We start from the raw sequence: 144,179 nt of genomic DNA, 5'->3' as shown, positions 1-144,179 counted from the left end.
TAAAACTGTAGGAGTCAGTCATGTGAGAAGCATAAGCATGTTTAATATGAGGACGCTGTTATGTTACACCTAATAACTTCCTCATGATTTTAAAGGGGTATAATTTCTAGTCTCAGTACTATCAGCTGTATGGCCCTTTGTCTATATGTTACAGACATGGGACTGTACTGACGGTACTGATCCCCCACTGATTTCCAGGGAGTTCCAAAACATATTTATTGCCCAACTTTTCTTTCTAAACTTAGTTATTTGGTTAAGTTTTATCTTTAGTATAGTATACTTTTTTTGGTTCTTTGAGACAAGATTTCTCTTTGTAACCCTGGTTATCCTGGAACTTGCTCTGTAGACCAGGCTGGCCTCAAACTCAGAGATTCACCTGCCTCTGCCTCCCAAGTGCTGGGATTCAAGGTGTTCTCCATCCTTACCTGGCTATAGTATAAAATTTTGTACAACATTTTATATCCATTTTATTTCAGGCCTTGTAAATATGCATATTTACATATGCATTCACAATCAAAAGTGGAATGGCCAAATTTCAAAAACAGTATATGCAATAAGAGTTTCGTGTACACTTAATTGAAATTAGTGAAATTCTTGTCCCTAGTTAATACTACTTCTTGTTAAAATTTATAAGTAACCCAGTTTTTCTACTTCTCATTTTTATTAAGGAAATTCATTTCAACTTGCCAGAAACCTAAATTTCTTTATTCCTCAGAGAAGGAGCCAAGCTTTCTGATTTCTGTGGAACAACTTCTCCATCTATTGGTATGATTTAATATAGCAAATACTATCTCGGAATGAAATGTTTCCTTGTAACTCTATGAAGATACATTCTTCGTTTCATCTCTCAAAAAAAAAAAAAAAACTCCACTGTCAGTAATTAAATGCATCTCCCAGTCTTAAGCTTTTCTGCCTCCGGGAGTTTAGAAATCTATACACAAAGCCAAGGAGCTGCTTAGATCATCACCTACCTCTTAAAACCAAGCCAGATTTCCCCCAAATAAGATACAAAAGCACGAAACAGAATGGTGCATAGATTTAATGGAGAATAACTTAAAATGTGAGACTCATTTTAAATCATGTCTTAAAGGCTTAGCGAAGTGCTGGAAATGTCAACATGCCAATCCTCATTTTTGGAACAGGTTCTATGTGACAAGACCAATGGGAAGTCAACGGGGCCGATAGGTTTTCATGATTATGCATCAGAAACTAATGTCACATAGATAACCTGAGCCACTCTCACCACTCCGCCCAACAACAAGGCTTCACCTCGGGGGACTCACTTCTTCTGACAAGTTAATCCTGTGTTCTCTGAAGCAAAATGCTTCACCCTTGAAAAGTATCAGACTGGAAAATGTTCCAGAAACTCCTGTGATGTTTGAGCTCTGAGTGACTCTCCCTTGTCTGTAGTGTTATAGAGGCTACATATACTCTTTCTACCTGAGATTAAGATCCAGATCTTCGGGGCTAGAGTTACGGCTCAGTGATTAAAAAAGCTTGCTGCTCTTGCAGAAGGCTAGAGTTCTGTTCCCAGCACCAATGTTGGGTGGTTCATAGGGGATCCAATGCCCTGTTGTGGCTTCCACTGGTACTCACATGCACACACACCTCCCTGCACTCCACCTCATCCGCCCACCCATACACACACAAATAAAAATAAATCTTTAAAAAAGAAACCCAAGCCAGGTGGTGGTAATGCATACCTTTTATCCCAGCACACAGGAGGCAGAGGTAGGTGGATCTCTGTGAGTTCAAAGCCAATCTAGTCTACACATCTAGTTCCAGGACAGCCAGGGCTGTTACACAGAGAAATCCTGTCTCAAAAAATAAACAAACAAGCAAACATAAAACAAATCCAGATCCTCCACTTACACAAAGTATGAGCCTTGAGCTGGTCACTTCTCTCTTCCTCATGAGTTTCTTTCTTCGTGTAGTGATTGTCTTACTGTTAAGTCAGATAATATTTCAAAAAATAAACACCATTATATAGACACTCAATGAATGGTAGCTTTCTACTGGGGGTTATTGTCATTATAAGAAGAAAAGGTTTTGCTATGCATTTCCATAATTCCCTTCTTCATGAAATCTCTGGCCTAAGGAGTCTAAGAGGACCCAAAGAGCAGGGAGGTTCACAAACACCAAGAATTAATAAGGCTCCTCAGGAAGACTCTGAGGACAGAAGCAACAGCAATTGAGAATGAAGCCCCTTCCTTACCCAGTCTTTCTAGTTCCACTAAGCCCCAAAGGCTACTGGTAGAGTCTCACAAAGAGCAGCCAGCACACCAGAGATGAGAACAATGGGTCCTGGCCACCGCAGAGCAAGGCAGAAGGGTGGCCCTGCAGGGCAATAAGATAGGTTTAGACCAGTACGATACACCTGGAGACTTGGCTGAGCATGTGAGGAGCTTGGAGTCATGACTCTTTCCTAACAAGAAGCTAAGAGTGACAAAAGAAAAAACTTCAGTGACTCTTCTTAGATCATTAGAGAAATAAGGGCTTCAAGCAAGCCATCCCCTCAAAACTAGAGAGATAGATGGACAGGAAGATTTAGAGAACTGCAGCTTCTGGGAGCAGAAACCAGAAACTGGCCAGCTGGAACCTCCCAGGGAAGCAGCCTAATGGGAAACTTGAACTGTCCAAGTTGAAGGGTCTGGGACTGAGTTACAAGCAACCATGGGGTGAAGTTGGTCTCAGAAAGCCTCAGTTCATCACTGTGATGGCCAGTGAACATACTCCGCGAGCTTCCAGCAAGGAGAAGGGAAAGATAACAGTTTTGAAATATGCCAAGATCTGCCCTCAAGGAAAAAGATATTAAGGTATTACCAGCTCCTAGACTGCTTGTAGGTTAGCATAGCTTAACCTTTATAGAGAAGAGAAAAAAAGACCTCTGTCCGATCATCCAACCCCACTCACTGCAGAAAAGTCCTAAGAAGCCCTGACAAAATGCCAGGCATGATTTTCCAAGAGACCAGAGCCTGACCATGAGACTGCAGAAGGTTTCCCCTCACCAACACACTACCAAAGTCCTGATTACTACATGCTTTTAACCCAGTCCATCAGACTTGTCGTTTAGCCGAAATGAAACGGGAATACTATAAGTCAAATAAAGTAAAATACAACATAAAGGGAAAAAGTGATAATCGGCTGAGGTTTTTTAATCAACAGATTCTAAAATTTGTGTAGCATGGTAAAAGATCCAGAAGAGTCTACTTAAGGGTGAACAAAGTTGGAAGCATGATACTACTCAAACTCAAAAGACACTATAAGGAACAGATAATGAAGGTGAGTTCACGAGCAAATCAAACAGCATGGCAAGAGCAGAAACAGACCCAGCTGCACCTACTCAGGGGATTGAGACAATGGAACAAATCATGAAACAAAGCAGCCTCTTGAAAGTAGTGTCAGAAAAACTGGACATCCATATGCAAAACGTGACTCTAGCCACACCTTAGACCTTCAACAGAAATTAGCTTAAAATGGATCATAACAAGAAAACCGAATAACCTTAGGTGTGTTGATGACCTTTTAGATACATCAAAGCCATGGTCTATGAAATGAATAATGCAGAATTGGACTTCGTTAAAATTAAAAAGTTCTCAGTGAGAGATCATGTCATGATAATGAAAAGCCATTGACTGGAAGAAAATATTTGCAAAAAAAACCCACTTTGGTAAGGGCTGTTAACAAAAATAAACTTGAAACTTAATGATAAGAGAATAACTCAGTTTTTAAAAAACGAAAAAGACCCAAACACCCAGGGATGAATATGAGCCAAGTACAATGGTATACATGAATAGAAACAGCTAAATGAAACCTATTATTTTCATACTAATTGTTTTTTTAAAAAACCTGAACATCACAGAACATACACAAAAGCTGTGCAGGGATGTCCAACATAATGTCATTAGGGGGTTACAGGTTAATACCAAAGTGAAACACTATAGTACAAAAGTGAAACACTATAGTACAAAAGTGAAACACTATAATACAAAAGTGAAACACTATAGTACAAAAGTGAAATACTACAGTACAAAAGTGAAATGCTATAGTACAAAAGTGAGACACTATAATACTAAAGCGAGATGCCATAGTACAAAAGTGAAACATTATAGTACAAAAGTGAAACATTATAGTACAAAAGTGAAACACTGCAGTACAAAAGTGAAACACTATAATACAAAAGTGAAACACTATAATACAAAAGTGAAACATTATAGTACAAAAGTGAAACGCTATAGTACAAAAGTGAAACATTATAGTACAAAAGTGAAACGCTATAGTACAAAAGTGAGACACTATAATACTAAAGCGAGATGCCATAGTACAAAAGTGAAACACTATAGTACAAAAGTGAGACACTATAGTACAAAAGTGAGACACTATAATACCAAAGTGAGACACTATAGTACAAAAGTGAAACACTATAATACCAAAGTGAGACACTATAATACCAAAGTGAAACACTATAATACAAAAGTGAGACACTATAATACAAAAGTGGAACATTATAGTATGTGTGTGAACTGTGCACTCTGGTATGCTAGTGTTTGGTCATGGATGGCAACAAAGGCAGCATTGTGGTGCCAGATATCAGTAATGAGGAGGTAGTTAGGGGTGACACATGACGCCTGTCTGTAATTTTCTATTCAGTTTTATTGTGAACCTAAATAAAGAATAAAAAATTATTCTTAAAAGTTTATTATTTTAAGTTCCTGCTTGTTATTCTGAAAGGTGATAATAAACCAAAAAATTCTTATTAAATATTGTGAGATGGATCATGAAGGAAATGACAAAGAAATCATACAATCAGTTACAACTGGGGTCACACTGGAAGAGATCAGAAAGGTGCCCAGAGTCAGGCAAGAGTGAGCATCAATGAGACAGGCAAAGCCAACATGCCAGGAAGAACCATGGCACGGAATATATCAGAGCAAAACTTAGATGCTGTAAGAGCTGATCAAAGATCAAGCATTTGGATCGTATCCAAACACCATGCGAAGCCACAGGGGGACGCAATGTGGAACAACGCAGCCTGGTTTATATTTTAGAAGGAAAACTCAACGTTTCGTGAATTGTAGTGGGAAGTGCTGGAAGCAGACCGAGCAGGAAGGATGCTATCGAGTGGGTAGGAAGGAGCTATGGGTGGACTAAAGGAAGGAGGTGGCTGTAATGAACAAAGGGGGAGTGAACAGATGGGGAGATAGTTTGGAGGGGAAACTAACAACCCTCAGATAGAAGGGAGGACTCTAGGAAGAGACAAGCCAAGAATGTTCCTAGGGTTTCAGCTCAAGGAAGGGAGGGCCATGTAGTTTCCGGAGCTAATGAAGGCTGGGGAGATGTAAGAGTGGGCTCCTGGAGGAAGAGATGGGGAGGGTCTCCTCTGGACCCATTAAATGTGAGTGTGATTTTAGTTCCTGTGAGAAGAGCTCAGGTAGGAAAAGGATCACATTAATTTGGAAATTAAGAGAGTCTAAATTGGAGAGATAATTTTGACAGTAATCAATCAATAAATATTCTGGATACGATCACCAGAGAAAGACAAGGGAAGAAGAGAAGTCCCACAGAAGAATCCTAAGACTCTCCAATAAGCCAAGTAGATGTCAACCTCAATAACAAATGAGGGAAAATCTCCAAACACAATTCATTTATTTGGGAATGAATCTTGTAATAGAAATATATGTAGGCATATCCAAAGAGGCAAAATAAATCAGATGTCTTAAAGATAAGACAATGTGGTAGTTTGAATGTAATTGGCCCCCATGAGCTCACAGAAAGTGGCATTATCAGGAGGCGTAGCCTTGTTGGAGGAAGTGTGTCTCTATGTGGATGGGCTTTGAGATCTCCTGTGCTCCAGCAACTTCCAGTTCTCAGTTTACTTCCTGTTGCCTGTGGATCAAGATATAAGACTCTTAGCTCCTTCTCCAGTACCATGTCTGCCAGAATGCTGCCATGTCCCATCAAGATGATAATGGGATAAACCTCTGGAATTGTAAGTTACCCCATTATATGTTTTCCTTTATTGTCTTATTTAGAGTTTTTATTGCTGTGAAGAGACACCATGATCATGGCACCTGTTATAAAGAAAACATTTCATTGAGGTGGCAACTTACAGTTTCAAAGGAATCCATTGTCATCAGGATGGACAGCTTAGTGGCTTGCAGGCAGATGTGGTGCTGGAGCTCAGAATAGGACATCTTGACTCAGAGGCAACAGGAAGTCAACTGACTGTCACATTGAGGGAAACTTGAGCAAAAGAGACCTCAATGCTCACCTCCACAGTGACACACTTCCTCCAACAAGGTTACACCTCCTAACAGTGCCACTCCCTTTGGGGGCTATTTTCTTTCAAACCACCACATATATAAGAGTTGCTGTAATCATGGTGTCTCTTCACAGCAATAGAAATGCTAAAGAGAGAGAAGTTGGTACCAGGGACTGGGGGATTGCTGTGACCTGTGTTTGTTTTAGGAATTTGGACTTTTGGAAATTGGTACTTTTGGTTAGAAAAGCAGTGGATGCTTTAATTACAGGCCATATTAGTAGAAACAAGGAAGACAAAGGTGTTGACTATGGATTGATGAACTGTGGAGGCCTTGTTCAAGAGGTTACAGAGAAGACGAATACTAATATTTTGCCTAGAGATTGTTCTTGTGATATTTTGCAGAAGAAAGTAGTTGCTTTTTGCCCTTATCCCAAGAGTCCTCCTGAGCTCTTGAAGAAGTCAACTCTAATGGACAGCAAGTGAGAAGGAAATTCATTCAACGCACACAGTGGAAAATTATGAAGACAATGAAGAAAAAACCCACCGAGGACTTGCCACCTGAGATAGGATTATAACGTTTTAACTATTGAAAACTGCATTGAAAAAACAAATGTTCATACAAGGTGGTGGCAGTGGTACACACCCTTAATCCCAGCACTTGGGAGGCAGAGGCAGGTAGATCTCTGTGAGTTTGACACCACCTTGGTCTAGCAAGTTATAGGACAGCTAGACTATTTCACAGAGAAACCCTGTCTCAAAAAACCAAAAAAAAGAAAAAAGTATGTTCATACAATATATTCTGGCTATGGTTTTCCCTCCATCAACTACATCCAGATTCTCCCCCCTTTCCCACCAACTTAACTCTATACCCTTTCTCTCTCTCTCTCTCTCTCTCTCTCTCTCTCTCTCTCTCTCTCTCTCTCTTTCTCTCTCTCTCTCAAACAAGCAGGCAAACAAATGAACAATCAACAAAGGTTAGGGTTTGTATTGCTGTGAAGAGACACCAGAAACATTTAATTGAAATGGCTCACTTACAGCTTCAGAGGTCCAGTCTATTATAATGATGGGGAGCATAGCAGCATAAAGGCAGATGCAGTGCTAGAGTTGAAAGTATTGCATTTTTCAGGCAACAGGAAGTCAACTGAACACCACACTGGGGGAAACGAGCAAAAGAGATCTCAAAGCCCACCCCCACAGTGACACACTTCCTCCAACAAGGCTGCGCCTCCTAATAGTGCCACTCCCTTTTGGAGTCATTTTCTTTTAAACCTCCACTTTCCACTCCCTGACCCCCCAAAGGCTTATAGCCATATTATAATGCAAAAAATGCATTTAGTCCAACTTCAAAAGTCCCCATAGTCTATAACAGTCTCAAACTTGTTTCAAAGTCCAAAATATTCAGAGATACATGGCAATTTCTTAAATGTATTTCCCTATAAAAATCAAAAAGCAGATCATATGTTTCCAATATATAATGACACAGGATATACATTACCATTCCAAAACACAGGAATGGAAAAGCAAGACCTAAAACCAGCTGGCAAACTCCAAGCTTTGCATCTCTGTGTCTGATGTCAAAACACTCTGCAGATCTCCAACTTCATTCTGGTTTGACTGCAATACACTTCTTTCTCTTGGTCTGGTTTTACTTCCTGTTAGAAGCTCTTCTCAGTAGGCATCAGTGGAGATACAACTGTAGTATCTCTAACAGCTTGTATTCTCCAGGCAATCTGGGCTTCAACTTCATGGCTTCAAGCAATGGCCTCTCCATTAGGCCTCTATCAGGGACAACCCTGACACATGCCTGGCCTCAGTGGCTCTCGTCCATAATTCCTTTCTTCCATCCTCTAAATCCAGAACCACATGGCCAAAGCCACCAAGTTCTGCTATTTGATGGGCGTGGGACATGGCCCCCTCATTCAGTTACATCTTCACCTGCGTTTTGTCTTCCACTGCCTAAGCATGGCTGTCCTGAGACTTGCTCCGTTAGACCAGGTGGCCTCAGACTCAGAGATCCACCTGCCTCTGCCTTCCAAGTGCTGATTAAAGATGCACACCACCACACCCAGATCTAAGGGTTTTTTTTAGTTTCTTCCCACAAGTCGGAAACTTAGCTGGGTAGGATCTTGCCCTGATTATTACACCTCTTATTACATTTCATAATCCACTTATCTCTTTGAACACAGGGTTTAGTCCCATTCCACTTTCTGGTGATCTTTTTCTCCTCAAAATTAACATTTTGTAATTTACCCTGCTCAGCTTGCTACTTTCCATTATAAAGCTTCATTAGAGTTAGCATTAATATCCACACAACAGCGTATATACTAGGCTGTTTTGAGATTTTTCCTGCCAATGGAATTAATCTAAAACTCTTCACTTAAAGACTCTTGAGAAAAGAGCAAAAAGCAACCACTTTCTTCACCAAAATATCACAAGAATAATCTCTAGGCAACATATTAAAATGGTTCTCCTCTGAATTCTCCTTGAGTGAACCAACAACAGTTTGAGAAACTTTTATCAACTCTGTCTCCCACACTCCTACTAGTATGGCCCACATCCCACTGCTTTCCAAACCCAAAGCACCAAAGTACAAATTCCTAAGAACATAAACACATGGTCAGGCCTATCACAACAATACCCCAGTGTCTGGTACCAACTTCTGTCTTAATTATGGTTTCTATTGCTGCAATGAAGCACCATGGCCAAAAAGCAAGTTGGGGAAGAAAGGGTTTATTTTCATTACACTTCTGCATTACAGTTCATCACTCAAGGAAGTGAGGACAGGAAGGATCCTCCAGGCAGGATCCCAGAGGCAGGAGCTTATTCAGAGACCATTAGGAGGAGGAGCTGCTTACTGGCTTGCTTCCCATGACTTGCTTGGGCCACCTTCTTATAGAATCCAGTACCGACAGTCAGGGGATGGTACCACTCACAATGGGCTGGACCCTCCTTTACTGATCACTAGATGGTAAAATGCCTTACAGCTGGATCTCACTGAGTCATTTCCCCAACTGAGGCCCCTTCGTCTGATGACTCTAGTTTGGTCAGAGAAATCACCTTTCTTCTCTGGTATTCCATGGGGTGAAAGAAGGCTCTGGTTAGGGACCAGTTCAACTTCTCCATGTTCAATAAGATATGTGAGGGCTGTCTTCAGCAATAGGACCATGATTGTACTTAATGGAAATTAAAATAAGCAAGCTAAAAAGTATTAGAGATTATTATAATAAAGTAATAAACTCTCTATGCTTGTTTTTACTAATGTGCTAGTTAGGTTGTCAACAGGACAAAAACTAGTCACCTGGGCAGAAGGACCCTCAATCGAGAAAGTACCTCTACCAGACTGATCTGTGGACATGTTTGAGGAGGCATTTTCTTAATTAATAATTGTCGTAGCAAGACCCAGCCATTGAAAGGTGGTCCTGGGTTATATAAGAAAGCAGGCTGAGCAAGCCAGGGAGAACAAGCTAGTAAACAGCATTCTTCCAAGGCCTCTGTTTCAGTCCCTGCCCTGAGTTCCTGCCTTGGTTTCTTCCAATAAGTCAAACAACCCATTTCTAGCTGCAATACGGGACAGCATGTAACTATAACTGCAAACTAGAAAAGAAGCTGGCACCAGGAATGTGGGCCATGACTGTGGCAGACCTGGCCATGCTGTTTTGGAAAAGATTATGAAGCACTCGGAATTTTGGACTGAAGAAACTGTTCAGTGTGCTGTCCTCAATGAGCGATACTGTGGGAGCTCGCAAGCTAAGAATTTTTAAGAGAAATACAGACAATGGAGGCCTGGCTTGTGAAATTTCAGAGAGAAGCTTGAGGGCCTCAAAGACTATCTCAGAGTTGCTTATGATATTTTTAATTAAGGATCCATGCTTTCTTCTCAGCTGAGGCTGAAGAAGTAGCTGAGACTAAGAAGAGATCATCGTCATTGAGTTGAAACCTTTGAGAAGAATTAGCTCAGAATCAGAAGCTGTGGTCTAGAGGAAAGCCAAGGCTGCATCCAGCTGACAGCAGAATGTGACAGACAATGTATGAGTCACCTACCCCGTGCTGATTTCACAGGTGTGAAGGGGTCGTGAACAAGAGCTGTGTGCTTGACATTCTGTGGCAGAGTTGGACTCTCCTAAGAGAGGTCAGGGGAAGCCAAGGGTGCAAGAGAAACCTCAGTTTCCGTGGAGATCCCCGTATATTGAAGATGCCACACAGGATGGCGCCGAGGACAGCAGTCGGTGTGGGGTGGAGCCACCCTGGGCTTATAAGACAAGATGTGTGGGATGAAGATGGCAGAGCTGGAGATGTGAGTGAATCCCAGATGTCAGACACTGAGCTATTTACCCTGCTAGACTTTTGGTTTTGCTTTGATTTGATTGCAACTGTTCCTTGATTATTCCCTCTTGGAATAAGAATATAACTTATTTTTGGTATTTTACAGGGTCCTACAATTGAGAGACTTTGAACTTTTATGTGTCTGAATATTTTAAATAGGACTGTAGGACTTTTAAAGTTATATTGTGTTTAATATTTTGATCTTGTAGATAGACAAGAAGAGTTATGGTTTAGTAGTTATTTATTTGTGTATCAAGTTGACAAAGAGTCAATTGTGATGGTTTGTTTTTGTCAACTTGACACAATTTCAAATTGTTTGGGAAGAAGGAACATAAATTGAGGAATTGCCTCCAAGAACAGAGTAACATGTAGGCAAATTTTCTTGATTAATGATTGATGTTGGACTGTACAGTCACTGAGTGTAAGTGCCACCCCTAGGCAGGTGGTGCTGAGTTGCATAAGAAAGCAAACTAATAAGCCATAAGGACAAGTTAATAATCAGCATCCTCTCATGGTCTCTGCCTCAGTTCATGCCTCCAGGATCCTGCCTTGAATTCCTGCCCTGGATTCCTTTAGAGATGACCTATAATCTGAGAGTTGAAAGATAATAAGCCATTTATTCTCCTAAGTTAATTTGTGTTAGTGTTTTGCCAAGCTACAGAGAAACCTACCTAAAACATGCACCTATACAGTTTTATGAAAGTACATAGTCAAAATGACAGACGTATCTATTGCCTCCAAAATACCCTCATGACTCTTTGAAATTCCTTCTTCTATTATGTTCCAGTCCCCCAAATACTCCAGATCAACACACTGGTGCTGTCACTACAGACTGATTTGTATTTCCTGGAATTTATGTAAAAGAAATCACACAGAATGTCCTCGTGTGGGACTTTTTTACTGAATAATTAGGTGGAATGCATTCGTGCTATGCATGTAATGACAGTTTGGTCCTTCTCATTGTTGATGGGTATCCTATTGTGTGCCCATACCACAACAATGCAAAAATTGTGCTTTCAATTAGATTTCAATCACCCAAAGCTTCTGATACTATGTGTGCTGACTTAAATAAGAATGACCCCCCACAGGTCCATATATTTGAATTATTTGTCATTAGGGAGTGGCACTATTTGGGAAGGATTGGAGGTGTGGCATGTGGCCTTGTTGGGGGAAGTGTATCACTAGGGGTGAGCTCAAAAGTTTCAAGCATCAGGCCCAGGCCTTCTTCTCTCTCTGCCTACAAATCACCATGCAGCCCCCAGATGACTGCTCTAGAACCTGCCTCCATGCTGCCTTGCTTTCCACCATGATAATAATGAACCAAACCACTGAGACTCTAAGCAGTCCCCCAGCTAAATGCTTTCTTTCATAAGAGGTGCCTCCATCGTGGTGTCTTTTCACAGCAACAGAACACTGACTAAGACATTATGTTTATTTTAAATACCGATTATGTATTCCTCATTTAGAGAGACAAGCTGAAGCAAACTTTTTGTCAGTCATAGGTCATTGATGGAATATAAGATTGTGCGTAGTTTTGAAGAGTGAGTGTGTGTGTGTGTGTGTGTGTGTATGTTGTAAAAGGAGCGGTGGGTCACTTCCTGCCGCCCGGCTCCCCAGCTAATTTACACCCAAAATAATTACACGGAAACTGTATTCATTTAAACACTGCCTGACCCATTAGTTCTAGCCTCTTATTGGCTAACTCTCACATATTGAGTCAACCCATTTCTAATCATCTGTATCACCATTTGACTGTGGCTTACCGGCATGAGTCTAACCAGCATCCATCTCAGAGAGAAGAGCCATGTCGTCTGCCTGACTCTGCTTCTTTCTCTCAGCCTCCCGTTCCATCTACTCTGCCTATCTAAGCTGCTGTCCTATCAAAAGGCCAAGGCAGTTTCTTTGTTTAACCAATGAAAGTAACACATAGAAAGAAGATCCTCCTACACCATGTGTAGTGTGAGGGCTGGCTGACTTGTTGGCGTTTCTGTCCCGCCCGGTACCCCACAGGCAGCAAATCCCAGAGAAAATCAATCACACACAGATCTCTACAAGTTATAAAGCTGATTGGCCCATTAGGTCAGGCTACTTATTAGTTCTTATAACTTATGTTACCCCATTATCCTTATCTACGTTAGCCACACGGCTCAGTACCTTTCTCAGTTGGGCAGCTTACATCTTTCCTCTCCGGTGGTCTGGGCAGAACTGCAGAAGGAGCTTCCTGCTTTCCAGAATACTCCCAGTCTTTTTGCTCCACCTCTCCTTCCTGTCTGGCTTTCCCGCCTATACTGCCTGCCTAGCCAATCAGCGTTTTATTAAAATATGATTGACAGAATACAGACAATTCTCCCACACCACACCGTGTGGGGGGGGGGGTGCAAAGTCTTTTTCAGTAAATATGTTTTTTAGTCCTGTAATGACAGAGTGCGATGCAGAATTGCACCTAATTTCACCTCTGTCCAAACCCACTCTTACTACGTAACAATAAATGTCTCCTTCAAGAGTACTTCACTTTTTTTCCTCTCTAAAAGTTGCAAAAACAACTAAGAGAATGAGTAGTTTAATTGCAGTAATAATTTATTGGCTCGGCTTAGGGAATTAGCTCACAGAACTTTTCCCTGTGGCAAAATAAAAATGCCATGCACAGAGGCATCGTGGTGCTTATGCTAACCCTGGCATTTTACACATTTGAGCTCATTATTGGTCTCATTAATTTTGTGACTGTTAATAACACTGCTATTTATATTTAACTTAGCCTTTACAGTTTCCGTCCAACACAGCAAAACCCAATGAGTAATATATCTAGAATGCTAAGCATGTGTCTGAATAATTTTCCTCGGCAGGAAATATTCTTTGAGATTTGACACATATGAACTACTGGGATGCCTAAGAAATATTTTTATTTACATTTTGATCCTTAGGGCAAGTCTGGTAAAAGGCATTGGTTTCCTCAACTAAGAATAAGGAAATACATATTTTCTAAGAGGATATCAAATTGAAGACAAGATAACACATGAGCTAATTTTTCTACTGTGATTTTTTTTAAAACCCCAATGAAAGCAGTTTAAGGTGGAAAGCAAACAGGTTTGGTTTTGCCCACAGTTCAAGGTTATAGTTTATCAGCTAATTGTGAGCCACCTAACATAGGTGCTGGGAACCGACATCGGGTCTTCCAAGAGCAGCAAGCCTTCTTAACCACTGAGCCATCTCTCCAGCCTTTGGTTTGTAAAATTTTACAAAAATAAAAAAAGTTTCCGCACTTTTTATGTTGAAAACAAAGCATGACTCCCCAAAAAGTATATCTGTCACTTGTGCAATAGAGGGTTTAGCCCATCTTGCTCACTGATAGAGTAACTCGTAATCACTGTCTCTGTCAACTGTGTCTCTATATAGTTGTAAAGTTGTGAAGAATAAACATTCATTCCATTATATATGAATAGTGAAACTATTGTAATTTTTGTTATTATTCTATATTGTTCAACCATGTCTAAAATCATGACAATTAATTACCTATTGGCTAATGGCAAAAATCTAATAGCTAACAAGCATTAATTGGTGATGGAAATACCTATATCCCATTATTGGGAATGTTTTTGTTTTACTCTGGAGAGACGGGAGAGATTATTTTGTTTTTAGTAATGGAAATTGAGCCCCATGTCTTATGTATACCAAATATGCATTCTGCCCTTGAGCCACATCTCCGATTCCTTTGGAGAAAACAGATATCAGTTATGGAAATAGCATTGGTATTTCCGAAAAATATCATAGAACTGTCTGTGATTCAGAAATCCCAATACCAGGTACATTCCCAATAAATTTGAAATAATTATGTCAAAGACATAGCTATATTCTCACAAAAGAGAGTACTAAATTAAAGAGGTCTATTTATGTTTTGGTGACACATAATAATACATTGCATGCTTAAAATTTCTCAGAGTAATTTTAAGTGTTTGTTCCACCAAAATATACATGAATAATTTATGTTAATTAGATATTGATTAATTAGCTTTATTAGCTAATTAATTAGCTATTCATGCATCATACATTGTGTATTCATACATCAAAACATAAAGATATAACTTTATATACAAATACATACTATTTTGCTTATAAATTAAAAACTACTACTTCATATGGAGACTTGTACCTGTGAATATTAAATTGCTGCCTCTCGGATTCAAATCTATTATTTTATACCCTGATTTTGGTGTTGAACTACATTTCTATTTGGCCAGATATCTCTGAGTTGAACTCTGTTTAAGCAAAGAAACAAACAAAAGCCGCCTTTGTTTTTATAGAAACAAAAGCCTTTGTTTCTATAGAGATCAACTTGACAGCAGTGAGTCCCACAGAGTCCAGACTACAGTCTTTAAAAACCATTTCCCACTAAAGGGAAACGGGGCTCCTTGGAGAATTGGCAGGTTCTAGGTTTGGGAAACACATCGGACAAGACGAGTGAGAGAAGGAAGCAATCAAAGGTGACTGTGACATCAAAAGATCAGGAGCCAACCTGAAAACAGTCCCAGTGAGTAAGACTAGGTTAATTTAAGCATCAATCAAAATGATGGTGCAGCTATTTGAAGCCAACATGCCTAGATTCACGAGTTCGTCCTGCTAAGAAAAGCACACTGGTCTCTTCCAAAAATCATAGGGATCCAGCTTATTATTCTGAAAACTAGCAGCATATAAGTAAATATGATTGATGAGAAAAATAAAATGTTTATTTTGTCTTTCCTAGAAGAATTAGACCTAAAGGGAACCAAGTAGTTAATAAAAAGTTAAGAACCAAGTAGCTAATAAAGATATTCAAGTTTTAATGAAGAAAGAAATAGAGTTCAGATGCCCATCAAGGTTTGGTATTTTCTCCTCTTGCAGTTGATAAAACCTGTTATTATTTCATGGATCTTGAAGAAGGTGCAAGATGTCTGAGTCCTGGGAGTCTCGACAGGAAGAACAGAAAACAGCATGGACATCCTGTTACTCCGGCTCTCTTTGCCTGTGGTGAAGTGGAGGGATCTAGGAGAATACAACACATACAATTGCTCTGTGTCTCAGCAGGAAGCACTGAGGTGACCACACTTAACTTGGCCAAAGGAATCACGCAATTACTGTAGGCCGAAGGACTACAGTAAATCAGGAGGGGTGAAAAATAAGAATAATCTCACCGGCGTGGGTCCAGATAATCCCAGAGAGGACAACAAGAGAGCCAGAGCTGGAGAAGATGTGGAGAGAGTGAGGTCAGAGATGATGGCCAATGCTGGCTATGAAGGTGGAGGAAGGGGCACAGCAAAGAACACATGGGGTTACTGGAGGCAGGAAAAGGAAAGGAAGTGGGTTCTCCCTGCACACTCTCAGTGGAATACAGTTCTGCCAACAATTTGGCCTCAGCCCACTGGTCCCATTTCACATTTCCGTTTCACAACACATAAGACAAAAATTAATAGTGTTCTGACCTTCTAGATGACTGGTAATTCATTATAGCTCTAAGAGGAAACTACTATAATGAGGCAAAAGGATTTTTTTTTAATTTTTGAATAATCACGTGTCTTGTCCCTTAACCCAGGAAATGTCAAGGGAAGTAGGTCATTGTTGCGAACTCGGCAGTATATCCAGCCACGTGTCCATCATCTTCATGTCACATGACGATTTCTGTTTAATTTTGGTTTAGTTTTTGGTTATTCGAGACAGGGTTTCTCTGTGTAGCCCTGGCTGTCCTGGAACTCTCTTTGTAGACCAGGCTGCAGACTCACAGAGATCCACCTGCCTCTGCCTTCTAAGTGCTAGGACTAAAGGCGTGTACCACCACCACCTGGCTATGAAGAAGATTTCCAAACCTTATAAATATTGTCATAGTTAACTTTTGTCAACATGACATAAACCTAGACATACCTGGGAAGAAGTCATCTCAGATGAGAAATCACTCCCATCCGACAGGCCTGGGGACAGGTCTCTGCGTCATTTTCAGGATTGCTGATTGATGTGGTAGGGCCCAGACCACTATGGGCAGTGCAATTCATAGGCACTTGGGCCTCGACTGTATAAGAGAGGTAGCTGAGCAAGTCTGGGAAGCAGGCCCATAAGCAGCATTTCTCTCTGGTTTCTGCTTCAATCTCTTGTCTGACCTCCCTCAAGGATAGACTGTGTCAAGGAAGTGTAAGCCAAGTAAAGCCTCTCCTCCCCACGTTGCTTTTGGTCATAGCAACAGAAAGCCAACTAGAACAGACATCCAGCAAAAAAAAAAATAATGAATTCTTAGAAACATCAAACTAAGCAGGGAAATAAAACAACAGATTATTAAAAATATCCCAGAGAAATCAACCTTCAGAGAAGGGAGATTTAGACTAACAGAAGACTTCTCAACAAACACTATGGTAGCCAGAAGGTCTGGCCATTTTTAAGAGCTGGGAAAAAAAAATAATCGGGGACTGGACTGGAGTCGTAGTTCAGTCCGTAGAGTGCTTGTCTAGCACGCATGAGGCCCTGGGTGTGATCCCTGGCACTACATAAGCTGGCAGTACATGCCTGTGATTGCGACACTCGGGAAGTAGATGCAGGACTGGAAGTTCAAAGTCATCCTCAGCTACACATTGAGCACAATGTTAGCCAGAGTTAATCCTGTGGAAACAGAAAAAAAGGAATGGGCAGAGGGAGAACAAAGATGGGCAGAGGAAAGGAGAAGGAGGGGAATTACTCCTCAAAGAAACCCTGTGAAAGACATAAACCCTGTGAAAGTCAGCAGTAAACAGATATTAGAGAAAATAGTATTAACTGCATAGGAGCCAAGAACCTCTGAAGGAAGCTGGGCATGAAGGAAGAAGAGAGCTGGAAAGTGTACGTCCTAAGAAATATTAAGCACATAGAACAATAATAATGCCTTGAGGAGTTAGCATCTAAGGGCATAACATACAGGGCAATGATGGCACAGAAATGAACAGGGGTGTAAAGTGGTTAGGATGCGGCACAGACCAGGTATTACCAGGAAGAAACAAAAGTCACAATCAACGTTAGATTTTTATATGTCAAAGATGAACACTACCCAAGCTTGGGTAAACATTAGAATGGTAAACAAAGGACTCAAGGAAGATAATAACAGCAATAACTCTCCCAGTTACTAATTAATGTAGTCATAATCATTCTGGGACCCACAGTACCAAGCTCTTAGCAAAGTCAACTTGCTGACCAAATGTTTTTATCTCTAGTCTGACCTTTGGGACTGTCAGTGAACACAGTCTTAAGGGACAGAAAGTTCATTAATCTGTTAATATCTATTCTTTTTAAACAAAATTTATTTTAGTGTGTGCATGGGTGCGTGGATGTGTGCACACATATTTAGGTGAGATATGTCCATGGAGGCCAGAGATGTTGGATTCCACGCCCACCCCCAGTAGCTGGAGTTACAGGACTTTGTGAGCCACTCGACGCAGGCACTAGGAACTGGACTCAGGTCATGTGCAAGAGCAGAATACACCTAAGCATCCCCCCAGCTCCTGTTAACATTTTTGTTTTAGTGTTACTCTCTTGATGCTAAAACTACACTGGGCTTTTCCCGACAATGTGTTTACCGCGTATTCACCTTCCGTCAACAGAGGGCAGCAGATGACCGCTCTGCTGTTCACTTAATCTTGGTGCCTTCATGGATGAACTCGGGATAAATGAGATGTTTTATTCTGTATTGCAGTTGTTACTTCTTGTCACTAAGAACAGGAGGAGAATGATGAAAAGGTCCTTCCATGTCAAAAATCACTGTGCTAACTGAGCTGCACCACCAGCCCCCAGCACTTACGCCTACATGTGGAAGCCGTTTTTCATGAGCTGGAAAAAGGAATGAGCCAGGTAAGCAACAAATTTGCCGGGTTTTCTCTTTTCATTTGTCAGTGCTACCAAATTATTTCATTGGAAACATAAATCAGCAGCAGCTGACTTAGGTCATGGCATTGTATCTCAGTGCCTGGATAGATTTGATAGATCAAGCCTGACATTTTCCTATTCACATTGGAAAAAAAAAAAGACAAACAAGCATTCATTTACAAAGAATCTATCAAATTAACACACATGAAGGATACTAGACACTTAGGGATATGTAACAATCCTGAGGTTCACAGTTGAGCTGCCCTTCGTTTCTAACACCACCCAGGAAGACTATCTACCCCGGTGTTCCTAAATTATAGGACTACAGCTAGGTCCTCTGTGCTACAGTCAGAGAACAAGCCTGAAAACAGGTGAATAAGGTATTGTAGGCTGCACGGTGACCGAAGTCCATTCCCAGTTTATCTAATGCCTGTTTCTTCCTATAAGTAATGATGGGAATTATAATACTCCACGATGTCAGAGCATCTGACTATTTTGTTTCATAAAGCAGAGATTTATACAAAGCATGAGCTCTGGAGTTAAGGTGAGTCTTCACGCAAACCAAGATCATCAGGAGGAGTTTGGGGACATGAAGAACTAACATGGCCACCCTGAACCTCAGTTTTCCTTGTGAAGCAGTGCAGGCAGCCACAAAGAGCTGTTGTTTGAATGAGCATCTAATAACACTTTTTTATTAGTTACATTGAGGGGAATGCTGCTCTGTTACCAGTTGCTGGCCAGGGGGTTCTGGGAAGGCCTCATGAGGAGCCGGGTACTTAGACAGTAAGAAAGAGCAGGAAATTAAGTACATGGCAGGTGGGGGGCAGAGTTGAATTTTGTATGGCAGATGCTGAGCCCTGCCTTTTCCTATGTTTATAGCTTTTTGGGTTTTAGAAGAACAAAAAAATCCATTTTTTTCTGGCATGAAAAGACACACAGAATGAAAAAAAATAGGGGCTGGAGAGATGGCTCAGCGGTTAGAAGCATTGCCTGCTCTTCCAAAGCTCCTGAGTTCAATTCCCAGCAACCACATGGTGGCTCACAACCATCTATAATGAGGTCTGGTGCCCTCTTCTGGCCTGCAGGCATACATGTAGACAGAATATTGTATACATAATAAATAAATAAAAAGAAAAAATAGATACTCTAGTCTCTTCAGATAAGGAATTCAGGAGGACTACTTTATACTTCATTCATTGGTAAACAAAATTCATTCCTCTGTATTACATAAGAAAAACCTGAACAATGTAGAGGCCAACAGGAGTCAGAGAGCAAGCAGCGGAGAGACTGTGAGCGCAGGTCAGAGGCACGTGATGGGTCAGGCTCCATGTTCAGGAGGAAGAACAAACTGCCACGGTTCCTGTCCTCGTGAAGTATTATCTTCCTAGGCGGCAGGACCCTGGTGCCAGCCGACACATATGCTAGAACAGAATTATGCATGGCAAATTTTAGCCTCCTCAGAATCTGAGTGGAGACTCCACCCCCACGGTAACGAATCAGACACTTTAGGACAGGGTCCCTGGAAAGCTACGTTTTTAAGGTGTCCTCATGATTCTGAGAAATCAGAATCTCCACCAGTGCTTCTCAAAAGGTGAGTTTTAACCACTTATTGTGTCTAACTCAGCCTCGTTGTGAGTGTAGTGTGTGCGTTTCCAGGGCACTCTGAGGCTGGAGAAGCGGCGTATACTGTCTTTCTCTGATACCCTTCCTTCCTACGAAGGGGCCGTGAATGTGCACAAAAGAAAGTGCACTATAAACTGCAGAACATGGTGCAAAGCTAGCTAGATATGGTTCTTAGGATCCTTCAACCACTGAGAATGTCCTGGCTGCACACGTCCAGTAATGCACCTTGTAACATTTTAACCCTCAAGAGGCCGTCATCCAACTATGGCTGCATACCATCCCAGCACCTACTGATGTTCAAGAAATCTGAGGGGTGCATTTCTCAGAATGTGTCCCCAAGTCACACATCACTGCAATGAAATCTGTGTGTAGTCGTTTGTTTTTTAACTCTTTTGTGGGGCCAGCCACCCAGCTCCCAAATAAATACACATGGTGGCTTATTCTTTCTTATAAATACCCATCTTTGGCATGGCTTATTTCTAGCCAGCTTTTCTTAACTTAAGTTATCCCATCTACCTTTTGCCTGTAGCATGATGGGAAAGGTATATATGGAAGCACAGGAGTCACATTGAGGATTGAAGCCACCGCAGCACACCTCATATTTGCCAACTCTTCAATGTGGTTGGAAGAGCTGAACTGAATGACATGTAAAGATTTAACCATGGGGCTCTATTCCATTGGACGCAGTACATGGTAGCAGTATTACTGAAGGAACACGAGCCCACTTGAGCATGTGACTCTGGTATGCCTTGCCCTTCACCCCAATTCCTTCTGTTTTGCTAAGAAACCATTAGATTGCTTTTCTAAAGCTAGCCACCAAATTCTGTTTCCTTACTTGTGGCCACTTCCTCCTGCTGAGACTGACTACCAAGGTCCAACTATCAGAATATTGGGGTCTAACAACCAGAAGCCTCCATTTAATTTTAACATGCCCAGTTAAAATTAAATACCTCATCCTAACATGGGGTTTTCCCCTTTACCTTTATAAACTGTCATTTGCCTATGGGGCCACATCTGTCTCCTCTCTATCCAAAGGCAGTCCTTTGTCCCTCCAGGACAAATACTCCTGCCCCCTTCCCATTGTTCCCTTCCCCTTCTCTCCCCTCCTCTGTCTCCTCTACCACGGCATTCTAGGCCAGTCTAACACATACCTCCCCTCTTTTTTCTGCTTTTCAAAATTGCACTTACAAGGTCATTTTCTGCTGTTTCTCTGCCAGTTAGAAAGTAGCCACTTTAACTTTCTTCCTTGATTAATAGCACTGCATGGGAGTCCCCTTCAATTACTGTATAGACTGGCCAGACTGCTGAGAAGGACCAACTCTTCCACAATGGATACCTGGCTAGAGTTTAAGCATGGTTAAAAATAAATATTATGACTTTATCGCAAGCACATTTCAAATGCTTACTTTCCCTTAAGTTAAGTTGTTAAGGGCCAGAAAGCTTTGATCTTTAGATTGACAGCTATCAAACATGTTCCTTGCACCCAGTTGCCTTGGGTGGGGATCTACCTACCAAGCGCTCATCTCGGCAACTGACAGACTGTCATCGGGGCATTGTGGCTGCTTTAAATGCACCAGAGATGCCAGGGGGAAATGTTGAGACACTCTTCCTGGGAAGATGTGAACAAATGCCTAATCACGCCACATAGGAAACTGATGAGAGACCAAAGGGCAGATACTGTCAAAGTCCAACTTGGTGAACCAATTAGTTTTATTTGTGTTACTTACAGAGATATGTGAGGGGTTACTTATGAGCAGAAATGACTCAAAAACAGCTGCATCACCAAAACCCACCCTCGCATGGATGACAACTCACAAAAGCCAGAGTCCTGGAACACAGTGCACAGCCTACTAGCAATTCAGAGGTTTGGAGAGTGATATTTCTAGGTGGCGCGGCTGGTGTGTGTGTCTGTGTGTGTGTGTGTGTGTGTGTGTGTGTCTGTGTGTGAGAATCTGCTCCGTTTCAGGGACTTCCTGAAGCTGTTCTGAGTTGTCTACAACCTGTCTTAAGAAGCTCCCTTCCAGAGTGGAGTATTTCATCTCCCTGTAATTACCCTATTGTTTCGCCTTTCCTTCTATAGCTTATATCTTAAGAAGTTACTCTCCAAAGTGCAAGGTTAGGGAGCTACGGCTCCTCAGTCGGTAGCTATTCCCCAGCGGCAAGGAGTGGTGCAACCATTGGCTGTTGTTGGAGCTACGATTTCTGCCCTGGGAGGCCCTGCTCCCGTCATGATCTCTTCAGCAAACCACACTGGCTTTGGAAGACTCTGCAAGACAAAGCCAGTAAACCCTAGATGATCCTGCTCACTGGGAAGTTATTCTTTTCCAGACTACAGTAACTCTTTTCTGACTCCAGAAGAAAAATAAACTGACATTGGTGCAATGTGAGGCTTCTGATTCATTCGTAAATGATGCTTGTCATTTTATTTATACAGCACTCATGATTGGTAGAACTACGCCCATGCAGAGCTGTAACTGGTGGGATTACAATCCATACATAAGCATGCCATGCCCCTCTTCTGGCTATGCAAGCGGACTGTTTCCCCTAATTGTCTCATTAGCCTGGAAGGATTCTCTCCTGTGTACTGCGTCCTGGGATTGTGATATTAGGCACAGTAGCAGCACCTCATAAATAACCTCTTGCCTACTTACAGCCTTCATCAGCCTGTGCAGAGGGAAGCTAAGACTTCAGAGCGTCCATATCTGATGGCAAAGGCAGCAGCACTGGCATCAGCAGAGAAGAGGTAGTTGGAGAGCCCCAGAGAGTCACCATGAGCCAAGGGACTCAGTCAAAGCTCAGAGCACTAACACAGAAGGCAGTTAAGAGCTCCAGAGCCCTCCAAGAGCTCTGAGTCATAACACTAGGGAGTGGCTAAAGGGTTCCAGGTCGGGGAGGCTCTGCAAAGCTTGGGCTCTTTGAAAGTAATTCCTTACACTGAAATTCAAGAGTTATAACTCTACCTACTGTTTACTGGGCACTCTAAATCCCAAGCAATGGGCCTCTGCCTCGAGTACCTGAAGCAATAATAAGCCTCCAGCTTTGCCAGCTTGGAACTGAAGCCCAGCCTATGAGTCCCTGGAACTCAGGGCCTTCAACACTAAGGGAGCAACCTAGAGCAGCGGAACACCCATCGCTGTCCAGGTGTTTGTCATTAGTTACCAGTCATTCACTCTATATGTTGCTCATTCAAGCAATACTACAAATTAACTTTATACATAGAAATGTTGCCTTTCTGGGTAAGCCACAGAAGTGTTGAGGTCCTATTTCTACAGAGTATTCCTAATGTTCACTTCCCATGCCTGTCCAAGTTAAAAAAAAAAAAAAAAAAAAAACCAGGGAAACCGTCTTTTTCAAGGGTTGGGCATGGTGGGGGCATACCTGCAATCCTGACACTAGAAATGTGGGTGAGAGTGCAGGGAGTTCAAGGTCACACTGAGTTCCAGCAAACAGCGAGTTCGAAGTCTGCCTTGGCCCCATGGGATTCTTTCTCAAAACTATACCAAAAACCCAAAACGACTAAAATCCCACGAAGAACCGTAAACAAAACAAGAATCGGGTGGGAACAAAAAATGAAGGACAAGAGAGAGGGGCGGAACTGGAGACTGGGAAATGAATGATTATGTAGTGTACTGAAGCACTCAGAAAATGAAGTCTGTACTGACCGCCAAGCTTTTAAACGAAAGGCAGGGAAAGGATTCCTTTCTTCTTCGGACTCCCTGTGCCAGTCAGGCAATTACACATTACACCCTGCGCCACGTGAGCGACAGTCAGCATTCTCCACGCTCCAGACAAGGAAAAGCCTACAAGTCAGCTAAGCACTTCCTGGGACTGAGCCACAAGCAAAGCAGCTCGCAGCCCCAGGTCCAGTTTCTGCCGCCTATGGGGCGGAGTCGGGAGGTTCTAGGGCCAAAGCTCCTAGGCCTTCAGCTTCAGGCCCTCCGGCCTGGGCAGTACGGAGCGGTGCGGAGCAGGCCCTAGGCTCTGCCCCCCCACCCCCACCCCGGGCCCTGATTCTCCGGATCTGAGAACTGGGCCGGGCGGGCCCAGGCTCTGCTATTCAGCCTCAGCTCCCTGGACCGGCCTTCGGGGTGGGGTAGATCCCAGGCCCCGCCCCTCGATCATGGCCTGTCTTCGGGCTCTGGAAAGCAGAGGTGTCCCAGGCTCTGCCCCTTGGTCTCAGCTTCAAGTTTAGGCCCTTGGGGCGGGATAGGTCCTAGACTCCGCCCCTCTTCCTTGGCCCTTAAGGCTCCGAAGGATGGAGGTCCAGGCTCCTCCCGAGAGGGAGGAGGTGTTCGGACCCCGCCCCTCTGGGCGTGGCGAGATCCCGGTCCCGCCCCTGGGCTACTGCAGCTGGTTCCGGCCCGCTCACTCGCGGTCCCGCCTCGCTGCAGGAGCGTCCGGAGGACCGCTCAACGGGAGGAGCGCCGAGTCGGCCAGGGTCCTTGGTAGCAGCCGGCTGTGTGATCGCGGAGCCCCACTGTGAGCGGTGAGTACCACGCGGCCCTGGAGCGTCCGTGCAGGCCTTTTTACGTTGCAGACCGCGGGGACAGAGGACGAGCTGGGGGAGGCCGCGGAGCTCGCTCCTGGGGTGACCTCTCCGCCCGCTCCTCAGCCTGCGTCGCTTTGGACTGGGAGTGGCTCTACTCGGCGCCCCGGGAGTTCTCGCCTTGGCTGTGCGAGCGGCGCTGGGGAGTCTGCCAGGCCCGGCCTACGGGATAGAGAAGGCTGCTTGTGCCGGCAGATGAGGGAGTGTCCAAGAGGGGACGAATGGAAGTGGGGTGAGGGCGAGAGACCCCCTCAGTGGAATGGTTGGGCTCAGAACCCATCGTGATTGATTGAGCAACCCAGGAGAACGGGACTCTGTACTAGTCGGCCAGGCCCGTACTCTAGAACCGCAACTCTCCCTCCCTCCAGCACGCTTGACAGCCTCTAAGCAGAAGTTCCTGAACTTTTGGACTTAGGACCTTTTGTGCACTTAACAGAACCTTTGTTATATGGGTGGTACCTATTGATAATTGCCGTGTATAAATAAAACTTACAGACACTTAATATGCTTAATAATTCAGAACATAACACTTTCTAAAATCCTATATTTCCCAAAACCAAGTTATGACGAATAACTTTGCTTTACATTTCTACAAATCCTGCTTAGAAGACAGGTGAATTCCCCCCCTCCCCAGACAGGGTTCCTCTGTATAACAGCTCTAGCCGTCCTGGCACTCACTCTCTTTGTAAACCAGACTGGCCTCGAACTCACCGAGACCGGCCTGCCTCTGCCTCCGGAGTGCCACCACCCTGCTTTCAGTCTGTTGCAGTGTGGCGTGTCATGTAGCTGCTGGAGACTTTCAGGTATACTCCTGGAAGTGTAGCATCTCCGTATGGTTTGGAAGTGTTGCTGGCCTTGCCGATCCCTAGGTGCGATCCCTAGGTGTTCTCTGCTCCACACATCGAGGTAGCAAGTGCTTGGGAGGCATAGTTCCCTAGGTTCATTACCTTGCTTATGAACCTTCCACCCAGCACCATGGAGAGTGTTCAGTGTTGCATCTCTGATATTCAGGACCACTCTTGGCCTCACTTTGGAACTAAGTACTGGATCCCCACACTTGATGGTGGCTGCGGCCTTCTGCAAACTGAATAATGTTCATGTGTGCCTTGGTTGTTTCTGTGCCTGTGGAATTGACCCATGTAAGTATCAGGATTGCAGGATTGATGTGGCAAACAGGACCTGTGGGTTCTCAGAAGTGTGTGTAGAGAGACCGTGCCAAATGTATAGGGGTTGGCGTAAGATTACCAAGTAGTTGAGAGGTCATCCTTAAAATATCAGCACGGTGAGCTGGGCAGTGGTGATGCACACCTTTAATCCCAGGACTCGGGAGACAGAGGCAGGAGGATCTCTCTGAGTTCGAGACCAGATACTAGGTATGGGGTGTGTTATTCAAGGCTTCCAAAATGTTTGATAGAGAAAAACAAAAAACCCTGTGTTTCGAATATGCTAACATGGATCAGCAGATTTCTTGTGTAAAGGAGCTGACAGCAACAATTACAACCATGCATTTCTCATACTGCTGTGTGTAAGTAGCCATGGGCAACATGTCAGGCCAGCTCTGCTCCACCAGGACTACACAGAGAAACCATGCCTCGAAAAGTCAAAATAAATAAATAAATAGACAGACAGGATGGCATGCTTTTGCCCCCACCCCACCCTCATTCTGTTTAGTTCTGTTTGTGGTTTCTAGACTTTGATTTGTTGAGCTATGCTTCCCATTCTTTGGCTATCACTGTGAGTGATCCTCTGTGGTTTTTCGTTAAATTCGTGACTGGGCCTTAAGCAAATAATGTCCTAACTGCCAATTTCAACTCCACAGCTACCAGTAGAGTTTGGCCACACTGGCCACAGCCAGGCGGGAATTCTGTTTCCTCGGACACCATTTCTATCGGCTACTAAAAGGAACTTTATTTAGATCTCTAGCCCTCTATAAAACTCAGACTTCAAAGGTTGAGGTGAAATTCTGCTGTCTTAGAGAAGCTGAACAAGTAGCTAATCTTCTCTCTTAGCTCACATCTCCCCTCAAAACGGGGTGTCCTTCTGCTCCGCCCCCACCTAAGAACTCTAGCTAGCTACTCATGGTTCCTCCCTACCACTTCCTGTCAGCTAGTGGCCAACTCAACCTCCTGACTCCAAGTTAGTTTTATTTAATCAAATGTTAAATGTCTTTGCATCATGAAGCAAATATTCCATAGCATAAACAAATATAACACGTCTTAAATTAATATGCCACAACAGTCCTCTCTCTGCCCCTGCAAGAAAGCATTTGTGTGGATAGACTCCTTCGTTAAACTCTTTGTTTTGTGGTCTGTCTATACAAATTTGAGATAGAAGTTATATTCATATTATCAACTACACATATCAAAACAAAGAGATTTCTGTATCCTCTACGCAAAGAGGCTATCGTATTCTAATGGAGCAGCTTGGACACTGGGCTGATAGAAGTGATTTGCGCACGAGCGTTGTTCCCACAGGTGGGAGGAGGAGGTTAGGGTCTAAACTTGGAGCACACACTCATGTTCTTTGTCTACAACTCGACACTGATGGTGGAACCCGCTAGTCACCCCTTGAGAAGGTGTTTATCTCGTTCCCAACTCTTCTGGACCTTGGGAGCTTAATGGGTGTAAAAGATGCAAGGCCTGTCTGGAACGTCCAGTCGAGAGCATAGGTAAGGACTGGCCAGTTGAGACAGCTCCCTGTCTACATGTGTATATGAAACACAGTCCTGCGAGAAGAACAGTACCCCCTAGTAAAGAGCGCTTCAGAAGCATACGTGAGGAAAACCAGAGGCCTACACTGTGAAGCTGACAAAACCAATATTTATTACCATGTGCCCGGCAAGTAATATCTTTTGTCTCATTTCATCTGTTCTGTCTTTTGGGGGGAGGATATCCCTCTTCATGAGGCAGCAGGAGTCCAGATAGGAAAATCCCTTCCAACCTGATGTCAGGTTGGACTAGCCTTGTAGAGCATACTGGATTTCTCAGAACTTTAGTGTCTCTGACTTCACAATTAGGCTGTTGTTAGTAGGTGTCCCAAGCACCCCTGGTTTCCAGAAAGAGATTCATGCTAGCTTTTGTGCACGTTTCTTCTCACCTCTGTCCCCAGCAGTGTTGCATTTCTGCAGCTTGAAACGAGCCATGGTGACAATATCTACACCATGGAAATCTTCCAGTGCTCCATGTCTGAGCTTTTTCTACCTCGGGAATAAATCACTAAACATTTATCAGCACACTGCTGCTGGTGTGGGAGCCAAGGTGCATTTGGTTTGCTTGGCTTCTTTTCTCTTTTCTTTTCTTTTTCTTTTTTTTCTTTTCTTTCTTTTTTTTTTTTTTAAGCAAAACCAGACCCCTTAGCCTGAACAAAGATCCGAGGTATGGGATGTGTTATTCAAGTCTTCCAAAATGTTTGATAGAAGAAAAGCAAAGAACTGTGTTTAAAATATGCTAATATGGATCAATATGGATCAGCAGATATCTTGTGTAAAGGAGCAGACAGCAAAAATTACAATCAAACAGTTCTGCTGCTTTCTGAAAGCAGTCGTAGGCAATATACTGGGGATATATATACATATATATAGAAACATGACTGTGTTCAAATAAAACTCTACAAAACAGGTGCTGGGCCAGAGTTTACAAACCCTTGTACTAGAAGAATATAAAGAGGTCCCCTGTTTCAAAGATACCTTTTTTTTTTTTTAAGAAAAGGAGATTCTTCCGGAATTCTGGGACTGGAATCTCCAAGATGGATATATGTGGAAGTAGAAACTACAGAGGACTTAGAATCAATCATAGAAAAATCCAAAGTAGGCTCCTCACAGAAGGACCACATGGCATGCCCAGCGAATGAGAATCCTTCCTCCCGACTCTCAGGAGGCATCGTACACTGGGTGGATGGACCTGCCTTCTAATGCAGTGTGGATTTGGACTGTAGCCCAAACAGTAGCATCTCTAACAGCTATCCTCACTGGAGGGGCAGGGACAAATCTTCCTTATACATGTGTGTATTACAATTATTATTATATGTGTTATATATATATATATGTACATATTTGTACACATACTATAGATTCATGTTATTTGTTACCGGTATACATGCATAAATTGTATTTATGTGTGATCTCACACCCATGAATTTAAAGTTGCCCCAGAAACGTAAAACAGAAATACTAAACTGTTAAGAGTAGCCATTTGGAGTGGCGGAGTCCGGTGAAACCAAGTGAGGAACCTTTTCCTTCTTAGTTTTTGTATTATTAGATACTCATCCATTCTGTAACATTCATGTGGTGTTTTAAATCCCAACAGCCTATGCTTTTAAAGGGAGATAGGTGATTTCTTTAGTGAAAAAGCTGCTCTCCCCCCCCCCCAAATATCTATTCTTGTGAAAAGACGCCCATATGGCAACCTCAGAGGTTTAGTGTCAGAAGTTTGGTCCGTTATCACCATGGCAACATGGTGACACCGAGGCTGACATGGTGGTGGAGACATAGCTGAGAGTTCTATATCAGATCCTCAGGCAGCAGGCAGAGAGGGAGACACTGGGCCTGGCTTACACTTCCTCCATCAAGGCCACACCTCCTAATCCTTGTTAATAGCAACATTCCCCGATGACCTAGCATTCAAATATGTGGGCCCATGGGCGCCGTTATATCCAAGCCACCACATCACGTGACACTGTCACGTCACGTTTCTGAACTCGTATATGTGATGCTGGTATAGATTAACTCAGAAAGCAAGCCCTTTCAAGTCAAACACTTCATTTCATTCCTAGAGTTTGACTTAAACTCTTGCCGAAAGGTAGAAGTCCTAAAATCAAAGTGTTCCTTGATGGCCCCTATGCAGACCCTTGCACTAGTGTTACAAAAATCTGCTGTGTGGTTTTTAAAATTAAAGGTCTGAAAAGGCTATTTCCCTTTGATTCTCTGGTTCTGAGGTGAGAAAATGTGTGTTTACATGCATACATGGATGTGTGTATGTGTTCAAGTGGGTGCACGTATGCGTGTGTGCACATGTGTACATATGTGTGTGTTTAAGTGGGTACACGTGAACATTTGTGCATGTGTGTGTGTCTGTGTATGTGTTCAAGCGGGTGAGTGTGTGCATGTTTGTGCATACATGTGTCTGTATTCAAGTAGATGAGTGTTGCATGTGTGTGTGCATGTGTCTGTGTCTGTGCACTCACCTCGGTGAAGATACTAGGTTTGCCACAGTACTGAGTGGGTTTCTTTGGTCATATGGTTAACTTGGGTTTTGGATTTTCCTCAGCCTCGCTATCAGCGCTTTCCAGCACAAATTCTAAACTTGCTTATGATTAAAGCCAGCCCCTCCAGTTGTTTTACAGGAGCTCACTGAGGACAGAGCTGCTCCGCTCTTAGGCTGAGTTACCTCCAGCCTGCCTGGCAGCAGAGCTTTGCCGGTCTTTTTCCCAGTGGGACGAGGGGAAATAAGTTCCCCTAGGCATGGGGAACTAAAAGCAGGCACACTGCCTGCTGGAGTCACGTGTGCTGTGTGGACTTCCCCTTGGAGTCTACTGTGACTCTTTGGCCATGTGACTGAGAACTTAGAAGGTTCTGCATAGGTTTAGTGCCATCGGCTGACCATCTTCCTATCAGTCAGGCACTCCCCGCCCCGTCTCTGCCTCTGCCTCTCTTTCTGGTCCCCCGCCCCCCACCCTCTGTCCTATGCCCTTGTTAACTCATGCTCTCATTTTTGACTATTTTATTAAGACATTTGGGGCACACCAGAGCGACTTGGCATCTCAGGTTCTGAGCATTGCCTGCTGGCCAGTCTCCCTTCCATCCATATCCTCTCCACCTCCCTCCCTCCCCTTGCCTCTGCTGGGAGCTGTCACCTTCATTTCCAGGTACTCAGTAGCAACAAGAAAGAGCACAGTCCTTGCTGTGTTCTCTGCCCTTTGGTTGTTATTCTCCTTAGCCTGCCCACTGTGAGCCAGGTGCAGCCTGGGTGACTTCTTCAGCCCTGCTAGCATTCTCAGTTTCTGCCATTGCTCTCCCTCTGCCCTAGGGACTCTGACTTTCCTAACACCTTCCTCAAATCCCAGTTGTAGCTATTTTTATCTGCTGATCTTTCTCCGGGCCCTTATCTTACTGTAGTGAAATGTGTGCTGGTGTTACTCTTTTCTCTTAGGTTGTAATCCTTGTAGAAGAGGTGTCTTTTTGTTTTCTTTTCTCCTGCGGTACCTAGTAATTACCGCAAAGAAGATCCTGGAGAAATACATACCAAACCGCGTTGATAAGAAGGTGCCTGGAGAGGTAGTGGCTTAAGAACACAGGCTGACCTTCCAAAGGACTGGGTTCTGTTCCCAGCACCCACATTGTAGCTCACGACCACCTGTAACTCCAGTTCCGATGCCTGCTTCTGACCTGTCCACCTGTACCAGGCACCAAATGGTGCACATACGGGCACGCAGGCAAAACCACTCATGTGCGTTAAGTAAGAGTATTTTTGCAGTGCAGTGGTGGTGCACACCTCTAATCCCAGCACTTAATAAACAGTGCCAATTGGATCTCTGAGTTCAAGGCCAACCTGTTCTGCAGAGTAGTTCCAAGACAGCCAGGACTACCCAGAGAAACCCTGCCTCCCAAATTATTTATTTATTTACTTACTTATTTATTTAAAAGTTGTTTCTTTTTTTTTAAGAATCATTGGAGAAAAATGAGAATAAAAGATACATTTTCAGACATTGCCTACAGTTATCTCTCATCTGCATAATTTTTTGAAAGTTTTGAAGAGTTGTAATGGACCCATTCTTTGCCTTTCTTGTTTTTAGGAGTTTTTTAATTTTTAACATCTGTCTAGAGCCTTTAAGTATCCGACCTTACAATGCTTTTTCCCACTGCAGGAAAAATGTCTAAAAATGTATCTCACTGTGTCACTTTTCTTAGATAAGAGTGGTTCTTGACTCTGCTTAGTGAATGTGTTTTAAGGTGTAGATTTAAATCTTTAGTCTACTTTTCTAGACTACCAAGCTCTGTGAAGTAGAGGGTAACAGTCTCATCAATTACTGCTACTCTTGTCATAGAGCTCTCAGAATTCTGTGTGGTAACTCAGTTATCCCAGCACCCCATGCCATCCAGGTAAAGATGTACAGACACGCATTGTGACCTTAAAATATGCAAAGAAACAAAAGGAGGTTTAACAAGCTAGAAAGAATTCTTGTCTACAGCCCTTAGGGACCGTTGGACCAACGTACAGATTAGAAACCAAAGAATTGGGGATTAAATGTTGCAAACTTTGCGCGGACATGAAACCACCTTGCTGAGCACTGTATGTCAGAGCGACTCAGCACTGGTTCTTACGTCTGAATGTGTTATAGCTGCAGGCTGGCATCTCATTCCCTGAGCCAACTGTTTCTCGGACTTGGCTGTCAAGAGTTTACCTAAGTACTCTGATGACTTTGCAATCAAAAGTTTACCCAAGCTCTCTGACGAGTTAACAGACGTAGGTGAATGCCCCTACTCCGGTTCTCTCTCATCCTCTCCTGACTTCTGAGCAACTGGGCCAAGCTTGTCCTTGTACGACCTGTCTTGGACGATTGTTCCAAATGACTTATACAGAACATTTAATTATTCATTGTCCTCCTCATCCTTCCTTGGACCATTATAGAATTACAGAACAGGCTACAGGTCATGGCATGGTTCACAAAAGTGTATCACCATTAGTTGGCCTCTTACGTGATTCACTAGTTTGAATTTTTGGTTGAGAAGCAGAGCAGGGAATAGACTTGGTCTAGAACTGCCAATAATCTACCGTGTTTGCTGTAAGGAAGGCGAGAGAGCCCGTGCACGTTCTGTTCTCCATCCTTAGGACTCAGGAAGGTGTTGCCTTAGTGCTGATGCGGTTATTGTCATATCAACCCATCCTTTCAAAGTTAGGTAGTATACAAATTTTGCAAAAACTTAAGGACATTTGAGGGGGCTTGAGATTGACTGTCTGGTCTTCACATAGGTGCCTTGGAGTCTGAAGATTGTTTGTGAGTTTAATTTTTTAAGCACTATTTAATTTGGACATTTGTATGTGAAATGACCCTGCCAGTGGCTGAGAAGTTGTACCCTGGGTGCAAGAGAGTTGACCGTAGCTGAGTTTAGCTCCTAGCTAGGTTACCACTCAGAGGCCTCAGCCATTGACCTGACCGTTACTGTCTTATCACCAATAAAATAAGAGAGTGGCGCCTTTGTATATGGGTTGCTTAAAGATTTTATCAGCACTTGTGAGGTGCCTGGTGCTGTGGTGGCAGCCCGCACATCCTTGGGTAGAAGCTGCTGTGGGTCTGTAGTGCTGCATTACACTACTACACTAACTACACTAAGGTAGTTAGCATTCTTCCCAGCTTCCATTCCTGCCCCACCCACCTCCCTGGCTCCCAGCCTACCAAGATGGCTCTTAGGCTTTAATCAAACAAGGGACAGTAATGACCCTAGACCCCTGAGCCCTCCTTGCCTGTCTGTTCTAGTTTTGTAAGTCTCCTGGATCTTTCCTTCCTGCACATCCTCCCCAACCCTGTCCCCATTTCCAAGCTCAATGTTGTAAAGCACCTGCTTGCCTGACACCAGTCTGGCATCATGGCCGAGAGGAGCTGCGAAAAGCCTCCAACTTCGCCCGTCTCCAGTGTGAATTCGGACCTTTGAGCGGGGTCCCTCGTGACCTAGACCTTGACCCTCCCTTTCTCTTCATCTCCCCTGTGCCCCCATACTTCATTTACACAGAAGGGCTTTGTGATTCCGATGACATCACTTTTTTGTGTCTCTGCCAGCATGTGCTTGCCTCACTTCCCTACTTTGGTGGGATTCTAGAAGGTGCTTGGTGTCACCTGTCCCTAGGAGCCTTTTCCCGTGACGGACTAGATGCTTCTTCATCACCCTGTACCCGCTGCTGTAGAGCGGGAGACACGAGATTCTGCACTGGCTATTGCGCTTATTCTCCAGCTTTCTTTGACTCCGATGGATAGGAACTTCCTTACCCTCGAAGCAGCAAATGCATGAATGATTCCCATCCATTCCTTCTCTCATGCCAGAAGGTGTTGTAATATGGTGGTGTTATCTCCAAACGTACTGGGTCACATTCCTAGCTATCCTAAGACACGTGTGACACACAGACCACAGGTTGGATGTCCTTCCTTAGCCATCCAAAGAGGCACAGATACCAAGGTTTAATGTTATTCCATTGCTTGTCACATCTTTGTAGGTGAATTTTGTGACATGGAGACTTATTATTAATTTTGAAAGCGTGGCCTATAGCTTAAGCCTGTCCCACTGTTTTGCCTCATGACTTTTGCCTCTTTTCCATCCTGTACCTGCTGTTTCTTTCCGCGTCCTCCGACGTCTCTCTCATGTCTGGATTCATCTCATCTTCTCTCTCTGCCTGGAAGTCCTGCACAACCTCTTCCTGCCTAGCTATTGGTCATTCAGCTCTTTATTAAATCAATCAGAAGGCACCTTGGCAAAGACACATCTTCACGGGGTACAAAAACATTATCCCACCACACATCTTTCAGCTACTGAAGTGGGAGTCCTGTGTGTAGGCCGTGCCACATGTGACTCACTGCGCTGGAATAGAGTCTGAGGAACCACATCGTGCATTGCAGTCCCTGTCGCAGCTTGTCTGCCTCTGGCTTCAGACCCTCACTGTGATGCCGCCACTGCGGCAGGAATACGCTAGGAAGACACAGGAGCCTCGTGGAGAGTCATTGAGATAGGGGTTTATATCAGCGAGCTTCCGGGAACTTCATTAGCATGAGTTATCATCTCTTAGTCCAAACAGTTCTGAGGCCCCAACAAGACCACTTCAGGCCTCTAAAACTGGCGAATGCCAGGGTAAAAGCGTCCCTGTGAGATCGCTGGAGGCTTTGCGTGTAGCCTTTTGTGCTGACTCCCTTCTCATCCTACAACTTAAGTCAAAAGGTCATCCCCACATAAACTCGGCTTGAGGAAATCATTCGGGTTTCTTAAAGAATGAGTCTCAGCGGGCGCTACTATCTACTATGGAATGCTCTCCTCTGTTCTTCCTCAGAGCTCACACGCGAGCCAGGCGTGGCACAAATGTGCCTCGAATTCTAGCATTTGGGGAGTTGAGGCAAGAGGATCGAGAGTGAAAGGCCAACCTGGGCTGTGCTTCAAGACCCTGTCTCAAGAAACAACACACAAACGTACACGCATGCATACATTCTCTCTCTCTCTCTCTCTCTCTCTCTCTCTCTCTCTCTCTCTCACACACACACACACACACACACACACACACCTTTCACACGCGCATGTTTCTCTCTTACATACACACGTCTCTATCTCTCTCACACACACTTTCTCACACACTTCTCTCTGTGACACACACATTCACACACACCTCTCTCTCTTACACACACACCTCTCTCTCTCTTACACACACACACATACGTACACACATTCATAAGTACACAACTTAGATTCAGAAGAATGTAGTTGGAGTCTCTGTAGGTATCACTTACTAAGTCCACTAATGACCATAAGAAACTCCAGGTGAAGACCCACATATCCTGAGGAATTGAAGGTGACCTTACCGATCAGAGAATGAGGCAGGCTGTCTAGAACCTGAGGAGCTCTGCCTCAGAGCTTCCGCTTTCTGGATGAGTGATCTATGTCCCAGGGTGGCTGTTCTTTTAGGCATCTCAAGAATCTATAAATGCTGGAATTCGGCAGCATGTTGTGAAAGTGCTATTATCCCCTCTCCCAATGATACTAAACACAAAAATAAGTCTTCTGTTGTCTTGATTCACTTCAACTAATTTAAAACGAATTACCTGGGTTAACTGTATGTCTTTGAGACCTGGGTATGCACACTGCTCCCTCCAGGACTGGAATGCCCCCAAAAGGAGAGAGCTTGACAGTCACTGCTAAGGCTTGCCCTGTCCCCCAAATCCTGACCATATTTGTGGGGCCTATGCACATCGGCTAAGTAAGACATGATCATTTCTGTGCCATGTCGCAAGAATTTCAAGAGTTACTTAGGAATGAGCTTCAGAGAAACAGAGGTTAGGTTAGATTTAGGAAGGAGTCACATCTTAATTATAATCTAATATTTTCTTACTGAGTTCATGTCTCATCAATTTTTAAAGAACTTCTATGTTGAAAGCCTATAATTTAAACCAGCTAGTCAGCCAGGAATGTCTTTATCAAAGCCATTCTAATGGCTGAAAACCCTCAGGTAGCCCCTGCTACATTCCCAGCTTGGTGCTCTCCCTTCTGTCCTCGCTCGTCATGGCCTCCATGCTGCTCCCTAGCCCCACCAGAGGCCTCTGCCACAGGGTCTTTGCATGGGATTGCACCCTCTTGCAGATTGCTCAGACCTTGAATTGAGAATTGCACGTAGAAGCTGGTGGCTTCAATGCGGACTCTCTGGTCACCTGACCGTCTTTCCATTGCCCCTGAACTGCCTGCTGCCCTGGCTCTATTTACCAAGAACAGGTCCCTACCCTACATTCTGTCTGTACACTTATTTACTTGTTTACTCAGTGTGTATACCGGTTTATAACAGTGGGAGCTTTGTCTCTGTCTCTTTGTTGGTGTCTCCCTGGAACCTATCACAGTCCCTGATAGGCATTTGATAATTAATATAAGTATCCATTGATTGCACAAATCAGAAAGTGTTTTTCCTTAGAGACGACTTTTCAGTCCATTGGCCAACCTTATTTTAGATCTTCAGTCTACCTTATTTTATGCGTTTTCTGTGAAAGTGAAGCACAGGGGTGTTAGCTGCCTAAATGAAAACTAATTATTAAACAGCCACCGAAACATCTAGAAATATATGGTCAGATAGCTAGGATAGGCCAGAAGACCGAAAGGAAACAGAGCAATAACTTCCAATTGTTGGTATGCAAATGTGAGTGCATTACCTGCAGAGACTAGAAGTGGGCATCAGGTCAGCCGGAACTGGAGTTACAGGTGGTTGTGAGACACGGGACTCAAACTCGGGTCCTCTGGAAGACAGTAAGTGCCCGTACCAACTGAGTCCTCTGTCCTGCCTCAGACCTGACTCTTGTCATAGAGCCTCTGCTTCTCCAAGACTTTGTCTGCTCCATTCTAGTTTTCTATCCTCTCCCAAAGTAGATCATTGTGTTGGCTTCTCTTCCTGGTTACCAATGTCCGACACAAGACCCACGGTCTCAGTTCTAATTGAGAGGGTTCCGTTTGGTTGATATCACTTTCACAAATAACTGGGAAGATCAGAGCTGCCCTATCACACAGGCACCCACGGCGCAAGGAACCCCAAAGCCTTTCTAGAGCTCTGCTTGTAGAAGAGCCCGGGACGAAACGCGATAATTTTGCCTTCCTGGACACATCTGACCTCCGTTTATTCTTACATAGACATCCTAGGAATCTTTTTTTTTTTTTTACAACAACAACAGAGTTGTTTTAAATAGCATAATGTTTAGACACAGAACCATCAGCTTGGACACAGGACCAATTAATTCTCTTTAAATAGAAAACAGAAGCAGCCGCAGTGGCGTAGCTGTCTTCCCCGTGAACTGAAGTAAACCCTAAACACGTGCTGACTTTGACCTTGGAGTCGAGAACTGGGGATATGATGTGCAGGCTGTGTGCTTCTAGAAAGGGCTAGGAAGATAAGAGGTCACACAGCAAGAAATGCTGAGGAAACTTATTCCTGTTGTCACATAGACCTTAATAGTCTGCAATCTGCTCTTGTTTTTCTCTGGGTGTCCCAAGTGAGCAATCCTGAGGGTGTGTTGTCTGTGCTTCAGACCCCAGGGGGTGATTCCTACCCCATCAGGCTTGTCCAGAACATGCAGTTCCCAGGAAGTGGATGCACTGCCCCCCAACAAAACCCCAAAGCCCCAAACTCTGTCTTCACCCCACTACTAATGGGGTTCTCTTGTGCAGGACCACTCCTCTTCCCCCTCTGAGGGTGCAAGTGCAGCGTTGGCTGTCGGGCCTGCGTAGACACGAGACAGCTTGGCTCTGACACTGGGATGTAACACAGGTCTAGTTAACCTGGAGGCTGGAGTCAGAGCAAAAAGAGAAAGTCTTTTTTTTTTCCCCTTTAACCCTGCCCATCGGCAGTTAGCTGATACATCACCTGTTCCAAACAAATATGCCTTTGGTGGACAGAACAGCCCTTTGGTATCTAGAGTATGACTCAGCTTGCTTTTCAAGCAAAGAGTGATGATCTGGTTTCCTCTCATAAGCAGGACTCAGCCTTTCTCATACAGCCCTCTTGTGAGATTGCTGCTTGGGTATGGAACTTTAGTCTGGAGACACACGGAGCAAAGCACCTTGGCCTAGATAGACGGGCGTTTGGCCCACTTTTTAAACTGATGAGCCTCTTATCTTGCTGTCGGCCATGAGGATCTCAGTTGTTCAAGTCCAGAGTCAATTGCACAACACATTTTAGACCTTCTTTATGCAGGGAAATCTAACAGAGCTTGGGAGATTTCAACAGAGAAGAGCAAGGACAGTTCCGTTCTCCCGATACAGAACTGACTCTCGCCCGCATTGGGATCTCGCTTACATCCCTTGGAGATAAGAGCATTTGGTGACCAGAGACCATCTCAGTTTGTCACGCAGTTTGACCTTACTGGCAGATAAGCAGTTTACTTCATTAATTCATTCATTCATGTTGGTTTTGTGGGGCAGGGTTTCTCTGTGTAGCCCTGGCTGTCTTGGTACTCACTTTGTAGATCAGGCGGCCGTCAAACTCACAGGAAATCTACCTGCCTCGGACCCCCAAGTGCTGGGATTAAAGGCTTACACCGCCACACTCAGCCTGGATAAACAGTTTACAAATGAAGAAATCCACACTTCGAACAGACAGTTTTACTCGCTGTTAAAGAAATGTAAAGATCAGCTTCTTATCTATCCACTTGGTGAAATGGGAGGCAATCATCTCACGTGGTCTGTGTCGTCCATTCCCTGCTCCGAGAGGGACAGCCTTTCCTGAGTGCTTGGGGAAAAGCAGAGACCTACAGATCCTTTCGCCTCACTGTCCTGCTTCTAGAAACTAACAGCCAACACTTTATTAAGTGGATTAGGGGCCTGCTAAAGTTCTGTGTACAAAGGTGCAGCATTGTGTGGCGATATGTGCCGATAGCCAAGACCAAGGTGTGCCGAGGTTGTGGCGAAGGTTAACCCGTGCTGGATGTGCACAAGTGAAGGTTCCAGATCCCCACAGCAATCCTACAGTGAGACCGCAGGGCAGTTACCAGCAAGGTTATGGAGCCCAGACTCAGAACTCCTCACCTGCATGGCTCCCCCTTTCAGTGCCTACCTCAGATTCGGCTCCTTGTGCCTGATGTTTAGGTTTTGGTTTGTTTGCTCTGTGACTTCCTCTAAAACTCGGTGTCTGTACTCCGCTCTCCCGTGTAGAGTGAACTGTGAGAATCCTGGTGTGCAGTTCCTGCCGAGTAGGTTAGCTTTGACCCACGCTCCTACCAGATAATTATCTTTACATTCAGAATGTGGGGACAGTGAGGGCTTCCCACTTAGTGCAGGCATCCCTTTGTAAAATTCCATTGTGTAAGAACTCCTAGCACTTTCTCTTGACTAAGCAGCCAGAGGTGAGTGTCCTATAATCCTAAGTATTCAGCTAAGCCCCCAAGGAGGGCGGGCCCTAAGTGGTTGCTTTAGCTTTGCTCTTAAAGATAGCGCTGCCCAGGCTCTCTTCTTTTTCTTTTCACCTATTTAATCGTTTGCATTTCCTCTTGCCTCTACTACCATCCCATTCTGTGAAACGGAAATGGCAGCAGCCTACATATGCTGCCTTGTGTGCCCACTCTCCCCACTTGCCCAACAGCAGAAACTAGAATCACGTTCTGGCCTCGCCCCCAAATCCACAGTTCACTCTCCGAGTCCAGTCCTGTCCTGCGGTGTTACTATATGCAGATTAGCTAGATAACACAGAGAAAAGAGGCTGAAGCACAGCCTCAGGGGAGAGGGCACAGAGAAGAAAGCTTGGGCCTGTGTTTGCTAGGTAGGGCCCCCTGGCTGGCTGGTCAGCTTCCTGGGCAAAGCTGCAAATCGTGGGCAGTTTGGGAGACTGAGAGCATGGCAGTCCTTGACAATTAGGAATGAGCTGGCGTTTGACCAGGGAAAGGGGCTGACCTAGGAGGCATTGACCATGCCTAGAGCCTGTGCTAGATATGGACCAATTCCCAAGCCAAAGGACTTCTCCCTCACTTCCTCGTTGAAATGTGGTCATTTGGGATTTCTTGTGCAATTACCAAACCACTGAGACCGCCTATGACCGATAGTGTGGGTGGAGCCTTGGAGTGCCCCTGGATTCTTGAGTCCTCCAGATTTATGGAGAGGGATTATTTCCCAACTTCTAAGCAAAACCAGTTTTTAGTTGCTAAAACACAGTTACTATTGTTTTTGACCTATGGCTCAGTAAAGATGGGCAGGGACTTGTAAGACATGGCTCACAGTAGGTGCCAGAGGAAAGAATAACTCTGCCGTTCAGTACTGAGCTCGTCCTCATAGATTCTGATAGTGGGTGGGTAACCTGGCCACGCCAGCGCCACTGTCACAGTGGAAGTCCTCGGACCCATAAAGTGTAGTGGGGCAATGGAGACAGCCAATGTCAAACCTCATTCTAACTTTCCCTGTGGCAAATACACTGAGCGGTCCCTCAGAGCTGAATGACCACGTGCTCCTCGGATGATGCTCTCGCCAGTGCCGCAGAAGGCAGTAGAAGGGGTGCTTGACGATCTCCACCTCCAGGCCCCTTTGTGCTTGGGGGAATTTTTACATGACCTTGAATACAGGTGTAGAAAAAGGCATAGACCCTAAACACTTACTTAAATATAAAGAAATGTGGTTTAAAATAAATCTTTGATATTATGTGTATTAATTATAATTATATATACATAATTTTATATCTATTGTATCTATTAAGGAAAAAGAAAATTTTTCAACAGTAATGGGATGGATACTTGTTTTGTTTATATAAAGAATTAAATCATGGCTGAATATTTGATACCGCAGAATTAGAGTTCATTGGTATCCTGATTTTATAACCGTCAGTGCTAAAAATGCTGTTTCTCATAAACGCAGAATACAAAATGGCAAACGCGTGCTTAGGGACATTTCAGAAGCTGTTAGAAACTCTTGAGATCCCAATCCAAAATTCATTTAATGTTTTTTTTTAATGAAATTCAAGTTAACAATCAAATTGCACTTTTTAAAATCAAACATTTTAATACAACGCTGCTCGAAGATACCCTAATTAGATACTTACAAGAATGATGGTAGGAACTATGAAGAGTCTACTTTCCATAATTAAATCACTGTGTTTCTATAAGAACAGAAAAATTTGACTGCAGTTCATAATATACAACAGTCGAATCTGAGCTGAGGTACCAGACCACACTGGTGTTGCGTGGTGTAATGACGTATGCAGTGCAGTGAGCACATGCGTGTTCAGAGCCAAGGCTGCAGAGAAGTCACTGAGTGCAGCCTCGGGGAAGACTGCCAGAAACACCTCAGATTCATTCATTATGCGTTTGATTTTGAGTTCGTTTTCCATGGTTGCATTAAATCTTTCCTAACCACCACGTACAGGTATAAGACCCCACACAGAGCTGCAGCCCACTGTTTGAGGAGCTGGGGGTACTCAGCTTGGTGCCGTGGTAGGAAGTGCTTCCTTTCTCCTCTACTGTCTACAAGTAGGGTTTGCTTTGGGGCCATAATACTATTAGGATTACCAATTCCCTAAAGTAAAAGGGAGGGAAACAGGCAGTAAAAGTTCTTCATACAAGCCTGTTTCTGCAAGAGCCATATATTGGTCACGGCAGCCATCCTGAGATATGCCGTGGCTGTGAAGGGTGTGAGGAGAAGCAGGAATCCGTGAGGACTAGTGTTACTCTCAGGGATCTCAGAGCAGTGCTTAAGAACAGCAGCTGATTGGCCTGCACTGAATGATGGGGACATTTAACAGTTGATTTAATTATAAACTTCTGGCTGGTTCCAGACACCTTTAGGAGTTGACGCAGAGACAGAAGCGATTCAGAACTTAAGACTATCTGAAGAAGCGGTGACCCCTTCTGCTCAGTCCTTTGAGTGTTTGCCAGAATTTCCTCAAGCTGATGCCCCAGGAGATGCTCTCCTGTTGGTCCAGTTGTTTTCTGGGTAGGAAAACCAATAGCTCTATCATTGCAGGTGCTACCGTGAGGTCAATAGCATGGACGACAGATCCCAAAGGATGTAGCAATGGGGTGTTTGTAAATGGATGCCTTCTTCAAATCCATCCATCTCATTTTCAGGGCCCAGAGATTGGCAACCTACTTCTTTAGATAAGATTCCATGTTTCTTATTTAAAAAGAATATTGATGGTTCTTTAGACTTGGTTGGTATGATGGTTTTTTAGACTTGATTGGCTCCTCACTTTGGCTAACAAATCTCTTGAATTTTTGTGATACTTTATCTTACATGTTCCCTCACTTCGAAAAACAAAGCCACAAGGCTGGGTGTGGTGGTGCATACCTTCTTTAACTCCGGCTCTCAGGAGGCAGAGGTAGATCAATCTCTATGAGTTCAAGCCAGTCTTATCTACATGGCAAGTTCCAGGCAGCCGGGGCTACACAGTGAGACCCTGTCAAGAAGAGCAAACGCCAATGAAAACGAAAGCCACTCTCCCCATGCATCTGCTCTTCTTGTACAGACACCTTGGTGCGTGCGCTAGTTTTCTGTCAGCTTCTTATACACTAGAGTTATCTAGTCTGTTAACTACTTTTCTCTTGCTCTGCTAAAACACAGAACCAGGGAAACTTATAGAAAAAAAAAGAGTTTGCTTGGGCTTCAGGCTCCAGAGGAATAAGAGTCCATGATGACAATGTAGAGACATAGCGGCTGGATCTGGAAGCTGAGAGCTCACCTCTTGAGCCATAAGCAGGAAGTAAAGGTGGCTGGAGAGGAGAGGAGGGGAGGGAAGGGGAGGAGAGGGGAGGGGAGAGGAGAGGAGAGGAAGGGAGGGAGGGAGGGAGGGAGGGAGGGAGGGAGGGAGGGGAGGGGAGGGGAGGGGAGGGGAGGAGAGGAGAGGAGAGGAGAGGAGAGGAGAGGAGAGGAGAGGAGAGGAGAGGAGAGGAGAGGAGAGGAGAGGAGAGGGCCTGGAAATGGCCTGTGGCTTTTAAATCTCAAAGCTTTCTCCCAGTAACATACTTTCTCCCTCAAAGACACACCCCCTAAACCTACCCAAACAGCACCACCAATGGGGGTCAAGTATGCAAACATCTGAGCCTCAGGGGGCATTCTCATTCAAACCATTACATCTGGGAAGAGGGACCCAGAAAATATCTCCAGCTGGGCGGGCGGTGGCGCTCAAGGCATAGGGAGGTGGGTCTCTGTGAGTTTGAGACCAGCCTGGTCTACAGTAGCTCCATCAGATTGGCCTGTAGGCAAGTCTATTGCTGGGCAGTGGTAGCTCATGACTTTAAGCCCAGCACTTAGGAGGCAGAAACAGATAAGTTCAGTGCCAGCCTGGTCTACATAGCAAGTTCCACGATAGTCAGGGCTGTTACACAGAAACCGTCATTGTGGGGGGTGCCCAGGCCGCTGTGGTGATGCTGTCCCTTAGCAGGTGATCCTGGGGTGTGTAATAGAGCAAACTGAGCACACCGTGGGGAGCAAGCCAGTGAGCAGTACTCCCTTTGCCCTCTGCTTCAGGTCCTTCCTTTAGGTTCCTGCGCTCATCTCCTGGGTGATGCACCATGACCTCAGAGCTGTAAGATGAAAGAAACAAGCTCCTTCTTCCCCCAACTTAGTTTTGGCCGCTGTTAGTCATGGCACCAGAAACCCAGTCTAAGACAGTGTGCCTTGTCCCTGCTGTGTTGGTAACTCTTAACTGCTTCTCCCCAAGACTACCTAATCTATTTATAAAATGCTTCAGACCAGAAGTGTTTCAGACTTTACATTATACCTGGGCAGGGTGGCACACATATAATCCCAATACCTAGGAGTCAAAAGAAGGATTGCTGGCCAAAGTACAAAGCTACCTGCCTTGGACTACACGGTGACTACCAGGCCAGCCAGGGCTACATAGTGAGACCCTGGTCAAAAATTTTTTTCAGAATACTTTGAGTTTTTAAATATTTGCATGTGCACAATTAGATCTCAGTCATGAAATGAAGTCTCAATATGAAATTCATTTATTTATGCTTCATATGCCCCTTGCCCACGTAAATCTAAAGCCAACCTTGTGCGTTATTTGTTAGCACACCTGGTTTTAGTTGTGCTCAGTCGTGCGAGTTCAGTTATGAAGTCTATGGCATCCTCTTGGTACACAAAAAGTTACAGGTTTCCAGTCTATTTCAATTTAAGATCTTTTTTTGCTTGGGCATACTAGTTCTGTGTTGAACTTGGGTAGTTCAAATAGTACCCTGTCCTGAACTCCGGGTAGTTCAGACTTTGGGTAGCACACATAGCTGGTTCTCGTAAAATTTGTAACTAGTTTTTTTTTTTTTAACCTGTATGTGCTCACAGTTTAAACTGTAAATGATACATAAAAGTCAAGCCTTCCTCCTGAGGTAACCCGTCACAAGCGGGACACATGTCCTGAGTGAAGAATACCATCTATCTATAGATGCCCATGCTTTGTATCCTCACAGACATTTCTGTCCTGTGTGGTAATGTCATCCTGCCATATTGGCCATTCTATAAATGTATTGACTAAATGAGGTTTACTCATATAAGCATGGCAAATGCTGTTTTTATATTTTAATTAAAAATACTGGAGAGGGCTTAGAGGTTAAGGACACTTGCTGTTCTTGCAGAGGACCCAGATTTGGTTCCCAGCACCCACATGACAGCTCACAGCTGGCCTTGGCTCCAGTTGCGGGGGATCAAGAACCCACTCTGGCACCAGACACACGCAGTGTGTATTTATACATGTATTTATACATGCAGGCAAACATTCATACACATAAAACAAAAGTTAATAAGACTATTGGAGAATAGATTGACTGAAGGGTGAAGCCCTCCTCAGTGAGCTTTGCTCTCGGTTGTCTGGTTAAATGAAAGCACCCTTTATACGTATGATGGACTAGGAATGGTGTCTTCCTGAGCTGGGGTAGCTGGTCCCGCAAGCATGTGTTGGGGGTTGGTGCCCAATCTGAAGCCCCAGAGAAAACGAGGGCGAGCAGGAGATGGTGCCCCTGTGTCAGCACACTGTTTGCCATCGGATGCCAAGACCTCCAGCCGTGGTATTCAAGATTATTAAAACTACTGCAGAGACTTTAAAAATAGAAACGCGTAGAGCACTTTCGGAAACGGGCTCTCTGGTGCCTACTTCCTCAGTTGAAGCTTCATATGGTCCTGCCAGTTGTAGTGGCTGAACCGAGGCAGAGGTGGAAGGATCCCAAGATCGATACAAATGCATCCACTCACCTGTGTGGCCTTCTGGCCACTACTGAAAGATGAGTCCAGCTTCAAGGTCTGTTCATACAGCCAAGGCTCGATGTGATATGCATCTTTTGCTTCCCCTTTTCCTGCATAAGGTTTGTGAAAGAATGTTGGAATAAGGCTGTTGCAGTGAGTCAGAAGGTACTTGGGCTGTTTGCTGTTTTGAGAAGCCAGTGCTAACTTTCAGACGTGTTAGCGTCACCAGAAACACATTTTGTTGAGACTATCAGTCCTGTGTTGATTTAAGTCCCATCCCACCTTCTGTTTTGAAAAGTTAATAATTTACTTATTTATGTAAATGTATACCATAATTTCTACAAGGGGCCCATCTTCCAAATAAAAATTAGGTTATCTTTTATTTTAAAATTTATGTTTTTACTAAATCATGAGAATTGCATGCACGAACAAAATATGTTTTGATCAAATTCACCCTTCTCTTAACCCTGCCAATTATTTTGTTTTTCAGGGACACGTGACCATCAATAACCATGAAGAACCCATTTGCACACCTTGCTGAACCCTTGGACCCTGCACAACCAGGAAAGAGATTCTTCAATTTGAAGAAATTAGAAGACTCCCGATATGGTGGGTGCATCACTCTGTGACGGACTTGCTCTGTTAGCAGCTGATTTCATGTTTGTATAGTTGATATGAAGCTAATTTCCCCGCGGGGAGGGCGGCTGGAAGACATAGAAGACAATGGGTGAATGTAGGTGAAACACAAACACACACACACTTTTCCAAATAAGCACCTTCCTATCTTTTCTAGTTTGTAATAGTAATTTTCATATATTTCAAGACAGAATTTTTATTTTGTAAGTAAAATAGTTCTTTTAATCAATTATTGGTTATATTCAGTGCCCATACTACATTGTGTTTAGGATGTTTAAGTATAAATGGGTTATTTTCTCATTTCTTGGGAGTTAGTTTCTTAAGAAATGTTATTCTATCTATAAAAATTCATATCGCTTGAGACATAGCATGCAGTGAGAGTCCAGACAGATGGTGAGCCGCGGTGACTTAAAGGGAACTGTTTCCTGTTGCCGAATTCAAAATAAGCAGCCATTTAACATCGATAAATAAGCTAATTCTTTTAGCCTAGTCTTTGAGTATTTTCAATTTCCCAGTGTCTCTGAAATCCACCACCACCACCACCACCACCCCGCCCCCCCCCCCCCCGTACATGGTTCCCACCACATGTGCATTTTAAACTGTCATTCACTTTACCCTCTTTCCTTGTTGGAAGGAGAATCCGATGTCTTGTGTGACGTTTTCTGCCTTTCCTCCCAGGGCGCCTGCCGTTTTCCATCCGAGTTCTCCTGGAGGCCGCCGTTCGGAACTGCGATGAGTTTCTGGTGAAGAAGGACGACATTGAAAACATCCTGAACTGGAATGTCATGCAGCACAAGAACATAGAAGTGCCCTTTAAACCGGCCCGCGTCATCCTGCAAGACTTCACGTGAGCCTCTCGCTCCGTCTCCCACCTCCCTGCCAGCCTCTCGCGAGAGCCTGTAGTTAACAAAAATGGTATCCCCAATGCCCCGGGAGGCTCTTACCCAGGAACAGGAGTAGATTGCTGCGTCTCCAGCAGTCCCTGCTCGCCTTGAGAGGGCTCCCGGGCCTGAGGCCTGAGTACGCCGGGGTGGGTAGAAGACAGCATGCAGGAGGGCTTTGTGGCAGGTTCTGTACAGGAGCCAGTTTTAGGCTGCCGTGCCCGCACACAGCTGTGCTGTCTGTGAGGAGAGAAGAGGCACTTCATGAGGCCTGGCTTGTCACCCTCAGCTCAAGTCTGCCGCTTCTGGAATCCATGCTACCAGTTACGGCACAATTGCTCAGACGTTATCGTCCCATTTTGCAATGATGTTCTTCCACTCCCTTGGTGGATCCAGTTTCTCTGTGTAGAAGAAAATCAATAGATTTTATATATATTTATATATATATTATACAAATATAAGTATATATATTATTTACATATATATATATATATTACGATAATTGGTGTTTTGCCTGCATGTATGTCTATGTGAGTGTTAGAAGCCCTGGAACTGGAGTTACACACAGGTGTGAGCTGCCATGCGGGTGCTGGGAATTGAGTTCTGGAAGAGCAGCGCTCTTAACTGCTGAGCCATCTCTAGCTCCCGGACTTTTTATTTTAAAGATAATAGAAGAACTGATTCAGTTATTACAAATCTGATTGGAAGCCCATTCTTCTGAATTCTAACTACTTCTTTTTTCTTTTTGAATTGTGTGTAATCCTTGTAGACGGTGCATTGTCACATAAGGGAATTTTCAGGTCGTAGGTAATGTCCGTCAAGCGTGTTGTCCCCAACCTCCTGCTGCTCCTTTTCTTATCCCTCCCCACCTGTGGTCCCCTTTGCTCTCCTGAACAGCCACACAGCTACTCTCATGTGATATGCACGTAGACAACTTTATATCTACAAAACATGTAGGAACCACAAATGAGAGAGGGCATATATTTGTCTTTCTGACGGGCATAGTTCGCGCCATAGATTATTTCCAGTAGCATTCATCTTCCTGCACATGATTTTATCTTGTTCTTCCGGGATAAACGTCCATACCGTGTGTGGTGAAATGCTGTTCTGATCCACTGCTCTTTCTTAGACACCTAGCTGGGTGCATAGCTCAGCTGCTGGTGCAGGGCCACAGTGGACACTGGAGTGCAGTGTCTCTGTGATGTGCTGGCTTGAAGCCTTTGGGTAATTAGTTACCAGGAGGGTAGGACTGGGACACGGTATATGGGACATCTAAAACTCATGGGGTTTTTAAAAAAATCCCTGTGCTGACTACCATTATAGTGGCTGGACTAATTTACATTCCCACCTGCTGTGCCCCTTTCGTCCACGTCCTCAATATATGCTAATATTTTTCTTCATGACTTCCTTTCTGACTGGAGTGAAATGGAATCCCAGTGTAATTTTGATTTGCTTATCTTTGGTGCTCATGAGGAATTACACATTTTATGTGTTTATTGGCCCTTTGTGTTTCATCTTTTAAGAACTCTTTTTGTTTTATTATTCTGTTTATTGATTGGATTGTTCGATGGTTTAGTTTTTGAGACCTTTGTACATTCTAGATGTTGGTTCTTTGTCAGCTATATCGCTAGCAAAGATTTTCTCCTGCTGTATGAGCTGCCTCTTCACTTAATAAACTATTTCCTTTAGCATGCAGAAGCTTTTTTGGTTAAGGAGGTCTCATTTGTCAACTATTTGTCTTATTTCCTTCCTGGGTAGACTGGAATCCTACTGGGAAATGTCTTGCCCACATTTAAATCTTAAATGGTTCCCCTACTTTTCATCTACCGACTTCAGAGTTTCAGGTCTTACGTTAGGTCTTTGATTCACCTAGAGTTGGTGTTTGTGCATGGTGAGGTGTCAGGATCTGGTTTCTTTTTCCTGTAGACATCCAGTTTCCCCAGCATTGTTTATCTTTTCTCCAATGTAAAGTGGCATTTCCCCTAAAAACCAGGGGGCAGCACTTTGTGAATTTATATGTCTGTTTGGAGGGCAGGGTTGTTACCATCACCCTGAAGTATAACTTGAGATACAGTAACGATGAAACCTCCAGTATTAATTCTTTTGCTTAGTGTGGTGGTTGGTGTTGTCAGCTTGATAGAATCTAGAATCACTGGGAGGAGGGTCTCTGAGGACGTCTGTGGATTGTCTTGACCACATTAATTATGATGATGACAGGGAAGACCTGTCCTCACTGTGGGTAGGACCATTTCCTCGGCAAGGGATCCCAGACTGCGTGACAGCTGTGTGAGAGCCGAGTGCCAGCAAGCGTGTGGTTTTTGTTGTCTTTCCGACCAGCTGCTTCAAGCTCCTGCCTTGACTGCCCCACCGTGAAGGGCTACACCGAGGACCATGGGTTACTGTAAGCCCTTTCTCCCCTAGTAAATGGCATTTGTCAAGTAACTTACCACAGCAATGAGAAAAGAAGCTAAGTCACTAGGGGTTGCTTTGGCAGCCTGGGGTCTCTTGTGCAACCATGTGAATTTTCACATTATATTTTTCTATTCCTGTGAAGAATAGCATTGGAATTTTGATGAGGATTGCATTGAACATGTAGATGATTTGGTAATGTAGCCACTTTTAGAACACTGATTCTTCTAATCCACGGGTATGGAAGTCTGTCCATCTTCTAGTGTCTTCAGGTTCTTTCTTTGGTGTTCTGATGTTTTCATTATAAAGACTTTTACTTCTTTGATCTGTCTTATTCCAAGGTATATCTACTCCTTCAAGTTTAGTTCAAAGTTGCAGGGGTGATCTTGGAAGCAATCAGGGTTCCTGGGTGTAAACATCCGGCTTCACCACGGTTTCTTATGTTCAAGTTAATTTACCAGTGAAGTTCTACTCAGTCATACTGCTTACCTTCTGTGTAATTTATGCTCAAAGGCATATGCTTAGAAACTTACACTTTTCTAAGTCCCATTGCTAGCACCTCTGATGAGTTGGTTGCTTGTCAGTATTAGCATTGGCAAAACCTGCCAAATCCAGTTGCACACACTTACGGCTGTTTTCTGCTTGCTTCTTTCTTCCCTTAGGGGTGTGCCAGCTGTGGTTGATTTTGCAGCAATGCGTGATGCTGTGAAGAAGCTGGGAGGAAATCCAGAGAAGATAAACCCTGTCTGTCCCGCTGACCTTGTAATTGATCACTCCATCCAGGTGGATTTCAACAGAAGGTGAGGAGGGTTGGGAGGGTTTCCTTGGTTTTCTTCCTCGTGCAAAATCTTGGAATACACTTTATAAAAATATGTGTACATGTTGGGCCAAAGATAGCTCAGCAGGTCAGGGTACTTGCTGCCAAGGCTGAGGACCAGAATTCCATCCTTGGAATCTACATGATAGAAGGAGAGAAAATACTCTCACACTGAGCCCCTGACATACACGAGTCCCATGGCACACACGTGCCCACACTTACCTACATGCAGACTAATAAATGAATGTAAAACAATTTTTTAATATACATACGTATGTAAAAATATCCTTAAAGGTGCTGCCAGAAAGTTTTTTCCAATCATATTGGGAGAAATGGATTATGTAAACTGGTAAATTTCAAAGAGATAGCTTAATGACTATATAACTTCAATGCAATTGCTCAGTGTGGTCACCTCGAGAAGGTGCAAACATCCTGACTTGGGAACCAGAAGGCTCTCCAGAGGCCACTTGATCAGGGTCCCGAAGCACACAGATCAAGGGGGGACGAGCCAAAAAGTTCATCCTAAGGGGACAGAGTCAGCATCATATGAGAGCTGCCATGTGGCCACCCTGAGAGCTGAACTGGAGAATATGAAGGTTGAGATCAGGCTGAAGAACTTGGGATTTGGTAATAGAGTGTTTATAGTTTATTAGAATATGGTTAGCGGATAATGATCTGTGTTTGTAGAAAACTCAGTGCTAGTGATGCTATGAAAGGCGAGTTTAAGGAGCTGAGAAACCAGCTGGGGCTGTGTTTATGATAAATACTATTGTAGCCGTAGGGCTGCATAGAAACCAGCTGGGGCTATGTTTATGATAAATACTATTGTAGCCGTAGGGCTGCATAGAAAGAGGAGATGGTTGGAGGAGGACTGGATGGAGGGAAAAGATGCAGGAAAGAAGGCAGAGCGCTCAGGTTTCCCCCTGATGCAGATGAACCAGAGGGCTGGAATCCTCCGGAGGAACAGAGGAACAGGGATAGACGGGGGTGAGGAACAGCTGCAGGCATCCGAGGACCTGCTGATGCAGGTGTCTGCTGTAGCTGGGCCCATTTCTCCATGTCTTTCTTAGCTTTTCTCTATCATTCACTTTCTCAGTAGAATCGATATATATATATAACTTGGTAACTTGGTGAGATGATGATGGTGACATGGTGAGATGATGGACATAGAGCTGAGAGTCTGAGCACTGGGCGCCTGCTGCTGTTACTGTGGCAAAGGTTGCTGTAGGAGGCGATAATGGAGAAGAGTGGACTCTGATCTAGATGCCTAGATTTCAGTTCCCTTTTCCCCATTTACTAGCTTTGTAGCACTCAGTAACTTTCTTAACTTCTTCACATCTCACTTTGCTGATATGAAAGTGTACATTTAGTAGTACCCAACTCAAGATATCATTCTGGAGACTTGATAAGAAAATTAATCAAGCAGTTAGAATAGTGACTGTGTCCCAGGAGTGTCAATGGCTAGTGATTATATAATAAGTGCAGCTTGACTTGGGTCTTAGCTGTATATTTAGTGCCTCCTCGATCCGTCATGTACAGATCATGTGTGCCTTCTCTCTGCTGCACTTGCAAAGTTGTGACTGTGACTTGTCCTACCTGGATTACCTTGTAGAAACTTCTGCATGTGCCCAGTTCATAGTTGTTTGTGGAGAACAGCCATCTTCATAGACCCCCATCTGAAAGATAGGGGCTGAGATTCTGAAACAATGGGCCCTTGGCCTGGCTGTTCTCTGTCTCCAACATAAACGCAGGAGCATGCCACCCATGTGTGGCTCAGCAGAGAGACTGGTGGGGCCATCGATGAGAAGCAGGTGCAGAGCAAGGGTTCCCTAAGTGCCTCTGCTGCTCTTGTTATACGTGTAATGAGTTTGTCCCGAGAGTCAGACTTGGGGGTGAATTTTCAGTGGAATTCAGCTCATTTTTTTCCACTGTACTTAAGGGCTTTGAAGGAATCATTTGCACCAGGTAATTTGTTACGTGTTTTCTGCAGCTTGCCTCAGTTTCCCAGCTGTAACAGCGAGGTGTAGACCAGCCTGCAAGCTTGCAGGTGTCATTGCTGGCTGTTGGCTTGATTCATCACCAACAGATCGGATGGGTCACATGGGAAGCCTCACAAGTTATACATTTAGTTTCTCTCTCTGACAGGACAGACAGTTTACAGAAGAATCAAGACCTGGAATTTGAAAGAAATAGAGAACGGTTTGAATTTTTAAAGGTATGGGCCAGAGCTTGGTTGCACCATTTGGTTTTCCATGTTGTGGGGCTTAAGGAGGTGTGCAGATGACCAAGTAAAACTGTCTTCCCTGTGCTCTTTTTGTTGTTCAATCCTAGTGGGGTTCCCAGGCCTTTTGCAATATGCGGATTATTCCTCCTGGCTCAGGAATCATTCACCAGGTGAATCTGGAGTATTTGGCAAGAGTAGTGTTTGATCAGGATGGATGTTATTACCCAGACAGCCTCGTGGGCACCGATTCACACACTACCATGATTGACGGTCTAGGAGTCCTTGGCTGGGGTGAGTCTTCTCGCACATTGCTGTCATGTATGTTCTTTGGGAGCACATACCACGTTCACTGCACGTGTCTGCATGATCACAGAGTGGGGGGTTCACCGCACATGTCTGCATGATCACAGAGTGGGGGGTTCACCGCACATGTCTGCATGGTCACAGAGGACGGTGGGGGCCTTCGTTTGCTGCTGTGTTTTTCAGTGCCTAGAAAACAAAACCCTTTCTATTTGGAAAACTAAACTGAATTAAGTTCAAGGACATTTGCATAAGTGAAAATCAGCTAGGTGTTCTTTAACAATGGAGTCTCCTAAACCTACTCTTTATTGAGTGTGGCACTGAGGAGATTTTGGTCCAGGTACTGGGGGAGGGCACAGTCTACAGAGGGAAATTCTGCTCTGTGCCTGGTAAGCCGTCTGTGGCTGAGGTGAGGGCTATGAAACATTACACCGCTGTGCTGTTCACTGCAGGGGTAGGTGGCATCGAGGCAGAAGCTGTCATGCTGGGTCAGCCCATCAGCATGGTGCTTCCCCAGGTGATTGGCTACAGGCTGATGGGAAAGCCCCACCCTCTGGTAACGTCTACGGACATTGTGCTCACCATTACCAAGGTAAGGATATGTGTACGTATATGCGTAATATATGATGCACACACAAACACACACGGCCTCCTGGAAAGCCAATGACAAACGGAATAAGCTTAATGGAGTCAGTGTGCTCTAGAGAGGCTAGGATGTAATATGTTGATAGATTATAAAAATAAACTAAGATTAAAAAGAGTTCTTCTGGTTACGTCTTGACGGTTATCTTTCTTCTTCTCCTTAATTTTTAAAATTGTGACATAAAGTACTCAGAAATTAGGGTCATGTTCATATTCCTGTCACCAAACTTTTCTTTTTTCCCCAAGACAGGGTCTCTCTATGTAGCTCTGACTGGCCTAGAACTTACTATATAGACCAGGCTCTCCTCAAACTCACAGAGATCCACCTGCCTCTGCTTCTTGACTGGCTTCTGTCACCAAAATTTAAAGAGACAATGATGTACTGTCAGATTTGTTTCTGAGACTGTTTATATGAATTAGCATGTATTTATAATTTATGCATGTCTAGAATTAGCATGTATGTATGGTTCAGAAGATCCTAGCCCTCCCAGAAGTAATTGCTCTCTTGAGATTGAAAATTATTCCCACACATATTTTACACTTTTGCTAGTTTTTCCACTTGGATCTTTTTCTCTTGAGTTTTATTACATTTTTATCATCTCTCTGTGTGTGTGAGGCATGCCATGGCATGTGTGGAAGACCAAGGATAACCTTTGGGAGTTGGTTCTATCCTTTCACTTTCCAATTTTATACTTTCTTCTCTTATTAAAAGTTAATTTATTGCGATAGATATAGCTGCAACTTGGAAGTTATTATTAGGGCTTTCTCTTCAGCTCTTGCAAGTATCCTTGGGTGCGTGATTTACTTGCTTTATGAAAAGTACTTTCACCTGGACTGTGGCGGCCCACACATTGAATCCCAGGACTTGGGAGGCAGAGGCAGGCAGATCTCTGAGTTCGAGACCAGCCTGGTCTACAGAGCAAGCTCAAGGAGAGCCAGGACTACACCAAGAAACCCTGTCTTTTCCCTTGGTTATATAGTGTAGAGGCCCTTTGTATAAAAACCCCATGCTGAAAAGACCGAAAGGTTATCTTTGATTTAATCTTTATGGAATTTAGAATAGAATTTATTGAATATCATAGGTTGTCACAGTAGTTTTCAAAATTGCACTAACAGTGCTTACCCCAAAAGTGTGGTAGAATGCAGGTAGCTGAAGGGCTTCCCATGCCCTCAGCTGTCTGTGAAGCTCCAGGCCCTAGCTGAGGCATACTGGGGAGGCAGGAGATGCGCAGTGTGTGGCATTGGTAGTAGTGAGAACTAAGTGTTCACTGTGTCTTTAAAAAGAAATCCTTTATTTAAATACCATGATTATATAAGTACTAAACTTATCTAGGTTGAAAGAATGTAATTTTTTTAATGCCTTCAGTGTTTCATTCTGACAGTTGTCATGTAAAATAACGCATCTTGGTATAATTTGTATTTTTGGCATTCTTTTCCTTTCTTTAGTTTTGGTACACTCTCGATTCACAGGAGGGTTGTGGAGAACTCACAGAGTCCCTCCCTTTCTTCCCAGTCCCTTGTGTCCATGTCACACCGGCCTTCTTGGTGCTGCTACAGCATCCCCCATCCCTGGGGATGTCCCTTTGCCCTCCTGGAATCCAGTCCTTTTAGAGAGCACTGCCAAGAGATAGCTCTGTGTTATAGATGTGGACTTTCAACCCTCAGACTTTCCTATTGTTCCTGCTGTATAGCACCTCCGGCAAGTTGGGGTCGTGGGCAAATTTGTGGAGTTTTTCGGGCCAGGAGTGGCCCAACTGTCCATCGCTGACCGAGCTACAATTGCCAACATGTGCCCAGAGTACGGCGCGACCGCGGCCTTCTTCCCGGTGGATGAAGTCAGCATTGTGTACTTGCTGCAGACAGGTAGGTGAAGGACTGAAAGCAGAGCCCCTGAGCATCCGACCCTGCCTTCCACCTCTGCCCACACCATGTTCTTGTGTTAGACATTATTTTTCTCTCTGTGGAGACAAAGTATGTTGCTGGATTTAAGGAGGTGTGGAGTGGACCTTGATAGCCAAGAAAAACAACTCTCCCTGGTACCCCGGAACCCAGATGTATATACTGCTCTTCAAACACTTGAGGCCTTGGTGGTGGTAACTGGAGGGCCTGTCAGATACCAGGCACTGGTATCCACCTACTGTGTCCCCCTTCAGACGCTGATTGGGTAAATTGATGGGTTCCTTGTTTAAATAATTGGAAAGAAAAACCTAGAAAAAGAGCAGTGTAATTACCCAAGGCTAATTCGTAAGTAGCAGAGCCGGAATCGAAGCCTGTGGCCATCATATTCAGCACAGCAGTGAGTTCAGGGTTGTATTTCTGGCGATAGGGCACTGAGGAGTAAGACTTTAGACTTTGGGCGCAAATTTGGGTTCTTTGTTCTGCCATGTCCTAGCTGTATTCCTTAGAGAGTTACCTACTAATTTTCCTGCACTAGCATTTCCTCATCAGTAAATGAGAATAATAATAGTACTTGTCCCGTGGGATCATGATAAAGACCAGGGTGTGAAGCAATTCATTTGAAGCATTGCGCACACAGTGCCAGGCTCACCAAAGTGCTTATGGGCCAGAAGTTTGAGGCGGTTGGTAATTATTTTGGCAAAGTAACGCCAAGAGTGAGCGTGGCAAACTGAGCACAGATGCATGGGTGCCCCTGAGCAGGGGGCTCGGGCTGAGGGTGCTGCTGAATAATGGTTGTCACCCAAAAGGTGAAGCACGTCTGTAAGGAGAGCCAGAATCTGTTCCGTACACATCCCTTTGGCAGGAATAGCAGATGGCGCCCGATAAATAGCAGCCCAGAAGCTGAAGGGGCAGGGGCGTTGGTGTTTGTGCACATTAGATGGCATGACCTACAGAACTTCAGCTGTCTCAGTTTGTAGTCTTTAACCCACAAATTATAACGTGGTCCTTTGTTCCGGGTGCCCTTTAGGTCGCGAGGAGGACAGAGTAAAGCACATTAAAGAGTATCTGCAGGCTGTAGGCATGTTTCGAGACTTCAGTGACCCCTCTCAAGACCCAGACTTCACTCAGGTACGAGAACACCTTCCAAACCACATTTCTTCTTTCTGCAGTTGTGATTGTCTGTGTTTCTTCATGGATGGTACAATTGTGGGAAATTAGTCCCTGGGTTGCCATTGTAAAGGAGCAAGGTGGTAGGTAGTGGGAAATGAATAGGTTAAAGACATAACATATCAAAATAATTCTAGATGTGACTACTGACCTAAACTTTGTGAGTTGAGTCCTCCCTCCCCCTACTACTGGCTGACACTTACGCGTGGTAGACTTTCTGCAGTAGCTGGAGCTATTTAAAAACCAAGCTTATCACTGTTACAGTCCTGAAGACGTGAAGACATGAGCACATCAGTAGCTCTGTTTACCCCGTGGTTTGCTTTATTTTCTAGGGGTACAAACGGAATCCATGTTTTCATAAGCAGCCAAGCTTTAGAGAATAAACCAGTCTTGGGGTCCCAGTTTTCAGGCATCAAAGAAGGAAGTACTCACTGAGTTGACAGTGTGTCTTCCGCAGTGATGGCCAATCTTCCCTCAACAGAAAGCCAATCTCAGCCTAAAAGCCATGTGTTAGCTACAGAGCAGCAAGTAGAAGATGGCAGACAGCCGGTGTCTACCCCGTCCCTCTAGAGCAGCAAAGATCCTGCCAGTCCCCTGCTACTCCCGTGCCCATCTTAATACTGGGGAGTTAATTTTTAACATGATGAAAGGATCACTGACTCCCCTGATTTAGAACGTGGCAACCTGTTCAGCTGTTTATTGTTGGGATGTTCTAAGGTCTCTGGTGTGGTTGTGCTGTTTCTTTATGGATGCTGTTAATGCTTTTGGTTTGGGTGAACAGGTTGTGGAGTTAGATTTGAAAACAGTTGTGCCTTGCTGCAGTGGACCGAAAAGACCCCAGGACAAAGTTGCCGTGTCTGACATGAAAAAGGACTTTGAAAGCTGCCTCGGAGCCAAGGTGGGGCCTGAACTCTACCCTGCACCTTTGTGCCCAGGTTTCCACCTTGCTATAACTCTTCCTGGGCCCTGGCGTCAAGGACATTTCTTCTCCTTCCTAAACTCCTTCATGAGGCCCCCATGAACTATGGGCCCAGCAGCTTCCCTGCAGCACATGCCTGTCTATAAAGGCAACCCTGTTCGGGCATATATCCTTTTCCTGCACCCCCTGCAGTCTAAGTCCCCGGACTTTTGGGCATGCCTCTCCCTGTGTGCATGTCTCTGCCTCCTCCCTGACATCCTCTTCTGCCCGATCCTTTAAGTTCTATCAGATACTGTGCTCTGTAATGTGGCCCCCGGCATCTCCTAGCAGGAAGTCCCCTTTCTCTCACTTCAACTCCATGGCATTCTCTGGGGATGTGTGAAGGCTGATGCTCAGATTTTCACAGACTGCCTCCCAAATGAGAGGTTGACAGGGAGTTTGTCCATGAGGCCTCAGCTATACCAGATGTGTAGCTGTATCTTACATTACTGCTCAGATTAGTTGAAAGCAATATTAAAACAAGTCTCCTTTCTCCAAATCTCCATGAGATCAGAATCCATAGACTCAGGCCGCAGCCACTGTACGATATACTTTGCAGGCTAACTTTGAACTGTTAATAGAAAGAAATAGATGTTTACATTTTCTGTTTTATTTCAAAGTTTACTCATAAAAGCATTTGTTCTGTTAATAATTGGCACTTAAAATTGCTATCACACACACACAAAAAAATTGCTATCACACTTCCTCCAAAGTGAGGAATTTTGATCACACGTATTTTTTTCTTCTTTGTGTGTGCCCTATTTTCTTTCTTCATGCATGTAATATTTTCAACCTTCTCTTCCCACAGCAAGGATTTAAAGGTTTTCAGGTTGCTCCAGACCGTCACAATGACCAGAAGACATTTATCTACAATAACAGTGAATTCACTCTTACTCATGGCTCTGTGGTCATTGCGGCCATCACTAGCTGCACCAACACCAGCAATCCGTCCGTAATGTTAGGAGCAGGTGAGTGGATCTGGTTCCGTCCTCCCAATCTCCTTGATGGGGGAAAAAAATTTTTATTTTACAGATGTATGGAGAGATTGGCCCAGAACATTTCTACACAGCAAAAGCATCCAAAGCAAAATATTTGTAGTAATAGTCATAGCTTATGACAGTCTTTCCTTTGGTAGTTAACACAGAAAATAAGTAGAGGAGAGCAGAAGAAGCTGGATTTCTGCCAGCACCAAGAATATGGGTCCCACCTGAGAAAGAACAGAAAGAGAACCTCTTGTCCTGTCGTAGACTTTGCCCCTGTACGCCGCTGCCTCAGTGCAGAGGCAGTTGCGGCTGGACCGGGGCCCAGGGCCCTGGCTGATGAAGCTCGGCGTGGTAGCTGTTGTGTAATGCCATGAGGTGGTTAATAGTTACATGGAAAGTTCAGTGTTGTAGGATCCTTAATTCCAATGTTTCATCACCGTCAAGAACTTTCCTTGGGTCCAGTGACCAGGGTCTGTAGTTCTTTCTTCGTGGGCCTATAAGGAAAATCTTTGCCATCTGAACTTTCCCTACTTATCTAGAACAAACCTTTCTTCAGGGAGCGCCAGCAGCTGCCCGTGGCCTTTGTATCCTTGTTCCCTCCCCTCTTTGCCTCATATCTCCCCCTCAGCTGTCATGCTTCCTGACTCAGAGCATGAGCGAATCCATTATGGTCCTAGCCAGTGCCCAGGGCCGCTGATCTGCTTTGGGAATGTCTGTGGTCCAAATGTGCTGTAGCTGCCTGTGGTCCAGATGTGCTGTAGCTGCCTGTGGTCCAGATGTGCTGTAGCTGCCTGTGGTCCAGATGTGCTGTAGCTGCCTGTGGTCCAGATGTGCTGTAGCTGCCTGTGGTCCAGATGTGCTGTAGCTGCCTATGTTTCTTTCCGGTCAGGACACAACTCGTGTATCTCAGAAAAGGCCCTAACAGTCATAATTTTCATCTAAATCCGAACAGATAATTTTAGAGAATTTTCCCTCCCAGAATTAAAAACTCACAAGATATCCCTAAGTGGTATTGGATTCATTTATTTGTTTTCTTGGTTGGTTTTGGTTTTGGGAACTTGCTGTGTAAGCCCAGGCTGGTCCAGATGCTGGAATTAAAGATGTGAGCCACCACACCAGGCTGAGGTTCCTTTATTAGGAAGAACAAACGCCCACCTGCCCCTTCATTTCCATGACTCATCTGGGCTTGCTGCATACATGAATTGACTCTGAGTAGTGAGCTTTCGATCTGTCGGTCAAGAAATGTAACTGGAAGAACCCAGACCTTTTCCTAAAGTAAACGCTCACCCCTGCTCTGTCTCTTCACCATCTCGCAGGGCTGCTAGCGAAGAAAGCTGTGGAGGCGGGACTGAATGTGAAGCCGTACGTCAAAACTAGCCTGTCTCCCGGAAGTGGTGTGGTCACCTACTACCTTCGAGAGAGTGGAGTCATGCCTTATCTGTCCCAGCTAGGGTGAGGGAGAGGGGTTTTTGGTTGGTTGGTTGGTTGGTTGGTTGTTACATTAATGCCTTCACCGTTGTCCTGGTCCCCTGGCACCTGTGTCCTTGTGTAGCAGGCTGTCACCTATCCTGTGTACTTTCACAGCGTTTTATCATGTGGTGGATAGAATTAAACCCTGGTTTTCCAATTGCAGGGGGCCCCTGGGATGGTTGCACTAATTGTTCATTTTACAAGTGACCTCTATTCCTTGTGGCAATCCCTCCTTTCCACAGAAGAGGGCGCCTTTCCTCACTGGCACTGAGAAGACCCATGACCTGATAGTGGCTATGAAACTGAGTCTGCCTTTTGGCCTGGGAATAATTACTTACGTGGCTGCAAACCTTCTTCTAGTCCTTGAGGCAAATGCGAGATTAGTCACCATAGCAGTTTCTCCACTTACTGTGTAATTTCCTAGTTTTCATAACATCTGTTTCCTCCATGTGTCTCATAAAATTCCAAAGTCTTTGGGAATGCACAATGATAGGAGATGGGGATATTAAAAGGCACATCAAGTTTCAGCTTTTAAATGTTCTAGATCATTCAGATCCTTATGTTACAGTTTAAGAATGTGGGTGGCGTCTTTCTTAGGAAGGGAAACTCTTCGAAATGGCCCTGTCCCAAACTCACTCCACTGCCCCTGCTTTATGTCCCGTGGCCTCTGGGAAGTGTTCCTGCAGAGAGGCTCACAGAGACAGCCTTTCCTGTGCTGTGTTTGACACCTAGGTTTGACGTGGTGGGCTATGGCTGCATGACGTGCATTGGCAACAGTGGACCCCTTCCTGAGCCTGTGGTGGAGGCCATCACTCAGGTAATGTCAGGAGCCCGCGTTCTGCGACCTCTAGTTTGGGTTTCCATAACACTCGGCAGATTCTGGAGGCTGTGAGACAGTCGGTGCTCGGAACCAGGATGTGATGACAGGGGTGTGCACTTAGAACTAAGATTCTAAGTCAGTGCTCGGAACCAGGATGTGGTAACGGGTGTGCGCTTAGAACTAAGATTCTCGAGGAGAAACCACGAGCTGTGTGACACTGGGCAGGTAAATTGGCTGGTTTGTGCCTTGGTCTCCACCGCTGTGATTGGAGGTAATAGTGCCTGGTTTTGAGAATTGCCACGGTAAATATAAAGTGCTCTGAGCAGTGCCGGCACCCAGACGAGGGTTCAGTGCATGCTAGTTTTGACTACAACGGGTCCTAAAATTGTGTTTTGCTGGTCATTTGAAACTTGGTTCAGAATCGGACAGTGAATGCAAACTACATCGTGCTGGCTTGGTTTCTGTTGCCATAGACCTGTAACCCTGAAGAGTACACTTGGATCTGTCACTGCGGCTTCCTTCAGCTCTCAGCTTCCGGTCTTTCTGCGTGGTCTCTCCTGGTCTTAGACTCTAGCAGCAAAAGCTATGATGTCATATGCTGACCTGTCTGGTATCTTCCCAAGACCAGGAATCACTGACCACTACTCTCTGATTTGACCTGGAGCATCTCCCCCTGGGATGCCGCTCCCTTCCCTCCTCCCTGTATCAGGAGACAGAAGGGAAGGATGTCTGAAGGCTTTGTCCACATGACGTGGAAACTGGTCAGACACAAGCAGTCTGGGCAGTGCCTTCTTTGTGAACTGAGGATTGTTGATAACCATGAACTCTTGCCTCACCAGGGAGACCTCGTAGCTGTTGGAGTGCTTTCTGGGAACAGGAACTTTGAAGGTCGAGTCCATCCTAACACCCGGGCCAACTACTTAGCATCTCCCCCATTAGTAATAGCATACGCAATCGCAGGGACCATCAGGATTGACTTTGAGAAAGAGCCTTTGGGTAAGAGTTTGGTTTTGTAACTATCTATCTTCTTCCTGTGAATTGAAAATATGACTAGAAGGAAATTGCTGCTTTGGTTAATACAAAATGGAATGCAGAATCCTGAGAGTCGGACATAGTGACACATGTCTTTAATCCCGAGGCTTCGAAGGCCGAGACAGATCTCTAGAGGTGGACTCCAGGACAGCCAGGGCTACACAGTGAGCCCCTGTCTCTACAAAGACTCTAGAGAGTGTTAATCCCAGTGATGGAGAATAAGACCACTATGACAATTTAAAGCCAAATTTGAAGCAAACTTTAATTGAATACTGGCCAGGTGGATGGGCTCTGGCCAGACACATCTCTGGTTTCTCAGGAGAAGTGGCCCCAAAGCCAGGCAATGGTGGCACATGCCTTTAATACCATCACTTGGGAGGCAGAAGCAGGCGGATCACAGTGAGTTCATGGCCAGCCTGGTCTACAGAGTGAGTTCCAGGACAGCCAGGGCTACACAGAGAAACCCTGTCTTGAAGAAAAAAAGAAAAAGGCCCCAAGTCACGGTTTCCAGTGACTTAAGTAGTATTTTCCATCAGGTCCAATCAGAGGCATTTTTGTTTCATGACTCTCTAAGTCATAGTAAGTAAAACTTAAAATATAATTTTGGCTCTCATAAGAGGAGACAGAGAAGTCTTTTAACTGTTCTTCAGTGTACACCCAAAACACAAAGGAAAGAAACAAGATTCTTTGGGGGGCAGTAGGTGGCAAAAGGACATACGGTCCAAACATATTAGCAATTTGTCGTTCTGGAGTTTTCTGAGGTCCCTGCCCTTTGCCCCCTTCCGAACTCCTGAGATGGGCCTTACTTTACTGCACACCCTGTAGGAACACGCTCAAGGTCAGACTCTCTCTCAGTTGTAAGTTCTGTTTGTCTGCATCCTCGGGCTTTCCCCTTAATGCCTCCCTCACTCCAGCCCAAGGAGATTAGATAATGTGGAGGGCATTCCTTAGATTTGCTTTGAAGAAATTGCACTCTAACTGTCCTGCTGACCCTCATTGGTCTTGGATCCTACATTTACAGTTATGCCTACTCCCTAAAATGTATTTGACCCTCAGTCAGTGTTCCTGGCCTTCTCATGGCCCTTCGTGGACATGAGCACAGGGTAGCAGCTGGGTCTCCCAGTACATATTGACACGGTCAGATGAAAGCACCACTCTGTCTCTTGTTCCGTAAGTAAGTAAGCAAATGCCCCTTCCATAGCTTCGTTAGTGCCAGTTCTTCACTTTTTATGTGCTTTTTGTGACAACTGTGCTTTTTCAGATGGGCCTGGAGCATAATACTGAACTAGCGGCCAATGTTCTATACACAAGAAGCCTGTGATATCCCTGGCATTGACCCAGGCTTCATTCAGTTAGGAATCAGTGTGCTGTTGGCTCTGAGTCCCCAGTTAATGACAGTATCATACAGCCTTCCCTGGTGTCCATGGAGCGTTGGCTTCAGGGACCTTTGAGGATACTGAAGTCTGCCAGTGACTCCTGTGCCTAACGGAAAATGAGGAAGGATTTCATACATGCACAGACCGTTCCTAAGTCCCTGTCACACCCTAGACAGTGTCAGTGCTGCACAGACCGTTCCTAAGTCCCTGTTACACCCTAGACAGTGTCAGTGCTGCACAGACTGTTCCTCAGTCCGTGTTACACCCTAGACAGTGTCAGTGCTGCACAGACCGTTCCTAAGTCCCTGTTACACCCTAGACAGTGTCAGTGCTGCACAGACCGTTCCTCAGTCCGTGTTACACCCTAGACAGTGTCAGTGCTGCACAGACTGTTCCTAAGTCCGTGGTACACCCTAGACAGTATCAGTGCCGCACAGACCGTTTATAAGTCCCTGTTACACCCTAGATATGCACAGACCGTTCCTAAGTCCATGTTACACCCTAGATATGCACAGACCGTTCCTCAGTCCGTGTTACACCCTAGACAGTGTCAGTGCTGCACAGACCGTTCCTAAGTCCCTGTTACACCCTAGACAGTGTCAGTGCTGCACAGATGCTGTGTAGGGAATAATGAGAGGGGTGGGACATATTCAATACGGACACTTTCTTTTCTTCTGTTTTCAGTCTGTAGTCAATTGAATTAACAAATACAAAGCCTGTAAGTTGGGGGCCAAACTGTCCATAAATGTCCTAAAATAAGAGAGTGCGTACTACCAAGCTATGTGTTAATCCACTGATGGAAATGTGACCCATAGGAAGAGATTCAGTTTTGGTTCTCACAACCCTGGGAAGAACAGACTTGACTATGATAATGAAAATGGGTGTGAGAGGCAGTTTCTCACTGGTCACATATTTTTCCCAGGAGTGAATGCACAAGGCCAGCAAGTATTTCTGAAGGATATCTGGCCAACCCGAGATGAGATCCAGGCAGTGGAACGGCAGTATGTCATCCCTGGGATGTTTAAGGAAGTCTATCAGAAAATAGAGGTGAGACACACCACAATGCACACACACACACTGGGAAATGTTGGCTTTGGTCATCTCTGCAGACCCGAGGCCAACAGGAGCGTGAACCAGAGAGACATTTATTTCCTCCTCTGCCCAGGGCATGGTTACGGGCCACTCGTCTCCTATGACTCATGTTTTTACAAAACCCACTTGCCACAGACCGGGAGGAGGCTGTGACACACAGCCTCTGTAACGGGCTTCAGACCTATCTCTCCCCCCTGACGGCCATTGTGTTTGTCACTGGAGTGGTTGAATGTACCTCTCAAGAATCATTTGAATGTTAAAAAAAAAAAGTATTAAGATCAGGATGTGCCAACTTGTTGAGAAGAGAAAAGTTGTACATTTTAAAATAGGAAAAAGCCAGGCATGGTGGCTCGTGCCTTTAATCTTAGCACGGCACTTGGGGCTGGGGGGCGGGGGAGAGGCAGGTGAATCTCTGGGAGTTGGAGACTGGCCTGGTCTATATAGTGAGTCCTAAGACAGCCAGAGCTACATAGTGAGACCCTTTCTCAAAATAAATCAATGAGTAAATAAATGGGAGGAAAATGGGTGGGGTTCAGTCCCCTTTCCCAAGCCTCCATACACTCTGCCCTGCTGGCCAAGGTCTTCTGGCAGGGTGCTGGTTTGCAATGGGAACAGGACGCTAGGACAGGGGTCGTGGACATGGGATTGTCCAACTGCGCGCTCCCACAGCTGCCCACTGGGAAACAGTATCTGGGACCTTGTTGGGCATCTGATGGAATGTTTCTGCAAGGATCGAGGTAAGGGATCTGCAGAGAGAGCTCAAGCCGCCTTAAATACACAGTGGCTGGCATTTTGCTCTTTAGTGTCCACATGACCTGGAAGTTCACATTTTAAATGTATATATTTGTTATATTCATTATCCTTTGGTTCCATCACGAAGAGGGGCGGGACTCACGAGGCCCCACCCCTTCCTGAGGAGCAGTTGGGATAACTAATGTTTGCTTGAGGAAGGGGGTCACCTCCTTCGGTAGCGAAGCCAGGTATCCAGGCTCCAGTAAATCGACAGGCCCATGCTCATGCAGGCAACGCTAATTAAACTCAGCACAGCAGAAAAGAAAAGTCATGAGAATAGAAGCAGGATTAGGTGGGAAGAGGGGGATGCAGTTAGAGCTGGAGGAGACGTGAGAAGGGAAAGGGATATACCTAGGACACTGTATGCCTGTATATGAAATCATAAAGAAGAATATATGCACATATATTGGAAATGGAAGTTTAACTAAAATTTAGTGAGTTAAAACAAAAGCATCTCGTGTCCATGAGTGCAGAGCCAGTGGGGTCCTCGGCCGGCACAAGCAAAAGTCACCCCACCTGGACTGACATCTTCTTCTGAGGGCCACGCTGGGGACTGGACTGGGTCCCCAGTTCCACACTGGCCCTTAGCTGCCGGCTTCCCACTGCTCTGCCTCCATGACTTCTTCACAGTCTCGGAGCAATGGTGAGAAGAAGACCGTGTCTCCGTGGGAGGGGTCATCTGAGGAATGAGTCCTGGGGGTGGGACGAATAGAGAGTTTCTGCCTTTCTACCAGGCTTGCTGAAGGTTCCTGTCATCTAGCAAGACAAAGGAACCAGGAACCACTTTGTATTTCTGCCTAGAATCAAAGTGGCTTTAGTAGACCTCTTTTCAATGTTTTGTATTTGTATATCGAGTTTTTCCTGGCCTGTATATGGTTAATCCTTTCCCCTTTCTTTTTATTTAAGACTGTAAACAAAAGCTGGAACGCCTTAGCGGCCCCATCAGACAAACTATACACATGGAACCCCAAATCTACGTACATTAAGTCACCGCCCTTCTTCGAAAACTTGGTACGATTTTTATTATATTTTTGGATATTAGATATTATATTATTTATATATTAAATTTTCATTAGTCTGCGTGTACAACATTCGGGTGTGAGCGTGGGTATGCTGTGACACAAGTGTACAGTCAGAAGACGACTGCCGAGTCAGTTCTCTCCTTCCACACTGGGCTCCAGGATCAGACTCGGGTCACCAGGCTCGGTGCTGGTGGCAAGAACATTTACCTGGAGCCGCCTAACTGGCCTAGGTTGTTTAAATGTGTACAAGTCATTTGCTCACATGTATGTCTGTGCACCACAAGTGTACCGTGTTGGGGGAGTCAGAAGAAGGCATAGAATCCCCTAGACCTAGAGTTACACAGTTGTGAGCCACCATTTCGTGCTGGAAATTGAAGAGCAGTTGGTGCTCCTGACCTCTGAGCCACTGCTCCAGCCCCTGGCTTTTTATTTTTTAACAGAAGTGCTTTAAAAGCTGTTTTTCCTTGTACAGTCTTACCCCACAGCCTTGTGCTGGCTGCCCATTGCAGTAAATTCCTTGCATACTCAAGCATACTTTGCTGGGAGTGTTGCATGAAGCTGGTAGGTTTGGCTGCAGGCACTGTTTCTCTGGTCAGGAGTTCTGTGTGGCTGCGCAGAGACCTCTAGTACGTAGACACCACCTAGAGGAGGACCAGCTAAAATCTTCAGGACTGGTCCAGGAGAATATCCCCAGGACCTGAATCTTATACTCCTTGGGGATTCAAATCCCCAAGATTTGAATCTTATACTTCATGACGGATTGCTATGGAGGGGGCTGGGAGGAGGAGTCAGCAGTCCAGCCGTCCTTGGCATGTGAAGGATTACCTGGAGATGCAGCAAGGATGTCCCTGCAGTTGCGTTCCCATCGCCTTTGAGGGTCAGTGCCAATATGTCACCTTCTATCCAAGGTTCAGACGTGAATGATCTCAGTTTACCTTCTTCTACTTGTGAACACTATCGCTATGAGCCAGCAAACTAGAATCTTCCATGCATTGATGTGGAGCTCTCAGTCTGGTGCCCCTGGTTGAGCTCACCTGGTGACCTGTCTGGAAATCCTGGGCAAGCGCTGACTTGTGCATTCTTCTGCAGACTCGAGATCTCCAGCCACCCAAGTCTATAGTGGATGCCTATGTGCTGCTGAATTTAGGAGACTCAGTCACGACAGACCATATCTCTCCTGCAGGGAATATTGCCAGAAACAGTCCCGCTGCTCGCTACTTGACCAACAGAGGGTAAGCATGGGGGAGGCGGGAAGACTGACGGCAGGGGGAGGGAGCATGATGAGGCTGACGTTCTCTCTCCACGGGGCACCTGTGGGATCTCACTGCTCATGAATCACAAGTGGCCAGGAGCGGCAGCTTCCCAAGCAAGTGTATGTCTTGGGCTCAGTGTCAGCCCCTCCCTAGCCATGGCAGAGCCGGCTTGAGGGCCAACGGAAGCTATGTAACCTGCCATTCATTGTCACATCCTGTTAACGTGAAGGGAAATGAATGCAGGCAATTATAATGTCTCCCTCCCTGCAATGCACAAACCAGCAACATTTTTGGACAGGGTTTCAGAGGTCCTGAGGCATGCTTGCCTGCTCCTGAAGCCCGACCAGAAGCTCCCTTAACCAAATACAGGCCTAACAGTTCAGTCGTGTTAGCACACCCGGCATTGTCGGAAACGGGCCAGTGAGCTGGCTACTGTCTCCACTGAAACTTGCTGTCCTGGGCCGATGAAGTTCCTTTTCTTGGTTCTCACACATACGATAGACACGGGATCAGACATTTTCTTGTGCCTCGTTGGCCCTGCCATGATTCTTTTCCTCTGGACGGTTGTGTATCATCTTGCTACCACGCTGCTTCATTTTGCATTGAGGCCATGGTCGTTCAGGGACTAATTCAGGCCACTTCTAGTTAGTTATGGAGCGTATTTAGTTGTCTCCAATTCTCTGGTCCACCTGACTGCCTCCCTATTATTTTTTTAATATTTATTTAGTAGGCCTGCATACCAGGAGAGGGCACCAGACCTCATTAGAGATGGTTGTGAGCCACCATGTGGTTGCTGGGAATTTAACTCAGGACCTTTGGAAGAGCAGGCAATGCTCTTAACCGCTGAGCCATCTCTCCAGCCCCCTCCCTATTATTTTTAATTCAGTTTTGACCTTATATATAGTGGTGTGAGCTTCCTTCTGTGTTAAGAGGATAAACAGTCTTTACAGAATTCCTTCTAATTTTTCATCCAGACCTGAAAGGCTCTTGAGTTGGCCCTGGCGAGCACTGATCCCTGCCCTTCTCTGCCTCTGGTTGGCTCTCCCAGTCGAGGCTTTGAGAACAGCCTGCAGAGCAGTACCTGGCAGGCTCAGTGACATGCTGGGTTTAGAGCATTTTCTCGCCTGTGTGTAAGCTAAGTTTCCTCTTTCCTCACGTCACTAAAGAGCTCCCCCCACTTCTGTTATCAGCCTGACGCCACGAGAGTTCAACTCTTACGGCTCCCGCCGGGGAAATGACGCCATCATGGCACGGGGGACATTTGCCAACATTCGCTTGCTGAACAAGTTTTTGAACAAGCAAGCTCCTCAGACTGTGCATCTTCCTTCAGGGGAAACCGTGAGTACAATCTCTCTTCTTTCAGAAACCAGTGTCTGTCAGGCTTCGGAGCCTGGCTCTTCACAGTGGCTTTCCTGTCTTCACAGCTGCGACCTGCCTGGTGTGGGAGTGGGGAGGCCACTTGTTGGTTCCCGGCTGCCTGTCTAGCTTAGACCCGAAATAATCACACAGAAATGTATTAATTAAATCACTACTTGGCCCATTAGCTCTAGCTTCTTATTGGTTAATCTCTTACATATTAATTTAACCCATCTCCATTAATCTGTGTATCACCTCATGACAGTGACTTACCAGTGTCTGTCTCTGACGACTCCATGGCTTCTCTCTGACTCCGCCCTTCTCTCTCCCAGCATACAGCCTAGCTTTCCCCACCTAGTTCTGTTCTTCCCTGCCATAGGCTCAAAGCAGTTCTTTATTCATTATCCAATAAAAGCAACACGTAGACAGAAGGACCTCCCACACTAGCCTGGCTTCCTACAGGTCTTGCTAGGTGTCCATCTTTATGTGTGACATTTACCCTGGTAGAGATTACAGTCTCTTGCTGCTTAGTAGTTGAGTACCATGGTTAAACTAAGTCTCATTTCATGGAAGTGGGGCAAAAAAAAAAAATCTCTGAGTGAAATTTCATATGTATTTAAAGTGCTTAAAGACTAAATTCCAGATTATTCAGCATATTTATCAAAAAGAGCTATGGTGTGTCCCCACTGGTATTTGTTTTAATTTACTTCATCCACAGCAAAAGGAAGGGTCACAGCGGCTCTTTGAACTAGTTCTTTACCTCTCTGAGCCTTTCTATAAATTTGTGACCTAGAAATAACACCAACCATATGTGACTTAAAACAAGATGGGATGGCCTGCAAGATCCAGGATGGTGGTACATCTGCAGGTCCAAAGAGTGTGACCTGCCAGCTTCCTTTTTTCTCATATTTTTCTTTTACTGAAAATAGACTTTTTTCATACAATATATTCTAATTACAACTCCCCAACAACAACAGCTTATTTGAGCTCCTCCCCTCTCCCATCCAGAGCCACAAAACAAACAAATCAGAATAGACCAAAGTAAACAGGCCGGGCATTGTAGATGCCCACACCTTTAATCCCAGTGCTCAGGAAGCAGTGACAGGTGGATCTCTGAGTTTAAGCCCAGCCTGGTCTACAGAGATGTAGACTTGTGTGCATGTCCCCTCTCTACACTGGGTTAGGGATGTGGACTTGTGTGCACGTCCCCTCTCAGCACTGGGTTAGGGATGTGGACTTACGTGTATATACCCTCTCTGCACTGGGACTCTATCTATTGCCGGTCTCGTGTGTGTTTTCATAGTCTCTCTGAGTTCACATGTGCATCCTTCCTGCTGTGTTTCTAAAGCCTTGATTCCTTGATGTCCTCCAGCCCCTCTGGCTCTTACACTCCTCTGATCCTCTGTGGTGTGTTTTGCTCTTTTGCTCTTTGGCTTTTGAGACTTGGTTGGGGGCCCGCCACCCAACTCCCAGATAAATCATACATGGAGGCTTATTCTTAGTTGAGTGCCTAGTCTAATCTTGGCTTGTTTCTTGCCAGCTTTTCTTAAATTATCCTATCTATCTTTGACCTTGGGGCTTTTATCTTTCTCTATTCCTGTATACTTTTTCTTTCCTTTTTACTCAGTGTCTGGCTTTGTAGCTGGTTGGCTGTCTCCTGAAGTCCTCATTGTTGGAAGGAACTGCTTACTAAAACACTGCTTGGCCCATTAGCTCTAGCTTCTTATTGGCTAACTCTTATATTTATTTATTAATCAATAAAAGCAACACATAGACAGAAGGACCTCCCACACCACCTCCTCCTTCCTTTCTCATTCCAAAATCCTCAGATCCCTTTCTCCCAGGTTTCTCCTCATATTTACCCTTGCTGCCTGCCAGCCCCACCTATTTCTCTTTCCTGTCTCACAATTGGCCGTTCAGCTCTTTATTAGCCCATCAGGTGTTTTAGACAGGTGTTTTAACAGCTTCACAGAGTTAAACAAATGCAGCATAAGCAAAAGTAACACACCTTAGAATAACATTCCCCAATGATTGTTCTCTTCTGCAAACTTCCCTAAGATCTGAGGGAAGGGATTTAATGGAGACATCCCACTTAGGACTGAGTATTCCAAGGTCTCTTACTCTCTGCCTGCTGCCTAGCTGTGGGTCTCTGTTTCTGTCACCCTCTACTGCAGATGAAAGCTTCTCTGATGATGACTAAGCAAAGCACCCATCTATTAGGACAGCAAAAGGTCATCAGGAGTCATTTTATTATTACATTTCTTTAGCAGGATAGTAGTGTTTAGTTTTCCTCTAGGTTTCTGAGCCATCTAGTCTCTGGTTGTTGATCATAAAGCCAGTGTCAAAGATGGGTTCCATCTCATGGACTGTTCCTTAAATCAAATCAAATCAAATGTTGTTTGCTGTGTTAATCAGGGTTCCCTAGAGGAACAGAATTTATAGAACAAATATTATATGGGGGATTTATTAGAATAGCTTACAAAATGTTGTCCAAATAGTCCAACAGTTGCTGTCTGTGAAAGGTCCAAGAATTCAGTAATTACTCAGTTCACAAGGCTGGATGTCTCAACTGATCTAAAGTAAGAGCAAGCAGGCAAAGAAAGATCAAGCTTCCTTTTTCTGTGTCCTTTTATATAGGCTGCCAGCAGAAGGTGTGGTCCACATTAAAGATATATCTTCCCACCTCAAAGATCTAGATTAGAAAAAGGTCTTCCCACTTCAAATTATTTAATTAAAAAAATCCCCCACAGGTGCACCCAGCCATTTGGGTTTTAGTTGATTCCACACGTAGTCGTTGACAACCAAGAACACCCACCACAAGAACACCCATCTCAACACCTGTCCCAAGAACACTCATCACAAGAACTCCTGTCACAAGAACACCTGTCACAAGAACACTCATCACAAGAACACCCATCACAAGTTCAGCCCAGGTCAACTTGGCACGCAATAATATGTCATGTTAATCCACAAGCTAGTATTGCTATGGAGGCGGGTAGCTTATTTCCTTCTGACCCTGCCTGTTTGCTTGAACAGAGAGAGGCACTTCCTCTTATGTAGCAATTTCCATATTCATGAGTTGTATCTAATCAAGAGATACAGAATCTTTCCTGATTTCAGTGGTAACAAATGAAATTAATCCCAGGCCCAGCCATCCACCAGGATAATTAGCATGTTTAGGTAAAGCCTATTTTAGAGTTTAACGAAAGTCTTATCTTGAGCCCCTTCCTCAGTCACCAGTGATCCAATCAGATGTCTGGGGAATTCTCAGCTCAACAGACTATCCTGTGAAAAGCAGATTTGTTTGTGGAAGATGTTTCTCGTTACTAAATTAGCTGAGCCCTCCTGGCCTGCTGCTTCATGCTTCGATGTGTGCTTCTGTTGCATCTGCCTGGGCTGCGTGGAGAGGGCAAGAAGACTTTGCATTTGATGTTGTTTCTAAACATACCACCTTGTCTTGCTACCTTCAGAACTGACCCCTGCTAGGCCTCTACTATTGGGTCAAAACCTAGGCTTCGTGGGGTTTTGTCTTTTAAGTTCCAAATGATTTAGTCACTGGAAGAGAAGGAAAAGAAAAGTGGACTCGGTTCCCTTTGTCCTCTGATGCCCTTGGAATTGAATTTATAATACTGGGCAGCAGTAGGGTTCAGTCTAGGAGAAATGAGTAGATGAGAGCTATCTAGGGACTCACAACCTAGATATGGCCAGCTTTTCAGTTTCTCATTGACTTAACTGTCTTTCTTCTTCCTCAGCTTGATGTGTTCGATGCTGCTGAGCGGTACCAGCAGGCTGGCCTTCCCCTGATTGTTCTGGCTGGCAAAGAATACGGTTCAGGCAGCTCCCGAGATTGGGCAGCCAAAGGCCCTTTCCTGCTGGTAAGGATGGAGCAGAGGGTTCCTGGTGGGGCAGCCTCTAGAACCGGGGTGGGAGTGGGAAGGGTGCCTGGGAAGAAATGCTATGGCTTTGTTTCCAAGACATTATGAAAGAGCAGGTTGTGGACGCTTGTGATATTCACCCAGCCTGCTTCTCTGTGCATCTAGACTTTTCCACTCAGAGGATAACAGTCCAAGGAAAACTGGCTCACATAGATTAATTAGGTGGGCTTAGGACCTGCAGCCATTGACTCTGGGTGTCTGTAGAAAACTTTGGAGGAGAAAGCCTGTGAGGGCTAACGCATTCAGAAATGTATATGCAGTTAATGTATAGAAAAAACGAGCATAGTTTTCATAATTGTCACTACTCTAGAAGGAGTGGGACCTGGGAGAATAGAGCCAATAGATGAGGTAGATTAAAGTCTCATGCAACCACCAGACAGTTTATACTGTGAGAGTTAAGAAGGGTCACATTGGTAAAACTCCCATGAGTTCAAGCTGTATACAATCACAAGGACAAACCGCATGTAGCAAAAACATGTTTTTTCATAGAGATATATAAAGGATAATTTAAACATTTAGTTGAATTGAATCATAACAGCAAGCAATAATGAGTAATCTGAAATAAACTCATTTCTATCCAGTATGCCTAGGAGGAGCACAAAAACATCCCAAGAGCAATTCCATGTTTTAAAGAAACTGAGGTCACAAGACTCTTGTCTTGTTTCTTGGAGTGTTCTCACAAGCACTCAGAACTCTCCTCACGTGACTCCATTCCTGCACCAAATCTCGACACATAAGTGATTAAGATTATTGTCCTTGGTGAATGTAAGACGCAAGTAGCAAGCTGTATGGGAGCAATGAGGAGTGGGCTCATTTAGATGCTAGGTTAAAGTAAGAGTGGGTGCTTTTCGTCTAAATGACATGTGTTCAGTTTGTTCATTCATGTGTATGTGTACGCGGGTGCACACGCGAGGACCCATGCAGCCACAGGTCAGAGGACGGATAACTTGCACTTGATTCTAGCCTTGTGGGACCTAGGGCCTGATGGTAAGCGCCTTTACCCACTGCGCTATCTCACCAGACAAAGGAGGTGCACATTTTATATCCCTAAAGTCCATCCTGCCAGTGCTTCTTGACTTTGGAACATTGGGGGACATTTTTGGTGTTATGCTTGGAAAGTCCACTTCAAAGACTTGGACTCTGGGATTTTAAAACCTCCCTGATGATTCTAACATGCAGCAATTCAAAACCTACTGCTTTACAACTGGGTTCTTGAAACTCAGATGAAATCTCTCTCTCTCTCTCTCTCTCTCTCACACACACACACACACACACACACACACACACACTCCTACACCTCACACCCCTGCAAGATTCTGGTGCAGCCGATCTGAGATGGTGTCTAAGAATTTATACCTAGAAGGAAAGCCTAGCTGATCCAGTTCTTTGCTGTATTGGTTACTGTTGTATATTGCCAATTACACCCTAACAACAAAGGTTCCTTCAATGGAAGCCGCATAGCAACACTTCAGCGCAGCTGGGTCCTGGAACAGGAAGTGTGAAAGGAGTGCACACCGATCATTCGCTTGGGAGTCCATTCTCTCTTGATTAAACTCTTGAAATCTGCTGATGTGTGCCCACAGTAAAAGAAAACCCAAGGGAAAGGAAGCAATTTTTTTTTATATTGTGATATGCGTTGCAGATACAAATTAGCAGAGGGCTTTTGTTTCTCAAAGTGGCTGTGTGGTCCGACCACATGGGTTCAAATACTACATCAAACACTACATAAAACTCCCTTAATAAGAGTGGCGAGTAATAGCATCTGCTGCTCCCAGAGTTGGTGGAGGGCAAGAAAGAATCCCTGATTGCTTGTATATTGTAGGCAACCTATAAGACTCACTACTCAGTTATTTGTAACTAGAAGGTAGCACTTTTGATGACCGACTAGCAGGTACTCAGAATCCAGCTGTGAACATTTCTGAAGAATCTGTAATGTTTCTGTGTACCTCCTAAAGAAAAACCTGGAGCTGTGTCCAAACTTCTCTCTTGGCTCACCAGGGAATCAAAGCTGTGCTGGCAGAGAGCTACGAGCGCATTCACCGCAGCAACCTGGTCGGGATGGGGGTGATCCCGCTAGAGTATCTGCCTGGCGAGACTGCAGACTCGCTGGGACTCACGGGTCGGGAACGGTACACTATCGACATTCCTGAAACCCTTAAGCCGCGCATGAAGGTTCAGATAAAGGTGAGCAGAGGGTCTGCAGGCGGGACCTGAAGCCAGGGCCTGCTGTTTGTCACCAGCTGCTAGGAAGAGACGAGTGGAGGAAGGGGCGTTAATGAAAATATGATCAACAGATCCTGTATGCACTCCCTCCATGAGCGTCATCCGAGGCTCCAAGCTTTAATTAGCCCCGTGGTTGTGGTTTAGTTGAGAAATGTCCCCTGTAGTCTCTGGCGTTTGAACTCTTGGTAACCAGTGGCGGTGCTGTCTGGGCCATCTGTGGCCTCGTGGGGGAAGCATGGGCAGAGCTTGAGAGCTCAGAGTCTCACAATTACAGTTCCCTCTCTCGGGTAGTTGAGGACATGAGCACTCAGTTTCCTGCTCCTGCAGCCTTGCCTGCCCCTTGCTGCCATGCCCCCGCACCATGATGTCTTATCCCTCTGGAACCACAAGCCGAGCTAAACTCCTTCTCTGAGTTGGGTTGGTCATGGCGTTTTACACGGCAACAGAAAGTAGCTAATATAGAGGCGGTGACACATCCTATGGGAGGCAAGAATAAAGTGCCCAGCACCAGAGTCCCAGGGGGACTTAGCACTACAGAGGCAGCTGCTGAGGTCACCGGATGACCCCAGGCAACAGCTGGAGCAGCTGCCGAAGGAACAACCTCAGCGAGACCCCTGCTGCCCAGAGCACGTCCAGAAAAGACTTAGGAGAAAGCATCATCTGTGTCCTGGGAGGCTACCTTGTTCCCACGTGCCTCTCACCTGCATCGTTAATTCTGCATTAGTCCTGCAATTCTCAACCTTGGTGGCACATAGATTCCCCAGGGCTCTTGTTGAAATGCACACGCTAACCCAGGAGGTCTGGCTGAGTGCAGAGACCCCGGTTCCATACGCGGCTAGCACTGCTGCCGTTTGGGCCACACCTCAGCTGAGGCTAGTGGGCAGCCAGGTGGAATTTCCCTGAAGCAGGCATCTTGGCCCCTCCTTCAGCTCACTCTGCCCCTTTGCCTTTGCAGCTGGACACTGGGAAGACCTTCCAGGCTGTGATGAGGTTCGACACTGACGTGGAGCTCACTTACTTCCGTAACGGAGGCATCCTGAACTACATGATCCGCAAGATGGCCCAGTAGGAGCTGGCCTCCCAGGAGACCTGCCCTGTTGGTGCCAGAGCCAGCGAGGTACCAGGCCCCAGCTAGCTGAGGCCTGGTAAAGCAGCCACCTCTACCTCTAATGAGGGGCTGCCAAGATGAGCAAGTGGGCACTGCCAATGCTGGAGGCACCGGGCCAGGACTTTCTACATTCTTAATTTGTTAATCTTTTTATCCTTTTCTATAATTTGGAATCTAGAATCATGGGAAGGTCAGTAGTACCAAAAAGAACTAGCTTGTCTTTAAGTTACTGATCACCGGACATTGATTTTTTTCACTCTGACTAATCTTCAACTGAACATTAGCCAGTATTCTCAGAAGTATCTTCTAGCCTTTTTACTGTTCTCCTCTGCTCAGTGAACCTTCCTCAGAGAGCCTGTTCCTCTATACATTACACCAGTGTTGACTGACATAGGTAAGAACTTCTTCACACTTCAGGTCATAGCAGTGATGTCATCCCCTCCTTCTAGGTGAGCAGAACCCTGGTGGGTAGGTCAGCCATCAAAGGGGTTTATGTACCTTTCAATCAACATGAAAAATCGTCTTTACCATTTTCAACATTTGTTGAGAGGGGGGCCTTTGTCTGAAAGTAACTGGGGAGAGAGATGGGATTTCTAATTTGAATAAGATTAAATATATTTTCATGAAAATCCGTTGGCTTTGGAATTGAGTTCTGTTGGGAATGTGATCACAATGCTGTGACACGGAGAGCCATATGAGCCCTGAGAGGCCTTCATACCTGCTCCTTCTACCACTGTATCTGGACTGCGGACACCGAGGGACTGTCAAGGAGCCAGTGTGTGAGCTGCCTGTTGAGAGCAACTGGAAAGAAGAAGGGTCCTTCTTCCTTGGTTGCAGCAGCAGCAAGGAGCAAATCATGGCCTCTTGGTGTCCTAAAATCTGTTCACTCATTTTCACAGCTGGGATTATTTCGTGGTGTGCCTTGTTCTGCTCAGACTGCCGCAACAAAATGCCATAGACTGTGAATCATCTATCCCTATCTTGTTTGAGACCATGTGGGAACTTGTACATATGTGCGCAAGCACGTGTGCACACATATAAACACACACCTTCTCTCTGGAAGCTGGCTGGCCGCCATTTGCCTGGCTCTCACAGTGTGAGCCTGGTTTCTTTGAGTCTGAATGAGAACTAGAGCTGAGGATGTTACCTATCCTATGCATGGCCTGACCCCTGAGCCTTGATTCCAGACTAACCAGTACCTCTGTTATGGATTAAAATTTCTACTGGGGGAGGGGTTGTCTTGTATCTCTGGGGTAGTTGCAATTGACCCCCATAATCTCAGAGGGAGTGGCACTATTAGGAGGTGTGGCTTTGTTAGAGTGGGCATGGCCATGTTGTGTCTTTTCTTGTTCCTCACTTCGGCTTGAAGAGCAGCTTGTGGCATTTCCTGTGGCAAGTCTGTTGGAGATGACACGTTCTTTTTCCTGTCTTCATCTTAGAATAGATGTTCTAGGAACAGTATTCTTGACTGGCAGTTTTGAGAGTTAGGATGTTTGATCTTGGTCTTTCTAGAAATGTCTGTGCTTACGCTATCCAGATGCCGTCGCAGCAGCCTGAGTGGACGAGGACACTGGTTGTGAGGGAAGTGTCTTGTGGCTGTGACTCGGGCCCTTTCACTCTCACCTCTGTCCAACCATATCTTCTGTTCTTTCCGCTTCAGTATTCTTGGCCTGTGCCCTATGCTCGTCCAAAATAAGACTGTACAACCTTTTACCTGAGTTCTCGAGGTGGTGCTGGCCCACTTACCCTCCAATTGGAAGTATAGCTCCTGCTGGTTCTACTGGCTTCTTCCTCTTGAAAAGGGAGAATAATTTCATTGGTGTTTATGACTTTCCAAGAGCACTACTGCCTTTTCTTCCTAAAGAACAGGCATTCCTTAGCATCCAAAATGAGTTAATTGCCAAATTTGCTTAACACAGCAACAAAGTACATGTACCTTTTGTTGTGTGTATGTGTGCATGTACAACACGAAGGATATGCTAGGTGTGTATGTGTGTGTATACAACGCAAAGGAAGGATATGCTAGGTGTGTATGTGTGTGTATACAACGCAAAGGAAAGATATGCTAGGTGTGTGTGTATATATACAACGCAAAGGAAGGATATGCTAGGTGTGTATGTGTGTGTATACAATGCAAAGGAAGGATATGCTAGGTGTGTATGTGTGTGTATATACAACGCAAAGGAAGGATATGCTAGGTGTGTGTGTGTGTGTATATACAACGCAAAGGAAGGATATGCTAGGTGGGTGGGTGTGTGTATACAACGCAAAGGAAGGATATGCTAGGTGTGTGTGTGTATATATACAACGCAAAGGAAGGATATGCTAGGTGTGTATGTGTTTATATACAACGCAAAGGAAGGATATGCTAGGTGTGTATGTGTGTGTATACAACGCAAAGGAAGGATATGCTAGTCATGTCAGTTTTAAGCAAAGGGAAAACTAAATTGGCCCATCTAACTAAAAGGCTAGTGACATTATGGCCTCAGGCTCAGATGATTCCAGTGATTTAAACTCAGGCTCCTTACCTAATATCTCCCCTCTGAGCTCACGTTCTCATGGGCTGCGAGGCAGCATCTCTGTGTTCTGAGTCCCTTCATGGGTCGGGTTATGGCTACCATACTATGTCTGCTGTCACTTAATTCTTTGCAAACAATTGCCTCAGGCACAGCAATAGGACTTTCTGCTCATCGGTGAAGAACCTTAACCTTGGCCCCGCTTCCTCGGGACGGTGTCTGAGTTACTCTTCTGCTCCTGTAGGAATACACCCTGACAAAATCAGCGTACAGGAGAAGGGCTCATTTTGGTGTAGAGAAGACATGGCAGCAGGCAGGGAAGCCTGGCCGCAGGAGGCAGAGTGAACAGGAAGTGGAGCCTGCTGTAAAGTCTCTGGATCTCTCCCCAGTGACTTACTTCCTCTGGAGAGGCTCCACCGCGTCCTGCTCCACAACCTTCCTAAGAGCGCCGCCCTCTGGAGACCGTGTTCAAACTGGGTGCCGTCAGACCACAGTTGACACAGTGTGGGGCAGCCAGCCCATGGGGTGTACAGGCGCAGCACAGCCCTGCTTGTGAAAACGGTAACTGCAGTTCCACTGGCTGCTTTGGGAAGCTGTTAAATGTCATCAGCACAGATGAGACTTAGCTCTCAGCTGATTTCTGTTCTCAGTCAAATTGCCACACAAAAAGGTAATCAAAGCTGGTATTTTTATTAGGGGTTTTCAAAGTTTGCACCCAGCAAGCCTGTACGCGCCTATTAAATACAGATTTGTAGAGTGAATTGGTAGTTATATTTATGGTGCCTTAAAAACTGTTTACTGACATGATCCAGAAGTTTATAGTGCACTTTGATCTCACCTGTCTGGCTGGTATCCTGGCCATAAATCTATTCCTGAGTTTCTACAGGACGCTAATTAACAATGTCCAATGAACAGAAGTGTTTCCAGAACCACTGGTTTAAATGGATGTGAGTGTGCCAGCAGCAATGCAATGATCACATGTGCTGTAAATACCAAGCAAGGCCTCCCTGGCTGTGCAGTGCACGCCCCAGAAGCCCTTGCAGCACTGTCCCAAAGGATTTGCTCACAGAAATAGTGCCGTCTGGTTAGCCTGGCATTTGAAACCTAGTTAATGCTGAATCTGTCTTAAGTACAGGAGTCAGGATTTATCAACCTTATTGCACAATGAGGCCTTTGAAGACTCCATTTCAGGATGAAAATGCCGCAGTATCCGCACTGACCACAAAATAACAAGGTCTGTGATTGCAGAACAAGCTGTATCTGAACTTCAAAAAGGACACATGCTGGCAATCGCTAGGACTCTAGTGGGGACCGGTCCCGTGTTCATGGGAGAGTCCAGATGCAGCCTGCCATTAGGAAGTCCAAAGATCGCATGCTGGCATTTCTCAGAACCTGCCTGATTTATTCATGCAGTACTTACTAACCCAGGGTTTGCTCCATCCCAGGGTATATCTGGCTCCATCGCAGGGTATATCTGGCAGTGGCTTAATTCCGTGTACAACTCAAATTCTCAGTTCAGTTTCAGCTTTAGTCCGCTTTTCCCCGTTGTCAAAAAAGGGGGGGCTATTCCACTTCAAATAAATCATCATTGTCGGGCTGGAGAGAGCTGGCTCAGCAGTTAGCACGGAGCACTGGCTGCTCTCACAGCCTGAGTTCGAGTCTTACACCTGCGTGGCAGCACACTGCCATCTATAACTGCAGTCTGAGGGCTCCAATGCCCTCTTCAAATGGGCATGCATACATGCAGACAGAATGCCCACATACACAAATATATAAATGGTTTTTCATTAATCGAATCACTGTAATATTTAAGGGATTTTTTTTTCCAAATAGTTTCCAGTAGATCTCTCATACACGCTACAGAGTTCTGAACGGTAGCAGCAAAGAAAGACATCACATGTTAAACATGAAGGATGAAAGTCAGCGCTCAGAAAATTCATTTAACCCACTTGATAGCATCTTAAGAATTTTACCAGTAACCATTACCAATAACTACTATATAGATCATCCTTTTTTCATAGATCCTATCAATTAAAAGCCTAAATCCCTGCAGTTTGCTTTTTTCCAAAAAAAAAAAAAATGTTGCTGATTAATTGCTCTGGACATCAGAACAAGTCGGAAGTGGGGTGCTATCCCATGTCATTCTGTTGACCTCCAGGGTTGATTGGGGGGGGGCACACTATGCACTGGGTAGTCTTGGGATAGTATTCAATATATAAATGTCATGTGAAAAGAGTTATATGGTCACATGATCTCTGCAGTTTTGTTCAGGCCATTGAGGGTGCTAATGAATTACAAATAGCTTTTTACAAAGGTGTTTAAATCACTGCTGCCTCCAAATCAGTACAGTTCCTGCCCTAAACTGAACACAGAGCACCTTGCTGTGTGGGCAGTAACAACACTCAGGCACTTATCTCTTGATCTGAAGAACCCCATCCTAAACTCTCCGATGCATTAGTAAACCTTGACAAGAGATACAGGAATGTCATAATATATATTATACTATATATTATTATATATAATATTCAGTATTATATATTTAAGAAGACAGAGCAAACCTTTCGTCACAGCACTTGAAGGGCAAAACCAGGCAGATCTCTGAGATCAAGGCCAGCCTGGTCTACAGAGAGAGTTCCAGGAATCTAGTCTCAAAAAGTAAAAGAAAAGGGGAAAAAAATGCATTAACTAGAAATAGCCCAAGTGTTAAGTAAGCATTAGCCTTTATTGAAAATAGGTAGAGCCGAGTTTGATTACATAAGTCTGTAATTACATAAGTCAGCATCAGGGAGATGAGGGGAACTGTGAATTCAAGGTCAGCCTGGTCCACAGATCTAGTTTCCGGTCTACAGGGAGATCCTGTCTCAAGGGAAGAGAGAGGCGGTGCGGGGGGAGGGAGCATGGTTTGAGATGTCTAGTCAAGGAGGGGAAACAGCCCCAGTTAGGACAGATCTTAGAGTGAGATGCACAGCAAAGGAGCAGAACAGAGGCACCTTCTCAGCTGTCTGCTATAGTGTTCTAAATTTTAGAGGTATATGTCACTTCAGGACACACATGTGTGCATACTGAACCTCGCAGTCACCTATACTTGTGTCAGAACATGAGTGACAGAATGTGAGGACAAGAGTCCAAAGCAAGAATCAGATGTGAGGACAAGAGTCCAAAGCAAGAATCAGATGTGAGGACAAGAGTCCAAAGCAAGGCCGTCTCTCTGGTGGCCTTGAAATGAACAGAGTCAGAATTCAGTAGATTGTTAAGGGCAAAGCCAGCTTGTGGCAGGCACTTCATCCATCATGGGTCCCGATGTAGTGAGTGATGTAGGGCAGTTCTGAAAAGTTCTAAAAGGGAAGTTTTTAACACACACCCTCCCCACACACTGCCACATGCTATGAGTTACTGGTGACCAAAGTATTCAGTGCCGCAGGTCATGCGCACGTGCTTTGTGTGGACGAGAATTGCTTGGAACAAACGTCAGGTTATCTGGCATTCCACACGGTGAAGGCTTGTGTAAGACAGGATTGGGTCATCATTGCTCCCTGGACTGCAAGACTCAGGAGCTCCGAGATCATTTGGGCATTCCTTTTTTTTTCTTTTTGGTTTTTCGAGACAGGGTTTCTCTGTAGCTTTAGAGGCTGTCCTGGAACCAGCTCTTATAGACCAGGCTGGCCTCAAACTCACAGAGACCCGCCTGCCTCTGCCTCCCGAGTGCTGGGATTAAGGGATTAAAGGCGTGCGCCACCAGCCACCACCACCTGGCTTTTCAATTGGGCATTTCTGCAGGATCAAACTGTATTCTTTCAAAATGAAAGTCCTTCCACTTTGCGTACCGCCTCTGAACGCCACTTGCGATATCTTCCACCACAAAACTTTCGATTTTTATGACCGGAATCTCGAACGTCTTATATCTCACATGAATCCCCCAGTCGTGGCAGCACTTCTGTATGGCACAGAATATCTTTGCTTTCTTCTCAAAGCTGTCATAGATCTTTGGTTTAGGGTGTGGCTTAGACACAAAGCACTCCTTAAAGCCATTTCCAAGCACAGTGTAGTGGGATTTCTGTGAGGAAGAGATTGAACACAAAAGAATATTAGAAACAGTTCAAAAACGGCTTAAAAGCTGCTCAGTAGTCAGGAGGAAGAGTGAGTGGAATCCCTTTATTTTAGGGATGGAAACAAAAGAGACTCTGGACAGAGTCACCTGCAGGCCAGAGCCGGATCCACGTACTGGGCTTCGTGCACGGTTAGGGGGAGGTGCAAGTGAGGTAGTACTGAGCAACTAAGAAGAGGGTACAAGGTCACCAGAGGCCAGAAAGGCACAAACAAAAGCACAGGGATGAACACCCAAGGGCCGGTGTGTGTGTGAAGAGGCTCGGGAGCTGGACTGTCCACGGGCCCTACTTATAGTTGGCTTAAGCGTGTACCCTGCAGAAACAAGGCAGACCCAGCATCCCATCCGCCAGGGAAATGGTGTCTAAAGAGTCCACTGTGAACAAAACAGCATTGAAACTGGAGCTGAAGAGACCTTCTACATCTAAAGGATCAGATTTAGAAAATGGATGTCACTTGTAATAAGTAATACGCTTCTAGTCCAAATGGTTCCAATAACTCATCCCCTAGCTAGTCCAGCCATGCACCACCCTCCATTGGTTGCAGCAAGAATTATACCAGCATTCATCTCTGGAGGCTCTGTCAACCTGTAATTAAAAGGTTTTTGTTGTTTGTTGTTCTTGTTGTTTTTCTGAGACAGGGTTTCTCTGTGTTGCTTTGGAGCCAGTCCTGGAACTAACACTTGTAGACCAGGCTGGCCTCAAACTCACAGAGACCCACCCGCCTCTGCCTCCCGAGTGCTGGGATTAAAGGTGTGCACCACCACTGTCCCCAGCTGTGTTACATTTTTTTAAATAAGGTGTTTTGTTTTCATTAGAGAAATGTTCTGTGGAGCTGGGTAGCAGCGGTGTAAGCCTTCAATCCCAGTACTTGGGAGGCAGAGGCAGGTGGATCTCTGAGTTCGAGTTCACTCTACAGAGCAAGTTCCAGGACAGACCAGGCAACACAGCGAAACCCTGTCTTGAAAACCAGGGGAAAAAAAGAAGTGTTCTCTGTCCCAAAAAAAGTAGTTTCGAAAACCAAATAGGAAGAAGAAAGAATTTCTTAACCAGAATATAACATTTTTATATACTTAGTCTTTATCCTCATTTTTTTTTCTTGACGAAGATGGACCCACGCTGGTGAGCAGACCAAGGAATTGCTGCTCGTGGTACATGCAGCCTCGGGAAAGCATCTTTATAATTTTGTATTCGGTTTATTTCCCACTGCACCATTAGTTTCCTGGCAGGTTTTCACTCTACCATGTGTGTTTCAAAATCTCAGCCTAATTGTTTCTTTGGTATAGTTTCTGACATATGGTAAGGTTGGAGAAAGGGCTAGGAAGATTCCTGAATGCCTTTAACCAAGTTCCGCGGAAGCACACAGTTATATGCGTTCACACATTTCCTAAGCTAAGAAGCCAGCACCAGTGCCTTTCTTTTCATTACAGATTTTTATGACTAAGCCTTTATTTGTCCCAGGAGCTGGTTGAGGACACAGCATTGCATCTAGCATAGCCTTCCTTCTCTACAGCCGCACGAAGAAACTATTTCTTTGGAGAAAGTGGTGGCGCACGCCTGTAGTCCCTGCTCAGGGGAGGCTGAGACCCAGAAGAGTCGCAAGTTGAAGTCAGCCTGGTCGACATAGTGAGACTGTCTTTCAAAGGGACTTTCTTATTTTTATCTAATAGACACATAATTGTCCATATTTATGGTATGCAATGTGATAATCTGAGCATGGAATGATCACATCAGAGTAGTTAGCATTCCCTTCTGCCTGAACAATTTGCACCTCTTCACGTTATGAAGCTTTGACTTCCCCTCGTCTGATTTGTTTGGAATGAATGGGAAACAGTGCTTGCCCTGGCGTGTGGGAGAACCCTAACCCTTATCCATGTGGCCCAACTGTAGGGGCAGCTGTAATTAGACCTCCCTCTCCTGCCTAGCCTCCAGCACCTCTATTCCACTTTGTGCTTCCATGATACCAGCTTTTCTGGCCCCCACACAAAAGCACAACTTTATTAATACAAGGACCATGGCCAACAGTCACAACAGAAGCCATAGTGTCCTAGCTACAAACATCTCTCCAGGAGATGAGACGCTTTAACGGGTACCCGAGACTGCCAGGACCGCTCACCTCCACCACTCGGATGTCAGCTGTGTAGCATGCAAAGGCCTTGCATTTCCCACACAGCAGTTTCTTATTTTCCTTATCAGGGGCCGGTTGAGGCTTGCGTTGACTATCTCTGATGAATTTTTCATCCAACTGTATACGTTGAACCTACATGCCAAAGAAAAAGTCTCTTGACTGACCATAAGTAGCACACGAAGGTAAATGCACACAGCCACAACACACACGCGCACACACACACTCACCCAAATATAACTTCCATGAGCATACAACTCCTATTCGTACTGTTTGGTTTGTAAAAGTCAATCTTGTAATTCCTTTGGTTCTCTGAACTCTTTAGTCGTCAGGGTTTAATCCACCCTCCATTAATCTTTTCATTACTTTCACAAACACGCCCGTCAAATAGGCTCATGAGCCATGCTTTCTACTTTCTACAAAACCATAAAAACCCTTCACAAATAGACCTATCATAGGCAATGCTTCAGGCATAAGCCGAAGGAAGGGACCAAGAGGAGAAATAGCCCTCTGCCTGAGACCTCTCCTGGAGCACAGAGCATATGGCTGAAGTCCAGCACAGAAGAAGGCTGGCACAGTGCAGCTGGATTCTAATTTCGAATGTCGACTGGCCGAGTAGAGAAAGAATGGGGCATTATGACAAACCAAACGAAAGATTATGAAGAGTGAGGAGACGGCGGACCGGCCAGAAACACTAGGGTCCTGGGAATGACATGATGGTGGGCTCCCTGGGTTTTCTGTCATCTGATATGAGCAGACTTGAAGCCGAAGCGGCCGACATCAGAGACGCCCAGAGGTAGAAACAGCAAGTCCCCCAGAAAAGGCTGTTGTCCCTCAGCAAAGGACCAGAAAAGGGCAGCCTCACAGACAAAATCTTTAGATTTTTAGAGCCTAATGTTTAGACAATATAACTGCCATCCTCCCTGGGTAGAGAGCGCACTACCTCCGTACCTGTGCCAGCACAAGGAGGAACTAAGATTTCTACTTTACAAAGCTAATTAGGCCCCACTTATCAGGATGAAGCCGGGGACTTCAGCCCCATTTATGGGAAGACCCTATGAGGAGACAGAAACCCCCTCCACCCAGCAGTAACAAGGATGTCCCTCCCCTTGCTCCCATCAGAGGCTGCACACCTGCTTCCACAGGGGGGGGGGACGAAGCAAGGGCCCTACCTCCTCACCAGAGCCGAGCCAGAAGCCAGTTAACAGAAGACCAGGAAGGGCCACAGTCTCAGGAACAGAAACGTCTAAGTTGCAAACATCTCTGTTTGTATCATGAAACAGAAGGCCTCACACTGAATGAAAGTGACAGTCAGTGATGCCAATGCTGAGATGGTAAGAATTACGTGGTACAGAGTTTAACAGCCAGGTAAAAATGCTTCAATGAATGATCGCACACATTTGATTATGGAAAAATATGCAGGTTCATAACAACCCAGACTAAAAGCTCAACAGATGGATTGGACTAGAGGGAACCAAGGGGCAATTGTGAACTAAAAATCAGAACCAATGCTGGAGAGACGGCTCTGCAGTTGATAACAAGGACTGGCTGCTCTCCAGAGGACCTGGGTCAGTTCCCAGCATCCATACAGCTGCTGGTAACTCTCTGGAGCTTCAGTTCCAGGGGATATGATGCCATTTTCTGGCCTCCTTGAGCACCAGGCATGAGTAGTTGATGCACGGACTTACATGCTAACAACACATGCATACACACTAATACTATATATATTTAATATATATTATGATATATATGTATGATATATATACATACATATATATATGTATATATAACTAGAACAAATTACCTCAATCAAACCACACAAAGAAAACAGACTAAAAAACTGAAACAAAATAAATGACAAAATAAAACAAAATAAATAAACTGAAATAAAAAAAAACAGACTCTTTGGGACACACATGACTACTGAAGAATTTTTTTTACATCTAACATCTAATGTCATTAGAGTCCAGAAATGAAGGAACAGGATTTGGAAAGTCAGAGAAATTATGGCTAAATAATTACGAAATGTGGAGAACAGTAAGATCTTAGATTCACAAAGCCAACCAAGCCCCAAATGGGATAAAGTAAAGACGATCACTCCAAGGTACATATAATAAAACTTCTGGAAACACAAAATCTCAGCAGCAGGGGAAAAAAATAAGAAAAAGGAAAAAAAAGGGAAAAAGAAAAGCAAAGCTACTATCTCTACAAAGGAAAAACAGTCTGAATGACAGAATGACAGCAGGCAGTTCTCAGAAGCCACACAAGCCAGAAGGAAGAGAAACAGTTATTTCTCGAATGCTAAAAGGTTTCTCGCCCATGGAAACCGCCTGGTGGGGAACACCTTAGATATCCAATTCTCTTTCATTCACTTATACGCAATGGCTTTTTAAAATCATACACTAAAATTCAATTAAAATACTAGTCATCTCAAGTATCTTTGTTGTGCCCAGAATCTGAACCCCCAAAAACCACCATTAGACCAGATCAGATGCAAAAGCAAAGAGTTTTTTAAATTTTGAGTTAACTCGGGTCCTCTGTCCATCTGTCGGACACAGCGGGTGGAGTAGAGAGACACCGAGCTGCTGTAGGGCAGAGGTCTTCAAGTTGCATAGTAACAATCTCAGGATTGGTGCACCTCCGGGCCAGAGGAACCTGTACTGAGCTGATTGGTCAGCTGAAGCTGTGGACAGGTTGCTGTACCTGGAGGCCATCTGGGGCCATGGCTATGTACATCCAGAGCCCGCTAACTTCTGATTGGTTTCTTACCACATGGAGGATACCTGGTAGTTTCTTCCCAGTAATCAGGGCAAGGTCGGGCCAGTGGGGGGAGGGGGCTCAGTACACCCTGCTGAGTCGGGAGCCTACATATTGCTGGGTCTTTTCTGCAGTCTATAGTGGATGCCAAAGCTTGGGGGGAGCAGTGCTGGTGAGGGGCTGGGCCCCTCATCTTAAATGTACTGTTGGTAATTGCTCTAAAGTCTAATGAGTTAAAGCTGCTACTACCATAGTTACAACTTTAAAGCAAACAGCCGCAACTGGTGGAGAGGCCACCACGGCACTGCCCCACCCAACCCCACACCAGTGGTTGAAAAGAACTCCACACACAGGCAAAGTCGGTTTCTTCCCTCTGTATTGTGAGTTCCAGGGATCAAACTCAGGCCACCAATCAAGCTTGGTGGCAAGCACCTTTCTCCACTGAGCTGAGGGCTAAAGTTGTATTTTAAATTTAAACGACTGTGCTTAAAAGAGCTTCAAAACAGAAATGCCTCTAACCTGTAAGCCCTGCTTGCCCAAGGACAGATAACTTAGAATGTTGGAGGCCTTTGTTCAGGTTAGACAACAAGCCACGTGTTTTCACTTCTGTAAACAAGCTTGGCTGCCTCAAATGCACAGAATGTGCTTGATCACACCTAGGGAGGTACATAGGCAGGAAGTGTGTCGGAATGTGCGCTTGCCCCCCTTGTACGAAGGTAGGAAGTGCATCGCCTTTCTTTATGCATTCTGTGGGTTTTGCCTTTATGCATTCTGACTAATGTAATTCACAGCCAATTCTCTGGAGATCCTGGGTATGGACCTGGCCAGTGTCCACCGTCCTGGCCAGTATTTAATAAAGCTTGCTTCAAATTTAGCTCAAAAATTATAGTCGTGTTCTTATTCTCACCTGGTAGGATTAGCATGAGCCTTCATCCCCTAAAGTGAAGCCCTTGCAGCAGTTGTGAGCATATAAACCATGTCGGAAGTCCTTCCTTCAAAAGGAACATTCATGTCTGAGCTTGGCCCCATGAGGAAGGGAACACAGGCTTCTTCATTTCTATTTCAGATTACCCTTTCTTTGTGCAGTTTTAACCAAAACACCCAATAATCTTCACACTGTGAACCACCTGAGTTAACATCGTGTCCTGAACCTTCCATCATAGACACGAGTTCTTAGCTTCCCTGGACTGCACACGTTGGGCCGCAACATGGTAACCAGAGAATTCCCGGGAGCACAGTGGTCTCATTGTACCATCCTACATGCAACCTCGTAGCAAACTATGACTCAAGCCAATTTCCAAGTTCAAATCCAGGTCCCAAGCCCTCATTAAAACCACAAAAGAGGTTCTCACCCCAAGAACCACATCTTTTTGTTTTTCTTTTATGGCATTTTTCACACAGAGCTGTCATGCCGTTCAGTTCTTATTGCCACCTCCCCACACTGAGTTCCCCCTCATCTCTGGGTGGTCTTCCTTCCCCGCCTCCCCCCATATGTCCTCCCTTTCACATCCCATGAACTTGATCCCTCCCTTTTATCTCTAATTCCAACAATTGAGAGGTAGAAACAGGAGGATGTAAAGTTCAAAATCACCCTCAACTTCATAGCCAGTTCAAGTGGAAAGCCAGCCTGAACTACTTGGGACCCTCTTAAAAAATAACAGACACACACCATATACATACACACTCACACACACCACACATACACTCATTGACACACTATGCACACATAAACATGCATACACACATGCACACTCACAGACTCACACACACCATACACATACCATACACACACTCACACACACATACCATACACACACTATACTCACACACTCACACAGACACATACACTCACATGTACCATACACACACTCTCACACACCATACACACACATGCACATAGACACACACACCACACACACACTCACACACACTATGCACGCACTTACACACGATACACACACATGCACATTCACGCGCACACTCCCTACATATGCACACACACACCACACACACATTCAGCACCAACCCTGCTCATTTATTATTTCTAGTCAGATTCCAAGAGTAGCCCAGAAAAAAAGACTTACCGTTTTCTCAAATTTCATTTCATCCCATGTCTGAAGCATTGAAATGGATTCATTCATTATTTTTTCCTTGAACATGTTCACCTTTTCCTTCTCAATGACATCAGCATTGCTGGTCAGGAGGAAGCACTTGCTGTCTCTTGCTCTTCCCCTGCCTGTCAGAAAACATTTGGTTTGTACTTGTGGATGTAAAACCCTGGTGTGACATGGAAACAGACACAGAAGTGTGAGAAGTATCCCTAGAACTCATCACTGATTCATGGCACCCTACTTTCTAGGGACGCTGGACTGAGGAACCCACTCGAAATCGGGCTCCAGTCTGCATGGTAAACATACAGATGAACCAGGATCCACCCGCAGCTCACTTTCTTAAGATCTCCAGTGATGCGCTGTGATCACAGCCGGATTATCAGAAAACAGATTTCGAGACAATCTAAGTGGGTCCTCAGTGACGACACCACAAGCACTCCCACCTGAACCCGCTTGCAATGCGGAGAGAGGTTTATAACCCCTGGGACGCAGGGGAGACACTCAACGCTGTTGCAGAGACAGTCACGGGCATCTGAATGAGAGATTATTCTGGCCGAGAGAATTGGGTTACGTGCAACGGAGACAGAAAAGGATATAAAATGCGAAGCAGCAGTATGTGAGCAATTCGGCATCAGTAGGCAGAGTCTGGTTGGCTGAACTAGATCATAAGCTGAGGAGAAGGATGAAAAGGAGGTGGGAATAAGGAGCGACACACAGAGACATTGTTAGCAAGGGCAAAGTGGAGCTGTTTTTGGGGAAGCAAGGGAAAGGAGGGGAGAGACGGAAGGAGCTACTCACCACAACCATGAAAGGTCTACTTGCTGAGTGGCAAAGCCTCAGGCTGAGTGGATATCATACTTTCATAAATGTGCCAGTGAATGCTGGGCATTAGGCAGTACCATTGTGAAGGGTCGCAATGGAGCACTATGGGTAAAACTATAACCACCTAATCCTGACCAGGGAAGTCAGCTTTTAGCCTAAAAGTACCCGAGTCACGTGTGCCTTCAATCACACACGACAGCTCAGTAAAGAAGGAAGGACGAGCACCCACATGCCAAACAAAGCGGGAGCTGAGAGAGAATGACGTCAGCTGCCCTTACCTCTGGTTTGGATCATTTTGATGACATTGCCCACATACTCGTACAGGATGACCAGGTTGCACTGAGCAATGTCAATGCCTTCGTCAGCGACCGAGGTAGCAATCAGGATGTTGTTATCTCCACTGGCTCGGAACGCTTCCAGCGCACACTTCTGTGCCGGGAGTGTCATTCCTGCGTTGGGTAAAGCGGTCACTGTACAACTCGCTTGTGAAAGAGTTAAGCTCTTGGAAAATCAGCTATTAATGAGGAACCACTTAGAAGTGGAAAGTTATTTTTACCTTGAAAAACAACAACAAAAACGCACACAGTACATCAGATGTCACCTATCTCGGACCTCACCGTTCACACGAACCCTATGACCTCATCCCAATTACTGTTTTTTCCATTTGGCAGATGAAGAAAATATAGTATAGAAGTTATAACATGTTTTACAACTTAGGAAATAAAAATGCTAAAGATAAGGGAATTTGAAAATGTTCAGATAGCAAACAACCTGTAGCTTTTTATTTTCTAGTTCACATTTTGGGGGCTGGAGAGATGGCTTAGTGGTTAAGAGCACCTAGAAGACCCAGGTCCAATTCCCAGCGCCCACATGGCAGCTTACAAGTGTCTGTAAGTCCAGTTCCAGGGAATTCAACACCCTCACACAGACATACATGAAGGCAAACACTAATGCATATAAAAATTTTTTTAAAGTTTACATTTTTTCTGTATTAGCTATGAAACAAGAAAGAACCATTCAGAAAACATCTTAGTCATCTTAGCCCATTCATTCATTCATCTAACACTCAGTCAGCAATTATGGACTATGGTTTGTCAGATAAGAATATGATGGCTAAAGATGACATTTTTATCTATAAGAATAATAAGCAGGAAGCCACGGCGAAGGACGTGGGGTGAGACCCGAAAGATGAGAATGATGAGGGAGGTCGGCTCAGGTGTCAGAGGATAAAGATGGTTAATTGGTAGAAGCAGGGCACTGAGTATGGTCTAAATACATGATGGAAAGATGAATGGAAGATATATCAATGGAAGAAGGGAAGGAAGGGAAGGGCAGAAGGAAGGAGGGAGGGCAGAAGGGAGGGAAGGAGGGAAAGAGGCAGAAAGGAAGGACCCATCCATGCATGCATGTATGAACAAATAAGAACATATCATCTGTCTATTTGTCTGTCAATCACAAAGTTTGAAAGTCAGTTAGATTCACGTTGGAGAGATGGCAGAGCACTTTGAAATCCAGTCACATTAGGGTAGCATCAGACTTGAAAACCACACTTTGAAAACTTGAATCCATTCTACATGTAAGAGGTCTGGAGATTCCATGTGGGAAAAGTATCAGAACAATGACTGAGAACCAAGAGAGCAGGGGTGGAGACTTGTTTAGTCTACACAACCCTGGCAGGAAGAACAGGGTGAGGGCATGTCATCCAGCGTGAGACCTTCTGGGAGTCAGGCCAACGCTGTGCCGAGGACTAGCAACGCAGGCTTCTTCCAGGTAACGATGGCCTCCCACTCGGTGACCACACTAGCTAGAGTTCACGATGGCCTGGACTGCTGGTTATCTCTAAAATATGCAGTCGATAGAAGAAAATCTACCGTGTGAAGAATAACAATGTAATAGGTCTGGAATAGCTTTATTTCCAGAATTTGAAGAGAGGGATCAGCTTAAAGAGTGCCTGACAAGCAACTGTGGTTTTGTCTGCAGGACACAAAAGGAAATAACTTCCTGCATGGAACTAGAATAGTGTAGCTTTTGTTTGGTTGGTTGTTTTGTTTTATTTTTCTTTTCTTTTTATTTTTTTTTAATTGATTTCATTGAGCTCTACATTTTTCTCTGCTTCTCTCCCTGCCTCTCCCCTCCCCTTCAACCTTCTCCCATGGTCCCCATACTCCCAGTTTACTCAGGAGATCTTGTCTTTTTTTCCTTCCCATGTAGATTAGATCCATGTATGTCTCTCTTAGGGTCCTCATTGTTGTCAAGGCTCTCTGGTCTTGTGAATTGTAGGCTGGTTTTCTTTGCTTGATGTCTAAAATGCACTTATGAGTGATTACATATGACATTTGTCTTTCTGAGTCTGGGTTGCCTCACTCAATATGATGTTTTCTAGCTCCATTCATTTGCCTGCAAATTTCAAGATGTCATTATTTTTTTCTGTTATGTAGTACTCCATTGTGTAAATGTACCGATTTTCCTTATCCATTATTTGGTTGAGAGGCATTTAGGTTGTTTCCAGGTTCTGGCTATGACAAACAATGCTGCTATGAACATAGTTGAGCACATGTCCTTGTGGCACAATTGAGAATCCTTTGAGTATATACCCAAAAATGGTATTGCTGGAACTTGAGGAAGATTGTTTCCTAATTTTCTGAGAAATCGCCATACTGACATCCAAAGGGATTGTACCATCTTGCACTCCCACCAGCAATGCAGAAGTGTTCCCTTTTCCCCACAACCTCTCCAGCATAAGTTGTCATCAGTGTTTTTTTTTAATTTATTTATTTTATTTATTATGTATACAATATTCTGTGTGTGTGTATGCCTGCAGGCCAGAAGAGGGCACTAGACCCCATTACAGATGGTTGTGAGCCACCATGTGGTTGCTGGGAATTGAACTCAGGACCTTTGGAGGAGCAGGTAATGCTCTTAACCTCTGAGCTATCTCTCCAGCCCTGTCATCAGTGTTTTTGATCTTGGCCATTCTTACAGGTGTAGGATGGAATCTCAGAGTTGTTTTGACTTGTATTTCTCTGATGGCTAAGGATGTTGAGCATTTCCTTAAGTGTCCTTCAGCCATTTTAGATTACTCTGTTGAGAGTTCTCTATTTAGATATATACTCCATTTTTTTTTATTAGATCATCTGTTCTTTTGATGACCAATTTCTTAAGTTCTTTGTATATTTTGGAGATCAGCCCTCTGTCTGATGTGGGGTTAGTGAAGATCTTTTCCCATTCTGTAGGCTGCCGTTTTGTCTTGTTGACCGTGTCCTTTGCTTTACAGAAGCTTTTCAGTTTCAGGAGGTTCTACTTATTAATTGCCTCTCTCAGTGTCTGTGCTACTGGGGTTATATTTAGGAAGTGGTCTCCTGTGCCAATGTGTTCAAGTGTACTTCCCACTTTCTCTTTTGTGAGGTTCAGTGTGGTTGGCTTTATGTTGAGGTCTTTGACCCATTTGAACTTGAGTTTTTTGCATGGTGATAGAAATAGATCTTTTTTATTCTTCTAAATGTTGATATCTAGTTATGCCAGCACCACTTGTTAAATAGGCTTTTTTTTTTTCCATTTGATAGTTGGGACGTGTGCTGGCTTTTTGAGGCACTGACTGGGTCAGGCAGAGCTACGGCTGCAGCTGTTCGTGTAGCCGCTGCTGTGAAGGAATCCTGCAGACGTGGTTCAGACCCCTAATCAGTTGACGCTGAGTTAAATTGGTTTAATAAAAAGTGAGTTCACCTAAGTGGGCCTGACTTATTCTCATGACCTTTTAAACAAGGGCTTAGGCCTTCCCTGACCCCAGAGACTTGAACAATTCATGTGCTGGGGGTTCCCGGCTATTCTTGGTCTCCTCCTCCTGACTAACTGCCCCGCAGGTTTCAGGTTTGCCACTCCAGCCTAACCGTGTGTCCATTTTCAGGAAATCTCTGTGTACAGACATAAATACACATTCATACCATAAACTTATGTGTAATCTAGTAACTTTGCCTCTCTGGTTCAATGCTGACTGATATAATCACAAAATAATGAAACATAGTATACATTTTATACACATACTATACGAAATCTACTTCACTGTTCATAAATACCTGTTGCCTGGTTTGTTTTGCCACGTCCAGTCAATATGCCAGGCTGTAGAAAGCTGAGTGCAGGATTTTCTTCAATCCATTTCTTTAAAGCCTGAAAGTGAAAAGCAATGACCAGTTGGATACTACTTGTAAAGATTGAACCTTGTATTAATTCAGTATTGTGTGTATATGCATGTAATTACAATATATATGTGTGTATATAATATACATACACAAAATACTATATATGTATGTATGTATGTATGTATTATAAAGCTGAACATACAGATAGATTTCAGACTAAGTCCCAAACAATAACGAATTCTAGTGGTCTAGATCTCTATGGTTCATTATGGCTTAATTTGTAAGATGTTTGAAATGATTAAAAAGACAAGGTTCAGAACAATGGTACACAGAATAAGTGGATTTAGCAAGACTTTGAGAGGCAAGATCGATATGCATGAATCAATTGCATGGTTATATATCAGCAACAGACAACTGCAATTTGAAAAATCTGTGTGTTACGTGTGGGTATACATGGCTGATCATGTTTGGGAGTGTGGAGAATTGGGTCAACCTTAGGTGTCATTCCTTAAGAGCCACCCACCTTAGTTCATTTTGAGACTGAGTAACTCCTTGGGGATTGCCAAGTGGGCTAACCTAGCTGGCCAGCCAGCCCAGGGTCTGCTTATCTCTCCTCCCCAGCGCTGGGATCACGAGTGGGCACTGCCACGCTCAGCTCTTCTGTGTGGGTGCTGGGAATTGCATCCACATCCTGATCCTACACTTCCAATGCTTCACTCACTGAGCTATCTTCCCAGCCCACAATGTGAATTTGTTTTGTTTTGTTTTGTTTTGGAGACAGGGCTTCTCTGTGTAGCTCTGGCTGTCCTGGAACTCACTCTGTAGACCAGGCTGGCCTCAAACTCACAGAGATCCTCCTGCCTCTGCCTCTCGAGTGTTGAGATTAAAAGCGTGTGCTACCACTGCCTGGCTAATGTGAAACATTTTAAAGTACGATTTCTCAATCGCATCACTAAAACTATCATCTAGGTGCGACTCTAAGAAAACTATGCATGACCTCTATACCAAAAATGACAAAACACTAATAAAACACAGCAAAGGGGACTGCAGAGATGGCTCAGGGGTTAAGAGCACTGACTGCTCTTCCAGAGGACCCAGGTTCAATTCCCAGCACCTATATGGCAGCTCACACCTGTCGGTTCACTGCAGTTCCAGAGAATTATCATGCCCCTTTCTGGTGTTTGTGGGTACTGCATGCAAAATACTAATACACATGCAGGTAAAACACCCACATGCATTAAAAAACAAAACAGACTAGAAATGTTCAGTGTTCAGAGACACTATAAAGATAACTAAGTCAGGCAGTGGTGCACACCTTTAATCCCAGCACTCGGGAGGCAGAGGCAGGAGCATCTCTGAGCTCGAAGCCTACTTGGTCTACAGAGCAAGTCCTAGAACAGCCAGAGATAGACTACACAGAGAAACCCTGTCAAAAAAAAAAAAACCTAAAAAGCAGGCTGTAGGTCAGCAGAAAACACTTCAAATCTCCTGTCTCCCAGAGGACTTTCTTTGGTCATCCTACAAAAAGAATCTTAAGAAACTTAACAATAAGGCAGCAACCTATTGTTTCCCAGAACTGGGGCTAACACTACTCAAGCAGGCTAGATGAGTGCTCAACCACTGAGCTCCAGCCCAAAACCTCAACTTTGGCACTGGTTGTAAAATCTGAATAAGCATTTTAAAGGTGATGATCTCAAGACAAATTTCTAAAGCATTTAAGATGTCCAAGCATATTACTAATTAAATGTAAATCAAAACCTACAGGATGGCTGGAAGTGAACATTTTAATGGGAAGGTCTTAAAAAGGATGAGGTTGGGGGCTGGAGAGATGGCTCAGTGGTTAAGAGCACTGGCTGTTCTTCCAGAGGTCCTGAGTTCAATTCCCAGCAACTACATGGTAGCTCACAACCATCTGTAATGAGATCTGGTGCCCTCTTCTGGCATGTGTGCATACATGGAGGCAGAATGTTGTATACATAATAAACAAATAAATCTTTTTTTAAAAAAAAAAAAAAAAGATGAGGTTTTTACTCCATAGTGCTAAGACTTACGACTATGGGTAAATAAATCAAGGAGGTATTAGTGTAAAGATAAACAATCAGAACAGGCTCACACAGGTGTGGATACTTGATTACAGGGTAGTGAAGAAAGGACAACCTTGTCAATAAAGTAGACACACACACACACACACACACACACACACACGAGGCTTACATCCACAAGTGCTCTGGTTTTCACGAAAAGAATGGTTTTGGTCTCCGGCTTTAGGTGGTACTCTTCTTGTAAGATCAGGTAGAGGTCTCTGAGTTTAGGATTCTCGTTGCTGGGATCCGTGGAAATTTTTTCTAGTTCCTCCAGCTTTTCTGCAAATGGGGAGCATTTTGCAAAAGGCTTATGAATGTAAACGCTTTAGAACTGTGGCCTTCCATTTCAAACGGCTAACCTCTCCATTGTTAGCCAGACATCTGAGAAGTAAGCCCTAACCTCAACTGGTGTACCCCTTTAGGAAAGGAGTTTAGCAATACAAAGCTCACACATTCTTTGGCTCAGTAATCTACAACTAGGGATTTGACTTGCAGTTCTGTTTAGAAAGCTGTGGAGAAGATTCCGAGGACAATCACTGAGACTGCCAAAACCATGAAAGAAATACAGAAAATAACCCAACCCCTGAGTAACTGAGAAACTGCTCCGCCAGGTCCTAGGCTACCCAGCTGATGGAAATACAAGGCTGCCGTTAAAAGTATGAACCTGCCAATGTGGAAAGATCAAAAGAGATATATATTTTTATTTGTTTTTTTGTTTATTTGTTAGTTTGTTTTTTGAATCAGGGTTTCTTTATGCAGCCCTGTCTGTCCTGGAACTTGCTCTGTAGACCAGACTGGCCTCGAACTCACAGAGATCCACCTGCCTCTGCCTCCCAAATGCTGGGATTAAAGGGGGCTTTCAAAAGGATATTTTAAGTTAAAAACTGGAATACAGGATATCTTGTCATTTAAAAAATGTATGGTATACTAGGGTCAGATCAAACCGGATTATGATGGTCATTGTTAAGTTCTTAAAAATAACCTTAAAAATTCAATTCTATATCCTTGCAGCTCAATGGCTTATACTAAAGACAAATACTACAAATAGACCTGGTCATTAATTTCATAATTCGTTTTATCACACTTTACTATGAGTTAGTGCTTGAGTTATTGTGTATGTATGTATCTGTAGTGTGCGGGTGGTGGCATTGTTAGTGTGTGTTACTGTTCAGTTTTACACAAGTTCAATGTGACATTGGTGGTGGGAAACTGAGCATAGTAGAAGCCCTTACACATGGAAATGAAGATAACACTTGTTTCATCCTTTGTTGGCAGTCCAGACTTTGTAAAACGCTAAGTATATAATGCAGGTTAAATTTAGCTGCTACTTATGAGTCAAGTCAAAAGGCAGCAACAGACTCCCTGTGTTTGACAACTGTTACCTAGTTCAGAAGAAAAGCCGCTCACTGCACTGAGAAGTCAGCGAGACTCCAGCATGTCTCTGTTGTCTCACTAGGCCTTACTCCTAGCGTTAATAGAAAACAGACCTGGCATCCATATCAGAACTAAATCAATTTGGGGAATGCCATCTCTGGTTGGCTATAGATACAAGGGTCCTGCCAAGACCACCAAAAGCATTCCATGAGCCACAAATGGCTAATTCTTCTTTACAGTGAAGAATTTCGTGTTTGTCATTTGTAAGTTCTGTGCAACACTATCCCCCATATCAGTAAAACTTATAGTAAATAGTCATGTGTACATTTTCCCTCATATAACTGACTGTATGTTTATCAACACAGCACATCACTGGCAATGCATATGTATAGTAAATAATTTAATATAGACAAAAAAGTTACTAGTAGTGATTACTACTCAATAGAAATGTTCCATTTACTATGTTCTTATGTTTGGAGTATAATGTAAGGGCAGTAGGGGCATTTTTTCTCATTATTGGAAGTATACATAAGCCAGGTGCAGTGGTTCACACCTTTAATCCCAGCACGTGGGAGGTAGAGACGGGCAGATCTCTTTGAGTTTGAGGCCAGCCTGGTTGACAGAGTGAGTTCTAGGATAGCCAGGGCTACACAGAGAAACCCTGCCTCAAAAAAACAAAACAAAGAAATATCCATAAAGCATAGTTTTCTTAACATCATTAGAACACATGTTGGTGTTATTAAACATTTTTAAATTACTGCGTTAGACAGAATACCACTACTTATTAACTCTGAGAAGCAGCTTTTCCAATTTCCACTGTTTTCCCTTTTCTCAAAATTAAAGGTGTGTCCATAGGTATTAGATTTTTCTGAAGCTAAACCCTCCTGGGTTTTTGTTTGTTTGTTTGGTTGGTTGGTTGGCTGGTTGGTTGGTTATGTTGACTTTAAGGTTTTTGCTTTCTTTTGTTTGTGGTGCTGGGGTTTCAGCCATGCTAAGGTCATGCTCCATCACAGCCACTATCATGTCCCATCTTAGACCCAGCACAACGGCATCAGCGAATACATGTACACTAAGTATAACGTGCACGCTGCCAATCAAGCCCCCAGCCTCCAGTGACGACTTCCGAGTCACCCTCACCTTCAAACCTCCGCGTAAGATCTTGCTCAGTCTCATCAAATGCTGCTTCTTTGACATCACGGAAGAAGGCTTTGAGGTAATTAAGAGCATCTTTCATCTGGGCATCCTCACTGATGATGAGAGCATCATTGTATTTCTGTTTCAAATGAAAGGTCAGTCTCAGTACACTTCCAACTCCTTATGTCTCCTACACTGAAGTTCAACTGGCTGTACTGAGATCAAAACCAGTTTCAAGAAAATCTTTCTCATATTGCACAGCTGAGATTTAAGAGGTGAATAACCCTTAGTGGGTCTGTGAGAAAAACCTCTGAACTGAAAGCTGGTTTCCTTCTTTGTTCCATTTAGCTAGAAACATTAATTAAGTAGATTCACTTCATATGGTAAAATTCCACCTTGGGCGAGGAACAGCAATATATCATAAAAAAGCAATAATAAAAGCAAGTCAGCTTTGACATCCTCCTGCATTGTGGTGCTGACATTCCCCTTAAATTCCAAAGTCATAGCTAAGTACCCATGGGCCTTTCAGAATGAAGGCCCTTACCACCAACTCTGAAAGTCTATTAAGCCTTAAAATTCCGCGAACACCTGCTACGAAGCAGGTCTCTAAATATTTCCCACCGTGTTAACAACAGAGTGGCGGTTGTACTGCTAGTCCCTTCTTCTGTGTTAACCAGAGTCCGAGTGTTCTAAGCATGTGGCTTTAACAAACTAAGACCATACAGGCTTCAGGATGGGGCAACAGGAGCCATGTCTTGAACTCAGAGATGGCGGTTACCAGTCACCAATCTAGAGCAGTAGGGTTTTAGCATCACCCAATTTTCTCCAACCATATAAACAAGGCAAAGCTGGAGGCTCGACACAGACTCTGAGCCTCTCTTCCAGTCTTGTAGACTTGCTGTTAAGTCTCAGAAGACAAATGAGGTTGGGGACGACTTCCTGGGGAGTTTTTAATTCGGCCAGGATGAGAAGCTAATGTTCTCTCAGCTGCCACAGGGCAGGTCCCAGGAGGGGCAGGGACCGGAGCATGTCACTCACAGCAGCAACCTACCCGCAAATGGGACGTGTACAGAAAGAGCGCTCTGCAAATGTTGCTCTCCTTCTCCTTGTCCGGCAGCTGAAACACCATGCACGCTTTGTGAACTGCAACGATCCACTGTTCGTATCTCTGCGTGCCAAATTCTCGGTTTTGAATCTGAAATAATTTTCCTAGCAGGCGAAACAAACAAAAACAAATGGTTTTCAAGCATTGGTGCTAACATGCTTCACCTTCTAATTTTCTTTTTTATCCATTATAAATAGACTATTTATCCTGAAGAAGACTGTGTGCGTGTATGTGTAAATAAAATGATTTACTAAATGACCCCAAATCAAAGTGCTTTACATCTATAATTGCATATTTTTTTTCTAATTTCAAGAGGTCAATAGTTCATTTAAAAAAAAAAAAAAGGAACTGGGTTCGGAAAGACTGAGCATCTCACCTTGAGCTAGCACAGACTTACCGAGCTCCTCAGAGACATTCTTTGCCAGTTCCTCTGTCTCCTTCATCAGCTGAGCTAAGATGGACTTAAATGTGTTGGTAGTCCGTGACTCCACCTTCCTGAAAACTAGAGTCAAAGGAACACGACTCGTTTGAAAGAAGCACAGGTCAAATGCTGCCATTTCCAAACCCTCTTCAGCCCTTGTGATGCTCTTCGGAAAGCCACAGGCTCCACACCCACTAGTAAGTGGCTCAAATCCCAGCAAATGCTCAAAGTCTTGAAACAGCCTCACGTTGCTTCCTGCGCCAGCCTAATGTCTCCCCTGCCTCCGTGTAACCCAGTCTCTCAGCCTAGCTTTACTGGAACCTCTACTCTGACCATCTGGCTGCCCTCGGGGTTCTGCAGGCACCACACTCCAGCCCCATTTTCCTGCTTTCCTATTCTCTTTCTCTACACCTTCTGCCCCTTCCCGAGAGTGTCCTCATTGGTCTTACTATTCACACTTGTGTACTTCCGGCAGAAAATGAATCGCCTGTCACATGCCATGCTCCGGCAATAGAGGACTGGCAAGAACTACCAAATGCTACGCGGAAGGCTGGTTCTTGGAGGGAAGAAAGTCGTGCTCCGAAACTCAGCCATCCGAGCCCTGCAGTACAGGTGGAGGCAAGGCGCCAGGGAGTGAGGGGAATGCAAGTCAGTCTTCCCTGGGGAGGCTGAGATAAAATTAGCAGGGGAGGAGAAAGGCAGGAGAAGGAGCAGCGGTGCAGAGAGCACAGCTGGGACACAGGCTCAGGATAACACGAGCAGAGTTTGCAGAGCCAGGGAAAGCAACACAGCCTTTGCAAGACTTGGAAGCAGATGAAGTTCAAAGGCAGAGTGATACTTTATTTATGCCTTATGAATAAAGCTTGCCTAAAGACCAAAAGGTAAAACTAAGCTGCTAGAGGCCGGGCAGGGGTGGCACACATCTTTAATCCCAGGATTTGGGAGACAGAGGCAGATGGATCTCTGTGAGTTCGAGGCCACCCTGGGCTACACAGGATCAAGGCAGAAACAGATCAAGGTGGTGGTGCATGTCCAGCACTAGAGAGGAACAGAAAGTGGGATGAGATGGAAACTCGCTCTCTTTCTAAGGAAATCTTAGTGTTAAGACCTCTCTAGTGACTTGACTGCTTTGCTTTTCTGATCTTCAGGTTGAACCCCAATATCTGTCTCTGGGTTTTTATTATTTGTGCTACACAAACGGCTCAAACATGGGTGGGGTGGGAGGCACCTTCTTCACAGTGTCCATGGGGAACACTCAGAAATAAACAGAGCTGGGCCCTCCCGTTCCACTACAGGCTCACATGAAGCCATGTGTCACTGCTGCCCCTCCCTGCTCACATGGCTAGTTAAACGCTAATAATCTGCGAGTGAATCTCAGTTTTTAAAACCTGTTCTGGCCTTTTGGTGAGAGCTATTATGATTTAGTTCATTTCAACTACAGTTATCAGATACATACAGGAACAAGATGACCCCATAGTATCTAGCTAGGGCATGGAGCACAGAGGCCTGACCCAGCCACTAGCTATCAACACACTTAAATTTTCTCACCACCCCCTTCGCTCTCTTGCTGGTGCTTGTTTAAGGGTTTTGGAGACAAAGAGCAGGGATGCTGGTCCCTTTCAGGCTACTTTTGAGACTCAGGAGGAGAGGTCAATTAGGGAGAAAGACAGGAAACACGCCTATTCCTAAAGTGTGGGGTTAAAATGCCTCTGCCAAACAAATACAACATCAGAGTTCATCCACTGTCTCTGAAGGAGGAGGAGCAGAGTCACAGATTCCCGAGGGGTGTGTTCTGAGTCCCACTTACATTTCTGGGGTTTATAAACAACCTGCTCCAGTTCCTCCACGTTGTCTCTGACCGTGGCGATCACGGACGTGTCAAGGGCGGCGCAGAGTTTGCAGATATGCAGCACGGCTTCCCGTACGGTTTTGGCGTCTCCGACACCCACCGAGGCAGTCAGCCCGACGACCTGTAAGGAGCATCCCCATCAGTGGCTCTCGAACGTTCTCCAGGATGTTGTGAGCAGAAGGGCCCCGAAGTGAAGCACTAACCAAATCTCATCATCCAGACACTAACGAGAGTAAGAGCGAGAGGAAGCCTTCTCCAGACAGGACTACTCTTTCCTTTCTCCCCGTGTCTCCTACTGAGGAGGAGACACATCACGACGGGAATGAAAAGGAATGACGTGTCCGTTCCAGTCACATACATGGCCATTCATTTTGTGTGCTTTGACAAGTGCCTTCAACATTCAGTGAAGGGGAAGCGGCCATGGAAAACGAGAGCTGTGTAGATCCAGTGAGACGGCATCCTTCAGCCATAGCTCGATATTACTGAATGATTAACTCACCAGTGAGGCGGCGTCCTTCAGCCATAGCTCGACATGACTGAATGATTAACTCACCGGTGAGGCACCTGTTTACCACCAACATTACTTGAAAAGAACGAGCTGTGGGTACCACACTAAATGTCCTTCAACCTGTACACCCGAAATGGGCAATTACTGGAGCAAAAGAACTGCATACAATTCATGGTTTACAGCCTCGCTCGGGCCCCTGATATTATACCATGACTCTTTATTATACCCATCTCGGTTCCCATCCACGGTTTCAGATCTTCCTATCCTCTCCAAATCCCTCTCCCATATCTACATTGATGCTTTTTAGCAAAGCACCTGCCTCTCCTCTAATGGAGAAGAAGGAGAATGTATGTACAAGACTCCTTTCCTGTCCCATCTAAGAATAACCTTCTGGAGCTGACTGAGAAGCCAAGGACAATGGCACTGGGTTTTGATTCTACTACATGTACTGTCTTTTTGGGAGCCTAGTCTGTTTGGATGCTCACCTTCCTAGACCTGGATGGAGGGGGTAGGACTTCCCACAGGGCAGGGAACCCTGACTGCTCTTAGGACTGGAGAGGAAGGGGGAGGGGGGAGGGGGGAGGGAAATGGGAGGAGGGGAGGAGGTGGAAATTTTCAACAAATAAAAAAAGAAGAATGACCCTCTGGAGTGATTGTTGTCATGTGACATGGGACAGGGTGCTGCTTGTTTTCTGGGTTCAGCCATAGACCCGCCCACCGATGCTCTGCCTTCCAGATGTCTCCAGGGGCATCTGCCATAACCATCAACTTTACCAGCTGTCCCCCTTTCCCGTTCTGCCTCATCCGCTGCTGTTCCTTACCTCACACTCAAGTGACACGGTAGGGTTCTAGGATTTTGGAGCATGCCAGGCTCTTTCATACCTCGGTGCCTCTGGACACACAGAACCCTCGTACTGAAAATCACGAAGCCATCTCCCTGGAAAACTCCTCTTAGCTCCCCACTTCTCTATTAGGTCTTGCCTTGCTTTTATTCGCTTTCTGACTATACCCTTTCCCCATCTCAGCAGCAAACCTCGTGATGAGCTGTGTTATAACTCCTATGTAGCTGGCTCCCTGCAAACTCAACTGTATGAGAGCCAGCATTATATCTTCTGTAGCAGTGTCCCCAGGGCCTAAAAGAATGCTCAAGGTACATGGAAGCCCATGATTCACACAGGTGACCCTCAAATCCAGATGTTAGACATCTGTGAATTCACACAACCATGGATCAAAAAATATGTTTTAACTTCCCAAGTCCTAAACACGTATAAATGTTCCCACCTTCATTCCCTAAGCAATACAAGAACTATTGATATAAAATTTGCATTTTACTGTACAACATTAGTAATCTAGAGATTATTTAAAGTATGCAGGAGGAAAGTGTGTAGATATAAATGCAATGTCATCTCAGACAAGAGACTTAAGCAGCCTCGGTTTTGGCTTCTGTGAAGGGTTTCCACCCTGGATACCAAGGACAACTGTTTGTCAAATGAATGAACCAAAACTAGACAATGCGTTGCTAGACCTAGAATGTGAGGAGGATGACCTCAAATGTGGCTACAAGAGTAACTCAGTGGGATTCTGGTCAGCTAGGGCTGCTCTGAGACGTCACCTGACTGGAAATACCTGAGGCAGTGGGCCTGGCGACCCTCCGAGTTTGTGATCTAGGTATCGGAACATGATCTGATTGTACGGGTGGTTTTTACTGGTGTTATGGCATTCATCAAAGATCATCAAGGTGAAGACAGACAGTGAGGGGATGGTTCCATCGTTGAGACTGTTCACAAGAATCTGGGGTGTGAGGATGATGATGTCTTTGTTCTCGATAATGTCCTTCACTGAGACATTATCAGCCGTTGCCCCAGAAACGCCCGCTACGCTGTACCTGGGAAATGACAGAAATCCCTTATTACCAACTGCAATGTGAACAAGGAAACAAAGGTGAAATGCCAGATCTGAGCAACAGTTAACGAAGCTCCCCCTAAGCCCAAAAGAATACAACCGGGGAGTAGTTTAAGATATCACTCAAACCTGACAAAAAGCCAGCAATCAGGAAATGCAAGTTGGTTATAAATGACCACAGTATACTTATTCTTTCAAGTCATTAGGAGACGAAAAAATTCTTCAAAGAGTAATGTCAAATGAAGTATAAAATCATTAAGAATGACTGGTGTATCATCTAAATATTAACCTCAGCCGCAAAGTCATTCACTCTGCAGAGCAACCCATGAGCGCTTAGCTCTTCTGGTGGAGCTGAATGAAAAATATTATTCCAAAGAGGAGTTACCTCTAAAACCTAAGTCTATGGTAATTTTCTCTAAATCATATCTTTTAAAAGCACAGAACAGGGGATGGAGAGATGGCTCTGTGACTAAGAGCACTGGCCATTCTTCCCAGAGGACCTGGGCTCAATTTACAGCACCCACATGGCAACTAACAACTGTCTGTAACTCCAGTTCCAGGGTATTCAACACTCTCACACAGACATACAGGCAGGCAAAACACCGATCCACGTAAAATAAAATAATAAATTATTTAAGGAACAACACAAAACAACTAGGCATGTCAGTGTACACCATGACACTGTGACCCCAGCACTCAGAAGGTAGACGCAAGAAAATCATAGCTATTCTAGGCCAACCTGAGCTACATAGTGAGTTGGACAGCTCTGGCTACATGAAACCCTGTCTCAGAAAAGAGCAAAAAAAGCAAACAAAGAAAAAAGAAAAACCCAAATGAAACAAAGTATATTCATTGTATGAAGCTAGAATTTTTTTTAAAAAAAAAAGAAAAAAGCAGTTAAACTGATTATAATACATACCCAAGTCTTTCAAAATAGCGTGAGAACACAGTTGCCTGCTGTTCATACACAGGAATTTGATTAGCAAAAAAGACCACTTTCCCTTTTCGTCCATGTGGTGATGTTTTCAGATGATGCTCACATATAAGAAGTGACACAAAGGTTTTCCCACAACCTTTTAGTATGGAAGGAAAAGGAAACAGATAACTAATGTTAGACGCTTCTCTAGAATGTACTTATTTTCCACTACTCTATCATTGTTGGGACAGATAAACTAATTAGTTGGTGTGGGGAGTCCTTCTGTATATGTGTTGCTTTTATTGGTTAATGAATAAAGAAGCTGCTTTGGCCTGTGATAGGACAAAGTAGAGCTGGGGGTGTTGGGGGGACACTAAATTGAATGCTGGGAGAAAGAAAGCAGAGTTGTGAGAAGCCATGTAGTAAGTCATAGCCATGTGGCGATACACAGATTAATAGAAATGGGTTAACCAAAGATGTAAGAGCTAGCTGGCAATACATTTAAGTGATTAGCCAAACAGTGATTTAAATAATATAGTTTCTGTGTGATTATTTCGTGATCTAGGCAGCCGGGAACGAACAAGCAGCTTCCACCAACAATCAGCCATCTGCAGGGACAGCAGCAGTTTAAACTATGGCTGAAAACTATCAAGCTATTTCCTAGGTAGCATGAACTCAAACAGCAAGAACCAGAAGTAAACTAAGAAGGCATTTCTCTTGCTTTTGTCCATGTTGTTTAAAAAGATACATTGTGTTGATAGGTCAGCTTTCACAATGGCAAATGCAACGGGGAAAAACTTGAACTTTTTCATTTTATCACAGAACCCAAAAATAGAAGAAAAAGCTAAGAGAAAATTGCATAAGTTACCACAACTGACTCACCAGTAGGAGCACATATTATTGTATTTTTCCCTTTCTCAGCAGGCAGAGCAAGCTCCAGTTGGTAATTTCTTGGTTTCAACGGACCATTAAAATTATTAGAAGATGCTTCTACAATATAGAAGGAACAAAGTTACCAAACAGCCAGTGTTCTATCTGTCATTCAGTGGACGTGAGTTTGGACTCTAGCAACAAGGGCCCCATTTAGGAGGTTTGGAATCCAGCCTCTTAATAACTGTCCCACTTCCCCCCATTGGTTTGACACATACACCTGTCTCTCAGTGATAAAGTATCAATAACAAGGAAACAGGAAAGGCCAAAGTGGATTCTTTCTAAAGCATGGAAACTTAATTAAGGAAAAAAGAAAGCAAGAATGGTCTAATCCAAAGCAAAGCTACTCAGAACAAAGAAACAACAGATCCCCAAAGACAGCTGAGAAGAACCAGGCTATTGACATCAGGTTCTCAAAGCAATGCTAGCAAGGAGAAACCACGCTGTATGTTCCTCCAGATCCCAGATGGATCAGCACAGCCGGGAGGTTTAATGATCTGAGGCTTTATCTCAGAAACAGGTCAGCGTACAAAATGTCAAGAGACATAACAGCCTGAAATCGCCTTATGTGTCTAACCTTCCCACTGTAAAGAAGGAGCCATTTGCTAGGCGATGGCGGCTCACACCTTTAAACCCAGCACTCAGGAGGCAGAGGCAGGTGGATCTCTGTGAGTTTGAAGCCGGCCTGGACTAATGTGAGTTCCAGGACAGCAGGACTATTTCACAGAGAAGCCCTGTCTCGGGAGGGAGATAAAAAGTAAAGAGTGAATGAGACTTTTTAGAAGGTTGAGAAAAATCAGCATTGCTTAAGACACGTATGGATCATTGCATGTCTGAAACATTTAAAACAACCCATACTGTATCACTCTGGCATGACAGAAACCTTGCTTCATTCAGTTGTTGATTCCATTTGTACGGTATCTTTTTTATATTGTTCTAAAAAATTATAATGTCCTTTTAACACTATTCATTATTCATCTTATTGCCTTCCTGATACATTTTGTTATAAATATGCTTCTTTCTGGTCTCTTTATGATATTTAAAGGAGCATTAGAGGCCTTATCCAGCCAGAGGCAACTTTCATGGCACCATGTGTATGAGAATGAGTTGATTCGAGCCCTCCACACAGATGCCGGCAAACAGAGGGCACACAGCGCGCTCATCCACATGTGTGACAGCCCTGAGATCCGGGCAGGACACTAAGCAAGTGACTCATAAACAGAGGTATTGTTCTAGAGCACAAGGCTACTTTGGGATGTCACAGACACTGAAGTTCTGGGATCACCATAGTCATCAGAGGACATACACTGGACATATACTCTCAGGGGTAGAATGCAGATAAGATCAGCAGAGGCCACAAAAGACAGGAACAGTGGTTCTAATTATGAAATCACTATTGCCAAACAAATTCCCTTTCCTTTCCTAATGATCCTTTTAAAAAAATAAATAAAAGGATTTTCAAAAGGCATCACATGCTGGAGAAAACCCATTATGGAAAAGAACAAATGATGCCCGGTACCGGAAGGTGCGCATGGATTCTGAGAACAAACGATGCCCGGTACCGGAAGGTGCGCAAGGAGTCTAAGAACAAACGATGCCCCGGTACCGGAAGGTGCGCAAGGAGTCTAAGAACAAACGATGCCTGGTACCGGAAGGTGGATAGGGATTCTGAGAACACCCGATGCCCGGTACCGGAAGGTGGACAGGGATTCTGAGAACAAACGATGCCCGGTACCGGAAGGTGCGCAGGGATTCTGAGAACACACGATGCCCGGAACCGGAAGTTGGGCAGGGATTCTGAGAACAAACGATGCCTGATACTGGATGGTGGGCAGGGATTCAGAGAACAAACAATGCCCGGTACCTGAAGGTGTGCAGGGATTCTGACTGAGAACCTGGCATTCTGGCTCCTCTTGTATAAAAATCTGTATACTGGACATCTCCATTTCATCATCTTCAATAGCTTTACTTTCGACACTTTTGAAACCTTTGCGAGATTGAAAAAAAAAAAAGCTTAGAATCTTAATGTAATCTGATTATGGTTTTGGTTGTGAAAGCTCCGAAAAGTCCCAACACTAAAAATCTAAATTTCCATTGAGCTTTTACAACCATACCCTTTCACTTTCTTAACAATTTATTTATTTTTAATTCTTTAATTTATTAATGAATTAATTGTGTGTGTCCCTCGGGGCACAGGGAGTATGTGGAAGGTGGAGGATAACTTTTGGGAATTAGTTCTCTCTATCACGTAGGTCCTAGAAGCTGAACTCAGCTCTTCAGGTTTAGTGACAGGAAGGAGCTTCTCTCTGCTGAGCCATCTCAGGGCCCCTTTCATTTCTTAAAGCAACGGGAAGAATTATTTCGAGTTTGAAGCTCAGTTTGGTGTTTGAATGCCACTGTCCTTTAGAACCACGTGACTCCAAGTGTGGACCGTGCCGCTTAGGAGCAATAGGCATGGTGAAGCCCTCCCCACTCTGCACCTTGTGTCAGGAACACTGGCAAGAGATTCATTACTGGGCCCATGAAGGAGACACTCATGGCTTTCGATTCTGGCTAATCCATGTCCAAAGACACAGACAGTTCCTACAAGAATTTATGCTGTAAATAAAACTAGGTGAACACTAAAACTAGAAACTCGGGTATTTATCAAACTCAGATTCAAAGTAAGAGTGAGTTTCCAGAAGCCACATAAGACTGCCTTAATCACAGCAAATTCTTCATCCACTCCTGTTCTGTTGGTTCCAAATGGCTTCCAAACAAAAGAACTAATCACTATCCATTGTCCTTAATATTCAGCCTCTACTCTGGTAAGGAGATAAGTCTTGCAGTTTGAACCATTAGGTCTAGAATTTTCAAGTTATTTCTCTGATAAATTTGGAAGCCCTTATTTTTCCTTCCCCAGAATCTCTGGGCTAGCAAGCTAATTCCCTCCCAGAACTCAGCCTCCTGATGCTCGTTCCCTAGGGATGTAGCCTTGGGAAACTGAAGAGAGCAGTGTCTCTCACGAAAAGTAAATTCTGGGAGAATGTGGCAAGTCCTAGGGAGGATGGTGAGGGGCAGGTATGGTCCAAGGCTCTTTCCTGAAGCACCCCACCTTCAACAATCCACAGTTCACTGAACGTGTTGTTTTCTTTCTCCAAAGCAAATTTCAAAACCTTGGGCCAGTTCTCCTTATCCGATCTGAGAAGACATTCAACCATCTTCTCCGCACCCGCCATCATCCCTTTGGTGAAGCAGATCTGAGCGAGACAAACGCAGCGCACCGTGGGTCAGTTAGCTCTGTCTTCGCTGAAGACATATCTACTCAGGTAACACTTGACCAAAATCACCGTGAAGGCCTTGGTTCACATCATTTTGCCCCACCCAGTCCTAGCTTTTAAGATGTTCTTTCCTTCACCTTTGTCCTTTATATGTGATATCAATACATCAAGCCAAATGTTCTCATCTTCTGAATCCTGACATCCATTACCATCTGCAATCCCAGGGCAAAAAAGCTAACCCGTATGACAGCCATTTACAGAAAGGGTACATCAGCACACAGAGCTATTTGAAAGGCTCCAACTGCGCAGCAATAAATACTTTACAGAGCAGGTATTCTATGACTTTTATGTCTAATGACAACTAAAATGTACTGTGTATATGTTATTGTGCATCAAGCTGACATAAGCATTTTATGTGCATTACCTCATTTTACCCTACCAGCATGTGGCTAAGGTACATTTGTCTTACTTTAGACATGAAAAACCAGATGCTTAGAGAAGCTACAGGAACCGCCCAGGATCGTATCGCTAGTTAAGTGACTGAGAGACGATTATAATAAACGTGTCTATGTCCAAGAGCCTACCATTTCTTTTTTTCAGTCGTTGTTCTGTTCAGTGTGATTTGCATGTGCATAAAACACTATTGGGAGAAAGAGTAACGAGGCAGCTTTAACAGAGAACAGGCTCAACTTCAAATAGCCTAGCAGAAAAATGACCCCATTCACATTAAAAATTCTTTTCTAGTCATTGTATCTTCTAGTTGAGGTCTTTTATGGGTTTCAATTATCCTTTGGGGGCTTAAAATAAGACGGAAAACAGGAGTCATTTCCATGAGTCTCGGCATTTTTCTCTAAATTTGGTCCTTTGCATTAATTTACCTGTCTGATTTCTTCACATTCCTGATTAATCAAGCATTCAGACAATTCAGGAAGGATATCTGTTGGGTTGATTCTGGTCTTAAATTCTGGCTGTAAACGCTGTAGAAGTAATCTGTGTTCCTCCAACTTTTCAAGTTTTTGGAAATCCCAACTTTCGATGGCTTCATAAAGTCCACAGTAACCTGGAAAGAAAGAAAAGTGGGGAGTCCTAAATGAGCCCAACATAAAACGCCTTGACCATCAAAACCATAGGAATTCTGTTTGAATCAATGGTAAGAGACCTCAAATCCATGGTGCCAGAGCCACGTGTTTTTTGCCTTTTATTTCCTCGGGCATTTAGTCACAGTGGTGAAGGTCAACTAATACAGGTATCCATGATTTTCCACAGAGAAATAGCATTTAATTTTGGCACCCAACCATTCAGGTCTTTCCAAATTCATTATCTTTCAGGGTAAAGTCCTAAGGACAGATGTGAAGCCTTGTATTTGACCTTAGTATTAAATCTTCAAAATGTCCCCATGCATGTTAACAACAACCCGCAATTTACTTTTTAAAGATATTTATTTACTTATTTATTTATTTTATGCATGTCTATGTGTACCATGGGTGTGTCTGATGCCTGCAGAGAGCAGAAGAGGGTGCCAAATCCCTGGAACTAGAGTTACAGATGTTTGTGAGCCATCATTTGAGAGCTGGGAACCAAGCCTGGGTCCTCTGCAAGAGCAGCAAATGCTCAGAACCACAGAACCACATTTTCAGTCCCCAATTTACTTTTAAATTCGTCAAATTCATCATTTTTACCTTCTTAGTAGCAAGCAGTAAAAAAGACAAGAGGAAATATGAATCTTACTTCCTGCTCTTGAAGATTCTTTCTTCCACACCATTTCAAGAAAAGATTATGCCAATGGGCAAATCAAGGGGGAAAATGACTTCCAATTAAAGTAACCCAAGAAAGTATAAAAAACCAAGATCTCCTGAGTAAATTGGGGGCATGGGGACCTTGGGGGAGGGTTGAAGAGGGGAGGGGAGAGGCAGGGAGGGGAGCAGAGAAGAATGAAGAGCTCAATAAATATAATAAAAAAGAGAGAGAGAAAAAAAATAGTAACCCAAGAATGTCTCACTCTAAGGTGCCTGGGCAGAATCCCCAGGCTTCCTTGCCTCTAAGACCCATATTTACTTCATTCAGTAGCCTGGGAAGACAATAGGTTTTATTTCTCCATACCCAGGAAACTAACAAAGCAGCTCTGGGACCAGGGAGAAGGTCCAGTAGGTAAAGAGCTCACCACACAAGCATGAGGACCTGAGTTCGATCCCCAGCTCTCTCATGTCAACAGCCAGGTGTAGCAGTGTGGCCCTATAATCCCAACCAGTGTAGCCAAAATGGTTAAACTCCAGGTTCAATGAGAAACCCAGAATCAAAACCTAAGGTGAAAAGCTCCTGAGGAAGACATAAATGTCAACCTCTGACCTACACAAGAGTGCCCTCAGACGTGTACACACACACATAAACATATGCGCGTGTTCATCCCCTACCTTCCCCAACTGACCTCCCCGCTCCCACACACAAAGCAGCTTCACCATGACGAAAAGGAATCCCTGGATGCTGTTAGGACAATCTCAATATGCTATGGCCCCTGCAGTGTCTTTTCACCCTGCCATGAAACATTAGCAAGGGAGGAAAAGAAGTGTGCATAAGCCATATCCAGCAAACACCAGCACTCATGACATATCTGATGCACAGCTACATGACTGAGGCACAGCTACTACATGCCTGACACACAGCTACATGTCTGATGCACAGCTACATGTCTGAGGCACAGCTACATGCCTGAGGCATGGCTACATGTCTGATGCACACTACATGTCTGATGCACAGCTACATGTCCGATGTACAGTTACATGTCTGATGCACAGCTACATGTCTGATGCACTCTATATGTTGATGCACAGCTACATGTCTGAGGCACAGCTACATGCCTGAGGCATGGCTACATGTCTGATGCACACTACATGTCTGATGCACAGCTACATGTCTGATGCACTCTACATGTTGATGCACAGCTACATGTCTGAGGCACAGCTACATGCCTGAGGCATGGCTACATGTCTGATGCACAGCTACATGTTCGATGCACTCTACATGTTGATGCACAGCTACATGTCTGAGGCACAGCTACATGTCTGGGGCATGGCTACATGTCTGATGCACACTACATGTCTGATGCACACTACATGTCTGATGCACAGCTACATGTCTGATGCAGAGCTACATGTTGATGCACAGCTACATGTCTGATGCACAGCTACATGTCTGATGCACACTACATGTTGATGCACAGCTACATGTCTGATGCACAGCTACATGTCTGATGCACACTACATGTCCGATGCACAGCTACATGTCTGATGCACACTACATGTTGATGCACAGCTACATGTCTGATGCACAGCTACATGTCTGATGCACAGCTACATGTCTGAGGCACAGCTACATGTCTGATGCACAGCCACTGGATGTCACTCATTTTCGGAAAGCCGTAAGTGTTCAGTAGAGTGCACATAACTCTTCTGCAACATTTTTCATAACCTCTAAAGTTATTCTGTATGTGTTTAAAAGGTACTTATTTACATATATTATTTAGAAAGTTCAGAAAAATAGCAATGGCTAATTAATTTAAAATATATAGTCTCATTCATGGTTTATTGTAGTTAAAAAATTATAAAATTGACCACCTAATCACTTTTAATTAAGTCCAGCAATGTCGAGTAAACTGATTATGTCAAAATGAGCTCAAGGATGCCTTCCTCGTGCAAAAACCGTAAGTCTCTGCCCATGAGCAAGGCCTTTGTCCCTCGCTCCACCTCCTGCAAACGCCATTCTGTTCCTATGGCTCCAAGTCGGTGGCTGGCATGGGTGGAACTGTAAAGGCTTACAGCACCGTGGCTCACTTAGTGCAACCGTCTCTGCGTGGTAGCATAAGTGTGCTTCCCTTCCTCTGGAGAACTAGAAAGGATTCTGCTGTAGGCATGTACCATGTGTTTTTCTCCTTACATTTTATTTGTTTTTTAGCTGTTTATTCATTCTGTGACACTGAGATGCATTTGAGACTAAGGCCTCACCACGACCTGGGGGAGTGCTACCACCCAGACAGACACCATTTGGGATAAAGGCTATTTGCACGGCTTGTGTCTTAGCTGTGGCCGGAAGCTGCTATGAACATCAATGCAGAATTCGTTCTTCAAAGCTTTGTTTTAATTCTTTGGGAAAAATTCCAGGTATGGATCTTCTGGATAATGCAATGAGGTTTTTGTTTGTCTGCTTGTTTTTAGGAAACTCTATTTTCCACAGCAGCGACACCATTTTATAGTCTACAAATAGTGCACAAACCATACAGTTTCTCCACACCCTCACAGGAGGAATGGGTGTGCAGCAGTAACTCGCTGGAGATTTCACTTCCATTGCATTGAGTGATTTTAGCATCTTTTCACATGTGTGATGGCTAGTTGTATGTCTGGAGAAATGGCAAACCCTTTGTTTTTATTAGGAGTGGGACAGGGCGGGGGCACCGGAGTGCCACAGCGCATGTGTGGAGGTTGGAGAACCATTTGCAGGACTTGGTTCTCCCTTTCCACCTTGTGTTGAGGCAGGGTCTCTCTTTTTGTTTCTGCCATACACAAGGCTAGCTGACCCATGAGCTTCTGGGCCCCCCTTCTGTCTCTACCCCTTCTCATGTAAGAATGTTGGGAATTCAGATGCACACAGCTGAATCCAGCTTCTTCACGTGGGTTCTGGGAACCCAATCCTGTGCAGCAAAGCCCTTTCGTGAGCTGAGCCCTCTTAGCAGCCCGCCTGAGCAGCCAATCCACTTTGTCTAATTTTTTTAACCAAGTCTCCTCTGTTGAGTTAAAGGAGTTCCTTATATTATATAATATATATCCTATATATTATAGATAATAATCCCTCATCAAATGCATAATTTGTAAACATTTTCTCCCATTCTACAGGTTGGTCTTCCACTCTGGCAGTTGTGACCTTTGATGTACAAAGATTTTCAGACTTTTTGCAGCCCCATTTGTCTCTTTGTGTTCTTCCTGGCTATGTACTTGACATCATGCCTGCAAACGGACATGCTTCACCCCTTATGCTCCAATATAGATGTTTTTAAATCCCCATAACATAGATGTTTAACTTATCAACTCCTTCCGCTTTTGTCGGAGTAGTCACAAGGCATTCGTTTGCTTCCCTAACAATGTGTTTAGTTTGGCTCAGGTGGAACTTTATAGCTATGGCAGGTTATGATATAAAATTTAATACCGCATGCCTACAATTCAGCGGGATTGTCATTCACGTTCACACAGCTGCGCTGCAGCATAATGGGCCTCTGTGTAAACACTGTAAAACTGACTTACTCGCTCTCCTCTTGAAAGACATTGGTATTCTAGTAACACGGTCGCCTCTCCCACAGTTAAAACAATCCTGAAGGTTCCTTTGGATGTTTCTGGTAGATAATTCTATCATCTGCCTGAAAATGGTCCTTACCTGTCCTTGAACAATGAGACACAAACTACACAAAATTAAGCCTTTTTCCCTTACAGCATTCAAACACAGCAGAGTAAAGTAACTCCGGTTTGTGAGTGAGAAGAAGGAACCAACCTGCATTGTATAGGGCATCCAAAAAGGCCCGGAACCAGCCTTCCGTCTGCAGCTGCAGCAGGTACTGGAGGAACAGGGAGGCAGCTTCCATGGGGCCCTTGTTGTTTTTCTCAGCCTGGATGAACTGGACCTCCTCTGCAATCAGAAGCCAGGACAGGTGAGCAGCCTGCAGAACCACTCCTCACTGGGAGGTGGAACAGACCAGCCCCTCCCACCTGGGCTGGAAGTCATAGCCATGCAACCGAAGCAGCTCTGGGAAGCAGCAGACTCTGCTCACTCATCGACACACACGTCCCATCCTTTACACAAGCGGGTGCAGGGCTCCAAGCGTGCACTCTGCGAAACGAATGTCTTCAAGACTTTGGGAAAAAAAATAAATAAATAAGCTCCCCGCAGTTGGCAGAAGTCACAGTGGAGGGTGTTACATAGAAGGAAGCAATGGCTGGACTAAGAGGGTGCGGTGGGGTCCCATGGCGTCAGTAACCTGTGTAGCAGACGCAGTAAGCAGCTTGAACTAAGAGTACGCTTGTGATCTTTTCTTCTGGGTTCTTGCTAGGAGTGAAAAATACAGCAGAAAAATGGAAAAAGAGGGAGCTAAAGAGACCCGTGAGAACAGGGAGCAGGAAACACTAGCAATTGCTAGCTTCAAAATGGTATTCATTTTGACTAGACATGCTAACTCTACCCAGAACAGCTAGAAAAGAGAAACCCTCTCTCGAAAAAAAAAAAAAAAAAAGTAAAGGTTATACTGAAAGAGAAGGACATGGAGCATGGATGAGTAATTCCCACTGTCTTCTAGTACAGAATGTAAGTCATATACCCAGCCATAGTACTTTTTAGTGTTCCAGGTTCCTCAATGCATTCTTATTGATAGGATATATTTGTTACAAAATTAAGGTCAACCAAAAGAATCCAGAGCTCCTAAAGGAGCCAGTGCAAGAAAGAGATGACAAGGGAAAGAATAGAGAGTGTTACTAATCTAACAGAAAATTGAGAAAGAGAGAGCAAAATATTTATAGAAAAATATGATAAATTCTACAAACACAATGAAACAAGATACAACCAACTTCTTTTTTAAAAATAAAACTCAGGACCTGGGGCTGGAGAGATGGCTCAGAGGTTGAGAGCATTGCCTGCTCTTCCAAAGGTCCTGAGTTTAATTCCCAGCAACCACATGGTGGCTCACAACCATCTGTAATGGGGTCTGGTGCCCTCTTCTGGCCTTCAGGTATACACAGAGGCAGAAAATTGTATACATAATAAACAAACAAACAAACAAATAAATATTTAAAAAACTCAGGACCTCATATAGTCACACTTCTAGCCTCATCTAAACAATGTTATCATACTCTTCTGGAGGGAATGGGGGGATAGGTAAAATAAAAAATAACAGCTCTGGAACCCCAAGACCAAGTTCTCAACACAAAGGAGACTGATTTGCCCCAGAGGGACAGAGGGCAGGGATGAGGGACAAACACAGGAGACAGAGGAGAAGGGAGAAGGGAAAAGGAACAAGGGATATAGGGGAGGAATATTTGTCCCAGAGGACAAAGGACTGCCTCTGAATAGAGAGGAAACAGACATGGCCCATAGGCAAATGGTTTATAAAAGTACTGTTGGACCCTGAAATCCAATTACCAAGGAGGAGTCGCCCCAAGAGCCCATTCTCAAAACCACAGTTGATGTAAAAGCAAGAGGATTTTTCGTAATTCTGTTGTAACAGGGTCTTTCAGCATTCGAGAAGCCAGAAAGACCCCGAATAGCTGGTACAGGCTACTTTTAAAGCAAAAAGCCACAGAAACAAGGGGGGAGTCTGGAGGTTGTTCTTTAACTATTATGATTGGCTTATTCAAAGGGCTATTAACAATAATTGGTCTGAGCCAGGGCTGGAGGGTGGTTGCCAGATCAGATGAGGTAAGAGGAAACATCTGAGGGTTACTTTGCCCCTTTCCCAGGGACTGAGTAAAAACATCTATGGACATCTGTGGGTTATCTTGTCCCAATTTCAAGAACGGAGCTCCATTTGGAGAACACTCTCAAGGAGTCAGGGAGATGGGAAGTTTTCAACATTTCAGTACGTGCATGTGTAGTTGTTAGGTCCTTGGTTCCCAGGGGAGTGGGGGCACTACTGCTGAGAGGACTCAGCTTAAAGTTCTACAGTACAAGGGGAAATGGCACGTTAGGATGAGGTGCTTAATTCTAACTGGGCATGTTAACTAGGTGAGCCAAAGGGGGCTTCTGATTGCTGGACCCCAGTACTCTGATAGCTGGACTTTGATAGTTAGCCTCAGAAGGAGGAAGTGGCCACATAAGGAAAAAGACCTTGGGGGCTAGCTTCAGAAATGTAATCTATAGGGGTTTTTTGTTTTTTATTTTCTGTTTTTAGAAGAAGGCATAGGGAATAGGGGAGAAGGCCAAGGCCTGTCAAAGCCATGGCCACCACACTTGAGTTAGCCAGAATCCCTTAAATAGGTAGAGAGAAAAAAAAACCTTCAATGTACCTCTAACAACCAGAGTTTAAAAAAATTATACAGTCCTCTTGAATTTTTCAGGAAAATAGATGGAACTAGAAAACATTATTTTGAGTGAGGTAACCCAGACACAGAAAGACAATTATCACATGGACTCACTCATAGGTGGTTTTTAAACATAAAGCAAAGAAAGCCAGCCTATAAATCATAATCCCAGAGAACTTAGACAACAATGCAGACACTAAGAGAGACTTACATAGATCTAATCTACATGGGAAGTAGAAAGTATAAAAAGACAAGATCTCTTGAGTAAAATGGAAGCATGGGGCCCTTTAGGGAGGGTTGAAGGGGGGAGAGAAGAGGCAGGGAGAGGAGCAGAGAAAAATGTGGAGCTCAATAAAAATCAATAAAAAAATTATACAGTCTTTCACTTATTCAAGTATTTTTTATTGTTGTTGTTGGTTGGTTTTTTTTTTTTTTTTCCAAAACAGCGTTTTGCTGTGTGGTCCTAGCTGTCCCGAAACTCACTCTGTAGACCAGGCTGGTCTGCCTCTGCCTTCCAAGTGCTGGGATTAAAGGCGTGCGCCACCACCACCAGGCCAACCTCAAGTCTTTTTATCATGGCTGAAGTGTAACTATGAACTAACTTGGGGAGATAGAACACACGCACAGACCTGCACCCGAATCTCGCCTTTATCACAGTGCACGAATGCATATTTCCCATTACAACCAGAAGCCTGCTGAACCCTAATGATCTTTGAAAGCAGAGACAAAACCAATCCAAATTCAACTGTTTTTAATAATTTCTGTTTCCTCTTTCTCTCATCGTATTTTTAAAGATGTCTGTTTTACAGTCATGTGTATTTGGTGTCTGTGTGTGGGTTGTGTGCCTGTGAAGAGGATGTCGGATCCCATGGAACTGGAGTTATAGACGGCCTGATTCAGGTGCTGGGAACCCAAGCCGGGCCCTCTGCAAGAGCAGTACATTCTCCCCACTGCTGTCTTAAGTTAGATCTCCTCTTCACATCCCACACCCTCTCTTTTGAAAGGGTTGTTGATTCATTTTGTGAGCTCAATTTGTAAGAACCCTTTGTATCTTAGGAAGAGGCTTCATTTCTAACTGTCTGTTCTGGAATATGAAAACATAATGCACCTTCCTGCAGGAGGACTGAAGGAGGCTTAGCTGATAGCTTAAATGTGGAATGTGGGTGTTGATTGGTAGCTTTCCTTTTAAAAATGGCTAGCAATATTTTGGTTTTCTTTTGGTTAAGAGTTATTTAAATGTACTATTTTGTTATTACTCTTTATTTCTTTATTTGCTTCTTTGAGTGTGTGTGAGTGTGTGTGTGTGTGTGAGTGTGTGTATGCGTGAGTGTGTATGTGTGTGTGAGTGTATGTGTGTGTGTATGTGTGAGTGTGTGTGTGTGTGTGTGTGCGCGCATGTGTGTTGCGTGCATATGCCATGGCAGATGTGCAGAGATGCCAGGGAACAGTTTGCAGGAACTGGTTCTCTCCTTCCCCATAGGAGTGTCCTTGGCATCAAACTCAGGTCATCAGGTTTGGCAGGAAGTGTCTTTACCTATGAGGCCATCTTGTGGTTCCAAAGTATGATGTTTGGAAATTATTTAAGTAATTTTTAAAAGTCCTATGATTAATTCTGGGGATACAGAACACTTGTCACTAATTTAGTATCACGGACATGTATTCTCAAAATCCTCAAACGTTATTATTTCCATCACATAGACATAGAAACTGAAACAGATTTAAAACATTTTCCTGGGGTCATGAGCCTGCAAATTAAAGAATAAATTTATAGAGGCCGTGCTTCAGAACCTTTGCTAAGTATTTATGTAGTGTAATATCTGAGAAAGCTTATACATTGGAGGAGGTTGATATACTCTCCTTTTATAGGGCAAATCTGTGTAGTGGATTCAATCATTCTTACTACATTAAACAGTGTCTATATCTTCTTCATCCATATTAATGAACTAATTTAGCAATATTGATAAAAAGTTTGATAAAATGTTTGAAACTGGGGTTTCTGGAGTTAAAAGATGTCCTGTCACATTTATTACCCAGCAAAGCTGCATTGTGGTGGCACACACCTTTTGTCCCAGACTCAGGAGGCAGAGGCAAGGGAATCTCTGAGTTAGAGGCCAGCCTGGTCTACAGAGCTAATTCCAGGACAACCAGGGCTATACAAAGAAATCCTGTCTCAAAAAACAAACAAACAAACAAAAGTCTTAATACTTCTAATCCTTTCAAACAGTGCTGCTCCCTGCTGGTTAATCATTCTGATGGGGCCATTCTTATTCAAACCTCCACAGGGGGTCTCAGGAAGACCCACTTCTGCCTGTGGATGTAACTTAGCTCCTTTAAAGACGGGCTAGCTAGTCTACAACCCACAACTAGCATGAGTCTTCCTTGCATCATCCTGTTTTAAACCTTCTGTTTCCTGGTTAGTCAAGTTACTAAACGTGATGTTTTTCTCCCTTTCTAGAAAATGAGACTTGTGTAATCATCTTTAAATTTGTGGATCTTTATCTTTAACCCCTGGTCAGCATTTTAAAAATATCGACATGAAATGTGATGTCTTCTTCCTCCTCGCTTCTGAGGCAAGGAATTTCACATGCATTTATTATTATTTTCCCAAACTCTTTACTGATTTATTATTTAAACCAAACTATTACTTTAAAACTCTTAACTAAACTAACAAAAAGAGAGGAAGACCCACATTAACAAACTTAGAAATTAAAAAAAAGAGTTAAGGGGCTGGAGAGATGGCTTAGCAGTTAAGAGCGCTGACTATTCTTCCAGAAGACCCTGGTTCAATTCCCAGCTCCCACATGGCAGCTCACAACTGTCTATAATTCCAGTTTGAGGAGATCCAATACCCTCACACAGACATACACTCAATGTGCATAAAATAAGAATATATTATTTTTTATTAAAGAAAAAAGTCTAATTAATATGGGGGTGGTGCACTCCTTTAATCTCAGCACTAGGGAGACAAAGACAGGTGAATCTCTGTGAGTTCAAGACCAGTATGGTCTACAAGAGCTAGGTCCAGGACAGGCACCAAAGCTACACAGAGAAACCCTTTCTCGAAAAACCAAAAAGTCTAATTAAATGCACAAAATCATTAGGAGGTACTTGAAAAATTTGTACTTAAAACAAACTAGAAGAAACTGACAAATTCCTAGCCACTTACAGCCCATCCAAATTTAATCAAGAGGATATAACCAAACAGGTCTATAACAAAAATGAGATTGAAACAGTAATAAAAAAAAGAAGTTTCCCAACAAAGAAAAGCCTAGAACTAGACGGATTCACTGTTGAATTCTACCAAACCTTTAAAGAAAAGCTAACATAAATATTCTTCAACATAATCCATAGACCAGAAGGGGACACACATTCTACGAATTATTCTGATAACAAAATTAGATTAGTACATGGCAGGAAGGAGAGAGAGAGGGAGGAAGAAAAAACCTTTTTTCTGACTAACATACAAGCCAGTAGCTTTCTGACATGCCTTTAGCAAACTTGGCGAGAAAGAAACCAGAATAGGGGGTTACTAATCACAATAGCCTCAAACAAACAACAAGCCCTAACCAGAGTTCAAAGACTACTACAATGCAAGCGTCCAAGATAGAGAAAACTAAGAACAAAACAAAACAATAGCTTTCATCTTAAAGGGACTAAGAGACAGACAGTTTATTCTGGAGCCATTTTGAGTGACCACGGCTCAGGAATACAGATTTAGGTTACCCCAAACTCTGTGTTCCAAATGGAAGCAGTCTTAGGAATTTCCATCCATCCATCCATCCATCCATCCATCCATCCATCCATCTATTCATTTACCCACCCACTGATGGACTTTTAGGTTGGTTCTATCACCAGCCATTGTGAATTATCAGGCGTCCTCCCCAGGTTGCCCCCATCCCATCCCCCACTATTCTCCTCTCTTGCTTCTCCCTGCTATTTTCTCTGTTCCAAAAAAGTTGCCATGGCGAGGCCAGCCTGCTTCTTTGTCTCTCTGCTCTGGACGCTCCCAGATACCTCTGCTTGCTCTCTCTCATATCTATAATAAAAAACCTTCCCCTAAGCGTAGAGCCGTCATTTCAGGGGTTCTCACTGTCCTCGCTGACGTGAAAAAGTGCAGAGATAGACACAGGTGTGTAAGCCTCTCTGTGCTATGTTGGATTTTGAGGGTTTTTTTTGGTTTTTTTTTGTTTTTTGTTTTTTGGGGTTTTTTTGGTTTATTTCGAGACAAGGTTTCTCTGTAGCTTTGGTACTGGAAACTAGCTCTTGTAGACCAGGCTGGCCTCGAACTCACAGAGCTCTGCCTGCCTCTTTGTCCCAAGTGCTGGAATTTCTTTCTTTGGTGTCTTGAAAGTTTAGCCTGCAGTAGCCTTTCACCTCTTTGGTTAGAGTTTGTTGTTTGTTTGAAGCTATTGTGGATGGCACCCCCTCCTTTCCCCATTTCTTCCTGGGCAAGGCTGTAATTGGTATTATTGGTATGTAAGAAAAGCTATGGTTTTCTCCATGTGTACTGCATATTCTGCCACTCTGGTGAAAGTTTTTGTGAGGGCTGAGTCTTCTCGTGGAGTCTTTGGAGTCCTTTTAGGATTATATTGTCTGCAAATAGAGATAATTTGACTTCTTCCTTTCCTAGTTGAGTCAATTTTATTTATGTCTCTTGTACTGTTCTAGTTGAGACTTCAAGCGCTATATTGAATAATAGGAGAAGGAACAGGCACCCTTGTCTCGTTCCAGATTTTAGAGAAAATGCTCTCAGTTTCTCCTATTTAGAATAATACTGTCTGTAGGTTTGCCATTGTATATTAAGAAAAAAAAAACATAAAGCACAAACGACCAAAAATAGCCAAGGCTATCATTAACAGAAGGACAATGCACCCCAATCAGTTCGGCTGTCTAGCAAGGAACCAGGTAACAACAAATGCTGACAAGAATGTGGAGGAAGCTGGGTGGTGGTGGCACACACCTTTAATCCCAGCACTTGGGACATAGAGGCAAGTGGATCTCTGTGAGTTCGAGGCCAGCCTGGTCTACAAGAGCTAGTTCCAGGGCAGGACCTAAAGTTGCAGAGAAACCCTGTCTCGAAAAGCCAAAAGAAAAAAGAAAGAAAAAGAAAGGGAGGGAGGAAGGGAGGGAGGAGAGAGAGAGAGAGAGAGAGAGAGAGAGAGAGAGAGAGAGAAAATGAAAGCAGAACAGGGGACCATTTGGGGGAGGGAAGGAAACTATCCAGAAAGGAAGGAATGTTAAGATTAAAAGAATGGAAGTCACACCACTTGTAAGCGAAGAGATGTCTAGTGTGGGTTTCCTGTCCTCAGGGTTCAAGGCTAGTCCAGTCATTACGGTGTCTTTTTCTACTTCTCTCTAGCAGAACTGGGAGTGGGGACCCTGAGGGTCTCTGCCTCACTGAACATCCTGTTTAAGCTGCAGAGCAAAGAGGCCCCGGGATTAACCTGCAGTTTTCACCACTGTCCAACACCAGGAAAGACAACAAGCACTAGACAAAAGAAAAGTAACAACTGTCACCCGGTCGCCTCCCATCACCCCTCGGAGGACATCTCTACAAAGTGTCTCAATCAAGTCTCAAAAAAAAAAAAAAAAAACCAAAAAAAAAAAAACTGGATGTGAACCACTGTACAAAATATAAACACGTGGAGAAAGTTTTCTAGTCTAATGACCTGGGGATCTGACACAAACCCGGTGTTCCTAGGTTAGTTACACAAATTGGCCTAAAGAAAGCAAAAGGGGGGGGGGGGAGACAGGACCCCAATTGGTTTTGGCTTGAGTGACTTAAAAAAACAAAACAAAACAAACAAACAAAATACACTAACAGCCTGAGAGCCCACATCGCATCGGGGACCACTCACCATCCTGGAGCCAGGGACCCATGTAGCTGAGGATGTAGGTGGGGTCCAGAGTCTTCCTGACATAGTCTCTGAACGCTTGCAGATTCTGCCGCTGTTCAGCTGTCATTCTGTGGCTCCCCGCGAGCGATGAGCGCCCTGGCTCCCCAAAAGTCGCCTCGGATTTGAGCGCGGCGGAGGTTTTCCTAGGAGGCACCCTAGGGACAAGCCGCCAGGGCCAGTGCCTGGAAACCGAAACTGCCTCGCAGCGCTGGGGGCGGGGATCCAGTTACGTTTCGTTTCTGGTCCACCGAGCCGAGCCTCTGGCCAGGAGGGACTGACTCAAAGGCACCTTGGTAACTGCCTTGAAGTTTGCGCATCGCTTTCGGAGTGGTGCAGTTTGTATTATAAACTACCCACAGTTCAAGTGTACAGTTCGATGAATTTCGAAAAATGGAGACACCGGTAACCACTTCCGCCAGATCTGCCGGGACCTCCTGTAATCTCTGTTTTCACTTCATTCAGAAACTATCACCTCTTTTCCAAAGGGGCCATAACAGTTTGCATCCCCACTCATAGAATTAAAGAACTGAAGTTGACTTGCATTCGCTAGGTACAGATAACCTTTCTTTCTTCCAGATAACCTTTTTTTTCTTCCTTCTTTTCTTCCTTCTTTTCTTTCTTTCTTTCTTTCTTTCTTTCTTTCTTTCTTTCCTTCCTTCCTTCCTTCCTTCCTTCTTCATTTATTTATTAGCTTTTTTAAGACAGGGCTTATTATTTGTTTCTTTGTTTTTGTTTTTTTGGTTTTTGGTTTTTTGGTTTGTTTTTTTTTTTTTTTTTCTTTTTGAGACAGGGTTTCTCTGTAACTTTGGAGCCTGTCCTGGAACTAGCTCTTGTAGACCAGACTGGCCTCAAACTCACAGAGATTCACCTGCCTCTGTCTCCCAAGTGCTGGGATTCAAGGCGTGAGCCACCACCTCCCTGCCCCCCACCACGGGAGGGCTCTGATTTCTCTCATAAGCACCTTAAAGTTCCAAGGATACAAATCTTACATATGTTACATTAAATTTATTCTATGTTCTTTAACACTAATGTAAATAGAATTGTTCTTGAATTTTCATTTTTAAATGGTTGCGACCATACAGAAACACAGGTAGATTTTGTTTGTTGACCTTGTATTATGGAACAGTGCTAAATTCATGTCTCCAGAATGCTGAGATTAAAGGTGTGCCCCACTGCCACGTCTGGCGACTTTATGACTTTTATTAATTTCCATGTCCCTAGTCTTGGTGCTTTTTATTTTCTCCTGCCACCCTGAGGTGCTAATAGGCCTGCAATCGCCCGAGCTTGTCTCCCTTCTGTTTTTAAGGCCCCCTTTCTGAGCCTTCGAGTTGCTCCAGTCTAATAGATTCTCATTTAATTATTTTGGTTGAAAATAAGATTACAATTGACCAAAACTGATTCAAGATAAGGTTTAAAAACCATAGGAATAGCCTTAAGTGTAATAAAGAAATTGAATTCAAACAAATACGACAACTGTGACTTCCGGCCCAAACGGTCTTCTTGGTGAATTCCATTAATACTTAATGTGAAAATGTTACTAGGACAGAAACTCGTGGGATACTAGCACAAAAAGCATTACAAGAAAATTGCAGACCAATATCCTTTATGAACACAGACAAATTAAAAATGACCCATTGTATGAAAATACTAGTAAATTGAATACAGAAGTATAGAAAAAAAGATGTTACATCGTCACCAGGAGAGACTTAGCCCAGGAATTTAGGCCTATTTAACTTTCACAAGTCAATCAATGAGACAAACATGTTAGGACAAACCTTCAGTACCAGCATTCTAGAGGCAGAAGCAGGAGGAACAGTTCAAGGGTCATCCTAGGCTTCATAGTGAGTTTCAGGCCATTTTAGACTACATAGGACCCTGTCTCAAACAAAACAATAAAATCAATAAAATTTGGCATGTTGACAAAATAAGTTGAAAAAAATTCAACACCCATTCATGCTAAAGAAGAAGAAAACTTAAAAACTAGAAAAGAAAATGTCATTAATCTGACTGGGAGCATCTGTCTTAGTTTATGTCCAGTTGATAGAAACCTAGACTGAGGGAAGCTCGGCTGAGAGTGGCCTCCAGCAGCCTGGTCTGCCTGCCCCTCTGTGTGGCACATGTTGACGGCTGGCTGGCAAAGCAATGCCTATCACACCCGAAGCATAAGTCCCTAGGCAGGCTGCTCTGGGCTCTACGAAAGACATCCTGAGCGAGGCAGAGCAAGCAAAGTCGGTAAACTGCTCTCCTCCGCCGCGGTTTCTGCTTCAGTGCCTTGAGTTCTAAAGCCCTGAGTTCCTGCTTTGGGTCCCCTGATGACAGATTTGAAAATAGGAAACCAAATAAACCCGCGTGGTCAGTATTTTATCCCAGCAACAAAAAGTGAATTACACCAAAACACCCAAACCTCTGGTCATTTCCAAGCAAGATTAGGGATAAAGTTGGTCAATTCTCATCACTTTATTCAGTTTTCTATTACAGCCTCAGGGTGGCAGGAGGAAAGACAAGGAAATAAAAAGCACAACGACTGGGAAGATGGAAATTAATAAACGTCATAAAGTCGCCAGACATGGTGGTAGGGCACACCTTTAATCCCAGCACTCGGGAGGCATTGATTTAGCACTGTTCTATGATATAAGGTCAGCAAACAAAATCTACCTGTGTTTCTGTATGGTAGCAACAATCTGAAAGTGAAAATTCAAGAACAATTCTATTTACCTTAGTGTTAAAGAACATAGACTATGCCCATCAAAATTCTTCAAAGACTTCAAAAGAACGGTACTCAACATCATTTGGAAAAGCAAAAAACTTAGGATAGCCAAAATAATCCTGTGCAATAAAAAACTTCTGGAGGCATCACAATCCCTGACTTCAAACTCTACTACAGAGCTACAGTACTGAAAACAGCCTGGTATTGACATAAAAACAGACAGGAGGACCAATGGAACCGAAGAGAAGACCCGGATATCAATCCACACACCTTCAAACACCTGATCTTTGATAAAGAAGCAAAAAATATCAAATGGAAAAAAGAAAGCCTATTTAACAAGTGGTGCTGGCATAACTGGATATCAACATGTAGAAGAATGAAAATAGATCCATACCTATCACCATGCACAAAACTCAAGTCCAAATGGATCAAAGACCTCAACATAAAGCCATCCACACTGAACCTTATAGAAGAGAAAGTGGGAAGTACACTTGAATGCATTGGCACAGGGAACCACTTCCTAAATATAACCCCAGCAGCACAGACACTGAGAGAAACAATTAATAAATGGGACCTCCTGAAACTGAAAAGCTTCTGTAAAACAAAGGACATGGTCAACAAGACAAAACGACAGCCTACAGAATGGGAAAAGATCTTCACTAACTCCACATCAGACAGAGGTCTGATCTCCACAATATACAAAGAACTCAAGAAATTGGACACTAAAAGATCACATAATCCAATAAAAAAAAATGAAGTACAGATCTAAACAGAGAACTCTCTACAGAGGAATCTAAAATGGCTGAAAGACACTTAGTCATCAGAGAAATGCAAATCAAAACAACTCTTAGATTCCATCTTACACCTGTGAGAATGGCCAAGATCAAAAACATTGATGACAACTTATGCTGGAGAGGTTGTCTCTGCATTGCTGGTGGGAATGCAAGCTGGTACAACCCCTTTGGATGTCAGAGTGGCGATTTCTCAGAAAATTAGAAAACAACCTTCCTCAAGACCCAATAATACTACTTTGGGGTATATATCCAAAGGATGCTCAATCGTGCCACAAGAACATGTGCTCAACTATGTTCATAGCATCTTTGTTTGTCATAACCAGAACCTGGAAACAACCTAAATGCCCCTCAACCGAAGAATGGATAAGGAAAATGTAGGACATGTACACCATGGAGTACTACACAGCAAAAAAAACAAAAACAAAAACAAAAAAACGACAGCTTGAATTTTGCAGGAAAATGGATGGAGTTAGAAAACATTAGAGTGAGGTAACCCAGACACAGAAAGACAATTATCACATGTCCTCACTCATAGGTGATTTTTAAACATAAAGCAAAGAAAGCCAGCCTACAAATCACAATCTCAGAGAATTTAGACAACAATGAGGACACTAAGAGAGACTTACATAGATCTAATCTACATGGGAAGAAGAAAGTAGAAAAAGACGAGATCTCCTGAGTAAATTGGGAGCATGGGGACCTTTGGGGAGGGTTGAAGGGGGGAGGGGAGAAATAGGGAGGGGAGCAGAGAAAACTGTAGAGCTCAATAAATATCAATAAAAAAAGAACATAGAATAAATTTAATGTAACATATGTAAGATTCGTATCCTTGGAACTGTAAGGTGCTGATGAGAGAAATCAGAGCCCTCCCGTGGTGGAGGGCAGGGAGGTGGTGTCGCAAGCCTTGAATCCCAGCTATTGGGAGGCAGAGACAGGTGGATCTCTGTGAGTTCGAGGCCAGCCTAGTCTACAGAGTTAGTTCCAGGACAGGCTCCAAAGTTACAGAGAAATTCTGTCTCAAAAAAACAAAAAACAAAACAAAGCCAAAGAAACAAATAATAAGCCCTGTCTTTAAAAGCTAATAAATAAATGAGGTAGGAAGAAGGGAAGGAAGGAAAGAAAGAAACGAAGGAAGAAAGGTTATCTGTACCTAGCGAATGCAAGTCAACTTCAGTTCTTTAATTTTATGAGTGGGGATGCAAACTGGTATGGCCCCTTTGAAAATGAGGTGATAGTTTCTGAATAAAGTGAAAACAGAGATTACAGGAGGTCCCGGCAGATCTGGCGGAAATGGTTACCGGTGTCTCCATTTTTCGAAATTCATCGAACTGTACACTTGAACTGTGGGTAGTTTATAATACAAACTGCACCACTCCGAAAGCGATGCGCAAACTTCAAGGCAGTTACCAAGGTGCCTTTGAGTCAGTCCCTCCTGGCCAGAGGCTCGGCTCGGTGGACCAGAAACGAAACGTAACTGGATCCCCGCCCCCAGCGCTGCGAGGCAGTTTCGGTTTCCAGGCACTGGCCCTGGCGGCTTGTCCCTAGGGTGCCTCCTAGGAAAGCCTCCGCCGCGCTCAAATCCGAGGCGACTTTTGGGGAGCCAGGGCGCTCATCGCTCGCGGGGAGCCACAGAATGACAGCTGAACAGCGGCAGAATCTGCAAGCGTTCAGAGACTATGTCAGGAAGACTCTGGACCCTAACTACATCCTCAGCTACATGGGTCCCTGGCTCCAGGATGGTGAGTGGTCCCCGATGCGATGTGGGCTCTCAGGCTGTTGGTGTATTTGTTTTGTTTTGTTTTTAAATCACTCAAGCCAAAACCAATTGGGGTCCTGTCTCCCCAACCCCCCTTTTGCTTTCTTTAGGCCAATTTGTGTAACTAACCTAGGAACACACCGGGTTTGTGTCAGACCGCCAGGGCATATTAGACTAGAAGGCGTCTGGGTTTGATGGATAGGGACAGAGTTTGTTTGAGACAGGGTTCTTCTGTGAAACCCTGGCAGTCAAAAGAGCTCTGTAAACCAGGTTGGCCTTGAACTCAAAGATTTGCCTGCACCTCTCTCCCCAGTGCTGGACTTAAAGGCATGTGCTCCACCACCCTAGTTGTACTACCTTCTTAAAAGAGGATTCTGGATTATGTCTTTACTATAGTTGTCCCTGTATTTTAAAAGGCACGTGAGTCATTTTAAGTTTCCTTTTTCAAATGGCAATCTGGAACATTCCGTAAATCTTGCTGTTATTTTCATGGAATTCCATTTGCAATAGTTTCTAGTGTCGTTGTGAATTCTTCTCCACCTCTAAATAGGAAAGCTAGGATTTTCTTAAGTAGCTCAAAGCTATTGACTTCGGATTTTCATCTGTTGTGGTCATATACGCTGAAATGCTTCAGCCTTTTGAAATTTAATGAAACTTGTTTAGGGCCTGGGCATTTGAACTTTTATGAAATACATTCCAGCGGAATTTAAGCTTAAGAATTGGAGTTTGAGGGATTGGGAGAGACAGCTCAGCCGTTAAGAGTATTGACTGCTCTTCCAGAGGACCAGGGTTCGATTCCCAGCACCCCATGTAAGCTCACGCCTGTCTGTAACTCTGGTGCCCATGCATATAGTACACATACAGACAGACATAAAATAAAATACATAAAATAAAAACAAATCTTTCAGTCAGGCAGTGGTGGCATACGTACCTTAAACCCAGCACTTGGGAGGCAGAGGCAGGTGGATCGCTGTGAGTTCGAGGCCAGCCTGGTCTACAAGAGCTAGTTCCAGGACAGGCTCCAAAACTACAGAGAAACCTTGTCTCGAAATAAACCAAAAAAAAAAAAAAAAAAAAAAAAGAAAAGAAAAGAAAAAGAAAAGCAGAAATAATTATTGGTATGGATTTAAAGTTTTGATTTTGCTGTTTGTTGTATCTAATTTTATTCTTCTGTATTTCATTCCTTTAAATTCCTAAAATATAAATTTTCCTTTTCACCTTTAGTCATATTTCCTTCCTCATACATGTGTGCATGTATTTGTGTTTGTGTTATTTATTTGATGGCTGCACCAAAGATTCCTCACATAGCATTAATTTATTTCAGTTCACTTGGATTTGAAACTGTACTTCATTAAGTAACCGATCCTTATAATCACGAAATTCCACACTAACCCTCCTGCAGGCCACTATCAGAAACCCTTCCATGCAGTTTAAGCCACAGTAGACAGTCATGAGCTTTATTCTAAGCAGAACATAAGCCTTTCTGTAAGACAGTCACGATCATCTTTCCAACATCCCATTCTGCTCCCACTCATGTGCTGGCCAATGGTTGTTTCACTTTTCAATTTTTTTTAACAGTTCTAGGATTTCAAATAGGTCCTGCCCTCCCGTGTCATTTCCTATGCCTCGGCTTAAAACCTCTATTTGCTCATTCATTGTAACCACTTTTTTTGATTTTACATTGTACACACACACACACACACACACACGTATGTAACTCTTTTTTTTTTTTCAGTTTTTTCGAGACAGGGTTTCTCTGTGGCTTTGGAGCCTGTCCTGGAACTAGCTCTTGTAGACCAGGATGACCTCGAACTCACAGAGATCTGCCTGTCTCTGCCTCCCGAGTGCTGGGATTCAAGGAGTGTGCTACCACCGCCTGGCATGTATGTATTTCTAAAAATATCTTTAAAAACCCAAGCCAGGGCTGGAGAGATGGCTCAGAGGTTAAGAGCATTGCCTGCTCTTCCAAAGGTCCTGAGTTCAATTCCCAGCAACCACATGGTGGCTCACAACCATCTGTAATGAGGTCTGGTGCCCTCTTCTGGACTGCAGGCATACACACAGACAGAATATTGTATACATAATAAATAAATAAATAAATAAATATTTTAAAAAAAACTCAGATTGTGGATTAGAACATAGACTTTAAAAAAAAAAAAAAAAAACCCCAAGCCAGGCCTGGTTTGGCCTATCAGAGAGGCTGAGGCCGGAATAATTTAGTGTGAATAATTTAGTAACTTGTTTCAAAAGTAAGAGTGAGTAGAGTTAGGGATGACTCTGGGTAGAGCATCTGCCCTGCACATACAAGGCTCTGGGTTCAGTTGATCCCCAGTACTGGAAACCTAAATCCTACCTAAGTTGTTTTTAGACACACTAGCCTTGAGCTAATGATCTCCTGAGTTCTGGGATTACAGGTATGTTACCACTCCTGGTTTAGGCTTGGGAAGTTTTAAGTGCTCGAGGCAGGGTATGTCTATGCAGCCCAGATTAGCCTAGAACTTTTCATGTAGTTCAAGCTGGCTTTTAACTCCTGGTCTTCCTGTTTCTACTTCATGAGTGCTGAGATTGCAAGGTATGCCACTAGATTAGGCCCTAACTATTGGCTTCTAACTGAGAAAAACAAGATCAAGACTTGCCTTCAAAAGCGAAGTGTAACTGAACGTGGTGGCACACATCTTTAGCTCCCCAACTTGGGAGGTAGAGGCAGGGAGATTTCCTTGAGTCGGAGGCCAGCCTGGTCTACATGAGTTCCAAATCAGTCAGGCTATATGAGTCAGACCCTGTCTCAAAAAAGGGGGGAAAGGGTAATAATATGTCTTGTCTCATGCTTCCAGTGGGAAGTCCTATATCCTTGAATGGCAATGGATTAAATCACAGCTGTAATCTGATTTCTAGGTAAAATGCAACCATAACCAGGGAAGAGGTCCCCCAGGATGGTAAGAAGAAATATTTAAATCTTGGACTCTCTCTTTGCTTAGGCATTATTGCTCAATATGTTTTCAGAGTATACACCAAAACACTTCATAGACAGATACATTAAAAATCGTCTTTATTCTAGATCGTTTCCAGGTTCTGGCTATGACAAACAATGCTGCTATGAACATAGTTGAGCACGTCCTTGTGGTATGATTGAGAATTTTTTGGGTATATATCCAAAAATGGTATAGCTGGGTCTTGGGGTAGATTGTTTCCTAATTTTCTGAGAAATTGCCATATTGATTTTCAAAGTGGTTATACAAATCTGCACTCCCGCCAGTAATGGAGGAGTGTTCCCCTTACCCCAAATCCTCTCAGCATGAGCTGTCAGTGTTTTTGATCTTGGCCATTCTAACAGGTGTAAGATGGAGTCTGAGTTGTTTTGATTTGCATTTCTCTGATGACTAAGGATGTTCAGCATTTCCTTAAGTGTCTTTTGAAAATGTGGTACATTTACACAATGGAGTACTACACAGCAGTAAAAAAAATATGGTATCTTGAAATTTCAGGCAAATGGTTAGATCTAGAAAAACCATATTGAGTGAAGTAACCCAGACCCAGAAAGATAAATATAATATGTATTTACTCATAAGTGGCTTTTAGACATAAAGCAAAGAAAAACCAGCCTACAGTTCACAATCCCAGAGAACCTACACAACAAAGAGGACTCTAAGAGACAGATACAAGGATCTACATAGGAAAGAGAAAAAGACAGGGTCTTCTGAGTAAATTGGGAGCATGGGGGTCACAGGAGAGGGTAGAAGGGGAGAGCGGAGGAAGGGAGGGGAACGGAGAAAAACGTATAGCTCAATAAAAACAAATTTTAAAAAAGTTGTCTTTATGGGCTTAGGCTGGCTGGCAAAGGAAGACACACAACAAAGGTGTACAAACAGACATAAGTACAGAAACAAGTAGAGTCAAATGTGAAGTGGCATAAAGGTGTCTCTCAACAAGGGTAAAAGGATGCCTAACTGAGCAGCAGACTTAAAGAATAAGAAGGACTCTGCCATTTAAACATATACAAAAACAGAAGTGGATGACAGGTAGGGCTCAGAGCACACAAAAGGGCCAAAATACAAGCAGTATCCTGGGACTTTGATCCTGGGACTTTGCAAACACTGAGGAGGTGGCATGAGGTGGAGTGAAATGTAAACAGGGCCTGTGAGACAAGGAGTAAGTGCAACTGGAGGATTTACGCAAGGGTGATATACCTAAACGGCATGTTTAAAAGGCCTCTCTGGCTTCTTTCCAGAATAAGTAGATCAGTCTGGAAATGACTCGGTAGGACAAAGGTCAAGATGGTAACAGTGGAGAATCAGCAGTGAAGAAAGACTGAGTGGCTGGTGGTGTAAAGAAGAGGGAAACCATGCGGTAAATGTGTTTCAAGCATCTGGCTTGGGGATGGCAGTACAATGGCAGAAAGGAGGGAGACTTCAAGCTTCCCACTTTCTAGAGTGGGAGATGGATAGAAAAATGCGGTGAGAAGAAATAAAGCAGGTTGATGCAATGGAGTGTAATGGAGGCTACATTCATTAGCTGATTTGGTCAGAAAGACAACCTTATGAAGACAGGAAGTAAGTCTTCTAAGTGAAGAACATTCTACTCACAATGAACAGAAAGTGCGAAGACCCCAAGGCAGGGGCACGAGAGCCACTCCAGACTCCCAACACTCTTTGTTACCTTTGCATCTTACAGTATGAACCTGCTCTAGTCCACTAGAATTGCTCGTCACTGACTTCTTCGGGTTAATCGGATGACGTAATAATCTAATTAGTCATACCACTTCTAACTTCAACCTCCAATTAGCAGAGGGAAGATCTCTCAACAAAAACCATGTTACTCCTTTGCTTGGAATTCTTCCCTCCTAAAGAAGTCCGATCTTTCTTTGGTGCTTAATACTTTACGCAGATACCAACTTTTCAGCCTCAATAAACCCCATCACTTCATATACCAACTACTCTTGAAACTTGTATTGTCTCAACTCTGTCCTGTTATTGCACAGCTAGTTTCTTCAAATACTAAATCATTTCCCTCACTACCACCTTGTCTTCTTTGTGTTGTTTCACCCTTTGGACTCAAACCCCAGGCTGCCTTAACTATTTAGCATTTTCTGTGGCCTGTTAACATACTACTTACTGTGTTGTAACACAGGGCCACTTTAACCCTTTTCTGCATCTCCTTCCATTTTAAGGGCAGGGCCACTTTTTTTTTCTTTTTCTGTTTGTGTGGTGTGTACATGTGTTCTCTCATGATCTAGGTGTTGTTTCTTACACTTTTAAAATAAATTGTGTATGAGAGGTTGCCTTATACACTTACACACACAACACACAGCCTAGTATATGAGGATGTCAGAGAGAGCATTAGTTCCCTGTAACTGGAGTTGTAGTTGGTTATGCACTACAGTGAGTGCTGGGAACTGAACTAGGGTCCTCTGCAAGAACAAGGAAGGGTCTTCTGCTCACAAATTGCACAGCCATTTCAAGAACTCCTCTTCTCTTTTTTGGAGACAGGGTCTAAGTAGCCCTGGCTGGCCTGGATCTTGTTATGTAGACCAGCCTGGCCTCTAACTCCTTAGTGCTTGCTGTCCAGCTTCCACGTTTTATAGTTTGTTTTCTGAGAGAGGGTCTTTAACTGACCAATTAATCTAGATTGGTTGGCTCAGAATCTGACAGTGTCCATTCCATCCAGTGCTCGGACTAAAGTACACATTACCACATTTGGCCTTTTTTTTTTTTTTTTTTTAAGATGTGAGTGTTAGCGATCTGAACTCATGCCATCTTTGTTGTGCAACTCTTTACTGTCCCAAACCACCTCCTCAGCTCTGAGGCCCACACCTTAATATTGCTGCTTACTCTTGGCAGCTAATGTACAAGTGAAGGAACTCATCTACACGACAGGTAAGGGCTTGCAGTATGCAGTAACATTAAGAATAAAAAGACTGGGGTGTTCTCTTTACACCAGAGGACACTAAAAAGAATATAGAAGGCCAACTGCAAATGCCCTCACTGGATGACCAGGACTAAATCTGGGTACGGAAACAAGTGAGGGAGAAGGCCGTCGGCCACTAAGAATCTGTGGAACTGTATTAGTAGACAAAAGAAAACCGTCTGCTTGCTGTACAACAATCCCCTTGTAAACTGTAAAGGTTTGTAACTCAAATTGGTTTAATAAAACGTTTATTGGCCAGTAGCCAGGCAGGAAGTATGAGGCAGGGGGAGCAAGGGGACATCAAACTAAGGATGAAGGAAGAAGAAAGGCAGGAGTCCCCGGTCAGACAGTGGGAATAGACCAATGTGCCATGCTAATAAAGGTATCTCCACATGGCAGAGCGTAAATAAGGAAATAACATGTAAGAGCTAGTTAGTAATAAGCCTAAGCCATTTGACTAAAAATTTATAAATATTAAGTCTGTGTGGTAATTTGGAAACAGTTTCCAGTAAAGGAAACAGGTGGTCGGGACAAGAAACTTCCATTCACACCTGCTTATTAAACGCCACCTAATAAACTATAGAAAATTATTTTATAGTCACCATAGTAATAACCGACTCAGGAAAGAAGCATGGATAGATTTAGCCAAGCTTACTAGGAAGAGGTCGCTTCCAGGATTTCAATGCATTTTCCCACAAATTAACGAAAAAAGAAAACTACTGAGTAAAGAGTAGGGAGGGAAAAAGGCAAACCAAGCAAATGGTCAAAATGGGCAGCAAATGGACAAACCTCAGAAGATACACCCCAACAGATATACCAAATAGTAATTCTAGCCAAGTCTACAATCTGAATCAAGTCACAACAAAGAAATTAGGGCCACTCTGTAAAGTACATCCTTCAGAAATACCAATGTGGTAACAGACAAGTGCTAGGTAATTGCTCCAGTCTGAGACTAAAAAAATAAATACTTTTCTGGACTGGACTAAGGAAAGAGCTAGTTAAAAGACACACCGAGAGACACTTGTAAGTCACACACTGTGCATCAATGTTACATTTCCCTGGCAATTACCTCAGTTACACAAACCCATTCTTTAGAGAAACAGGAAAATTAGAATAAAGGGACACTTATGTATGTAACTTACAAGCAGTTCAGAGAAATACTGCATGCATTATTCATGAGGCAATAAACTTAGGGAATTGGCCTAGATGCTCATTAACAGATATATAGATTTTATGTATACACACACACACACACACACACACACACACACATATTGGTTGGGCATAAAGAATGAAATCATATTCTCAGGAAAATACATGGAACTGGCAATCGTCACATGAAATTCGCTAGACTCAAAAACAAATGTTATTGTATGTTCTCATATATGTGAAATCTAGATTTAAAAAACATCAAAATAGAAGACTCTTTGGAAAAAGGACCAGTGAAAGAGGGCAGAGATTAATGTGAATATTTAAATAAATATGACCAAAGTACATCATATACATGGATGCCAGTGTCACAGTAAAAACTATCAGTTTGTATGCCATAAAAAATTACCGTTTTGGCTGGGCAGTGGTGGCACACACATTTAATCCCAGCATAAAGGGGGCAGCTGATCTCTAAGTTTGAGGCCAGTCTGGTCTACAGAGTGAGCTCCAGGACAGTCAAGGTTGTTACACAGAGAATCCCCGGCCCTCCCACCAAAAAATCATTTTGCATACCATATATTTATTGTATACTAATAAAAAATTCAAAAATAGAAACAAAGCAAATGTACGCGCATATATAGAGCGCATCTAAAGATGGAAACAAGTGCAATAACACATTTGCAGACTGCTAGTGAAGAACAACCCTTCTGGAAATAATTTGGCAATATGAATCAAAAAGCAGGAAAATGCTCAAAACCTTTTATCCGCTTCTGGGAACCAATAGGGAGAAAATAACATTAAAGTTAAAACTAAGCAGGAGAGATAGCCAGGTGGTGGCGGCACACAGCTTTAATCCCAGCATCCAGGGAGGCAGAGGCAAGGGGATACTGTGAAGTTTGGGGCCAGCCTGGTCTACAAAATGAGTTACAGGACAGCCAGAGATTCACAGAGAAACCCTGTCTCAAAAAACCAAACCACCAACCAACCAAAGGAGAGGTGGTGCAGTGGCAGGCACTTGTAGTCCAACACTTACGAGGCTATGGCAGAACAGCTCAAGCTGAGGAATTAAGAGACCGACCTCAGCAACTCAGCTGCACTCTGTAGCACAACTGGGGAAAAGCTGCATGCAGAAAAGTATTTGTATCCTAACTGTAATGGAAATCAAAATGCTCAGCTGTAAAGGACACTGCATTACAATACACTACATGTTCTTTAACAAGTTATACTCAATGCACTGCAATACAAGACTAAGTGAACCAGAAAAAAAAAATTGATGTTAAAATAGGACTGCACTCTAGTGAAAACTGCAAAAACACACTTAACCCATACTAAAAATACATACACTACTACAGTGACAGGATGTCATGGTTAACTTGCCAATTTCTTGCAATAAAATCTTGTTACGTGAATCCTGAAAACTGTGAAAAACAACGCTGCACATTGCTTTGAGCCTCGTGAGCTGCAGTGTAACAATACAGCAGTCTACACAGCCATCGTGGGCCTTTCAGACTGATGAGGCACCGTGTAACTAGTTACCAACAACTGTTTGTAAGTCTACTGGTATTCAAAAGCCAAAGTCACTACCAGGTAAAAATGGGGGCTACAAACACACGTTAACATGACGCTCAGTCAGACACCCAGTTCTGGCTGAAGAAAATCACCATGTATGAAGTTTCCGGAGGTGCAGGAGCAGGAAGGGGCTGTGGTGTAGAGTGCAGCGAGGGAAGGTGAAGCAAAACTGGGAGCCTAGCCCCAGATTTCTAAGTCATTTTGTCACACTGGATTTTTATCTTATTCTTATGGTCTGTCTAAAGCACCATAATGAGGAACTACTGAAATATTTTAAGTAGGGAAATGAAAACAAAGATTTTACAGATTTTTTTTTTTTTTTGCATGGTATCCTAAGGATGGGGGAGAGGGTTATGAGCAATACTGGACAAAGTGCAGGCAGAGTACAGCTCAGAAATGCAGACAGCACACGAGAGAGTCTAGGGAAGATCTGTGATTAATGAACACACTACTTTATAACCCTAATGAAATAGAAGCAGTCACTAAAAAATCTCCCCTCAAAACAAAAACACCCAGAGACTTTCAGTCCAAAATCCTACCACTTTCAACGAGTTATTGAATTATTCCACAAAACAGAAACAGAAGAAACATTTTACAAGGACATAAATATTCTGGTACCCAAATCACATTAAGACTCAAAAAAAAAAAAAAAAAAGAATTACAGACTGATTTGTAATCACGGAGAAAAAAAAAACTCAGCAAAATACTTGTGCAAACTAAATCCAAGAACACAACCAAGATCATCCACCATGATCAACTAGGTTTCAACCCAGTGATGTAAGGATAGTTCAACATACATAAAACTGTAAATGTAATCTACCATAGAAAACTGTAAATGTAATCTACCATAGAAAACTGTAAATGTAATCTACCATAGAAAACTGAAAGGCAAAAGCCACATGATCATCGCAGATACAGAAAATGCCTTTGACAAATCCAACCCTTCATGATAAAAGTCCTGAAGAGATTAGGGATACGAGGAACATACCTAAACATAACAGACGCAATTAACAGTAAACCAACAGACAACATCAAATTAAACGGAGGGAAACTCAAAGGGATTCCACTAAAATCAGAAACAAGACAAGGTTGCCCATTCTCTCCATACCTACTCAATACAATACAGTACTTGAATTCTTAGCTAGAGCAATAAGACAACTGAAGATGATCAAGGGAATACAAATTAGAAAGGAAGAACTCAAAGTATTGTTATTTGCAGATAATATGGTAGTATACATAAGTAACCCCCAAAAAATCTACTACCAGGAACCCCCACAGCTGACAGACATTTTCAGCAAAAATCAGTACCCATCCTATATACAAATAACAAATGGACGGAGAAAAATCAGGGAGATAACACTCTTCACAACAGCCACAAGTAATATATTTGGGCCTATCTCTAACCAAGCCAATTGAAAAGATTTATATGATAAGAACTTTGAGACACTGAAGAAAGAAATTAAAGAAGGTATCTGAACACAGAAAGATCTCCCAGGCTCATAGATCAGTATGGTCTAATATAGTAAAAATGGGCAGCCTACCAAAAGCAATCTATAGAGCCAATGCAATGCCATGCTATCAAATTCCAACACGATTCTTCACAGATCTTAAATGAACAATTTTCATCTTCTTTTGAAGCATTAAAAATCCAGGATAGCTAAAACAATCGTGAACAATAAAGAACTGCTGGGGTCTCACCGTCCCTGATTTCAAGCTGTATTGCAGAGCTACAGTAATAAAAACATTGGGGCATTGGCACAAAAACAACACATTGGTCAGTGGACTCAAACTGAAGATCCGGATATAAATGCACACATCTATGGACCCCTGGTTTTTGATAAAGAAGCCAGAAATACACAAGGGAAAAAAAGAGATCAACAAATAGTGCTGGTCAAACTAGATGTCTGCATTTAAAGAACGCAATACATCCATATTTATCACCCTGCACAAAACTCAAGTCCAAGTGGATCAAAGACCTCAACATAAAACCAGATAATCTGAACCTGACAGAAGATAAAGTGGGGAATAGCCTTCAACACAGGGCACAGGAGACAACTTCCTGACAGAACACCAACTGTATAGGCACTAAGATTAACAATAATAAATGAGACCATATGAAACTGAATAGCTTCTATAAGGCAAAGGACTCCCATCATTCTGACAAAGTAGCAGCCTACAGTAGGAAAAAGATTTTAACCACATATCCAACAGAGGATTAATATCCAAAACATATAAAGAACTAAAATAACAAGAAAACAGATAACCCAATTAAAAAATTGGGTATAGATCTAAATAGAATTCTCAAAGAAGAAACTCAAATGGCTGAGAAACACTTAAATGTATAATGGAAATTGAAACTTTGAAATTTCACCTTTCGTCCATTAGAATAGCCTAAGATCAATAAAACAAGTGAAAACACACGCTTGCAAGGAATGTGGACTAACGGGAGGACTCATCCATTGCTGATGGAAGTGCAAACTTGTACAGTTGCCATGGAAATCAGTGAGGCGGTTACTGAGGAAGATGGCAATCATCTACCAATACTACTCTTGAGCATGTTCCTAATGGACACTTCATCCTACCAGAGACACTTGCTCAACCATATTCATTGCAATAGCCAGAAATTGGAAACAACCTAGATTCAGAGTTCAATTCCCATCAACCTCATGGTGGCTCACAACCATTTCTAATGACCTGGTGCCCTCTTCTGGAGTCAGGCATACATGCAGGCAGAACACTGTATACATAATAAATTTAAAAAAAATCAAACTCACAGATAAATGGATGAACCTAGAAAAGTCATCCTGAGGTAACCCACACCCAGAAAAAAAGTTTGTATTTGTTTATATATATGGATATTAGCTGTTAATCCAACAACAACCAAGATACAATCCACAGAACTGGAGGCTAGTGCAAAACTGGGGGTTCGGGGGGCAAGACAGAAAGATCTTGTTAGGAAAGGATAACAAGGATAAAAAATAGATGGGTGGGGAGGAGCTGGAATGGGAAGATCAAGTGGAGAGGAGCAATAATGGGAAGAGACAGCTAAAATTCAGGGGTATTTTAGGGGTAGTATAGAAACCTAAAACAGTGTTAAGATTCCTAAAATATATACACCTATAAAGGTGAGCTAAATGATCACCAAGTAATGGGAGAGACAGATCCCCAACTGGTTGGCTCTCTTTTTTTGTTTTGTTCTAGACTAGGTTTCTCTGTAGCTTTGGAGCCTGTCCTGGAAACTAGCTCTTGTAGACCAGGCTGGCCTTGAACTCACAGAGATCCGCCTGCCTCTGCTTCTTTATTCTTGGGAATAAAGACATGCGCCCGGCTCATCTCGTCACCAAATTAAGTTTCCAGTACCAGAACTGGGTAACATCTAGTTGAGTTGTTGACCAAAGGGAATCCACAAACAAGCCAGGCTGTTGCCAAGACAAAAGGTTGTTCTTAACAGATGGCCAGGACTCATAGCTGAAGACAACACCCACACAACTCACTCAACAGAGACTTCACCCCCAGGTTCTAGCATTTTTGGTACAGGAAGGCACCCTGTTGTGCTACCAAAAGAGAAATGTACACGCCAACCTAGCTACAGACCCTGCCGATGGACCTTTGGAAGAGCAGCAACGCTCCAAGATATGCTAGTGCAATGGTGGCACAGAGCCTGTGGGAGCAACCAATCAGTACCTGACTATAGTCCCATTCCATGAGACAGAACCCATACCCATACTACTTGGGTGACCAAGAATCTGAGACTAGAGAGCCTAGGGACCTAGCCTAGGGTAAAACCAATACTGGTCTTTAACAAGAAAAAAGTAGCAAATGACTTCTAGTAACATTCTTCTATAATCATAACCAGTTCCTTGAGCTTCCTCCAGCAACAGACAGAAACAAAGAGACCCATGGACAGGCATAATTCATTTCTCAGCCCAATACAGGATGTCTCCATCAAATCCCTCAGCCCAGGGAACCCTGCAAAGGAAAGTGTCTAAGAACCAAAGGGGATGGAGGATATCAAAATAAGATCCTCTACACCAACATGATCAAACCACAAACTCAGAGATTGAGGCAGCACACACAGGGCTTGTATGGGTCTGTCCCATACAATTAAATGTGTGTATATACATTTAATTATGGCTTCCAGTTTAGTGTTTATATGAGATTCCTTAATGTGCAAATGAGTGGGTGTTTATTGTACCCTCTGGGGCTCTTTTCCTTCTGTTTTGTCCGATTCTGATGTTGTGTTATATTTTATTATTTTCCCTTAGAAGACTGTATTTTCTAATGAAACAGAAAGGGAATGGATTCAGATGGGAGGGGAGGATCTGAGAGAAGGGAAAGCAAGCAACACCCCCCAAAAAACCCCCAAAGCTTCTTGCAACTGCAAAGTCCCTTTCTTTCCACTATTTCTCACTGTGTGAATTTCAAACTGTCAACACCAACTTTAGAATTCTATAATTAAAGGTATTTTCTATTGTCTTTTAAGCAAATCTTTAGGATTTTTTTTTTAAAACCAAAGTTGTTTCTAGAGGGTTCTTTCAGCAACCGCACCTCTAAATGCTAGACCTGATCCCAGTTTTGGTTCACTGCATACTCTCTTCCTTTCAGATACATTGCTGGCAAATTATTTTCAGCATTCTAACTCAAGTATTCTCTCAAGTATCCTCAGATTGGGTCTCCATTATGTATTCTTCATACACACACACACACACACACACACACACAAATTATACAGTAAGATACACTTATACATATAGTACCATATATAATATGTAAAACTGTATCTACTCTCCAGAGAACTTACTAAAGTCTGTAGTGCTATATATACATAATTGTTTTAGCTAAACAATCTGTAAAATACACGAGGACAAGGAGTCTACCTGCCTTGCTCTCCCACTAAAACCCAACACAGACTTGTCAGGCAGCAGCCTTTCAACTTCCAGTCAAGAATGAAAGCAGGAAAACATGATAAATTGAAGCCTAAATCTGGATTACGTTCAAGCTCTGATGTTCAATGAAACTCCTTTTATTGAGCTAGATATAGAGCCACTTTATTTTCTCTAAAGATTAAAAATAAGGAGTCACCTGATGTGAAAAGTTGCCAAAGAAAAGTTTGGTCAGGGCTTGTATTTTGTAGTAAGCCAAATGCTAGAAAGTAATTTTCCTTAAGAAAATAAAACACTCAATGCCAGTTGAAGACCTGAACCAACCACTGAAACTGGGACCTGTAAATGTCACCCAATTTCAAAGACTTTGGCTCTAGCAAACTTTAAAGAAAGCAATGTTGCACATTTAAATGTCTTGAGTTCTTTTACTGTGTACTATTTTATTGTCTTTTGTTGAATACACATTTGCTTTACTGCTAGTCCAGATAAACAAGTATATAAACAAGATACTAAACTACTTTTGGCAGATGGCAAGATAACCTGTGCAGATTAAAATGATGTATTTCACCCTAAGAAATGGTTTTCAATCATACAAAATTTTTATGAAAAATAACTGTCCAAAAGCATTCTCCCAATTTGTAACACATTTTCAGAGTAACTCTCGGAAAAAAAAATCCAAAAATACTACCATAAAAATATGTCAATACCATATGGCTTTATGAAATAACTTCTAATTTTTTTATTTTTATTTAAAAAGGCTCCCAAGTTTTAAATAAACTGCTAGCAACGTTTTCTTCACTTAAAAGTGCATATATCTGGGGACAGGACATACATAACCTTTTGAACAAATAATGATTTTTACAAATTAACACACACACAAACTCTTAAAATATTTCGAGGCCCAGTTTTTCCAACAAGTCATCCAGACTGCAGGAGATGACTTCCCCCCCATATTTTTCTATAGCCTCTGAATTATCAATGAGATGCTTTGGCAGTTTTAAGACACATCACAATCTCCACCAAGAGCTGCTGACAACAGTGAGGTCCGTGGAGATGACAATGGTCTCGATGGCTCAGTCTGCATAGATATGTTACTGGACTGGCTCTCTAAATCTGAGGCAAAGGTGCTTTCTTCTCTTACATCAAGAGTTTGTTCAACTGAGACTGCTGGTGGTACACTACTATCCAAGGTCCGGCTGGTACTCAAGTCATCAGAAAGTGCAGTAACATCACATTCCTTATCCAGGACACCAAACTCATCTTCTATTGTGACAACATCTCTCGTTTCAAAGGCTTCCAAGGAAGGAGTCAAAACTTCACTGCGGAGAGGTTGTGGAAGATTACCATCACTGTATTCCACAGCTGCCTTCACTTCAGGGTCCTTGTCACTGTCACTGTCGATGGTTATGACAACCGGGGAACGGGAAGTACTATCTCCATGGTGCTTCTTATGTTTCTTCTTATGCTTCTTCTTTTTCTTCTTATGGTGTTTAGCTGTGTCAGTAGTTTTTCCTTCATAAACTATCTCTACACTCAGGCTACGTGTCCTCCTTTTCCTCTTCTTGTGTTTTGTCTCTCTGTCTGATGATCGGCTATCTGAAAAGCTGTCACTCTCATTTTTATAATTTCCATCAAGTTTTGATGATTTTTGGTAGTGACTGTCCTTCACTTTGGAAGCACAATCACGAGACTGTTGAGCCACTTCATTAGTACCTTCCAAGTGCCGGGTTTTGTACTTTCGTTTCCCTCCAGGCTTTTCGTTTCTCACACGATCAGGCCCAGTAGATGTAGTCCTTGACCTACTACTGGACACGCTTCTTGATCTGTGTCTTTCATAGTAGTAGTATTTCCTTTCACTGTGATTCTTCTTCCTAGCATTTGTTTTTTCAGAAAAAGACTGAATTTTGAATTCTGGACTTGAAGATTGTCTAGAATAACGGGCTCTTGAAAGAGTCCTTTTCCTGTATGACGACTCATACCCATCTCTGTCCTTGTTTCTGCTATAGTAAGTGTATTCCCACTTATATTTGCTTCCATAATTATTTCTC

The 144,179-nt window shown here is 43.8% G+C and overlaps 3 protein-coding genes and 2 long non-coding RNA genes across 6 annotated transcripts in view; 3 read left to right on the top strand and 2 right to left on the bottom strand.

Moving 5' to 3' along the window:
• Positions 1 to 24,385: 24,385 nt before the first annotated feature.
• On the top strand, positions 24,386 to 76,000 carry Aco1 (aconitase 1). The gene is made up of 21 exons (XM_087897185.1): positions 24,386 to 24,542; positions 45,467 to 45,585; positions 46,291 to 46,459; positions 49,565 to 49,702; positions 51,865 to 51,934; positions 52,051 to 52,234; positions 52,696 to 52,835; positions 54,577 to 54,748; positions 55,812 to 55,912; positions 56,733 to 56,849; positions 57,718 to 57,877; positions 59,209 to 59,344; positions 60,095 to 60,179; positions 61,022 to 61,178; positions 63,513 to 63,637; positions 65,381 to 65,485; positions 66,586 to 66,728; positions 67,940 to 68,087; positions 71,858 to 71,980; positions 74,039 to 74,224; positions 75,219 to 76,000. Exons 2-21 carry the CDS (start codon positions 45,489 to 45,491, stop codon positions 75,330 to 75,332), a joined length of 2,670 nt encoding a protein of 889 aa, XP_087753311.1. The 5' UTR covers positions 24,386 to 24,542; positions 45,467 to 45,488; the 3' UTR covers positions 75,333 to 76,000.
• A 4,590-nt stretch (positions 76,001 to 80,590) lies between these two features.
• Positions 80,591 to 123,698, bottom strand: Rigi (RNA sensor RIG-I). Its single transcript, XM_087897184.1, has 18 exons — positions 123,331 to 123,698; positions 114,957 to 115,091; positions 110,303 to 110,484; positions 109,259 to 109,403; positions 108,029 to 108,151; positions 106,117 to 106,224; positions 105,238 to 105,391; positions 104,043 to 104,301; positions 101,867 to 102,029; positions 100,036 to 100,140; positions 99,585 to 99,742; positions 98,537 to 98,672; positions 96,156 to 96,304; positions 93,879 to 93,969; positions 90,084 to 90,254; positions 88,957 to 89,108; positions 84,107 to 84,250; positions 80,591 to 81,941 (listed from the first exon to the last, which is right to left on the bottom strand). The coding sequence occupies exons 1-18, from the start codon at positions 123,434 to 123,436 to the stop codon at positions 81,645 to 81,647; spliced, it is 2,778 nt and encodes a 925-aa protein (XP_087753310.1). The 5' UTR covers positions 123,437 to 123,698; the 3' UTR covers positions 80,591 to 81,644.
• LOC125390835 (uncharacterized) lies at positions 107,940 to 115,348 on the top strand. The gene is made up of 4 exons (XR_007228890.3): positions 107,940 to 108,034; positions 109,307 to 109,472; positions 113,373 to 113,578; positions 114,899 to 115,348. It is a non-coding gene; the product is annotated as an uncharacterized LOC125390835 (long non-coding RNA).
• Positions 123,699 to 128,185: 4,487 nt separating the features above from the next.
• On the top strand, positions 128,186 to 134,311 carry LOC125390712 (uncharacterized). Its single transcript, XR_014997342.2, has 2 exons — positions 128,186 to 128,609; positions 132,855 to 134,311. It is a non-coding gene; the product is annotated as an uncharacterized LOC125390712 (long non-coding RNA).
• An 8,231-nt stretch (positions 134,312 to 142,542) lies between these two features.
• Positions 142,543 to 144,179, bottom strand: part of Topors (TOP1 binding arginine/serine rich protein, E3 ubiquitin ligase) — an 11,007-nt gene continuing 9,370 nt past the window's right edge. For both annotated transcript variants that reach the window (XM_048419763.3, XM_085677244.2), the window contains one exon: positions 142,543 to 144,179. This exon is cut by the window's right edge and continues 1,871 nt beyond it. In XM_048419763.3, the coding sequence (XP_048275720.3) occupies positions 143,129 to 144,179 (1,051 nt within the window). In that variant the 3' untranslated portion in view covers positions 142,543 to 143,128.

The sequence above is a fragment of the Myodes glareolus genome, chromosome 16 (genome assembly GCF_982192425.1).
Source record: "Myodes glareolus chromosome 16, mMyoGla1.1, whole genome shotgun sequence".
Taxonomy (NCBI): Eukaryota; Metazoa; Chordata; class Mammalia; order Rodentia; family Cricetidae; genus Myodes; species Myodes glareolus.
This window is presented reverse-complemented; position numbering and strand designations above follow the sequence as displayed.

Coding starts and splice junctions, on each gene's coding strand:
- Aco1 (XM_087897185.1), top strand. CDS start 45,489: ATGAAGAACCCATTTGCACACCTTGCTGAACCCTTGGACCCTGCACAA. Junction 60,180..61,021: donor TGGTGGAGGCCATCACTCAG/GTAATGTCAGGA, acceptor TTGCCTCACCAG/GGAGACCTCGTAGCTGTTGG. Junction 63,638..65,380: donor AAGTCTATCAGAAAATAGAG/GTGAGACACACC, acceptor TTTTTATTTAAG/ACTGTAAACAAAAGCTGGAA.
- Rigi (XM_087897184.1), bottom strand. CDS start 123,436: ATGACAGCTGAACAGCGGCAGAATCTGCAAGCGTTCAGAGACTATGTC. Junction 115,092..123,330: donor GGGTCCCTGGCTCCAGGATG/GTGAGTGGTCCC, acceptor TTCTGATTGCAG/AGGAGGTCCAGTTCATCCAG. Junction 81,942..84,106: donor CTGACATCCGAGTGGTGGAG/GTGAGCGGTCCT, acceptor TCTTCCTCACAG/AAATCCCACTACACTGTGCT.